Source organism: Primulina huaijiensis, chromosome 5, assembly GCF_012295235.1.
Source record: "Primulina huaijiensis isolate GDHJ02 chromosome 5, ASM1229523v2, whole genome shotgun sequence".
NCBI classification, from domain to species: Eukaryota; Viridiplantae; Streptophyta; class Magnoliopsida; order Lamiales; family Gesneriaceae; genus Primulina; species Primulina huaijiensis.
This window is the reverse complement of record NC_133310.1, coordinates 21941771-22070847: the sequence shown is the minus strand read 5'-3', so window position 1 is coordinate 22070847 and position 129077 is coordinate 21941771. Positions and strand designations below refer to the sequence as shown.

The following is a 129077-nucleotide window of genomic DNA, read 5'->3' as shown; positions in this document are numbered from 1 at the left end:
TTTGATTTTGGTTTCCAGGTTTAAATTCATTTTTGCTTACAGCATTTACTTCTGGAAATGCTGTTGATCCAGTGGGTCGGGACTGATGATTTCTCATTAATAGCTCGTTGTTCTTTTCCGCCACAAGAAGACAGGCGATGAGTTCAGAATATCTCGCAAATCCACGCACTCTATATTGTTGCTGTAGTGTTATATTTGATGCGTGAAACGTGGAAAATGTTTTTTCAAGCATTTCCGATTCTGTAACCTCATGTCCACAAAATTTTAACTGCGAGATTATTCTATACATCGCTGAATTGTAATCACTGACTTTTTTAAAGTCTTGGAATCTTAACATATTCCATTCATCACGGGCGGTCGGAAGTATAACTTCCCTTATATGTTCAAATCTCTCTTTTAATCCTTTCCACAGAGCCATGGGATCTTTTTCGATGAGATATTCACATTTTAAACCTTCATCAAGGTGTCGTCGTAAAAATATTATAGCTTTTGCTTTTTCTTGTGATGAAGATATACCATTTTCTTTAATGGTCTCGCTTAGACCCAATGACTCAAGATGCATTTCTACATCAAGAGTCCATGGCATATAGTTTTTCCCAGTAATATCAAGAGCGATGAATTCGAGCTTTGCCAAGTTTGCCATGGTGGTACTAAAAATTACGATGCATTTTATTAGTTAATGAATATTGCAATACAAAGTAATGGATAAACAACAAGTACAAGTATTCGTAAAAATAAAGAAAACACACGAGGAGGATATTCTCCGATAAATACAAGACTGGTGAGTATGATAACCAAAATAATTAAAAATAACCTCGTGAAAGCCATCTTCTTCTTTTTTTTTTTTCGAAAATTTGATGAAGAATAATTTTTAGAGAAGAAGAGAAAGTTGGAGTGATTGAATGTATTTGTGAGATTGTATTTATAGAGCAAAAACTAGCCGTTTTGTTACCGTTTATTACCGTTGGTGTATAAGAAAATAAATGTATGTATTTGTATAATTTTATGGTAATAATATGGTGTATATAATATTAGTCATATTTAAATAATTATATATATCATATCACATTATTATAATTAGGTGTCATAAGTTATTTTGTTTAAAAACCTTATAGGCTTTTATACTTGTCGTATCCCTTACCGGGAGTGTGGGATGTCGTCTTAACATCCTCCCAGGATTTATAACAAGTTTTTGAAAAAATTATTTTTATTATTTCTAACAATAACATTATATTATATATTAAATATATAAACAATAAATAAATAACAGTAAAATAAATATTATTACTTTTGTTACCTTTTTCTTCTGTTCGGAGCTTGGAAAATATGGAGGACTTTTAGAACTTCGTGCTGATAACGTGTTGTGAAAAAGTAAAAATTTACGGTAAAAAGTAAAAATCTCAAACTCTCAAAATTATCACACTACACACTTTATAATATTTTTCTCTCAACTCAATTGTGTTTTTCTTCACAAATGAGATATCTATTTATAAAAATTTTTTACAAATAACCCAAAAATAAAATACATCATTACCTACATCATCACAAACTAATTTTCAATATTCAACACCTAATTTTACCTAATTTTCAACATTCAACATTCACATTTTCAACACAAATATTTAACACATTTTTAAATAATTTTTCAACAGAGTAACTGTTATATAATTTCAATTTAAATTGTTGTGAAGCTTTCATTGATAGTTTAAATTTTTTTTTTATTCAAGTTTGGGTTCTAATTGAACTGTTTTTGGGACATGTCTCTAAAATATTAAGAAAACACACTCTTCTATTGGTTTAAAGTTTTAAGGACGTCCACAATGTACGAGCGATTCAAATTCTTAATCCAAATGTACCCGTATGTTTGGATGATTTTTTAAGTCATGATAATTGATTTCAAAAACTTAATTCATGGAAGTCATTTTGATCCATTCTTTAAATTCCTTAATCAAATCATTCAACCCAAGCAGAGCCTCTAAAAATTTAGTAACGAACGATATTGGTCTGACATGGAAATATCCAGTTGGTCAAACAAAAGCAACTGTAAAGAATGCAACTAAAATTTCAAGAAAACACTTATGGACGATAACTAGAAAGAAACGACAAATTATACAGCAAGAAGTTGGGCGAATACGACAGCCCGAGTTCTTTCAGCTACTCAATGTTGAGCCACTGCCTTTGCCAGGTACAAATATGTCCAGAAACATTGAATGTGTTCTTGCCATCCGGACCTACAACGTAATACGGTGAATCCTCTGAAAATTCAGCCGTCATTGCCAACCAATATAGACTCGGTTCCCAATCGACTCTTTTCAAGACCTTGAGTATCTCCTCCAATACAACTTTGGATCCATCAGAAGACAAATGGATTCCGTCTCTGCAACAAGTGTATAAAACCGTGAGTTTATTATTCAAGAATGGAAGAGCATGACAGACAGAGATCAAATTTTTTATAGATCCTTAACAATAGCACACAGCAAGAATCATTATTGTGGATAAATGCATTATTCCCTTTGTTCCTTTTCCATCCCAGAGTTGGTTCAAGCTGTTTAACGGATAATTAGGAAACAAGAAGAAAAGAATCACAAGTTTACTCACATAAAGCAAGATTCTGCCCAATCATCTTTTCCCTGAAGTGCAGTAAACAGATCGATAGCCTCAACATCCATTTCTTCGCATAACTCTATCAAAGCCTTATTATACTTACATAAACCTTCGTTCGTACGAGCTTGATCATCAAATGCAGCCCTGTTTACAAGGGATAATCAAGATTGGAATTAGCAAGATGAAAAAACTTCGTAGCGGATAGAAAACTAGTAGTAACTAAAATTTATCCAAATCTGACTTACCCAAAAATTTCCCTAATTTTTGCCTCATTCACCGGAGGAGAGCTAAGACATATTACCCTTGTTTTATCAGAAAGACCCTGGATTTGGTTGAGAACATTGTCTCTCAGTGCACAGGGTAGACAGATGTACTTCCCCAAGAACAAAATGACAGAAAACAAGTTTATGTAATCCTTTTTAGAGCAATTCCCTCTTAACTTTCGAAAAAACCATATAGAACTCAGATATGGTCATTCCTTCACAACAGTCAGCAGCATCAACATAGTCAAGAAATAGTACAAGGCATGATAAAAATGTAACGGACCTTGATATGGACAATCATCCTTTTCATGTTTTCGACATATTCGGCAAGAGGTACATGACCACCTAAGCCACTTGGATGAGGATTTGTTGCATCATTACCACCAAAATATAATATAACAAGTGAAGGCTGAACAGCTGCATCCTGAATTCAAAGAATAAGAGGGAAAAAACTTCGATTATACAGTGAAACGAAGAATCTAACATATTCATGCTACACGAGCATGATTCGGTATCAAACATTTACCTTCAGAAAAACTTGATCAAGGATCTGAAGAGCCATCCTTGAATTCCAGCCAGAGTATCCACGTAGTAGTATATCCGCCTTCAAAGTTCAGCACAAAAATCAAAATTTGTTTGAAGTAGAATAATATTATTAGAGACGAAAAGGATAGCGCAATCATTTAAACCTTTTATCTGCTCAAATCTAGAAGATCTAATTAGCATGACCGGAGATGAGTGATATATCTAAAGTCTAAACTCGCAAACAACAAGATGCAGAGACCAGAAGCCATCTAAAAAACACTTTTACCAAATATTCTCCGAACATTCAATATACTTAAACTAAACAGCATTCGAAAGACGCTAGATTCCAACATAACAAAGCAGCAGAAGGAAGAAGGAACTCGTCGATGAATTGCACGCGGAAAAGAGCAGGAAGAAGATGAGATTACCTTGCGCGCGTAAAGATCGGCAAGCATAGCACCCCAGCCCCCGACGTTGTAGCACATCTGCACGATGGAAGATCCGAACAACACGAACTGCGGCCTATTCGGACCCACCATCTTCGTCTCCCCTTGTTCTTCGCGTGGGCTGTGTCTGCAAGAGCTGATGCTGATAAATAAATACAACAGCTGCGGGATGAGGAGTAGGTGGACCTCGTGGTGGTTGTATACAATTTGTAGGGGTTCTTTTGGAATTTCTTATTCTTCTTTCCCCCCTTTGCAATTATCGCTGCATTTTTTTTTATTTTTTGTGTTTTGTTGTTGAAAAGACAATAATATGAATTGAACGAATCACACCTTATTATATCGATTTTATTTTTGGTTATTTTATCAATTAATTTATAATTTTAGTTTATTAACTTTTATTTTTAATTTTTTTTAACAAACTGTTGATATAATATAATATATGTCAGTATTTCTTAACAACATATCAGATTCTGATAAAAAGTGACTAAAAAAACAAATAAAAGTACTAAGAATTTGAATTGATTGATAAAATTATAAAAAATGTAAAAAAATTTAGAAGATGAACATAAATAAAAATAAATTTTAAAGTAGAGATATAATTATATGGAAATGATGAAATTAAAAATATCACATGGAAATTATAGTCTATATATTATGTTTACTTTAAAATTTTGAATATAAATATCTCTCATTTTTTTTGTTCGCATGGAAATAGGGAGTATTGGCTGTATGCCTAATTCATTATTTGACGTTGTTCTTTCCAAATTCCAAGTGGGAAAAATATAATAACATGACAAAACAAAGGGAATTTGATGTACAACAAACGAAGCTTATTACAAAAGGTGAAATATTGGTTGAATTGAAAGAATAAAAAAAATTTAAATCATTGAAAATAATAAATAAAAATGTAGTAACTCTATTGTGAAACGGTTTTACGGATATTTATTTGTGAATTGTGAAACCGATCAACTCTGCTCATATTTACAATAACAAGTCATATTTTTTATATAAAAAATAATATATTTTCATGAGTGACTCAAATAAAATGTGTATCTTACAAACTTGCTTCCACAAATATTTTTGTTATAAAAATGACAGATAAACCGAAATAATGGGGCTATATTTTTTATTTGGAATGATTTTAGTATATTGTTAAGACGTGCTCACATTCACAAATATAACAAGTATTTTTTTTATTATTATTATTATAAAAAAAATTGACTAGGTACTTGATTTCAACGAAATGATTGTTGATGTAGATTCTCCAATAACATCTTCGGTGAATTTGCAACACGGTGTTTACGACGTACAAAAAATCGTCTTTCAAGATATAACGACTTCCAACTCGTGATAATAACACTACAAATAATACGTTCGAAAACCGGAAAATGAAGCAAACTCTTTTTTGAGAAAAAAGAAAAAGAAGAAGAAGTTCAAAATAAATACAAATGTTTTTTTTTATTTTATCAAAATTGATATTATGTTGTCTCTCATTGTGTTAATTCATTCAAATATAATAGTCACAAATCTTGAAAATGTGATCAAAACACACTTTTTGGTGACAAAGATTATGAAAAATTGAAACTCTTACCAAACAATGCAGTCACGCGCCGATCAATAGATGCCTAGGTGCTTCCCTGCATTTAGGTGCCTCTACCACGGCCATGAAAAAATACAGGTTTTGAGGCGGAGCGAGTTAAAAAGAGGTGGTGTGGGTTCGTGTCCTAATTTTCCTTGGCGGGATGAGTCCCGGGTTTGGTTTAACTCGTCTTCAATCCGTTTCATTGTTATCCATAAACAGAAGGCGCCTAAGCAATACTCCTACTGCCTAGATGGTTCAAAGTTGCATATGAGGCATTGAGACGCATAAAATCACATAAAACAATCTGTTTCGAATTTTATACACATATTAGTTTACTTTTTATTTATTAAACTTTAAATTTATCCAACAACAAATTGTCAAACGAGCTAGTGAACTTTGAGGGACAGAATATGAGTTTGAATTATGAAAAAACAAGGTTAAAATTACATATTCATCCCCACCAAACTTTTGGGTGGTAACTGTTTCAAATGAGCAATAATCATTGATAGACGAACACACTACCAATATTAAATAACATCTACCAAACCACCATAATTCTTCGTGAATGATTTACCTGTCTTTTCAATGATTATACAAATCAAAGTTTTCCGCTACAAGTCCAACTGGACAATTAATTCATTCTTTCATTCGCTTTACAAGAATTGGGAATCTTACTGTACAAACTATTTTATACATCGAAAAAGCTTGTATCGAGATATTAATCAACCGCGGTTAACAAAATCGTATCACCGAAAAATGAAGTGACGTGATGGTAATTTGATTGAAGGTCATATCACAGCTTGCTAATCATATATAAAGAAAAGTTATTATGAGATCATCTTAATTGTGACGAGGAAATTCAACTCTATTCAATTCATAAAAATTAATAATAAATAATAATTTTTTATGTTAAAATATTATTTTTTTTAGTAGATATGGATTGAATCAACTCGTCTCATATGTATAAATATGTGAAAATATCACACATAAACCTTACCAAGATAGATATATATTAGAGTAAGTTCCTTGTGAAACGGTCTCATGAATCTTTATCTATGAGACGGGTCAACCCTACCGATATTCACAATAAAAAGTAATACTCTTAACATAAGAAGTAATATTTTTTCATGGATAACCTAAATAAGAGATTTGTCTCACAAAATATGACCCGTGAGATTGTCTCACACAAGTTTTTGCCTATATATTATTATATTGACACGTGACTTATGCAATATATGAAGGTTAACTTTATATTCAATATATTAGATTATTATAAAGAAAAGTCTATGCGTGATTTAGGGAGAGAAGAGTTGATTACTTTTGCAATAATAAAATGAGGACCCAAACCATATCAACTACAAAAGAGATGATTTTCATGTATTTACCAGTGTTCTAAAAACCCGTTTAATCCTCACTTAAGTGTGTTTAAGCTTGAAGCTCGGCAAAAACGCCCCGCTTCGAAGAAAGCGGAAAAAAGCGGTCAAACTGTAGTTTGATCGAATTAAACATAATTAAGGTGTTTAATTAAGCGTGCTTAAGTACAATTAATCACATCTATTTATTTTTAAATTTTTTTTATTTTGAAGGTATGTCTTTATTTTAAAATAATAAATTAGGTTTATAATTTAGATGTTTGTTTTTTAATTTTAATTATGATTAAGCGTGTCTGATAATGATTTGACAAATATTTAACATTTTTAATGTGTTCTAGTTGCAAAAACAAATAAAGATTGTAATTTTGATATTTTTATGATTTTATAAATATGAGAATTAATGCATCAGACTTAAATTTATCATATTTATGTATTATTTTATCTATTTATTGGTTTGAGATAGTTACAATTACACTAAAGATAAAAAAACGCTTTTTCACGCTTAAGCCTGTGCTAATCTCGCTTAAGCTTGAAAAGCTTGGAGCTTGACATCCACGCTTCGGAACGCTTCACGCTTTTTAGAACTTTGGTATTTAATACTATACTAGGTATTGACCAAAATTTATGTTGAATACTGGGTAAAAACCACGAACAACGGGGAATACTAACTGTAAAAAGAAATTTAATGGGACAAAGCCATGTGTATTCCTCCACCCCCGCGCGCCAGTTGGATTGATTCTCGTAACAGAACAAAACCCTTTAACCTTCGTGGGAAATCGAAGCATTAATTCACAGTGAAATACCCAACTTTTATTTTTTCTCAGATTACTAGCTTCTTGCCCACATGCCAACAGAGAACCTTCCCAGGCTACGTGTTGCCCCGTAGTCTTTAGTTTTACGTGCGTCTATTGCCACCTTAACCCTGCCATTCTGGGTATTTTTGTTCAAATTTCCATATCTATTCGTAAAGGATTAATTAAAAATGGAAGCGGCATCAGCAGAACCTTGGCTTATGGAAGATTTGAGCAAATACAATTCCCCTTCGCCACTGAAGAGATCGGATCCGATGCTTGTTTCGGGAGTTGGGGTCGGGCTGCTGAGAATGTTCTGGGCGAATATTCAAGAGGTTCTTCTTGGGACGAAGTTGTCGATTCTGTTCTCGGCTTTACCGTTCGCCATTGTTGCTGAGCAGCGTAATTACGGAAGCGTGAGTGCTCTTGCATTGCATGCAAGCAATATGCATGCTCAATCATGTAACGACTTAAATTAAAATGCTATCGTTTTCTCTGATTTGTTTGGTTAAATCAAAGGAAGGTAATACTATCTGAGAAGAAATTTTTGAAACATTTTTTAGTAACAATATGTGTACCCGAATAGACAACGTTGGAGAAGATTTCTTCCAGTATTTTCTTGTTACATTAATGTAATTTTTGTTGTTACAATATATGAACAGGCGTGGGTGTTCGCGTTGAGCCTAATTGGACTCACTCCGCTAGCCGAGAGAGTCAGCTTTCTGACAGAGTACGTATTTATAATTTTTATGAATATCGAATATTAAGCATGGATTCCTTAATCTGATGTATAAACTGCAGGCAAATCGCTTTCTACACAAATCCAACAGGTTGGTAGATTCTTCTGATTGATACCTTAGATAGTACACTGATTTATAAATAAATGAAAAGATTAAAGAATAATTATTTGTTGAAAAGAGTTGGGTCGTTTGCCACTGCAGTGGGAGGCCTTCTAAATGCAACATGTGGAAATGTGACCGAACTCATAATATCCATTGTTGCTCTTATTCATCACAAAGTAGATGTGGTCAAGTACTCTCTATTGGGTTCCATACTGTCTAATCTTCTGCTTGTCCTTGGGACTTCTCTCTTTTGTGGTGGAATCGCTAACCCGTCGAAAGAACAAAAATTCGACACGGTAAATAAGTGAATTCAAGATATGCATACTAATTGCAACCTTTTGATTCAATTCTCAACATCGGTTTCTTTCTTGTGTAAATATATTGCAATCGTGATAGGGACAAACGGGCGTCAACTCAGTGCTGCTGTTGTTGGGATTGCTGTGTCACTTACTGCCTTTGATGCTAAATCTGTCAGGAACGCCCACGGAGTTGATAGCAGCAGGCAAGCTGCAGTTGTCGAGGGCGAGCTGCGTTGTGATGCTTGTCGGGTACATTGTTTATCTTTTTTTCCAGTTATGGACCCATCGACAACTATTTGAAGATGGAGATCAGGTGAGTGTTCGATCGGTTTGAGAATCAAGAAAATAGATTTACTTGTAAATCTACAAACTCTTGTGTGTGATAAGCAGGGTGAAGATGACGATGTTGACTTGATATCAAATGAGAAACCGGGACCCGTAATTGGGTTCTGGAGTGCGTGTTTCTGGCTAGCTCTGATGACCGGAATCATTGCTCCCTTGTCCGAATACATCGTTGCCTCTATCGAAGTAAGCACATTTACACTTAACTGACGTTTATCTGACCAAAGATTAATTTAAAGGGATGGGTGAAATGAAGAAACAGAGGTCTCAATGGAAGAAATAAGTAAAACTTGAAATTTCAAAAAATTACACATAAAAGTCCGGTTTTCTTGTTTTGTGCGAAGAGGCCAAGGCACCCTAACCCTATTTGTATCAGCAACCCACCTACAATAGACGCAATTCGGTACTATTGAAGGAATTGTTGATGATGAACAGGTTGCTTCGGATGCGTGGGGGTTGTCTGTGAGCTTCATAAGTGTGATCTTACTGCCAATAGTTGGAAATGCAGCAGAACATGCTGGAGCCATCATTTTTGCTTTCAGAAACAAATTGGTCAGCTATTTTTCAAATAATGCAATTCATGTGGAAATGTTAAAGTATTTATCATATAATATGAGAGATGATGCAGGATATATCTATAGGCCTTGCTGTAGGTTCAGCTACTCAAATCGCCATGTTCGTGGTAATAGTTCTGGGATCTCAATGTTTTCTCGGATTAAACATTTGATCGATTGAATATTACTTTTGTGTTGTCGAAATGTTTGTAGATACCATTGAGTGTACTCATGTCGTGGATAATGGGTGTGGACATGGACCTTGATCTCAATCCTCTGGAAACTAGCTGTCTTGCTCTATCGATAATTGTCACAGCATTCACCTTGCAGGTCGAGTGATCGATTTAGATGCCTGAATTCGATATGTTCGAATTCCTTCTATTATTATTAGTATTGGTGAAATATTTCTGCATGCTAAGATGCGCAAGAATTTGAATAATACTGCAGGATGGAACGTCTCATTACTTGAAGGGACTGGTACTTGTGCTGTGTTACATTGTCACGGGGGCTTGCTTTTACGTGATGGAGGGGGCCAATTCCAAATATTAAGCCATGATTATTATTTCTAATGAAAACGATGAACTTGTATTTGTGTATATGTTGTGGTTTAAAACTATTCGTTCTTCGTTTTTAATCTTTTTTAGATTTTCACATTTTGAACAATGAATGGAAATCGACAGCTATTCAGTATTACAAATTTTCGGTTAAACAAAAGTTGTGCTTGCATTCATGAATTTGAAATTTATGAATTTTAAATGTGTTTTTGTCCTTTCGATAAGGAATATCATTAAAAAAAACAGATAAAATAGAATTCAAATTATGTATATTGTTGGGCCAACTTTTTAATCAACCAACGGAAGAAAACGCAAATGCCTTTTTCTTGGTAGTTACTAGTTGATTTAGATTGTTAAATTTCGTCCATTAATTTCTTACCCGAGCATATATTTGAGGACTTGTTATCTTTGTCTTAAAATAAGTGCCGATTCCTGTTTCGAAAGTGTAGAGAGACTATTAAAGGTGATATTTGCCGACTTTTGATCAATTGATGTAGTCTTGTATGGAACTATGCAGTTTTGGAATTGGAAAAATTATAATGTTGTTTCTTGTCTTGTTCACTGATTAACGGGTACGCTTTGAATGGCAGACGTAGTGAGACATTAACCCTTTACAAGAAAATGGTGTTGGATGGTGTAAAACCAGTTGGGTTCAGTTTGGTTAGTTTGCTCACTGCTTGTGCTGAACTTGGTGCTTTGGCTTTGAGCAGAAGGATCCATGTTTAAATGATGAAGGTGCGTTGGGAATTTACTACTGCAAGTGCACTTCTGGTTCTTTATGCCAAGTATGGGAACATTGGGGGGGCATAAATGGTGTTTGATGTGTTAGAGGAGAGGGGTGTGGTGTCGTGGTCGTCGTTGATTGTTGGATAGGCTGTCAATGGATTTGGTAATGAAGCAGTTGAGATTTTCAAGGAAATGGCGATGCATGGATTTCTTCCTCTTGAAATTACTTATGTTGGAGTATTATATGCTTGTAGCCATTGCAGATCGTAGACGAGGGATTTGCTTACTTTGAGAGGATGAAAAACAAATTTGGAATTGTTCCAAAAATTGAACATTATTGGTTGTATGGTTGATTTACTCGGCCGGGTAGGCTTAGTGAAACAAGCTTATAAATATATACACGAAATGCCGTGGAACCTGATGCTGTAATCTGTAGAACGGTACTAGGTGCATGCGCATTACAAGGGAATTTAGAAATACCGGAGGCTGCAAGAGATCAGCTCAAAAGATTGGAGCCTAAAACACTGACACGAAGCTCGTGGAGTATGCTTGGTTGATAAAATGTTTTCTCGTGTTGTAACGTCCCACGGACTAACATTGTGGATTCTAAGCATTGGGTATTGGAATCAGAAATCGAATTGACAGATTCACTGGGTAAAAATGGTTATCTAAAACTATTTACAGCATAGAATTGAATAAGTCCACCTCAAATTGCTGGTTTTTGGTTGAAAACACAGCCAATAGCAAAATTAGAATCCCAAAATAGCAAGAAATTTCTGAACCATTCCTCTACCCCATTGCATGCCACCGTCCAAGATTTCAAGCTGCTCTTTTCCATAAAATCCTTTCTGGTTCTCCATCACCACCTTACCAGTTTCTGTAGAACGCAAGGAGGCTGAGTTGCGCTCTTCTTCGAGCTGAATGATAGTAGTAATGCATAAACAAATGAGATATGCAAAACGGTACCAACTTCGGAAAAGAAGAGCTCATGTTTACGTAGACCGCAACTCAACAGATAGTAGGGTTGTGGTACGAAAAAATTAACATGGGGAAGTGACCAAATCAAGTCTTTCAAAGGATATATCCACAATTTCAGTGGAAAATGGTTTCTATAAGCTTTGTTTCTACACTCTGTCAAACCATTGTTGCAAGAAACAAAAATTCTAAAAGTTTTATTAAGTATTTACCTCCTCATCTTTCACTTCATTCGGAGATTCTTCATCCGTCTCATCTGTCAACATTGGAATCAAGCCCGGCAATAGAACAGGAGCCTCTTGCTCTAAAACTGAGCTTGCTTCATGTTTCGAGTAATTTATGCACGTATTTGAATCTTGTTTCACCTTATCATCAAGACTCGTATGCTCATTAGTGCCAACGAGTTGCTTTTTCGCATCAGTCCCTTCATCTTGTGTTCTCTGGCTTAAATTTTCGGAAACTGTGAGCAATTCTGAATTGATCAAAGACTTCTCATCATTTAGATCAACTCTGAATTCTTCCTCCTCTACGATCTCCTGGAATTCGGGGTGATCCCAATCTTCATAAACAAGTATAGTATTTTCCGTCTCCCACGTTTCCAGAATTCTATCAGGCCCCGGTTGCCACGAAAAAGTATTATCATCTACTTTCAGTACGAATTTGTACTTGATCACTTTGCCACAGGGTACATCCTGTTAACTCACAAAGAAAGAGAAATTAAGTACTCAATTGATTACCAAATCAATGTGTCTCAGCAATAGCCATTGCTGTGATTAACCTAATCGTCAGTAAAATTTTGTAAACAATTCCAGACGTATCGCAGGAAGATTCTTTCTCCTTACCATTTCTGCAGTCCATATGTGCCCATCTGACCAATCAAACCGCACTCCGTCGGTCGGATCCCACAACCCCAAGCATGGATCATCCCCTACTATTACAAAGTGCTGGCCAAATGCACATTCCTTAGTTAATTTAAATTGGACATGGGCTGTTTTCGGCTGGTCTGCATGGCAAAAGAAGCCAGGCTTCAACAAGAAATCAGAGTATAATAGGCAGAAGTACAGAAACCCCTGGGGAAAAACATTACCAGCAACTTGTATCTGATCAGTTTCTTCACTTTCAACGAGTGTCTGCAACATTGGTAAATTTATTTGCGTTGAGTGTTTGCCATCGATCAAGATTCGTTGTTATTAAGTTGGTGCCTACTAATTTTTGCCCCATCGTTATATGCGTTTAGCACGCAATGCTCGGCTTTTGTACATATACTAGCTTCAAACTCAATGTAAAACCAAAAAAATAAACAATTGAGTACTCTCTCAATCCCAACATCTTAACCAAATTCTTGGACTCGCATTGCCCTGTCGGCTTTAAAAATTGAACCTTCGAATCTTTATATTTATTGAATTCTTGAATTAGGATTCAGTAAAGTAAATTAATCACATGATCAATCAACTCACAATAAAAAAAAAAAAGAGCCCATGAAACTTCACATGCCATTCATAAAGAACAAGACACTCGAAAGAAACGGAAACCTCTTTCTCATCCAACATGAATTACCTGATTTTCTGGCGCAACCGACGAAACAGGGCGAACAGCAGTCTTGCAATGAAAGAAGCCCAGAAGAAGATCACGCTTTTGGTTCCTAAGAAACCCGTTTTCTTTTCTACTCAGCGACACATCGCCTGGCCGCCAAATCAGTCTATCTTTCTCCCCAAATTTGGGTGGGAAAGTCTTCCAACAAGAGCCCATCAAGGTTTCCATTTCGTCCTTCGATTCTGATAAGAAACTACTACCTTGGCCTCTAATTTATGATGGATTTCAAGAAGATGTAATATTCATATTAAAAAACTAAACTAGTTTGTGACTCTTCTCTGTCTTGGCTGGAAACGAGTGGAAGAAATGGGAGACAAAGGGGCCCGAAACACAGGATTCAGGCCTGAACTTGAACCATGTGTTGGACATTGTGCCCGAAACTTCCATAGGACTTCCTTCGCGATTATTTTATGATGCAGATTTTTTTTTTCTTTCTTTTGTTTTGAGCCACACACGTCCAAAGTTTTTAATATTTACGTATACAATGGATGTAACGCAAGGAATTCTGTGTTTAATAAGTTATGTTTGTACAAAATATTAAAAATTATAAATGATATATATAAATAAAATACAATAAACACAAGCAAAGTGTTAAATATATCTTTTTTTAAAAAAATAAATCAACAATAAATTATTTTAATCATTTATCGTGCATGAGATATTTATTTTTCAAAAAAAAAAGGTTGATAAAACTTTTTGTATGTGATTATTGTGTTTTGTTTATATGTAATGCTTGATGCATTTAATTTTTAATAATTTAAGTACACAAAATTTATTTTACTAAAATATAATAAGATTTTAAACATAATATACAACAAATGTAATTAGTAATACCTCGGAGGTATACGTGTCATCTTTAGCTTGGGTTCTAGGAAGTAGAGAAAAAAGTCATCCCATATGCATCCTTGAATATCGCAAGGGCCAGGGAATTGAGCAAATCATCCGGTGCTCAAAAGGAGCCGATCTCTCAGCTGAGCTCGAGCAGTGTGAGATCAGGTAGTATAATTAGTAGGCAGTACTTCTCATTACGATCATCCACCCAAGCATCCCGATACATATGTCAATTTTGAGTCCACATGTATGGGACGTCGTGTTTCGATAATCATTGACAGATCTTTCAGCACACGTATGAGTGATGTGACTAGGCTAGAAGTAATAAGAATTGTCATATTTAGCAGTGTCAGATAACAGACCATGAGTAACAATATTGCCATGAGTAGCAACCGGACGCTGAAAACAAGGTCATCAATGAATTTTCTCCTATAAATATCATGTTCGCTTGACATTAATGTATTCAGATATTATTACACAAAAAAACATACTCTGTCATTATACTTTTCTTCGTATAAACACTTGACCGACTTGATCGTCGGAGTGACTACGCCAAAAAATCTTCTGATATCCCACTAACGTTCTTTGCTCTTTTAAGTGTGCAAATTCTTCAGCTCGGGTACTTCTCATCTGAATTCCAATGTGCTCGAGACAAAATCTACCTGACACAATGTAATTTCTCACTAAACTCAACCCGATTCACCTGGTCGACGTCAGTAACCACAAGGAATTCTTTGCTCCACTTAATGTTCTATATTTTGTTCTAAGCTTTGTTTACATAAATACAAACAAAATATCAAATCCATTTTTTAAAAAATAAATCACAATAAATTGTTTTAATAGTTTAACATGTTTGAGATATTTTTTTCAAAAAAAAAATTGATAAAATGTTTCGTTGGTGATTATTGTGTTTTTTATATATGTAATGCTGGATGTGTTTTATTTTTAATAATTTATATAAACAAAAAATTTGTTTGAGCAAAATATAACATAATTTTGAACATCAAGTACAACAAATGATTCGGGTGAGATGCACTAGGGTTTCAAGAGTTTACTCTGCTCCCATGTTGTATATGACACACGGTCTATGTATATAATATATACATGTGAACATATATACTAAATTTTAAAATAACTCTAATTTTATGTATAATAATTTTTTAATATATACAATATAACTGTATTAGAATATTTTTCCGATGAAATCTATATTTGAATTGATACTTTATTATGCTTTTGTTAATAATTAAAGAAAGAATAATAATTCACGGGAATAAATTTTTTTATATGTTTAAAAGATCAAATTTAGTTATTAAAAATAAATTTTACTTAGTAATATAATAAATAGAATTGAAGCCAACTTATAAACTTTGTGCTATTGTAATATATATTCATGTTTCTTTGTTTCATTTTTATATTGAAAATAAAGTCAAGTATTTGGGCCGAATCTTATGTTCGCCCATTAGTATAGTTTCAGTGAGCTGTGGATTCCATGATGGGTTCTTATATTGGGTCTTAAAATAGAGGAGAAGGAAGTTGAACTGCAAGCCCACTTGATCTTAGAATACTATTTTACCTTCAGTATGTGATTAATCTTAATTCTTACCTCAGTGAATCCCCTCTATCTAAGTAACCATGTCTAAAATTCATAATTGGGTCGGGTTAGAGATAATATTTCAAGATTTTTAGCTTGAGGGATTGAATAATCTACATAAAATGGTCTTCGTTATTGGGTTTTTTGTTGTTGTTTGTTCATTGTCATCATAATCGTTGAAGCCCGTGATGAATCCCGTCATTAAAATAGGTCCTAAAGAAAGTCCATCTATTCTTAATCTCTAATGAAAATAAGAAAAAAGAAGATGAAGTTTACTCTCCTTCACTAGGAAGACGATGGTACTTAGAAAGACGATGGTACTCTCAAGCGTCCCGTGACCAACTATTTGTTTGTCCAAATGATCGACCTTGCCATCGAGTTGTTCATTTGTTGACGAGACTATTCTTATGTAGTATTAGCCCAATTTTAATTGGATCTCGAGTTAGGTTAGATATTTTTGTTTTAAATTTTATTAACATAACCAAAAGCAAAAAAGTTCATCATAAAAAGCGAAACGAATAAAATTTATTATTATATGGTATAGGAAACTCTAGGTCGTGTTTTCATGGCCAAACAAGTTTTGGTTGGTTGATTTATAATTATACATCAAATAAACATATTGATGTCGGCAGATCCATAACTCTGATTTTTAATGTTCTTTAATACAATATATCTATAAAAAAAAGTAATGATTATTACGTAACAGTTATGCGTTACTAACTCAATTAAACGGCCGGAATTTGTAGAAACAAGACAAATTGATGTTGACAAATCCATTCATATTTACAAAGTTCGATTCTTTAGTCCAAANCGTGGGTGACTCATATAGAATATCTGTTTCACAAAATTGACCCGTGAGCCCGTCTCACATGAGTTTTTGTGTACATATAATAAATCCACAATATATGTTATTTAGTCATGTTTCTACAAATTCCGGCTGATTAAATAAAGTTAGTGACTCTTTATTGTTACGTATATGAAACCGTCTATACCGTTGAGAAGAAACAAAAAATAATAAAACACCGTGGAGGTGACTATCTAACAATTATTCCACACAAAAATCAAGAAACAATTATTATTTTTTTTTCTAAAAAAAGTATGGAATTTTGAAAATTTTATGGAGGAAATTATTTTATCTATGAAAATATAAAATTATATTTAAGGATCAAATTTTCCGAATCCGAATTATATTTAAAATTTTTTAAATTTTATTATCGGAAATTTATTTGAGTCGAAAAGCACATGATTATGAAGTAGGGGTCTATTTTGTTTCATATTAAGAATTAGTTGTAGTTCCCCTCTCAATCCCTTGTCTAAATCATATTTCACTTGAAAATCCACATATTAATTATTATTGTACTAATAATAGAAAGTAATTAAGAATTATAAATAAAAAAATAAAGGAAATTTATGTCCAATCTTGACTCGGTCATCCTCTCCATGTCCCACCATGTTGTGGACATGATATTTTCGAATAATATATTTCACACTCAAGTGTGTGTAAAATGAGAAATTTGAAGTAAATATTTACATTATAGACATAAATAATAGTATTATTACTATTTTTTTTATAACATATAGTAGCATTTAAAAATAAATGAATTAATTGTTATAAAGTATATATGAATGAATTGTCATATCTTGAAAAGGGTTTTTTATTTTTATTTTTAATTTTCCAATATATACATCTTCTATCAACCTTTAATTAATATTTCTTACCATATCCTTGATGACCCATTTTAATGGCATTTATCATAGTCCAATTCACGGGCCTATATATATTACCATAAATATTACAGACAAATATCGATGATGTAAACCCTAAATCAAGCTAGCATATTTAGTGAGATTGCATGAACAATGCACAAACTTTGAAATTTATTTAAACTTAATTAATCCTCTCTTCTTTCCTCGTATTCGATCGAAGTGAATATGTTGTAAACTTAAAGTTTTAGTTCTTTATTTTATGACAATAGAAACTGCATTCACTGGTCTTTAGTGTACAATGGGTAAAAGTTTATATTGACATAATAACTTGCAAATCACGTTATTCAGATAAACTGCTCTTGCTAAATCTACAGCGACGTGATAAAATTACTAGTTTATTGCACTCAATTACAATGGCTTATTTTTTTTAACAAAAAATATATGAATAATAATAATAATATTAATCACATGAGAGGTAGTTGGGAAAACTTTCAAGTGATTGAATGTTGTACTCTATATATTTATTTATTTTCATTTTTTTTAAGTCAATAAAGTTTCCAAAATTAATTTGGGGCCATATCTCTAAACTACTACCTATCGTGCGAATGACCTCGCCTGAGTTGTCATAATTAACATTCTTTTGGGCAACACACAAATNATCTAAAATAAATAAAAATCGGACAATTTTTTTAAAAAAGCAAATAATCATTTGATGCGAATGATGATGTAATAATCGTTTTTTTTATATGTTTCATCATCTTATCGCTTACCGTAAGTCACCTTAACTCATGAACGATTACGTGAAGAGTAAGTCTTTTGTGAGACGGTCTCACGAATATTTATCTGTGAGGCGGGTCAACTCTACCGATATTCACAATAATAATTAATAATCTTAGTATAAAAAGCAATACTTTTTCATACCGTCTCACACAAATTTTTGTTTTACGTGAAAATCCAAGACAACTATTGAAGTACAATTATTTACATAAATTTTTGTTGTTATTGCATATTCTGAGAACAATTATTCAAATTATATATCTTGTATTTAAGTCTTCCCTTTGTCAATTATTTGTATGATTTAAAAAAAAACAATTATTTATATATGATAAACCTCAAATTGTACACTCATACCAGCGGCTAGCTGGCGTACAATTAATCACCAGAAACAATATTGTACTGTATAAATTACTCCCCTGTCCAAATTATTGTAACTTTTTCTTTAATTGCCTATTAAAATTAACGTGTCGTTCGATGGAACTTACTGCCACAATCTGTACGGTTAATATTCATTTCCCAAAATTATTATTTATTATTTTTATGGGTTTTTTTTTAAGAGGAAGTTGGTGAAAAATCCCCAATCAAAATATTTTTTTGGGTTCACTCTCTACCCACAAAATTGTGGTACTATGTCATACAAAATGTGATACACTTCATGTGGAAATGTGGTACACTTCATGTGAAAATGTGGTACTAAAAAAGTACCTAGGGACTGAACACAAAAAAATCGACGGCTGAGACTGAAGGCCAACACAATCATCATGTAATATGGTACTTATTTTTATTGTAATATGGTACTTATTTTATTATTTATTACACCTACATATATTATTTATCTGTACTCAATATTATTTACAAGTTATTTATTGCTTTGATTTTTAAACTAGCATGCGCTCAATGTTATTGCTTGTAAAAGAAAAATATATATTTTTTTAAAAAGACAACCTAGCCATTTAAAACAAGAACAATAATACTAAGATAATTATAGATTTTAAGCTAAGATAATCTCACTTAATTTACCACTTCGACTCATTTGATACATGATTTCGACAAATTATATATTCTTCCACGTTCGTATATGACAATGTACGTCGCCCTAGCCGAGTATCCTTGACCGATTGATATAAAATTCGAGATATCGTCCTAAATTTGATACATATATTAGTATCGGATGTCGATTTTAATCAAATCAAACAAACCATAGTTATATATTATTGGAGAAGTATAGAAATTGGTAAGGGGGGGAGCATAATGGGGCGTCCCTAGGGGCGGCAATATCCAAACCTAATAAAGCAGGCTAATTCAATGTTAATCAGTATTCAACTACCTGGGAAAGAGTTGGACCCCTTTCTCCTCACAACTGTTTCATTTTGAACCTCTCAACCCCATGCTGCTTATTCCTTTTTAAACCCGACACCCCATTGTATTTTTTTTTTTTATATAACATAACTTTAATTTGTTCATCTCCAAACACAACCCCTCTCCCCTCCAAGAAATGGGTGCTTTTCGGAATTTCGATCCAATAACGAAATGTAGCAGGGAGGGACGATACACTCAGACAGTGGCAGCCGACCTGGATGGCACACTCTTAGTGTCTAGGAGTGCATTCCCTTATTTCCTGCTTATGGCCCTCGAGGCAGGCAACATTCTTCGTGCATTGATCCTTTTGGCGTCTGTTCCGTTCGTGTACTTCATCTACATATTCGTGTCGGAATCATTTGCTATACAAACTTTCATCTTCATCACCTTCTCGGGGCTCAAGGTCCGTGACATAGAGATCGTGTCTAGGTCCGTGTTGCCTAAGTTCTATTCCGAAGACGTGCATCCTGAGACATGGAAAGTGTTCAATTCCTTCGGGAGGAGGTACATAATCACTGCCAACCCCAGGGTTATGGTGGAACATTTTGCTAAGAACTACTTGGGGGTGGACAAAGTTCTTGGGACGGAATTGGAAGTGACGAAATCGGGACGTGCCACGGGCTTTGTCAAGAAACCTGGTGTACTTGTTGGAGAACACAAAAGAATGGCGATTTTGAAAGAATTCGGGACGAATGTGCCTGATTTGGGTCTTGGAGATAGGGAGACTGATCATGATTTCATGTCCATCTGCAAGGTACGTGAGTCCGATCGATATTGTTATTTTATTTATTTGAATAATTTCTCCAATCTTACATGTGTATGTAACAACCACCCATGCGCATTTCATGTTAGTAGTTGAGAGTAAAACTTTATATCTGCACAACAATGCCTTCTTCATGAACATTTTTGCTAGTTTTTTTTAATAAACTATTAAATTTGACCAAGTTTGATATCTCAGATTTGTTCTTTTAGTATCTCCGATCCGTAACATTTAATATTTTGAAATACCTACTAATCATGAAATACAATATATGATCAGTCGATTTTGAATTATCTCTCTAATTCTTTAAATCAAATTAAAAAGTATTTAGCAACTTTACCAATCAGGTATGACATTGTATATCTCTATTTTAATTACGATCATTAGATAGTAACTTATTTGCTGGGATAAATAAACCTCGGAAAAATAGAAATCGTTGCTTCTCTGTCATAATCATGCATGTAAGTCGAATATTAGACAGAAGGTTTCTTTTTCCCGTATCTACAGAGTAAGTTTCCCAATCTTCCCGTAAAGCCATTGTTTTCTGAACATAGGAATGAATATATGGCGCATTGTTACACAAATATTACTGAAGATTTTTTCGAATATTATATGGACACTTTGATCACCCAAAACCAAAATCTCTGCAGTAATTGTATGCATTCTTTTTTTTTTTTTGGGTAATTGTAATTGCATTGATTCTTGATTTGAATAATGGTATCTTTTCTAAAAATGAAAATAAAAATAAAAATCTAAATGCAGGAGGGTTGCATGGTGCCTAGAACAAGAACCAAGCCACTCCCAAGAAACAAGCTTCCATCCCCCGTCATTTTTCACGAGGGCCGCTTGGTACAAAGGCCAACCCCACTCGTAGCGTTGGTAACCTTTCTATGGATGCCAATCGGCTTCATTTTATCGATCGTTAGAATCTACGGAACAATCCCTTTGCCTGAAAAGATCGTGCGTTACCTCTACGTTGTCCTGGGCATCAAACTCATCGTCAAGGGGACACCTCCGCCCCCGCCGAAGCCCGGCCAGGGAGGCGTTCTCTTCGTCTGCAACCACCGCGCCGTCCTCGACCCGGTTGTCACCGCGGTGGCACTCGGCCGGAAGATCAGTTGCGTCACCTACAGTATAAGCAGATTGTCCGAACTGATATCTCCGATCAAAGCTGTTGCGTTGTGCAGAGAAAGGGAGAAAGACGCGGCAAACATAAAGCGGTTGCTTGAAGAAGGCGACCTAGTGATATGCCCCGAGGGAACTACTTGCCGAGAGCCGTTCTTGCTGCGGTTCAGCGCGCTTTTTGCCGAATTGAGCGACAGGATCGTGCCGGTGGCGGTCAACACAAAACAGAGCGTGTTTTATGGGACAACAGCTCGAGGGTATAAGTCGTTGGACCCGTACTTTGGGTACATGAACCCAAGGCCAACTTTTGAAATCACGTTCTTGAATCAACTCCCACCTGAGTTGACGATGAGAGGAGGGAAATCCGCCATTGAAGTCGCGAATTATGTTCAGAGGGTATTGGCAGGGACGTTGGGCTTCGAGTGCACAAACTTGACTCGGAAAGACAAATATGCCGTGATGGCCGGAACAGATGGTCGTGTCAAGGACAACGGCACCGAACGAAATAAATGAAATAATTTTTTTTTTTGGATTTAATTAAAAAAAAGAAAAAAAAACTTTTAAAATGTCACATGCTTGTTCAAAATTGGAATGAATTAATGGAGATAAAAAGGGCTACAGAAGAATATTTGGAAGTTATGGGGTGTGACATATAAATTATGGCAGAATAATGAAATATATAAGACATGTATATTAATTGTTTTTCTTTGATAATTGATATAAACCAATTATAAAAATCATTGTAAGACTTGGCAAGTGAATAAATATTGTTTTGTAAAGTTTGTTTCTTCTATTATCTTTTTGCATCCATATATAGGTCATTCCATTACTTTTTTCTGAACAAATCATAATAGCGTTTGATTTATGAGATGAGATAGATGATAGATGATAGATAAATATATATAGATAACACAATGATTTACCGCTATAATCATTTTTAGAACTTAATCTAATAATTGGATCAAACGTTAATATCGCATAATTCACTTAAAAAAATTTTGACCTAAGAGTAAATACAGAATTATAAATATAATGATAATAGTTATGAATCACAAGATTAGAACTTGTCCTCGTGAAAGTATTCATGAGCATTGGCGCCATGTTCTCTTATTAATCATAAATAAAAGCCCCCTATTTGCCGACAGTAACTTATTTGTTTTGATTAGTACAAAACAGTGCATAAAAATAAAGTAATAATAGTTTAATACTACTTTTTTATAGTATGAGGAAGAAATGTTACAATTGGTCTTTGGTATCAAATTTCTGATTTTGCTGAGTTACAAGTCGTCAGCAATAGGTAAATCTTAATTCACTATATGTGTTTGTACGTGTCTGGTCTCGAAACTATATGTGTTTGTGTCTGATCTCGAACTTGAGATTGTATCTTAAATTTCTGATTTTGATGTCAAATGAATTATAACGTATTTATTTTGTACCAACAATCGGTGCTACACATATATATGTATATCCTCCCAATTCGAGAATCTTATCACAAACTCATTTCTATGAATTTCTAAATGTAATACTTTCTAAAAAAAATATTATATATTTATGGCATTAAATGATTGTGGTCACAAAAAATTGATGGCAGCTGCAAATTTCATTTGAAAGCATACTTCACACCAATGGCCGAGAAAAACGGGTAATGAATGGTGGCCAAAAATGTTTGGTAAATCTGTTGTTTAGTACCATTTCACATGGTTAGCGAGTAAGGTTCACAAGGTTTTCGATTTGACAAGCGGAGCAAACAAATTTATAGTCCTACTGTTTAGTTAAATAAGAACCACACACTTATCCAATCTTGACTGAAATTTGAATTTTCCAAAAAAATAATAATAATTTTTTTTATGATAGTTGTTTAAAGTGGAATATATTATGTTATAATATAATAAGTGGAATTGAATTAATAATTATGTTGAGAAAAAAAAAAATCCAACATTTGCTTTTATTTTGGAGTTAGGAATTTCGTTAGTCTTATACATTTTTTCTTATTTTTATTCATTTTAACAATGAATTTGGATTTTTAGTCTCATTTGGATTTTCATTTTTGTTTACGTACATTTTTGTTTTTATATTTGGTGAATTTCAAATCAATAATTTGCTAACGTGCTTAGTAGTTATGATGAAATTGAAATTCACTCAAGACAGTGTAATTTCAAATTCATCTCTCAAATCTATCCCAAAATCAGATACGTCCATCCAAATCAAATCATCGGATATAAATACAACCTAATTGATTCGCGATATATAAAAAAAATTCGAGTAGGTCTTAAGATGATTTCACGAATCTTTGTCTGTGAAACGTATCGACCCTATCGATATTCACAATAAAAAGTAATATGTTTTCATAGATGACCCAAATAATAGATCCGTCTCACAAAATATGACCCGTGAAACTTTCTCACATAAATTTTTGTCAAAATATTCCATGGTATCAGGATTAAGTGAAGATGGTGATGGAAACCAAAATTGACGAGTAGGGTTTTAAATTAATGGTTATAGTGGTTGGGGACCATAACCAGCTCACTAAAATTGAAATTGGATTCACAACATATATTGATGAGCCCCATGTGGTTTGGTTTGACAGCTGCATGCATATAATATGCTTCCATTCCTTCTCATTTCTTTCCAGCTAACTTAACCAAGATGTCGACCTTCTTCAATTCGTTCTAACTAAAATTTTCATCTCTCAATATATATATATATATACACACACACATGGTTATGTACGTACACTTTGTAGTATTGTTCGAATCTTTTTGTAAATTCGATTTTTTTTAAATTTTTGATTAGTTTTTTTTGTAATGAAAAAAAAAAAGATTGGATTAGTTTGAAATTTCTAAATTTGAGATGAATGCAAAAAGAAGTTGTTTTAGCTTAATTTGTAGTAGTTGGGTCACATGCTTCAAGACATAAATACCATAGCATAGATTTAGGTTGTCAAATGATAATTTTTTTCGGGGAAGTTGTTGAAAAATCCCCGATCAAAACATTTATTTGGGTTCACTCTCTACCCACAAAATTGTGGTACTATGTCATACAAATTGTGGTACACTTCATGTGAAAATGTGGTACTAAAAAAGTACCCAGGGACTGAACATAAAAAAAAACGACGGCTGGGGACTGAAGGCCAATTTCTCGATTTTTTTCCCATTAATAAAAAAGTGTCATTATTTTGTCTTTTTCTATATAAGGAAATATTTATTTTTTGAATAGATCTCACGAATCTTTATTTGTGAGACGTATCAACTCTACATATAATTATAATAAAAGTAATACTTTTTATTAGTGATGTAAATAAAATATGTCTCATAAAATTTTTGTCTGATATGAATTTTTGTGTTATTTTTTTTTATATGGAGAAAACGGTTGAGACTTTAGAGCTTGTTGAAAAGGCTTTATAAATATTTTATATGTTGTATGATAATAATTGTAAAGCGACTTTGAAAACAACGTGCCACAGTGGAATGGGCTTTTCGGTGATAAATTAATGTTTTCAGCCCAAATTTGAACCCAAAATGCCTCTAAACATTTGTTATTTGAACTGGGTCTACGTGATCATGACAAGCCCAGTAAAATAGAATTCCATATACGATAGCACATAAAAAGAAAAGCCCAATTAAAAGTTGGACTTACCAAGAAGCCCAAAATCTCAACCATTAAACTCAACATGGGCCGGGGCCTTATCACGATTGCCCATAACTTAAGTCCGCCGTCTCCACCAGCTACAGCATACAAAATAATACTCGCTTCGCCCCCGGATTACCTTACATAAACTCCCAAGCATTTGTGCAAGAAGTACTGGAAATTCAAAGGCCGAAATGGCAAGCGAGCTATTCGAAGTAATTACTGAGTTGATGCATGTTCTTCTTTTCTGGAAACAAAGCTTGAATTTTTGAAGTATATATCATTGAAGAGTGGGTGAGACAGCGGGGGCTTTAACAAAGATCAATGGGAAAAGCATCAAGAGATAAAAGAGTAATCCCTCTTCTGGAATTTTGCAGTAAATTGTGTTGTTTCGATCTGGGATTGCCTATCTCAAATTTTTCGTTTGACACTGTAGGATATCTACTATAGAAAAGAAAAAGAGGAAGGATGGCGCGCTCGAAGTGCATTCAAATTGCTTCAAATTGATGAGGAATTCAACATTTTTGAAGGTGCGAGACGACTAATTTTTATTAATGTATATTTAACTCTTGCAAAATGTTTATTGATGCATACGTTTTTCTTTTCTGTTTATCAACTATGTTTGTTTAGCCTAGTTTTTTTGTTAGTTTGGGTTCATAGATGTTATCTACAATTGTTAATAGAGTTGTTCGGATTTACGCAGGTGTTAAGCGTGCGGTGGATTTATGTGCAGCTCCTGGTAGCTGGAGTCAGGTATTTAAAGTCTTATAAATTTGAATATTTAGTTGATAATTCAGGATACTTGTCTACTTGGAAACGTCGCAAATACATTGTTATCACACGCTTGTAGTTGTTAAAGGAGAAAAATTGGTTTACACAGATCAGATATTTTGGACATTGTTGCTGGATCTTGAAAATCTCTGCATGAAAAGTCGCAATGCAGTGCTAACTTTGACATTTTGAGAAACTATAACAACTACAGAGTTATTAGCATCAACTTCCTTCATCATGAAGCCTAGCCAACATGGTGCTTTATGAGATGCAGAATTTTTTTGATGGCTATTTCTTGAGAAGAATGGTTCAAATTAACTGCATTTTTCACCAAAACGAAATTGTATGGCGTGCTCATTTCATCTATCTTGGTTAAATATAAGCACTTGTGCGTGGATTATGAATTTCGTAATGTTGCTAATGGAATTTGCTTCTTTTTTTAATTACTTCTCTTTTTTATCGCAACTATGTTGCATCAGAAGACTGTGGAAAGTGTTTTAAGTTGCTACAGAGATTGATTGGATTAAGGAAATATATTTTTTCACTGTTTGTGGACAAGTTACTAATTTACTTGCATTTCAGTATAACTCTTCAAGGTTGTTTCATTACTGTACTTATCCGAGTTTGACGTGTGCCATCTTTCTTGTAGGTTTTGAGTCGGAAGCTTTATCGCCCGGCAAAGCTATCTTCTGATTCCAAGTATGTTTGCATGGTGCATCGATAGTTCTTTTAATAATAATGTACTGTTTAATTTCCCTAAAGTGCCTGTTTCTAATTATTATTAATTTGAAACATTTGAAATAAGGGTCAGTTCCATATAGATCCACTTAATTTCAAAGAATAACTGTGTGAAGCATTGGAATTGGGATAGTTTTCTGTTCCTTTTCGGACCATGGATCTTTATGTATTAGTGTGTTAAGTCCATAAGTTATTTAATCATCTGCGCGACTTTATCAGCGTGAGTACAACATGTTCATTATAATTTTGCAGGGATTGTGATTTACCTCATATTGTGGCTATTGATTTGCAACCCATGGCTCCTATTGAAGGTGTTATTCAAGTTCAAGGGGATATAACAAATGCCCGGACAGCTGAAGTGGTATGACGCTTCCCTTCCGTTCCCCTTGTCTCTATCCATCTATATATCCAATATTTTCTGCTTCTTAGGTCATTCGACATTTTGATGGAGGCAAAGCTGATCTTGTTGTATGTGACGGTGCACCAGATGGTGAGTGACAGAAATGTTAAAGCAGACTATAATCTCTATTGTACATTCGACTGTATATCCATGTGAAAACCTGATTTCTGCTCATTTTTCAGTAACTGGCTTACATGACATGGATGAATTTGTTCAGTCCCAACTCATTTTGGCGGTTAGTATTTACAATCATTTGTAGAATATCAGTGATGTTTTTCTAAGATTGTTATTCTTATAATGGCATTACTCGTTCACATATGTGCATGACGTCTCTGCTATGCTATTTTAATCAATTCATATGTTTTCATACATAAATTGTGGTGACTACATGCTCTGAATCCCCTTTCACTTGCAAAATTTGTTTCTTTCCTTGGCATGTCTATTTTCACTTTGACGTGTCATGTTGCTTCTGAACCAGTGACAGATGATTAATTTATATTGTGTTTTCCAGCATTTCATTCTGACTGCTGTATTCCTTGTATCTTTGGTATAGGCTCGAATTTCTAGTGTTATATATCCTAGGGTGTCTCTGATTTTAAACATGGATAACATTCTTTCAGGGTTTAACTATAGTTACGCACATACTAAAGGCTGGTGGAAAGTTTATAGCAAAGATATTTCGAGGAAAAGATGCCAGTCTCCTATACTGTCAGGTTTGTCATACTTCTGTAGCTCGCCCTTTTATATTTCTTTAATTAATATGATTTGCAGGGTATGATGGTCTTGTTTGAGTCGCATTACCAAATTCCCTCTTTTTGATGTCTTGATAACTAGAAGTGGTGTATTATTTTCCATGTGTACATGACTTATCTTGAAATGATGTGTGATCAATTTTATTGGCTCTTAAACCTTAATATCAACACAATAATTTGATCTTATATAGCCGCGCCGCAGCTTAATTTTTCAACTTCGTTGAAACCACCCCTTTAGAAAAAATAAGGCCCAACTTTGTTGCATTTTTCTTCTTGAAACCAGCAAATAAATTCAAAGTACTGACTACAGATTGATGCTTATATTGTTTTCTTTGGTTGGGGTTGATCAAAGCATGATAGAACACCGAGAGTAACATAAATTCGAACAGGCATTTACTCAATTGCAAAATCCTAGGGAACTTTTTTTATAGTTGGAGTTAAGATAACTTCATTCCTTGAAATATTTTGAAAGTAGAGTGTTATAATTGAAATGGGCAAAGCATTATGGACCCAGTGGACTCATGTATATGCTGATTATGTTATTTGGTTTGCTTCTCCTTTTACCACACGTCATGGCTTGCTAAGTATAATCTATAATGTTGGTATCTCCTCTCTGTGTGTTTTCATTCAGGTGATTCATTGAACAATGAATTTTCTGGTTTGCTGTCTACAATATAATTATGCCTTTAATAACCAATAAGTTCGGTAGATTTTTGCCTTACCATCAATTATAATGGCATGGTTTGGTTGGAACTTATGGAATTACTAACGTTTTGCTTCTAGCTTAAGTCATTTTTCACGGAAGTGACATTTGCTAAACCAAAAAGCAGTCGCAATTCAAGCATAGGTAAATTATTAATTTGTTTAATAATTTCTGCACGTTCTCCAGTAAATGTGGTAATACGTTCACATCTTCCACTTATCCAAAAACTCTATCATGAAATCATAACGAAGCCCATCCAGTTGACCTATTCCTCATTCATCTCATGTAGCTTCATAAATAGTAAGGATACTATCTTATATTCTAATTTATTGACGCCACATGCTTGCATACCCTTACTGGCACCATCTCATGGCTTGGAACCAGTGATATTTAAGGCCATTGACCAAGTTTGTCTACAGTTGTAAACTAGTAGATGTGGACAACATCCAAATGTCATAATAGTTCGCAGTATTCTTAATTTCTACTCAGTTTGAAAATTATGAAGTGTAGAATTGTTTTTCTGGGTTATCAGGAACACATATTTTGTATTCAACACCCTCTAGCGGTGAAAGCAACTAAAGGTATTAAGGGCAATATTACAACTAAATAAACAATTTGTTTTCTCCAAAAAAAAAAAACACAGCTTTCATCTTGTTATTTCTAAGGCAAGTCCACACTTAACATGTGCTCGGTGAAAGCACTATTTTGTTTGAATCTGGATAAAGGAAGCTTAATGTAAATAAAGTATGGTTAAATTATAATGTATGTGTTAGGTGTTTATGCATTTGAATAAATTTTAACGTATCTGACATACAGAAGCCTTTTATTTTTCTTTGCTCAAAACCATTACTGAAAATTTAGAGGCATTTGTGGTCTGTGAGAATTACTCACCCCCTGAAGGCTTTAATGAGAAAGATCTGCACCGTCTCCTGGAGAAAATTGGAAGCCCGTCTGGTGCTGGTGATGACATAGGTACCTTTCATACTAATAGTACTTGTTCCTGAATATTTATTTATGTGCTCTTCTAATTCGAGCAATCTTTAAATGCATTCATGGAAACATTTAATTTTCGTTCATCATATCGATCTCTGCTACCACAGAATTCTGGTCTCACTTTAGATATCGTCACACCACCATCCTTCAGGGGAAAAGATGCATTCAAAGAAAGATATTGGTTACGCTCAATCATCATATCTCAATTGTTGTGCAGTCAAGAAATTGTTGTTTATGGAAACCCAAAAAAAAGTTTTACATTTGAGTTTTTTGTTGTTTTTGCTGCATTGTTATAACACGTAATATCACGCGACAGATTGCAGCAGTGGGTGGCTAGAAGGCCCTAATAAGGTTTATATCCCATTTCTGGCCTGTGGGGACCTTAGCGGGTTTGACTCGGATCGTTCATATCCACTTCCTAAAGTTGCTGATGGAACTTACAAGAGCTTAGATCCTGTACAACCTCCTATTGCACCACCATACAAGCGAGCTCTTGAACTGAAGAAAGGTTTGAATAATGGAAGCCGAGCTCTAGAAAAGCTCTCCCTTGACAGATGAGCATGGTTTTCAGTAGGCACCATTCAAATATTTTCATTTGTCTGAACTTGAATCGTGTTTATGTGTACATGGATTAGACTCAAATTCTTTGTGGGATTACAAAATGGGCACCAAGTCACAAGGCAAACTGGACAATTCCTTGTACATATTCTGAAACATAAAATGGACACAGCTATGTATTACATAAAACAGCAGTTTCTATTTCATTCACAACACTTTTCTAACAAGAACTTGCAACTGAGTTTGATCTTTGTAAAGAGGCAGAGGAATTCAAGAAATCAATGCAATCCTCAATGGCTTCAGCCCTCTGAGAATCGAGAGTGTCAGCATATGACCGCGACCTTGTAAAACTAGCAGAAGATACCTTCCGTGAGCACCGATGCCGAGACGACACATATTGCAAGGCTACTTCCACCTTTGTTCCTATGTGCCTCAGCAATCTTGCCGGTGAAAATCTTGAGCTATTTGGAAGTTTAAATGTCCATATTTGGAAGAATCTTTTCTTGTTTTCACCAACTTTTGCAGCAGCAACCCCATGTCTGGGCTTAAAGGTTTGGATAGGGATGAAGCTCACTCTTCCGTTCATTTTTCCTTTCTCAGCATCACCCAGTGTTTGTATGTATGTGTGTGTTTTAGAGAGAGAGATGGAAGTGTGGTGGTTGTGGGAATTGAGAGTGGTATTATGAAGAGTTGGAAGGGAAGGAAAAAGAGAGAAAAAAGCAAAGTATAGTGTTGAAAAAGATGAAAGCAGGTTTAAGCTTCTTTAGTAATTCTTGCTACATGACTACGGTCAAAATTGTGTTATATATATACAAATAACGGATGATTTAATGGTTGTGCTACACGATGTGTATTGGATTTTGACAACTAGATTATATGATGTTTCGCTTATTTCCTTGCATCTATTTCGGTTTAATAATTTTTTTAAAGTGTAAGACATAATAATAAAAGATTGGGACACTGTTTTGAAAAATATCATCTTGTGCTAAAGATTGATCGCAAAATAAGATATTCTGGTTTCAAACTTCTACTTTGAAGAAAATTGTCCTCTGTTTAAACTTGCAACAATGAGAAATAAATGTGATAAAATGTAAATGAACAAATTTGCCATAAAAGAGTAAAACAATCTCATGGAAAAAACATTTGGTCAAAAGAAAAAAATGTGGGGGGCCCCGAGAGGAATTGGAATAGAGTTGGTAAATGCTATGTTACCTTTAACAAATCACAACTTACGTTACTAGAGTTTAATAAGGAGAGGGTAGGATTCAGAAAAAGGTCTTTATAAATTTCAAAATCATACCCAGTACAGTTATTTTTATTTTAAAAATTAAAACCATACACATCCCACAAGTTTTATTTTAAATAATTTTATGGCAATCAACAATTCCACTGCCATTGTGTTCAAATGGTTATGCACTACCGCAGCATCTTTCTTTTGGTCTCCACAATTCTTCATCTAAAGAATCAGAATTTCTTACTCATGACCACAATTTTGAGAGTTCTTTTTGAATCATGGTGGGGATAGCAATCATACCATGAATATTTAGTTTTATGAAAATTTCAAATATTTACCTTTATTTTCCCTTTGTGACAAAAAAGTTTGAAAAAGGTTTGTCTGGAGTGTCTCAGTAAATTTTGAATTAAATGGCATGGAAACTGTGACACCAATCCTTTACTACTACAAGAATTCAAATATACTTTATTCACTGGTTACAGAATACAAAAAAAGGTTGTACGTACGCTATTGTAAAATGGATGTGGATCCTATGTATATTTATCAGTATAAAGATATCAAAATATGAAATTGCGCCTATATTACAAAGCCGCAAAGTGGCTCAACAGGCGCCACAATCATAGAATGATTCAAAATACCCACATGATTACTTGTACTCAAAATTCCCTCGAAACCTGCAATCATGAATATATAAACACAAAAGATTTAGCTCTGCCCTAAATTTATCATCAGCATACCATGTTAAATGAACTCAACTAATACGTGGCATCCTCAACAACCGTAACGGGGGAGTTCTGGAAACAGAAAGATCAGTCAGATTGTAACCTTGCAATATACTGGTCATAGTATTTAGCAGCTCGTTCCAGATCCCCAAGTTCAGTATAACAATCAGCTATAGCTCCATAAGCTTCGGTGTTTCCAGACTCATCTCCTTCTCTCTGTGAAATTTCAAGAACCACAGAGTGATATTTGATGGCATCGCGATATTTGCCTTGCCTTTGAAGTGAAGCTCCTGAGGCATGTATTAATTTAATCAGTCAAACCAAACAAGACATTCAATTTCACAGAGTATCAATTGGAATCTTACTTTTAAGGAAGCAATATTACTGAGGAAATCAAAAATTATATGTGCAGAGCATGAATACCTAAGCCCCTTGCAGCTTTCTTTTCCTCAATAGGATCTTCTAACTTCTGAGCAAGCTCGAGCGCCGATTTAAACTCGAAACAAGCGTTCTCTAGATCTTGATTTCGAAGAAAATTTTTCCCATTTTTCAGACGAGAAATTAGATATTGCTTTCTCTCATCAACAATTATTTCATTTTCTGATATTCTTCCACCAACTGGAGCATAACTCAAACTGGGAGCATAAGATTCAATTTTAGCTTGCCTTCTTAGAGCTGTGTTGATCTGGCGCAGCTGCTCGTTAAGCCGCTTCAGTTCTCCTTTCCTCTCTCGTGCACGTAGCCCTGCATCATGGAACATTAACATAAAATTTGAATGGGTAAAAGCAACAAAATCCTTGGTTTGACTAAAACTAGAACCAAGAATAATAAACACGAACAAGCATGGAAGAAAATCTTGAGGTTTTCCGAAATCGAACAGCTGATAAGTTGCAAACTAAGAATTCTATAAATTAGCATTGGCTTCTAATATCTTAAAAATGTGACAGAATATCATCAACTACATCCAACCAGGAAAATCGAAACCTTGCTTTCACGGTATTCAAAGAGCATCCCTAAAGAATGAATAAAAATTAAACGAAATCAGAATATTAAGACGGAGAAATAGATGATAGCAAGAACACATAAGGTAAGATGATTTAGCAACAACCAACTGAATACTCTTAGAAGTTCATGACTAGCAACATCAACTCACAACCATGGACAACAGATGTGAATGAACCATGAGGTGCTTATGCATTACCTCCGACAGTGGCACCAACAAGAGCAACAAAAAGCAACAACGGCATATTCATACTGAAAACTGAATTGTTAGCTACACATGTTTCTGCAATCGCTTCAAAAGGTTTGGCAAACATTAATCCATTTACGACTAAGAGAGCCGTAGCTGGGAGCCTTGAACGTAAAGTTGCCTGCAAGAGTGAGCATAAAAAATGCAAGCTAAATGTGATCAATCCTAGGTAAAATTGAGATAAAGCATATATTAAAGAATCCAAAATAAAAATACACTTCGATGGACAATGAAACCAAATTCTAAATTTAGATATTGAAGCGTGTCTCATAAGGTACAACTATGTTACTAATAAAATATCAAAAATTTTGATTCAAATGAGAGCCACAATGTCAAGTTTCTCTCTCTCTAGGTTGTATTGGATAATTGATGTAGAAGAGCATCAGAGATAGTGTTATGTTCGCGGGTAATGAATCTAGTTATGGGGCGATTTATGGAGAATTCACCATTCGCAATATTGTGAGCGTGTTTCTGATATTTTCGCCCACGTCTCGCTATTTTGATAATTGGAGATTGAGGCTCGTTGAAGAGAGACCTCACGATCTCCGACTTTGGTAGAAGCAACACAATTCAATCCTTTATTTCCTCACTTCTGATAGATATATATACAAAGTTTTGACAATCCAAACTAAAAGTTAAGAATCCCTATCTAATCCAATGATAGCTTCCTAGATGATATCTTCCTAACTAACTATCTAATCCAAATGATATCTTCCTAGACGATATCTTCCTAACTAATTGAGATAAGCTCTTATTTAAGGAATTTAAAAACAAAATAAATCTAGAATTTTATGATCTAATCTACCACCTTGTACTTCCCATGAGTGTGTCTTTGATAAACAATATCTTTTGAAGAAGTTGGGTTGGGCTCGGCATTTGCTGGTGGTGGGCTGGCTGTGACAGATAGCATAACAAAAATCGAAACAGATACGCGAGAAACTACATGCAACATAAATTGTAAAGGTTCTTAAGCGGTTCCTCAATGCATTTGACGCAATGAAACAGATACGCGAGAAACTACATGCAACAGAAATTGTAAAGGTTCTTCAGTGGTTCTGTAATGCATTTGATGCAATAAAACACGCTTACATTCACACTTGATAGCAGAATAATGAGTTTCTGTGAAAGAGAACTAGTTTAGCACTTGATTCAGAATAAAATTTAGGAAACCGCCACAGTGATACTAAAATATGCTTTTTTAAATCAGCACTAGTTCTTTATTTTGGATTCTCAAGATTACAGTTTTTATATGCCGCCACCACACTAACAATCACTCATCATCTTCAAGATAAATTATACGAGCAATTCAATTCAATGGATTTTCTTGTGAGTCCATAATACAAATTGGATTCTGGGAGGATACCTCTAATTATAACTCAGTGAAGCGACCATATAAAAAGTAACAATCTAGGATGAATCACGTCCTATTCGAGCCGATTTGGGTGGGTGGTATCCACGTTCTTCATCCTCATAAAGTAAAAAATCAACGTAGCCCTCGCCTAATTAACAATCTGACCATTTCAAGAACACAACAAATCAAAAGCTAATAAAACTACACGAGGCCCAGACAAAAATGAATTTCGCAGCAGGCCGTGAATCAAAAGGAAACTCACAGGGAAAGGCATTACAATTCTTAAGCCACTTAACGAACAAAATTTCGAATATTTCCAGATTAACCGGAGACAAACAACACAAACTTCACGATTCACCTAAGACTGCCCATTCACTGAAATTCAAAAGGAAAATCTGCATCTCATCAAAAACTACCTTGAAATTGACAGCGGATGGCATTTCATGCAGAAAACCCTCACATTTACATACACATCTAACATGACTGGTACAAGCAGTGGCATTGAAACGAGTGCCATCAACTGTTGCACGAGTGAAAGAATAATTGGGAATGAGAGATTTTAGGGTTCCAATAGATGATGAAAACCTGGAAAAAATTCTAGGTTGATTAGGGCTCCAGGCCACTGGCCCTTGCTTCAGCAACATCGTTTGTTATCTTCTTCTTTGTACTGACTTTAGCTTTCTACTCTTATTATTGTTTCTTTATTATATTGTTCTCTCTCACATATATTTTTTTTAAATCTCCGTAAATTATTTTTTTAAAAAAATAACTTTTTATTTTCAAATATATCTGAAGATGTATTTTTGTTAAAAAATAATTGACCGATATTATTTAACCAATTTCCTCATTATGTCACATGCAACACTATTAGACATAAAACGAGTTGGATATTTTGTTTTTTAACTTTGATCAGCTATTTATTTAAGAAAATAACTTTGAAGATGTCATTTTCATACACTTGAAGATGTCATTTTCTTAAATAAATAGTTAATCAAGATTATTTTACAAATTTCTTCGAGTTTTAGATCAATCTAATTTGAAAGACTGAAAATTAATATTTTCGATATAAAAAATAATATGTTTAAAAAAATTAATGAATAAGAGAACTATTTTATAAAATTATAAGACGATCTCGAATGAATTTTTGTATTCTAGTGAACCGCACCACACACATGACTTTCTGTTCTAAGTGCTAGTCACACGCACAAGTGGTCGTCAATAAATTTGGACCACTGTTTGGTAAACCCAATTTGGGCTCAGGCTTTTAAAGGGCCCATATGTCCTTGAAGAAATATGAGTTTGACTTTCCTTGTTACTATGGATGGGGTTTGTACAAAAAAACAGCATTTATGGGCCTAGCTTAGATGGACTGAGAGGCAACCCAACTAACCAGGCCCAATCGAAGAGACTATTTCACACTAGAAATAAACCATCCGTACCAAATCAATGATTCACAAGTCTCTCCATCAACAAATGCATTATCATTAGAGAGTTGACCAAAATTTGGATTAACTTACACGTTTGTTATAATGTCGTTAGATTTTCTTCTTCACATTTACGTCATTTGAACTAATGAAGATGAGTTGCTTTAGAAGCAAGCTAGTTTAATTAATGGACGGCTGAGATCAAACAGGATTCGTGGCAAGGATCTTTCACATGATGATACTAATGTTGTTTTGGAATTAGTTGGCTCTTGTCTTACCATTATTATGTCTTTTAAGTTCAAACTAAATTGGTATATTGCACGTGCTTTTTCGTTTCTGCCCAGTTTTTGTATTGTTTGTATGCATTTTTTTGTTACTTTGTATCAAATATTTTAATTTCTTTACTTATAAGAAATTGAAATAAACAATAATAGGATTTAAAAGAAGACAAAAACTTGTGTGAGACGATCTCACGGGTCGTATTTTTGAGATGTATCTCTTATTTGGGTCATTCATGAAAAAATATTACTTTTTATGCTAAGAGTATTATTTTTTATTGTGAATCCGTCTCACAGATTAAGATCCGTGAGACGGTATTATTTTAACAGAATTCTCCAGCAGTGAAATATGTATTTAGGTTGAGAGGGCATATACTTTGTCATCACCAATTATTCCCCAATGCCACCGTTCTCGAAGAAGAATATCCAGTTGGGGAGATCCATCTCTTCCGTGGCCCATCTTCTCTCTCTTCCAACTCCGCAATTGTACGACATTGACTCCGAAAGAATCAAACATACCAAAGGGACCCAATCCGGGGGAAATGAGAGGTTGTCTTTCTTTATTTCAGGTCACATTTTTTTACACGCTAAATATCAGCAACTCATCAAAACCATCACAGATATGAATAGTCAGCTGCACTTCTTTTCTCTCCTTTCGTTATTCCTGTGTAGCTCTTTCATGTCATTTTGAGTTTAAAGGTTAATTTATAGCTCTTGGGCATTAAGAGTGTGAAAACCCATTAGTTTAATTGGCTAAGATTCGATTTTTTGCAGTTTGGCAGGTGCGAAAAGTGGAAGAAGCTGATTCTTTTGCTGTTAAACCTCATCATCAAATGACTATCGTTACAGACCTAAGGGAAGAAGATGAGGAGGAGAACCCTCCTCCGATGTTTGAATCTGAGATGATTTCCAAGACTAGGCGTATTGCTCTTTTTGTGGAGCCATCTCCCTTTGCGTGAGTGTTCAATTCTGAGCATCTGTTCAACTTCATTTTTCATGTGTATTTCGTTGGCAAGGGATCTGCTTTGTTGGCATTGAATTTCTGGTAGTTGATCTGTCTTTGTTGGAGAATTAAAACTGATGATTTTGCTGTCTTGTATTTGGTATCGTACAATTCTAGATGTAGTATTTTGATGCGAATAATAAGATCACAAGATCTACTAAATTGGACAAAGTTGTTGATGAATTTTGCTTGTGCACGAATTTGAAATTTATGTTTGAATAGATCATTATTAGTACGAGTTTCCTTTATGATTCTTTTTAGAACTGAGAAGCACTGTTCATATTTTCTCTATTCCTTTTTGCAATTAAATGCTCATAGTTCATGCTTCATACCTTTGACAGGGTTTTGCAGCAAGCTGGCATATGCATGTGCAAAAATATCTTTCTGTTTTTTGTTGTTTCTTCTCTCTTTTTTTTTTGGTATCTATACCCATCAAACTAGCTGATAAGTGTGATTCCATGATATGCTATTTGATAATCCGTTATTGAAATATGGCTGGTCATTTTAAATCATCATGAATTTTTTCATGAGAAATGAACCGGGAAATTTCTTCGACTTCAAAAGCAGCCGGTTTAAATTGGTGTGCTAGCATTTTCAGTCATCTGGGACAGGGATAAAAATTGTTTGTGTATTGTCCCTTATGTGTGTTGTTTTGAAGTATTTTAACTTACTCTTTGTATGATTGTATCGCTCTATGTTTTATTTGTCCCTGTTGTTACCTACATTTGCAACTTGCTTCTATCAGCTCAGTCAAGATTATCTATTGCTCAATATCTCCTCGAGTCAATCTACTCAAGAACCGTCAAATATTTAAGTTATTCAATTTTAGTTTCTTGTTTTATTAATTATTCTATTTCGGATGTTTGATGACTTCAAATGTTTTGGAATTTTACGCAGTTATGTCTCTGGATACAAAAACAGGTTCCAGAATTTTATCAAATATCTACGAGAGATGGGGGACGAGGTATGTTATTAACACTGATGGTTGTTTACACTCATAAATAAGAGATATTCACAACTGTTATGTTTTGCTTTGTGAGACTGCACTGTAATACTAGGTTTATGCTACATGATTTTGCTCTTAATCAATAAAATTGCGAATTTTTCTCTAAATATTTATTATTTATTCTTTATGTCTTGCAATATTCAAACTTATCTAGATTTTCTGGCCTTTGTTGTTCAAAGGAGTAGTGTCCAAAAGAATTCAAATCTTGTTTAAATCCGATCTATGATTGATAGCTGGGTTGATTCTTGCTTCCGTGATTTGAGCATAGTATTGTCGCCATTGTGTTTAAGTAAGATGTTAAAAATATTTATGCAGGGGCCTTCAGTATATTGTTGGGATCTTCGTTTCTTTCTTGGGGTTGATTCCTAATGCCTTTTTTCTCGCTTGAACCAAAAAGAACATATTTTGTCCTAGTCTTTGTTATGACACGATCTAGTCTTTGTTATGACACGATCCTCACATATAATTATTTCTTATGAGCATAAAATTGAAAGCATTAGCGATTTTTTTTTTTGTATTCCGATCATTTTATCTCTGAAAAGTTAGTGTTTGGATGTGGGGTTCAGGTCATGGTTGTAACAACTCATGAAGGAGTGCCACAGGAATTTTATGGGGCACAATTGATTGGTTCAAGAAGGTTAGTGATCGTATTTTGGTCTAATGTAGAATAAAAGACATTGCACTTCATGTGTTTTTTCTTAACGCCAAAAAATCTCGTAGAAAGTCCATGGTTTCAAGTTACAAAATCTGTTTTCTTTTGCTTCAGTGAATATGCACTGTGTCTTGTTCTGATGGAATTCTGGTTTTGAATTCTCTTTACAGCTTCCCTTGTCCCTGTTATGAAAAGGTACCCCTGTCACTAGCACTCAGCCCCAGGATAATCTCTGCAGTTGCACAATTCAAGCCCGACATTATACATGCATCGTCGCCTGGTATCATGGTATGGTATATCTAACTAATCTGCGTCCTTGTTACTTTAGCTGCTGCCATTTCAAATAACACGGAAAATAAGTATTAGCTCGAATTTCTTTATTGACATATTTTGCATCTCTCATAGGTGTTTGGAGCTCTCTTTATTGCAAAAATGTTAAGTGTACCGCTAGTGATGTCATATCACACTCACGTTCCTTTGTACGTCTGAACTGCCAAATTCATTCATTATGATTCCACATTTTTCTCTAGTAAATCAGGTTTGGATATGGTGCTGATACTGTATTGTTAATTTGCAGATACATACCTAGATATACCTTCAGTTGGCTTGTTGAACCAATGTGGTTAGTTATAAGTATGTGATGTGTAGTCATAGTCTTGAATTTGGATTTTTACTTTTTAGGATAAAATATTGAAACTGAGTTATCTGTGGACAGAATTTTTGCATAGAGCTGCTGATCTTACCATTGTCCCTTCTGCTGCCATTGGAAAGGATTTAGAAGCTGCAAAGGTGACAGCAGGTGAAAGTTTTTACTTCTTGAATCTTGTTGGTTAGTCTTCTGCAGTTTCAAAACTTGTATAATCTTTATCCATCCACGTTCTGTATATGTCCACCTAATTTTGGTAATTAAATACTGTAACTTTCATGCCAGCAGAACGTTCTTGAAACTGTATCTTAGCCATTTTGCAAAATTTCAGCTAACAGGATACGCCTCTGGAATAAGGGTGTTGACTCCGAGAGCTTCAATCCCCGGTTCCATTCTCATGAAATGAGAGAACGTTTAAGGTAATAAAATCTAATTTCAAATCATCTCAAATTCGATTTCCCAAGTTTTTTTGACAATGGCCATTTCCACATCAGCGATGGAGAGCCAGACAGACCATTGATAGTTCATGTGGGACGACTTGGACTTGAGAAGAGCTTAGATTTCCTCAAAAGGTTTTTTTTCATTTATCTAAATGGAGAAACTATAATTGTAGAATGCCTTGTAGACATAAATATACACTGAGAGCAATGTTTATCAAGCACTTATTGGTGAAATGGCGAATCGTAAACAGGGTCATGGAAAAACTTCCAGAGGCTCGAATAGCTTTCATCGGAGATGGTCCATACAGGTGACATTTTGTTTGCTTCATATAATTAATAATCTATTAAATGAGGATCCTGAAAACTTTAGTCTATGTGTAAGGGCGATGAAGGATATGATATATATTTTGAAGTATAATTCGAACTTTTCTAAAATATGGTTTCCGAACAATATACATGTGCGTACTTTATATGTGAATTGTTGTTGATATGAAATAATTGTCTTTATTGAGTAGCGTGATCGAAACGTGGTGTTCGTTCTGTGGCACGGTTTAAAAGATTTAAGTTGCATTGTTACCACTACTCATAACTTTTGGTAAAACGGCAAGTGATCGCCGATCGGTCCTACAATTACATGCATAAACTCCTTTGTCCCCAACTTATAAATGAGTTTTTTTCTATTTGGGCAGGGAGGAACTAGGGAAGATGTTTTCCGGCATGCCAGCAGTATTCACTGGTATGTTACAAGGAGAAGAGCTGTCACAGGCGTACGCCTGTGGAGATATATTTGTTATGCCTTCAGAATCTGAGACACTGGGACAAGTCGTTATGGAGGCAATGTCGTCTGGACTTCCTGTTGTTGCTGCTCGTGCAGGAGGAATCCGAGACATCATCTCTGAAGATCAACAGGGTAAAACTGGCTATCTCTTTAATCCTGGAGATTTAGATGACTGTTTGAACAAAGTGAAACCTCTTCTGCACGACCAAGAACTTAGAGAAACCATAGGAAAAGCTGCGCGTGCAGAAATGGAGAAATATGATTGGAGGGCAGCGACACGTAAGATACGTAACGAACAGTATAATGCTGCTATTTGGTTTTGGAGGAAGAAGAGGGCTGAGTTCTTGAGGCCCTTCTTTTGGTTGTTTCGATGTATTTTTCATGTACAGGAACCCGCAATCGAAATGTAGTGCTGAATTGTTTGTAGAATTTGAAGATAAGTTGTATTTAGTGCTTGGCCTGAAGAATTGTCTGTTGCGTTATAAGCCTGTATATTGATTTCTCTATGTTTTTATGTACATGAAAGAAGGAACAGAGGAAGTTAATGTTTGCTGGCTCGTGCATGATTTATCAATCATGCTTTCAAAATTATGAAATCTTGTCAAATGAAATCATGGACTCTAAAAAGTAAGCATTTTGATTTCAAGTCGTAATCAAAATCAATGTTTGATTCAGGAAACATATTGCATAAATTCTAAATCATTCTCCAAACCGATCATGGTCTCCGGAGCAAGAACTACCTCAAGATCAACGCTCCCATTTCCTTCTCTCCTCGGAAACGCTGATATCTTGCCGTCGAATTTGTTCGCCTTTCCGCTTCTCACCACCAGCGGCCGCCCCCATCCGAAATCATTGTCGTACATCGGAAACCTAGGGGAGCTTCCCATGGTGATCATAGCACCGTCGAAATTGCCCAAAGGGAACAGCCTGGGATTACTCTCCCAGTCCTTCACGCCCCGCCGCACCGTAGCGTCATCGTGGGCCACTACGTTGTCGTGCAGCTGATCAGCTCCCCAGTTCAAATCGTTGGCTAACAGCTCTCCGGCTGTGGCGACGGTTGGTATGCTTTGGATTGCGTTTCCGAAATAGAATGGGGCGAGCCGCGGCTCGAGCCGATGTCTGCAGTTCACCGCCATTCGGAATGTCGTCGTTTTGGTTGGGGCCAATTTTCTGGCACGTGTCACGGATCTCCACAGCTGGGCACACAGGGACTGGAACGATGATATCTCAGCCGTTGGCGGTTTGGCTCCCATGACAGACGTTATCTTTCCGTTAGTTTTGCGGTTATGTTCACCGTTAGTAACTGCCCAATTGTCGTTACTTTGTTTGCTTATAATCTCCGCCGAGGAAATTTGAGCCTTTTCCATTGGGTTATTATTATTATTATTGTTAGCCCTAGATTTCAGTCTTAGGATCGCTTCCCTGCTGAAATGGAAGATCTTCTCCCGGAGAGGCTCGTCGCCGGAAAAGGTAACCGACGGTCCCCCGGGGGCAAACGCCAGCACAACAGGGGAATCAAAAACTGTGTCGCGGCAGAAGTCCGGCGCCTTCGAGATCTTACTCTCACCTCGAGCGATTTCCGCAAAGGTGTTGAAAAAGTTCCAGAAGGACGTGCCGTCGACCACGGCGTGATTCATGGTGCATCCGACGAAAACGGCATCGGCTAGTTCAGTGATCTGAACACTAACGAGTGGCTTGTGATGGCCTGCGTAACTGAGGGTGCTGTCGAGCTGGAAGAACCGCCGGTACGCGGCGGGTATGTCCTGATCGGATGGAGGAATCAATGCCGCAGTAGAGAGGTGCGACGCCTTGGCATGGTAAAGATCTACACCAGCGTCGTTGCAAATAATATACACATGACCAGTAGCATCGTTGGTTCCGAGCCTGCCCGCGAGCGCCGGGAAGTGAGAGAGGGTTTTAGAAAGTGAAAGGTTGAAAAGGGAGATAAGGGAAGCGGAGGAAAGCAGCGGAGTTGGAAGTAAAACCCCTTTCTGAATATACTGGCATGAAAGCATGGGAAGATCAGATACGGAGAGCTTCAAAGATTTGATGGCTGACTTGCGCTGAGGATACACAGTCTGTTTGGAGACGATGACCATCGAAGAAGATGGCATGATTTAGTTTCTTTATTGGGTTTTGAGAAGTGTACAAATTGAATTCGAGAGCTCAGAAAATATATAGAGTGAGTGATGGGTTCCATGTTCATGTTCATGCACCTTGCCCTTGGTAGTTAAGTTTAAGAGAGTGAAGTGATTGATTGGGGGTTTGTTCGGATCATCACATCACCCATGTACCTCTCACATGGAAGGGGGGACACTTGTCAGCTGCCCATGGTTCCTTCTATGCCCCACATTGCCGATATCAAATATTCAGATTCTTTTTTTTTTTTTTAATATAGAATCATTCAATTCAAATATGTATAATATATAACTTAAATAAATCAAGATATCATGCATTTCGCACCAATAACAAGAGAGTTTCACAACCTACGATCAATCTATCGGGATTATTGATCTGTAAGCTTAGAAAGACTCACTTGTAAATGAAGTTTTTTTTTATATATTTATCATCAATTATTGTTAAAATTAAAATTTAGACCTAACATGATCTCAAAAATTATTCAAGGAGAGGATTGTTTAAGTCAACCACTAATGAATATATAGACTGTGAAGCTTACAAAACATTATCGGGTGACTTATAGGACAGTGCAGCATATAACGGTGAGTTTTGGTAAGAATCGAAATCTAACACTGTTATCATGTTAAGATTTAGATTTAGATTTAGATTTAGATCAACCTAAAAAAGCTATATGAATGGAAGAAAAATTGTTAAAACTATATACATATAATTCTCAAAAATTTATTCATTCGATATGGGCATATAAAAAATATCAAAAGCTTGGATATGTTTTAAATTTTAAATAATTTATGAAGCAAACGATGACGCAAATAGCAACATAGTCTGGAAAAAGTGAAATCAGTGATCTTAACGGGCCATGAAAGAGTCGATTTGGTGGCGACGAGTGGATCGCGGAGTCCACGTTCGAGTAACTTAGAAATCCGAACAGTTTAGATGTCTGACAATTGCAAATTCACATTTACTATCATTTCTTTTTTCGGTTTTGTTTATTTAAACTTTAGTTTAATAGTTTGTATCAAATTTGGAAGTGAAGATTATACTCTTGGAATCCTTGGGGCTGTTTTATTTTGTGGAAAACTATGAAATTAGCACGTGAAACACAAGGGCATTTTCCATAACCTGATCTAATATCCACGACTTATTATTAGCAGTTAAGTGCTCGGGAGAAAGTGGGACAATTATGTAATGGATGGATTGATCATTAATATCGGTTCGGTGCGTACATATATATTAAAACAAGACCAAATATAATCAGTTTCAATGATACTGCGATACATTGTGTGAAATGTTGGTAGGGATTTCTCGATTCTTATTCAGCATATCTACAATGTAAAGATAACAATACTCATAAATATATGTTAGCAAATTTGAAGTCGGGGTAAGAGAGAATTTTTTGTCTTTAAGACGAATTTGTCTTGCACTTGATGCTCACAAGATGTGACAATCGCTTTTCAAGATATGACGAATTTCAACACGAGATTCTAGTTGGTTGGATGGATAAGACAAGACACGATGTGTTATGAATCATAACGGTATATGATATAATCCAATCCATAAAATATATAATTTATATATTAATATTACTTTTTCTTGAACATATTATTAATATTACTATATACTAATAATAGTCATTATTATAATAATAAATAGGGTGTAGTATATCCTCCTCAAATAGATCCAAGGGCCGAATCCAGGCCAATGAAAGTCGATACTCAATAGATGTGTGACAAGTATGGTGACGTCACCAGGAAAAAAATAGTGTCTTTGTTCATGTACATATTAATTACAAGAGTTTCATAATCAATATTAAATTAATTAATGATGTGATTGTGGCAATAATCTCTGTCCCATTATCGAGGAGATTCCGACCCAAATTTACGCTGATTTGAAGATGGAGATTATTGAATAATTAGTAAATTAATAATTTAAAAAATGATTGATAGATAAGTGTAATAAATAATGATAAAATAGTATTAAATTTTATATGATTTTTCAGGATATGATAAATTAAGAATCCCAACATTTATTTTTTTGTTTTGCGTAGAGCAAATGGTGTTTTTGGAGTAAGAGATTGTTATTAAAATATGGATTGTTAGTCATTGACTCATTGGTTGTTAGGCCGGTTTAATTATCCAAACCTTAATATAAGGTTGTCTTTCATTGGAAGGAGAAAATAAGTTTACCAAAAACTGAATCAAACATATGACAAAATTTTAAATTATCATTTTATCTCACATTGTCAACCATACCAAACACAGCTGAAGTGTGTGCATATTAATGTGACCGGGTGAAAATGGGTGTGAGATGCGTGAGCAATTTCACCGGGTCGGGTTATGAAAATGATAAGGAATGAGAGCTGAGTGAGATGTGTCCAAACCAGATGTTCCTTCTTCCGAGAAAAACTAGTGATGACCTGTAAACACGAAGATAATCATGTGAATGGGCGTCGGAGAGATATCTGCAGTGAACACTCCGATGCTAAAGTCAGCAGGTGGGTGACTAGAAAGCTATGTAACAAAGAGAAAATGCTGTAGAATTTGGGCTAGATATATATATGTGAATGAATGTTTTAAATTTGAACAATCCTGATATTTACAGCAAGAAAGTTAATGATGAGAAAGTAAAAATATAACAAATTAATCAAGTGCGAATAGAGAGGAGAAAACAAATAGGGGGAAAAAAAAAAGAACTGTCGGATTAATTTAGGGATAATTATTAAAATATATTTGTGTGAATTTAAAGTAAAGAGATGGTATGGTATATTCATACTTCTTCCAAATTATCCTTGACCTCTTACTAGCTAGCTTATGCTTAAATATTAAAACATAAATTTTTTTTAAAGAAAATTAACCAAATTTTAAAGATATTTTATAAATATATAAATCTCGATAATTTTTCTTCTTCTTTTTTTTTTTTTAAAAAAAACTATTCTCAATAAATCTATAAAATAACTAAGCCAGGCAATGTATATACAAACAATTGTAAAATAACGCATTTTGGGCATAACAAACTGTTAGTTCAGTGTTTTGTTTGGTTCTGGTTGAAAAAGGCTATGCTTTCTGGATAAGATAGTTTTGGGATTAAATTAGGTCTAAGTTTCAATTTTAATATGATATCAGAGCTCAGGTTCTACTGTTATTGTTGGACTGTCTATAGTTAAGCCACATGTTCTACCCTCCAGATGTTCATTCATGGGCGTGAGGGGTGTGTTAGTTGTCTCACATTGATGGTATAATATACCTGAGAGTTGCATATATGGACTTGGACAATTTTCTCCTTTTAAACTAGCTTGAGTTTGGTCTAAATATCAATCTTAATAAAACACCCCAAATTTGACCGGATGCCCTATAATGTATGTGCGATGTAATCTTAAATAATTCACACTTGGGATAACTAGTCGTCAGGCACATTGAACCTGGCTTGTCAAATGTCGAGTCTACGGGTTTATTCAAATCCACAATTTCCCTGTCACGTCCTATGACAAAACAAATTTTGGAAAATACAGAGAATTTCTTCAGTACATTTATTTTGAAATTTCAAAATGCTCCTAACGTTAATTCTCCGAAAGTTGATATACATATGAATAATTTTGAACGGAGTTTTCATACGTTGCTCACCAATTGTGATCGTTTATGTGATCGTCGTTGAATTGATATTCATCTAGTGGATGTACAAATTTAATATGCTTCATCATTTCTAATAGGTGAATGTCACATCAACGACGAATACAAATGTAGGCTCGGTTGATGGACAAGATATCAAATTTATATATATTAAAATTAAAAAGAACAAATAACTATTTTCACGAATATTAAGATTAAAATCAAATGGGCCCAATGCCTGGGTGGCCTCTTATGATCTATGGAAAATGGGCCGACTTCACATCATGGCCAATGATAACTAATCCATTATTTTCACGAATAGAAAGATTAAAATCAAATGGGCCCAATTCTCTGGTGGCTTGAGTTACAATTTTTTGTTTGTTATTAAACAATTATTCTATGAAATTTGTAAGTGTGTTGTGCATATGGTTAGATTTATGTGTGAAAAAGTTAAATGTAGTATTTTTCAAAAAGAAAGTAAGAGTGCTCAAAAAGAAAAAATAAAATAGAAAATTATTTGAGAATCAAAGCATATAATAAAGACTATATCCTATTATCGGTGGGGGAAAATTAAAAAGATTTGCATTTTTTTGAAAAAAAAATTAAATTTACTAATTATCATCACTCACGTTTAATTAAAAAAAGTAGATATATGTGTTGGGTGTTGTCTAATAATTTTTTTTAATGTATATTTGACACGTCAAATATATGTTCAATTTTTCAGTAATGTGAACAATAAATTTTATCAAATATTTGTGAATTTATTATAAACAGGAAGATAAAATTTAAAAATTGCTGAGAATGAAACCAAAGTCTCACATTAGAAGAATATGAGTTAATAAGAAGAAATAATATCTCCATTGATATGAGGTCTTTTCGGTAAAGTTTAAAAGCAAATTCATGAGAGTTTAGACTCAAATGGGAAAAAATCATACAATTATTGAAATACGTGACTTCCATGTCATAACAATTGATATCAGACTCATGGTGTAGATTAGTCATGTGGGTGAAATCATCGGATACTTAAACGAAAGAAGTGAGATCTCTCGGTAAAAATCCCCGATAAGCGGTGTTGCTCTCGGTATTTCATGTAAGGAGTGTGTCCCAATGCGGTGAAGAGGAGTGACCTCGATTAGAGGACATATAAGGCTTGAGGGGAGGCCCTGACCATGAGAATAATAGTGGAACTTCGTTTGAAGAGATAGTTGTTGAGAATGCAACAAAAATTCAACATTATAAGATCAATATCATACATTTATGAAGATATGCGGTTTCCATATCAAAATAAAAATAATATTAATTTTATTATTTTTATTTTTTTCTACCCACCTAACTCCCAACCGCAACCGAGATTGGTTGGATTGGGGCCGGAGTATAGACCAATCCATTTTGACAACTCCACTTGACTTTTGTGTATACATGTTGAATTTAAACACACAAAACTCTTTCATGTTCTCATCAAGTCAAACTTCCCACGCTTGACACTTGCATATATGAATCTTGATATCACCTATAAAGAATCATTTTCATGTCAATGATAATACACGATTTTGCATGTTCTTTCTACCTTCCCTTAGATATGTTTCACAAGCTTCCACTAAATTTATTCTTGTGCATCTTTTGGTGGAGCATACAAACAAAGCATCATAGAGAAGTATTACTTTATCCCCCAAGGATTTAGTCGGCCATCCCTCAATTCTCTCCCCACCTTTTTTTTCACGAGTAGATCTCTTGTGAGACGGTCTCACGAATCTTTATCTGTGAGACGGGTCAACCCTACCGATATTCACAATAAAAAGTAATACTCTTAGCATAAAAGGTAATAATTTTTCATGGATGACCCAAATAAGAGACCTCTATCACAAAATATGACCCGTGAGACCGTCTCACACAAGTTTTTGTCTTTTTTCACATACAATTAGTATTAATTATAAATTATATAGTTAGGTTAAAAAAATACATGTATTTGTGCGTAAATTTAATTTTATTTGATTGTAAAAAAATAGCTTATTTCAAGCAACTTAGCATACCATCAAATAATTCTGACTTTGCGAGTTGTGACAAAAGATTGGTATCGATTTTATCGTATCGAAAAAAAAAAGGTAAGAGAATCTAGTGAGAATAAGAATAAAGAACACAGACATAAAATTTATTTTAGATTGTAAGATAAGGTATACGGTCTTAATATACACAAGGGGGAATATCACGATCATTGAGAATAAAGTAGTAAAAAAGTTCTTTAAATGGGCAACTTGCAAAAAAATGGGGGCTCCATTTGAAAAAGGAAAATGGAGAGTGGGGTTGGTTTGTCATTTCCCGAAAGAGTTCGTCTGGATTGGAATTTTGCTCTTGTTGCCATAAAAATATTGTGCTTGCTAATGGCTGAGATGGGGACCTAAAATGGTATATAAGAACTTCAAGATTTAGTTTTGATTTTGTCCGATCAAATATAGGTAGATTTCAAATCTTTTGATTAATGTTGTTTGAAAATTTGTATTAAATTTTATGGGTTCTTTTTAGGATCAATCCTAGAGAGAGAATATCATCAGTAGAGCACGGATTCTATGGATTTTTCTGCTGTCTACTTTGATCGTTTTCATTTTTACGATGTGATGGAATTTTACTTATTTGAACATTAATATATGACGTCGACTTTCATTTAAATAATGAAAACCAACATGATGTAATAGTTTTGGAATATGATGAGAAATACTCTCGATGAACGATAGATTAACTCCGAAATTTACGAATGCCTGTTTTACTAATAATCTGGTTCGGACCCCTTTATCGGGAGAGAAATAATGGGTTTTTTTTTTTCAATTCAATTCCTTAGATTCATATCTAAAGGTTGAAGGACTAATAGTTCTCCCAACTTTTTGAGACGTTAACTCTTTCCTCCGGGGGACCACTTGTAATCGTTTTTTAAGTTCAAATAATGTTTAAATTTCAAGAATAATGTTCTTAAATATAAACTCCATACCCAAATTCAACTCGAATAATATATGAAAAAATATGGTCGAAATGCTTGGAGAATCACTTATCAGGATCAATCTTGAAAGATATTTCAGAAGAATATAGTTATAATTCTCAAAATAAAAGGGGGAAAAAAGAGAGAAGAATAAGGTTATGAGAATAAACAGGAGGAACCAATGGTATGGATAAAGCTTCGAAAGCGTCAGAAAGAAATTAAACACTAGATTTGATCCCTGGTGAGACCCATTTGTTAATTTTATTGTAAATGTGATTCAAAACCAGTGTAAAAGCACGAAAACAGAGGAAATTCGAAGAAATTTAATAAAGAAAAGATATTAGGATCTGAGCATGAGATGCTTATGTTTGTTTTAATCATCAAAACATGGAAAAGATTATATTCTGTCAAGTTGGAATCATAGGACAAGCAGAGAGTAACACTTGTGAGAATAAGAATCTCCATTTGTTCCGACCTTAGTACGCGAATTTCGACTGGGAAGTTATACTGCGATTTGTATTATCAATATTTACATTTGTAAGTTGAAGATTTCTCATCATGAACAGCTGAAAATTAAGACCATAATTTACTTATAAGTCAAGATTAAAATCTTGCTGATATGACATGTATGATGTATGGAGTACTATTTCAAGTCTCCTAGCAAAATCAGCTTTCCAGGGCTGTAGAAATCAATGTTGCTCCGCGCGTTGCACCTGGAAAATCGCACTATTGTAAAGGTCGAATCCAAATGAAGAATTCCCTGGAAAATGAGTGATGATGAAGCCGTTGCTTCCAGGAGCGAAACCCATAATTGACCCTGGATCTTGCAGAACATTATGAGATTCGTACATTTCCGGCACCAAACCTGCAATTTCGCCTGAATCTTGTTGGGATTTCAAGATTAAAGCTGATTTATGCGGCGAATTAGGCAAGTTTAGATCTTTATCAGGTGATGAAGATTCGGTTTCGGCGAGATTTCCAGTTGTGATATCGTGTATGCTTGATCTTCTCTTGTCTTTCCCCCCGGAAACTTGCCTGATAAAGTACTTCTGAGCATGACTCGCGACTTGTGTGGGGGTCCTCGTTGTTACGAAGTTTCGCGAAATGTTCCTCCAATCCCCTTTTCCGTACTTTTTCAGGCCCAGCAGAAATTGCCTGATCGCCTCGAAAAATAAGTAAAAAGATCCTACGGAAGAAACTAAAAAACAAGAAAAGGAAAGTCAGTTCAATCACCTGTGTTCCTCCTCAGTCCAGGGCACCCCTTTTTTCCGTTCGTGATCGGGACCCCGAATCGAAGAGCTCCGTTTCCCGGCTGGATTATACAATGGTTTCAATCCCTGACAGGGGTGACTACTCACCCACTCCAAGGTGAAAGTGTTGTTCGCATAACCTGGAATCGGGATTAGCCCTGCTTCTATGTCACTAACATCTTCTACCAATTCTTTATACTGTTTCATCACATCACTTACCGTCTTTCCAGGAATCATTGCCGCCACATTGTACCACCTGTCTGGGGTATCTTTGTCGAAGAACGCAAGTGCATTCTCAAATCTCTTATTTTCCTCGGGTGTCCATTTCGTCATCACCTTATTTTCCTCGAACAACCAGTCCGACGTCCTGATCCATGGCTGCAGCGTTTCTCTGTCCATTGTCGCCTGTATATTTCACCACCTGGTGAGGTGAAATTACCTAAAACAAAAAACCCACCTGGAATTGAAGCAAAGGAATTTGCAGCCAATACAAGAGTAGATATAGATAAGTGGAGATTTGCTAGAGCATTAAGTCAAAAAATGGGAATCTGAATACTACTTTTTTATTTTTTCACACACGGTGAGGAATCTTGGAAAGGCCACTCAACTTTCGTGTGCCCGAGGAAAATTTCAAGACACTGTTGAAAAAAGTGGATACAGATACAGATACAGATACAAATATAATAGGCGGACAAAGGAAGATGACAAAGTGAAGAAAGATACAGTGAACCTGTGACAGGAAACAGAATACGGCCGTCATGAGATGGACAATACTACAGTATTGTCAGATTAAAAGTCGATTAAAGAGGGAAAAATTCTTCGGGATTTAGAATCAGAATCATGAAAAATGGTTGTTTCTTTCGTTTAAAAGTATTCTGAAGCTGATTGCTGAGCTCGAAGAAGTGAATCTTATGTCTAAATTTTATTCGTTCTTGTTTCTTAGAGTAGAGGGAACGGTGTTTAGAGCAGAACACCCCAGCAAAATGTGTGGTAAAAAAAGAGGAGATGGAGACTGATTAATACTTGAAGGTGTTTATCAATAATTGGGTAGCAGACGCCTTCGTGAATATCTGAGCTGGTTGTTGGCTATTAAAGAATTCTTGTTTGGACAGATCAATACGTAGTGTTTTGATCTACAATTTCAATTCTTACGTATTTCAGCTTTAATTAATGTTTAGAAATACAAATAAATATATTTTCTTTTCCCTATATAAACATTACTGCATTATACTATGATGATTAGAAACATTATATTTTTAAAAATGTAAAATATAATTTTGGTAAGAAGTAAATAATCCAATTCAAACAAAACGTCTTTCTTCCAAAAACATAAAAATACATACATGGCATTTCTATATATTTAACTTTGAAAATACAAAATTAATATTGTATTTCGAATATAACTTTAAAGATANTGTATTTGCATATTGTGTACGTTATTATTTAGAACATGAAAATATAAAGTATAAATTATGATAAAGTTATATAAAATTAATAATAATCTTAATTTGATTAATTGAAATTCCAAGATGGAGCATTTGGCAGATTTGTCCGAATGCAATAAAGAGAATGGGGTATTTCCTTATCATTGGTCCAAAGAATCACCACGTCACCACGCTTCGCATGGTATTTAAACCAATGGTTGTCGTCTATTTTGACTTTCTTGAATTCTCTCAAACAAATATATAATAATAATAATAAATTAAATTATAATTTCTTAAAAAGAATATATTTATTTTTAAAATTATATTTAAACGGGTCGGGTTATTTAACGGGTCTTCATCAATGTGCATTAAAATTGTGCCATACCTTCCTTGTCTCGACTGTAACCGAGTTCATTTTTAAATTATACTTAAATCATCACTGAGTTTAGTTTTTTTAGAGAGCAAAACTTGACGTTTGGACAGTTATACGATTTACAATATTAAAATTGTATTATTATCATTGACTATAATTTTTTGTAAAACAAAATACATTTGGTCATACAATTAATATCAGAGACCATGTCTCGAGTTTGATTCACTACGGTGGTTTGTCTTGTACCAAAAAAATTAAGAATATCAAGATTTTTACGTTTAAAAATGTTAAATTGATGAATCTGAAAATTAAATATAAATATAAATTGTTACTGCCCTTATATAACTACAATTAATTAACAAATTAAATAAATGGGCTTCAATATTAGTGATTTCGCAATGTGCTTATCACCTATAGAAAAAGAAAAAGAAAAATTGTTAATAAGTCTTCGTTCGAGGTTCTCTGTGAGACTGTGTTTCTTGAATTTCTATGCACAATATAATGAACATATATAATAATTATATATATATATATATAATATTTGATATAAAATTGTTTTTTAATTTCTGTTTTATTAATCATTGGCTGATGAATGATTGCATGTATTGTATTAAATAAAACTATAAAAAAAAAAAGACGAAATTTTCATAAAATAAAGAGAAGTGATTGGCTCTCGAATTTGCAGCATTTACATTTAGGGACCGCGGACTTGTCTTTCTTTTGGTGACAAATTTTTTAATATATATATCTCCATCTTCCACATAACGATTACCGATACACAATTTATGATGATTGTGAAGCATCGTAATAAATTCGATATATTTTATTTGCGGAAGAAATAAATTCGAAGATTTATATTAATATTTTTAAGGTATTGAAAATTTTCACTGATAATTAATAATGACAGGAAAAAGCAGGCACTATATTTTATGTTGACGTTAAAGTTTAATTTGCGAATAATATATATTTGAAAAGAAACAAGAATTGTCTTTAAAAAAAATGAAACAAGAATTTATCCACAATAAAAATTAATTTAAAGTGGGACTGCGACCTGGTTGAGGTAAGAAACAAGACAAAAACTTATGTGAAACGGTCTCACGGGTCGTATTTAATTTGTTAGATGTATCTCTTATTTAGGTCATCCATGAAAAAGTATTATTTTTTATGCTAAGAGTATTACTTTTTATTGTGAATATCGGTATGGTTGACTCGTCTCACAGATAAAGATTCGTAAGACCGTCTCACAAGAAAATACAACCCATATATTTGAGAATAATGTAAGAACATGCTTGGTAGAAGGAAATGATGTAAGAATGAAATGAATATTCAAGAGAATATTCATTTCGGATGAGAATGATCACTCGACTCCTCATTTACTCCTTATTTTTTTTATATTTATAAATGTTTTATTTAGCTTAACTAGTATAATTCTATATATATCTTCATGATAATAATAGGGAATTGATATTTACACATTGTTTCTTGTTATTTGTAATACATTTGTGAACAAATTTGACTCATGAAGTGGAGTGTATATTTGATACATATTTTACATATAAAGTGGAATAAAGATAATACAAAATAGAATGTAAATATAAACTCTCTAATAATAATAATATTTTATTGTTTTTAATAATAATAATATTAATAATAAACATTTTTTAGTATTTTTAAATTTAATTAAGAAATTATTTGATAATTAAAAATAATTTTATTTCATTCATGTTTCATTTTTAGTACCAAACATTTAAATGAAAAAACATATCATTCCATTCATGTTCTAATTTCATTCCAAAGTTGATTTCTTTCCAACTTTATTAATTACATTCTAGTATATATACCATGCACCTAATATTATTAACTAATTAGTAATTACAATTTACACACGTAACATCTTATGTATACACATGATACATCATTGGTCTTATAATAGCTAGTTTGGATAAGATTAGAATTTTTTTTATAGATTTTTAGACGTATTAGGAAAAATAATTTATTTACTTTTTAATCTAAACGTAAGCGTGAGATTTTTTATTGCATAACAAATATAGAAAACCTATATACGACCATCTTCCACATTCCAGCTGCAAATGTATATCTAGTAGCTCTTTCGTTTTTTTATTTTTTTTTCCCGTCGATTTGAATGATAATTTTTAAGAAAAATAGTTGACCAGAGTTAAAAAAAAAAAAAAAACCCTCGCGCCTATAATGTACTGGTTTAGGAATATTATTATTATTATTATTATTATTATTTTGAAGTTGTTTAAGCATGTTATTGGTGATTAAGAAAAGGAAAAATTGTTGTATATCATATATGTCATCAGAAAAATATATATGCAAAAAATAATCTTGACCATCAAAAAAATTTTGTTGAGCGTAAATAGGATTAATGCGAAAGAAATTGAATTAGGATCTGTATTTGGATTATAATTCCCTAACCATTTTCCCACTGCAAAGAAATTGAATCCGTGCAGACGAACAGGATGGTTTTCCGGCGCAATAATTCCAGTATCCTGTAAAACAACCTGAACTGTGTTATTGTAAGAAACCCTATAAACCTTTGTCCCAATCGTAGTCCCTAGATTGGAAGGTGGGGTGCCGGTATAGTTGAACTTAAACGATGGATTCCCGGGAAAAACAGTGGTGAAAATTCCCTTAATCTTGAAGTAATGCGCTTGAAGAAGACCAGTATTCGGCATCACGAACGTGACATTATTTACCGAGTCCACAACGCGGCTCCTGTTTCCTGCCTTGCAGGTGGAGCACGGACTGATCCCCAGCCCGACTGTAAACAACAGAGAATGGTCGATTTTTTATGGGACTTTCGCCGGATATTAACAGGCGTGGCATTTCTTGCGGGCGGGGTTGCAAATGTGGTCGGAGAACTGGCCTGGGTGCCGGAGTAATGCATAGTCGCAGTGGCCGCCATATTGTCCACCACGACAATAGGTGTGTCCGTGAACGTTGACGCTGTCACCATGTACTTTCCGACACCTTGATCATTAGGTTCTTGATATATTTTTTTGAGTGGGTATCATGTGAGACCCTCTCACGGATCTTAATCTGTGAGACGGGTCAACCCTACCCATATTCACAACAAAAAGTAATACTCTTAGCATAAAAAGTAATATTTTTTATGGATGACCCAAATAAGAGATCCGTCTCACAAATACGACCCGTGAGACCGTCTCACACAAGTTTTTGCCTATTTTTTTATGTCGACTCGTTACTTTTCGAATATGTGTTAGCGAAATCATTAGGCTTAACAATGTAATCTACAAACCACGCCACATTAGCTTATAGGTTTTTGCATCATAAATTAAATTTTCGTAGTAATTTCTTTATTTTCTGAAACAACATACATTTTTAAAGCGTAGTATTAATAATTTAATATCTTGATCAATTTTTTTTATATACCAACAAATCGTACTAATTTTGAAACAATATATATTATATTACTTATTAATACATACTTTAAATTATTAAGGTGCATTTAGATTCATGGATTTCAAATATATTTTTCTTGTTTTGAAAATAAGATCATAAATTTCAGATTCACCTCTTACATGTTTATATAAAATATTAAATGTTAATTATGATAAATTTCAAGTTCACTCAATAATGATTTTATTGAAATTCTATCGGTCATTTTATAATTAATAACGTGTAAATAAATTTTATATGAATTTAACATTTGATTTATTGTTTAATTGTTAACAATAAACCTATAATCGAAATCTAAGGATATAAATACATATCGCCAAATACATACAACCTTAAATTCAAATTAAGACATTCAGTTGGCAATTGCATACGTAACATGTGTGTGTTATTACGGGTATAATAGTTTCCCCCTTGATAAAGTTATATAGTGTAGAGCTGAATACTTTCTTTTTTAGGCAAAAATCAAATTTGTGACGTACAAATGATCTTCAATTTTGTCCAATTATTTAATGTTGGTGACAGCGGTGATGATATAAAATTTCAAATTGGTTAAAACCGCATGCATGTTCTCATAAGACGTCATATTAATTAATTTAAAAACTTTATATTTATCAAAATATGCATATGAATTAAGTTGAAAACTTTATATTTATCATGTTTTTTTAAATAATCGAAATAAATAAACGATTCATCAAAAGTATATCAAATGTGAGACGTCTCACGGATTAATGTCCGTGAAACGAGTCGATCTAGTCCATAAATAAAGTAAAAAGTAATATTTTATGTATAAAAAATAATAACTTTTCATGTGTCGGATCGGATAACAGATTCGTCTTATAAAATTGAATAGTAAAAGCATATGAATTTTTATGTTTATTTGACCACTATTAGCCACCAAAAATATTTTCTCCGCATTTCTAGGGCTTCGATGAATGGCAAGAATTGCTCGCATCGATGCAATCTTCTATATCAATTAATAATGTATGATAATAATACAGCTAGGAGTAACGAGCACAGTTCCCAATCTATGCTGCTTCTCCTCGCATGCAATCTCTCTCTCCCCTATTTAAATTTTCTTAAAGATTTGCTCTTTGTTGTTCGTCTGTTTTGATCAAATCTTGATAATAACCAAGATGCAACAGTCATAAATCCTGGTTTTGTTATAACTTTCTTGTAAAAGCCGGGATTTTTTTCGTTGGCTTGTCGTCTTCTGCATGCTACGCTTTTATCCGCTTGTTGGGATATCAGGATTCAAGTTTGTTTCTGAATCTTTGTGGGTTTTTTCTGTTTTTGATAATCTTAGGTCTTTTTTTTTTTTTTTTTTTTTTTTTTTTTTTTTTTTTTTTNAAAAGATCCGAGTACTAGATTTTGGGAATTTCAGATTCTATTGTCAAGAAAGCTTGTTATACTTGGTTTCTGTCGAAAGTTTTCTTTTTCTCTTCCGATTTTGCTTTCTTCATAAATTGGTAATTAATTATGAGATTCCATGAATATTTTAATGGATCTAGGCCATATCAAGAGGCTTTGGGTTTAACTTTTGTCTCAAACATTCTCGTACTACATAATTTAATATCATTATTTAGCTTTTTTTGTGGTGCCCTACTTTCAGATCGTGTGGATCCTACCTGTAAAGAATACAACAATTTCTATAATCTTTTCCAAAGCCTTTTTTTTTTCGGACAAAGCATTTGAAATAGTCCTGGGGATATAATCATAGATTTTCCATGAATTAAGAAGCATCAATTTACAATTAGTTTATAATTCAGATTATGATTTATGATCAAGACTTGTGTTATGTTGCTCCCTTTAAGAATCCTCTTGCTAGACTGATATGATGTTCTATATGAACATAGTTACTAAAAACTAAATTTCTTGCTTTCTATGGACGATGGGTGTATGATTTTGGAAGACATGCTTTCTTATGTAGATGAATTCTGCTCTATATTTGTTTGGTGGTTGATTTTAACGACTCAATATGATGTAATTACCAGGATTACGGGGGGAAGAGTTAAAGATTGCAGCCATGGGAGAAGAGCATATGCATACAAATGACGGGACTTTAGATATCCACAAAAGACCAGCTAATAAGGAGAAAACTGGAAACTGGAAAGCATGCCGCTTCATCCTTTGTGAGATTTTTGTCTCTGTTCTACGTGTGCTTTAAAGTTTCAGCATTTTTTTGTTGCATGATAATTGGTGAATTTATATTTTCAACAGTAACCGAGTGTTGCGAGAGATTGGCATATTATGGAATGGGCACTAATTTGGTAAACTATCTAGAGCTACGTCTTAACCAAGGGAACGCAACTGCATCGAAAACTGTCACAAATTGGTCAGGAACCTGCTATATAACTCCACTTATCGGTGCTTTCTTGGCTGATTCATACCTGGGAAGATATTGGACCATTGCGACTTTCTCTACAATCTACGTTCTTGTATGTTATTCGTGTTATTGTGCCTTTAATATTTTCTATATCATAGTAAACTACTCGTTCTGGTTTAATTTGATCAAAGCAGCATGATACTGCTAGGGACAAATTTGATGTTGATTCAATGGGTTATGATTTTTTTTTTGGTTACAGGGAATGACACTTTTGACGTTATCTGCTTCGGTTAATGGGCTAAAGCCAGAATGTGATGAGAATGCTTGCCATCCGAAGTCGTCACAAACCGCCATCTTCTTTGTGGCTCTATACTTGATTGCTCTTGGAACTGGTGGAATCAAACCCTGCGTCTCGTCCTTTGGCGCCGATCAATTTGATGAAAGTGATGAAAACGAAAAGAAGAAGAAGAGTTCTTTCTTTAATTGGTTTTACATGTCGATTAACGTTGGTGCTCTTATAGCTTCATCCGTCTTGGTTTGGATACAAATGAACGTGGGCTGGAGTTGGGGGTTCGGGATTCCAGCAGTTTCTATGGCCATTGCAGTTGCATTTTTTTTCTTTGGAAGCCATTTGTATCGGATACAAGTTCCTGGAGGGAGTCCCCTAACAAGAATTGCTCAGGTTTTGGTTGCATCCTTGAGAAAAACCCACGTAAAAGTTCCCTTGGACAAGTCTCTTCTTTATGAAACAGTCGATATCGAATCTAAAATTCAGGGCAGCCGCAAACTTGAGCACACCGAGAAGTTCAGGTAATATTCCGAACCCTCTGATATTAGTACATTAGCAACACGTTGAATATGGTAGCACTAATTGTAGCATGTTGAAACTAGGTTCTTTGATAAGGCAGCAGTGGAGACTGAAACTGACGATTCAAAAGGGGAAGGGCAACCATGGAAACTCTGTACGGTGACTCAGGTCGAAGAGTTTAAATCTGTAATCCGCCTACTCCCAATTTGGGCTTCTGGGATCGTTTTCTCTACCGTCTACAGTCAAATGAGCACAATGTTTGTTCTACAAGGTAACACCCTGGATCAAAGCATCGGACCAAACTTCAAGATTCCATCAGCTTCCCTGTCGCTTTTTGATACATTAAGTGTCATATTCTGGACACTTGTGTATGACTTGGTAATCATTCCAAAGGCAAGAAAATTCACTGGAAATGAGAGGGGATTCACACAGCTCCAAAGAATGGGAATCGGGCTTGTCATCTCGATTTTTTCTATGATTGTTGCCGGTGCGCTCGAGGTTGCTCGGCTTGATTATGTTAGAAGAAACAATTACTATGATCTCAAGACCATTCCCATGTCGATCTTCTGGCAAGTCCCACAGTACTTTCTTGTTGGATGCGCAGAAGTTTTCACATTTATCGGACAACTCGAGTTCTTTTACGACCAAGCGCCTGATGCCATGAGAAGTTTGTGCTCCGCGCTATCACTCACAACTAATGCATTGGGCAATTATCTAAGCACGTTGCTGGTAATAATCGTGACAAAATTGACGGCTAGCAATGGCAGGCTTGGCTGGATTCCTGATAACTTGAATAGAGGTCGTCTCGACTACTTTTACTGGCTCCTAGCCATTCTCAGCTCCATCAATTTCTTTGTTTACCTGTTGATTGCAAACTGGTACACTTACAAGAAAGTTGCAAGAAAATTGTAAGCCATAATGGAGCAGGACGACCACTTTCCGGTTTCAAGAAATCTCCGTAAACCTTGCCGGAGGAGACAAACAAATCCATTCGGATCTTATATTTAGAAATATTGTTTTTATTCCGATTTTATGTTCGTAGCATCATTGTTGTCCGCTTATTTTATTTCCTGGCATGTAATCGGCGTCTCCACTTGGTATTACTCTACGACAACTTGAAATACACTATCTACGCATAAATTATTATTGAAGAACTATTTTCAGGACATACCTATGATGCTTCACTTACCAGAATTACAACAAAAATTTCCCTATTACTATGGATTCCTGAAGGTTATGTAGATCAGAGTTGTCACCTTTTTGAGCTAATAGGCGTTTAAATTTCTAACCTTTTCACCACATTTATTTAGAATATGACCTCCATTCGCTAAACATAACAGGTTCTCGAGCTCAAGAAAGTTGAACTCAAGGGAAACTTGTGAAATTCCTGGTAGGGGGGGATATTACGAGCTCTCGCTGCAGGTACACGTCTGTCGGAATATGGTAAGTACAAGATATTTTGTTTACTGTAATAAGTTATTACTTATTAGTACCTGATGAGTTTTAACAAAGTAGACTAGTAGAACATTCATTTATCTTCATCAAAAGAAAAATAGTTTTGAAAAAGAGAATTAACTCCATGGATTCTATACGTGGATCAACAATCTAATATCTTCTGTCTTTTAATATAGTATGGCACGTTTTTGACAAAAGCGACTCTTTTGGGTTTTGTATCAGAGCAAGATATAATAAAACATGTATGGCTATAAATATCAAATATATCTTATGATTAATAATCCTTATGATGTATATCTCCTTTTTTTTATCGGCACATAAAGAAATATATTACTCAACCAATACAAGTACAAATATACAGGGCATTCCCAGACCAAATACAGATAAAGTCTAATTAGAGCAGAGTTCACTAGGCCACAATCATATCACCATCATAACAGATTTTGGGGATATAAGTTGTAAATACAATGATAAACATGCACTTTAACTTTAAAGAAAGTCATATCTAAATCTGCATCCAGTCCTTCAAACATCTTCATATTTTCAGCAGTCCAATTATGATAAATGGTAGCCGAGAAAGACAATGTTCTTGCTTTAGAGATTTTCGAAGTCGGTCTATTCCGGACTGCAAAGGCAGCATCCCTTATCCAGGACAAAAGGAAGTCTATCCTGGGTAGGGAGTCGCCTCTGAGCTCCACGCCAAAGTGTAAAGGCATGCTTTGGCAAAATGTAAGAACCCCAAACAACTGATGCTCAGCCCTCAGGGGACCATTTGTCTACAAGGCCGAAAGTACTGATAAACTCTGTTAGCACCCAAGGTGCTATGACCAAACCAGGAGTCCAGCCTCGCAGCTGAGGGAGAGTCTGCAGAGGCAAGAAGCTCATCTCTAATATAAAGAACCCGCTTGATGAGAGGGGAGTCCGAACGCCTGACTTTCCATGTCCATAAGTCCACCCTAGAGGGGTAAATATGGTGTATTCACCAAAGCCATAATGATTGTCTGTCTGATTGAAAATGCCATAGGACTTTTGAGAGTAGGGATTTATTCCAGCTCCTCAAATCCCGAAGACCAATGCCACCTTCATCTTTAGAAAAGCACATAGAAGCCCAAGATACCGCCGAATGGTTGGACTCCTGATTTAACATGACGCAGGTATATCTATAAGCAAAAACAACAACAGAAATAATTCATATAAATGGTATAATACGAGCCATGCAAAGGATTTCCAGCTGCTATCACGTTAATAATTGTGGAGATTGTTTGATTTGTGTGAACAATAATTGCACTTATTGTTAAGTGCAGAATGGAAATATAGTTTTCCATTGCTTGTTTTTTTAAAAGGAAACGATCCTCGTGTTTTTGGTCAGCTATTATCTTCTAGGCTCTAGCAGTTTTAAGGTTCCCTCCTCATGGCTATCCTGACATCGCATTGTTAGGCAAGTGGAGGGGCCCGCACAAAATAAAATATTCAAAATATCCCAATCCCACGTCGGTTGTGTTGATAAAATTGCTGGAGAGAATTAGTTATAAATAGAGCTCAATTCCTTCAGTTATTGTATCCCAAAATCAAAAGCTTTTTAGCTTTGATAAATAGAGAGTGCATAGAAAAAAAGAGTGTATTTTTTTCTTGAGTGCGGGAATTCTCTTGTGTGAGTTAGAGAAATTATTTTCTCGGTATAATCGGGTTGGGAGTGTGAGAAATATTGAGTGTATTGGTGTATACACTTGTTGTAATATTTCTTCCAGTTATAAAAGTTGCAGTGCTCCGTGGACGTAGCCTATATTGGGTGAACCACGTAAATCTTTGTGTTCTTGTTGGTTATTTTATTCCGCAAGTTTTTGGGTACTATTATCATCGTGGTCGGCATCGTTTTGGGGGTGTAATTCCCCAACAACTGGTATCAGAGCCTTGTTGTGAAAATTCTTAAGAATTCTGAGTATGCTCTGTGGTTGCAGCTTTGTCTGATCTTCCACATCAGAAAAGATTTTTTAGATTTTTTGCTAAGGCTAGAGAAGTGATGGCCGGAGATGATGGATCGGGACCAGGAATCAACAAGTTCGATGGAACAGATTTTTCGTTCTGGCGGTTACAGATAAGAGATTATCTGTACAGTAAGAAGCTCCATCAACCTCTATCAGGAAAGAAACCGGAAAAGATGGAGGATGATGATTGGGAGCTCCTTGACCGACAGGTTTTAGGTGTCATACGATTGACCCTAACAAAGAACGTGGCGCATAACGTGGCGGAGGCCAAAACCACGGAGGAGATGATGACCATTCTGTCAGACATGTACGAGAAGCCATCAGCAAACAACAAAGTACATCTCATGAAGAAGTTATTCAACTTGAAGATGGGAGAAGGTGCTTCGGTGGCAAAACACATAAATGAATTCAACACGATTGTCTCCCAGCTGACATCGGTGGACATCAAATTTGATGATGAGATTCGTGCACTTATTCTTCTGGCGTCTTTACCAGAAACTTGGGAACCGATGCGGGCAGCGGTTAGCAACTCTGTTGGAAAAGGAAAACTACAACTCAATGATGTTAGAGATCAAATCCTAGCTGAAGAAGTTCGCAGGAAAGACTCGGGTGAAGCAACATCATCGAGATCTGCTCTAAATCTTGATAACAGAGGAAGAGGCAGGAGTGGTGAAAGGAGTTCCAACCGATGGCGCGGTAGATCCAAGTCAAGAAATGGAAAAGACAAAAACATCTCTGAAAAGAATATGAAGTGCTGGAGCTGTGGTGAGACTGGTCACCTGAAAAAGAACTGCAGATCAATGAAAAATAATGCCAATGCTGTCACTGATGAAGTACATGATGCTCTGCTATTATCCATGGAAAGCCCTGTTGATTCTTGGGTTATGGACTCGGGAGCTTCGTTTCATACCACTGGTGATCGCGATGTATTTGATAATTACATCGCTGGCGATTACGGAAAAGTTTTCCTGGCTGATGGAAAACCCTTGGAAATTGTTGGTATGGGTGATGTACGGATGAAGATGTCAAATGGATCTGTCTGGAAAATCAACAAAGTCAGACATGTACCAAATTTGACACGCAATCTGATCTCGGTGGGACAGCTCGATGATGAAGGCCACAATGTGACCTTCGGTGATGGTTCCTGGAAAGTGAACAAAGGAGCCATGATTGTTGCTCGAGGAAAGAAAACTGGAACATTGTATATGACTTCCAGTTGCAGAGACACATTAGCAGCTGTGGATGCTGGAGCCAATTCAAGTCTATGGCATTATAGACTTGGACACATGAGTGAGAAGGGAATGAAGATGTTGGTGTCAAAAGGAAAGCTACCAGAATTAAAGACTGTTGAACACCAACTATGTGAAAGCTGTATCTTTGGAAAGCAGAAGAAGGTGAGCTTTTCAAAAGGCGGTAGAGAACCGAAAGCAGCAAAGTTGGAGCTGGTTCATACTGATGTATGGGGACCATCTCCTGTGACATCCCTTGGAGGCTCGAGATACTATGTCACATTCATTGACGATTCGAGTAGAAAAGTTTGGGTTTATTTTCTGAAAAATAAATCTGATGTTTACGAGACCTTTAAAAGGTGGAAAGCCATGGTGGAAAATGAGACCAACTTGAAGGTGAAGTGCTTACGGTCTGACAATGGTGGAGAATATGAAGATGATGAGTTCAAGAAATATTGTGCACAGAACGGGATCAAGATGGAGAAAACCATTCCTGGTACACCTCAACAGAATGGTGTAGCTGAAAGGATGAACAGGACCTTGAATGAACGCGCAAGGAGCATGAGATTGCATTCTGGATTGCCAAAATCATTCTGGGCTGATGCTGTTAACACTGCAGCATATCTGATCAACAGAGGACCTTCGGTACCACTGGACTACAAAATACCCGAAGAGGTTTGGAGCGGCAAAGAAGTAAACCTTTCTTTCTTGAAAGTGTTTGGATGTCTATCCTATGTTCATATTGATTCAGCAAGCAGAACAAAACTTGATCCGAAATCAAAGAAGTGCTTCTTTATTGGTTATGGAGATAATGAGTTTGGTTATCGTTTCTGGGATGACCAAAATCGGAAGATCATTCGGAGCAGGGATGTAATCTTTAATGAGAAACTTCTGTACAAGGACAAGTCAGACATTGGAGCTGGAGATGAATGTCCTGAAGTCGAGAAGACTGATGAAGTGCCATTGACAAACATTCCTGTGAATGAATCGAAAACCAGTAACCAGGAAGATGAAGAAGAAACTGCACAAGATGATGACCCACAAACTCCGGTGATTGAACTCAGGAGATCTTTGAGAACCATTAGACCACCTGATAGATACTCCCCTGCACTTCACTATATTTTGCTGACAGACAAAGGTGAACCGGAGACTTATGAAGAGGCAATGCAAAATGATGATTCAACCAAGTGGGAGTTGGCCATGGAAGATGAGATGGATTCACTGTCATCCAATCAGACGTGGGAGTTGACAGAACTTCCGCAAGGCAAAAAGGCGTTACATAACAAGTGGGTGTACCGGTTAAAAGAAGAGCATGATGGTAGCAAGCGGTACAAGGCAAGACTTGTTGTAAAAGGCTTCCAACAACGGGAAGGAATTGATTACACCGAGATTTTCTCTCCGGTGGTTAAATTAACCACTATCAGGACTGTACTTGGACTAGTGGCGAAGGAAGACTTACATTTGGAGCAGTTGGATGTAAAGACTGCGTTTCTTCACGGTGACCTAGATGAAGAAATTTATATGAAGCAGCCACAGGGCTTTGAAGTACGGGGAAAAGAGAGAATGGTATGCAAACTTCAGAAGAGCTTGTACGGTCTCAAACAAGCTCCAAGACAGTGGTACAAGAAGTTTGATGGATTCATGAGTGAAAATGGATTCCTAAGGTGTCAAGCTGATCACTGCTGTTATGTGAAAAAGTTTGACGGTTCTTATATCATACTACTGCTATATGTAGATGATATGCTGATAGCTGGAGCTTGTCTGGAAGAAATTGATAAACTCAAGAAAGATTTATCAAAGGAATTTGCCATGAAGGATTTGGGTGCTGCAAAGCAAATCCTTGGAATGAGGATCTTCAGAGACCGGGTGAATGGATTCTTGAAGTTATCTCAAGAAGAGTACGTGAAAAAGGTGGTTAGCAGATTTAATATGGATGAAGCTAAATCTGTGAGTACTCCTTTGGCTAGTCATTTCAAACTAACCAAAGCACAATCACCATCGACGGAGCAGGAGCAGGCTTATATGAATAAGGTTCCTTATGCTTCTGCTGTCGGAAGCCTCATGTATGCAATGGTGTGCACAAGACCAGACATAGCACATGCAGTGGGAGTTGTGAGCAGGTTTATGAGTAATCCAGGAAAGCAACACTGGGAAGCAGTTAAGTGGATTCTCAGGTATTTGAAAGGTACTGCTAGTTGTTCTTTATGCTTCAGGAGATCAAAATTTGGCTTACAGGGTTTTGTCGATGCCGATATGGGTGGTGACCTGGATGGCAGGAAAAGTACTACTGGATATGTGTTCACATTAGGTGGTACAGTTGTAAGCTGGGTGTCTAAGCTGCAAAAGATTGTTGCGCTTTCGACTACTGAGGCTGAGTATGTTGCAGTTACAGAAGCTAGCAAGGAGATGATATGGTTGAAATCCTTTCTGGAGGAATTGGGTCAGAAGCTTGAAGATAGCACATTATACTGTGACAGTCAGAGTGCTATTCATTTAGCAAAAAATCCTGTTTATCATGCTAGGACAAAGCATATACAGGTTAGGTACCATTTCATCAGATCAGTGCTGGAAGATGGAGTCTTGATGCTGGAGAAGATTCCTGGAAGTAAAAATCCAGCCGATATGCTCACGAAGACGGTAACCATTGACAAACTGAAGTTGTGTTCAACTTCAGTTGGACTGCAAGAATAAATGAGGAGATATGAGCTGCTGCAATGATGATGTGAAGACGTGATTGAAATCAAGTCTTCAAGTGGGAGAATTGTTAGGCAAGTGGAGGGGCCCGCACAAAATAAAATATTCAAAATATCCCAATCCCACATCGGTTGTGTTGATAAAATTGCTGGAGAGAATTAGTTATAAATAGAGCTCAATTCCTTCAGTTATTGTATCCCAAAATCAAAAGCTTTTTAGCTTTGATAAATAGAGAGTGCATAGAAAAAAAGAGAGTATTTTTTTCTTGAGTGCGGGAATTCTCTTGTGTGAGTTAGAGAAATTATTTTCTCGGTATACTCGGGTTGGGAGTGTGAGAAATATTGAGTGTATTAGTGTATACACTTGTTGTAATATTTCTTTCAGTTATAAAAGTTGCAGTGCTCCGTGGACGTAGCCTATATTGGGTGAACCACGTAAATCTTTGTGTTCTTGTTGGTTATTTTATTCCGCAATTTTTGGGTACTATTATCATCGTGGTTGGCATCGCTTCGGGGTGTAATTCCCCAACACGCATATCGCCGAGCAAGGGACCAACATAGTAGGTCTTGGGAGTTACTAATTATAGGAGTCAAACAAAATACTCCGGCCTGGTATATTACTAAAATAAGATAGAGCTGGTTCTTTATAACAAGAGGATCGTAATTCGTAACCCTTTGTTGCAAAAATATCCTGACTTTCCGCTATTCGGGATAGAGCTTTTCGGCATTAGAGAATGGATTTTGCTTAGAGAATTTCTTCCTGTAAAGAAAAGATTTTGCATGCAATATTGCTAACTGTTGTCGATTAAGTTCGACTAGAGATACTCAACCATACAATGACAAATGTTATCTAGAGAACTGATGTTGCTTGGCATGTCGTTGGATAGCGAGCCTGTCTTCTTCCCTTTTTAAGCACGTTGGGATGTTTTTCTTGCTACCTTTTGACTTATAATCTAATAATTTCATCGACTTTGGAGCTTTTACACGTATTATCTCATAACCAGGAATATAAAACTCCATCTTAAAGCACTAATCCAGGAATCTCCAAATACTGATGGACAAAAGAAAAAACTTTATCAAGCTTTAATTTTTTCATTTTACTTTTCCTAGTCAAATATCTCAGGTTCCTTTTCTCTCTCTGTATTCACATTCTAAGAATGCAAACTCTCCTCTTCTACATTATTGAATTACCACATTTAATCTTACTCCCAGTCCTCTTGCAAATAGTGGTCTACTACTGTTTTTACATTGTTGATCTAGCGTGACTGAGGTAATCTTCATGTAACATTAAAAATGAACAAACTGACTTTAGCCATGGGTGCAACCAAAGTCAAGGATAGCGAAGATAGATTAGAGCTCAATTCCTGGTTTCGGGCCAAATCTAGCTACTCGAGCTGTTATTTGAGTTTCAGTTCAAGCTCTCAAGTGGCACCTTTATCGAGCTTGAGTATTGCAGAAAGTACACACTAACAAAACTTCAACCTGTTAGGGGGACATTCTCTTTGAGCCAAGTCATGTTATCAAAGTGTGACAGACAACTCTGCCCATTTACAGTATTTTTCAAGACCAAATTATTGTCCTCCAGTTCCTCTTTATTGGTGGATGATCCACTTAGCTTTGTTTCATTGACAGAGACTAACAACAATACAAGCAATCATTGCTGACAAATAAACAATCATCACTTTCGGAAAGACTGTTAACATACAAGTAAAAAAGTCGAAATCACAAGAATAGAGAGAATTGTATTTAAAAACTCAAATTTACCGGCTTCAGAATTTTGAACTTATAGGTTTTGTCCATACGGGGTAACATGTTTAAAAGAATTTGAGCTCGAACTGGATCTGATGTGGTACTCACTGTGATGATGGTGTTAGTTCGTATCCTATGAATTTCGCCTTTTTAACAAGTCAGAGAGCTGGGATAGTAGAGAGCTGTGACTAAATTAGAAACGGTTTACAAGTGGAAAGAACATGCACGGCAAGATCCAAGAAAGCGTGAGAGAGCTTCTGGACATCGAATATTTATCAGTTTCATCTAGTGGCAGAATGATAACGGGATAAATCATGAAGATAATATGCAGGTATTAAAGAATAAGAATTCTATCACTCAGAAACAGAGAAACGTGGGTTTTTCTTATTATTAAAATACTTATAATATACCATCCTGATGACAATGCTCTTCGGACAACAAGAATCCAGTTGGTACATGTAGTCACACAACAAATGCAGCAAAGATATATAGCACTAAATCAAAAGAACTAAACTAGGGAAGACCTTGAATCAGTTCAAACGAAGCACGCTTCTTGTGATCGAGTGCGAGTTAGTAGGCTTGATTATACCTCTTCGCCCACTTCTCATGGGCGTCAAGTAAAACCTTAATGGTCCATTATCAATATGGTTAGGAGAATATCTTGCACTCCTATTCTTTTCCAGTACGAACTCGTCTCTCCTCTTATTCCCGCTTCCATTTATTTCAAGATTTGGTTTTCTCAAGCTCCCAAATGATCCGCCAAAGTGATTGGAGTTTCTCCAGCTCACACTACTATTGCTCCTGAACGCCTTTCTGTTGAATCCACCAATGGCCTCCCCATTCCCTCTCCGATGCAACTCCTCCCAAGACTCCGAAAATGACCTCTCCACGCCGTTTATTCCATCATACCTATCCTCAACGTCAAATTTGTTTCCATTACCAAGCCGGTATATGAATCCCCATATCCTCCAACTCCAACTCCTTGACTTTTTGGACTCCTTTCGTTCACCAGTTTTTAAACCATCCCTAAACCCATTACTCAGCTCAAAAGTCTCAGAAACATCGTCCCTCAAAGAATTCAAATTTGGATCCCTCAAACTCTCTTTCACCAGTAACTTTGGCCCGTGAATGCAATCTGCAGTTGTGGGCAACACCTTAGTATCAATATCTGCAGCCCCAGCAGCTTCAGCGATCCTCGTTGAGCTAGACCTATCGAGACTCTTCCTTCTCCTCGAAGAAGAATCCGAGTAATACTCCCTGGTCTGTGCCGACCCTCCAGGCACAACTTCACTCTCATCGGTAATGTTCGTTGTCATTGTTACGAGTTCTTCCACTGGAATTTGCATATCAGAGCGAGTGACATGTGTGACTGGGGAATCCTCAATTACAGAAATCATTGGTGCAATTCTTGGAAAAGTCCTCCCAATCAAATGCCCGTCCCAAGAGGCTCGAGGCTCATCGAATGAATACCTTGGATCGTCGAAGCTGATCCTTCCAACATCAAGTGAAAACCTAGGCTCCATGTCGCAAGACCTCCTCCCAAATCCATAATCGGCCACCTCTGACAGAGTTTCGCGGTACTGCCTTGAGATTGGTTTATCAACGGGTAATGCAGCTACATTTTCGCCATCATTCTGCTTTTTTACCTTCTGCTTCCTCCTCCAGTTGTGCCATTTCTTGCTGAAAACCGAGGCAGCTGCCCAAAATCCTCCGCCAGAACTCTTCTTTTCTCGGGTATCAAGATCTATGTGGTCCTTCATAGGCTTCAAATTATCCGTATTAAAAACATCTGTTTCAATCACACCAGCATTATTTACCTCCGGCTCGCTATTATTTCTCAGATTCTCTAAATGGGAATCCAGGACTGGAGTTATTTCATCTCCGCAATCATCATCATCCACCACGGGAGTTTCTATATTTTCAGCGTCTTTAAAGTCGTCCTCATATTCAGTTTCCTCAAAAACGGGCTTATTGACAACACAAGATTCGTAATGTCTAGAATTCTGGCTAGACTCTGGACGGTTTTGAGAGGATGGAGCAGAGGGTTTCTTAGCAGTGGTCTTGTTATCGCCGTCGAGAGCAAAAAGTGACCAAAGAGTGCTCGAGTTTCTCACCCTAACGTCACAAGATTTCCTCTGGGGCTCGCATAATTGGCTTAAAGCTTCATTCTTGGTCGCTGAAAATGACTTCGAACGTCGCAGCTCAGGCAAAAACGAGGTGGGTCTGGAAGGTTTAGTAGGAACTGGTGGTGGGAGAGAGTTACTGTTAACGATGGGTTTCGAAGATGAAGATGAAAAAAGCGATTTAATGGCGGCCGCGGCGGCAGCCGAAGCTGAGGAGGGGCGGCGAGAAGACGAGGGAGTGTTGGAGGAAGATTTATCTAATGTGGTAAGGCGCTCGCAGAGGCAAGACGGACAAAAGCCCGAGAACTGTTCGTCAGGGTGGCGGTCACAGCTGAAAGAGGACCGCGGAGGCTGTGGCGGCGGCGGCGGAGGCGGAGGCGCTGTTGGGTCAACGACGGTGGCGTTAGGATTCATAACCGTTGCAAATGGTCGAAAACACCGCACCACCAGTTCATCTTACAACAATGCAGCAGTAATTTGCATGGCTAATTTCAAGATCATATTTTTTAAAAATGTTAAAAGGAAATCAGAGAGGGGAAGAGCAAGTGCAAATGTTGGTATCCTCTTATATCTATATATTTCTCCGTAATCATCATCGGACACATTAATTACATTTATTTATTTATTTATTTAACATTTATAATATAATTCATTCACACAATAAAATCTCAAATATTATCCCATTAATTAATAATTAATCTGACTATTTTGATTATTCCTTTATTGATACGTGTAATCAACCAAAATTTATCCAATAACACCCTTTTTCACTGTCCTAAAAGATTTATTTTACTAAAAATAATTAGATTTTGACTCTACATTTATAATTTTTATTTATGTTTATTCTAAATCTATAACGTTTAATGTAACTTTTTTGGGAAAAATAACAAATTGAAAATGGTGTGAGTGACTAAATTATTTGAATTTAAAATAAACTTTGAATTATTTCAAATTTCATGAATTGGGGTTCAATGTTTTTAGATTATATTAAATAAAATTAATTGTAAAGTCAAACCCAAAAATAACCAAAATTGTCCATAGAGAAAAAAGATAAACTTATTAAATTCAAAACTAGATTTTTTTATATTATATTATATGAATACTGAAAAGTATTTCTTCTCGTATAAAACGATAAATATTTGAATTATCTATATATGATATGATTTTTTTATTGAAACATGAGAGTTCGATATAATGTAAACAACTTGAGATATCGAGAAACTACTTTTAAGTGGATCATAAATTAACCTCGAAACAATGTGTATTTTACGTGTCTTATGTTAAATTACGAAAATTATATATAAATCTCGACAATTTCTCTTCCGGTTATCACCCAATTCCATACCCGGTTAATGATAGTGTGACTAGAATCTAAGAAAATGGTATAGTACGTGTGAATTAGGCATAAAGTATTTTTTTTTAGAAAAAATAAATAAAGTAGACATAAAGCTTGTATCTGTCCACACCCTTTTACTTTTTATTAAAACAATGAAGAAAGTTGTTCAATAAAATTTTTTTTATATAAAAAAGTGAGAATAAATAAATAATAAAAAGCATTCAATATTTGTCTTTTTACTTCACGGGCTTGTCTTTTCATGTTTTTTCTTTTTCTTTTCTTGATATAGTTACTTAGTCTTAATTAATGAGTGAAGAATCGAGACAAAAATTCTTTCCTATATGTGGTGTAGCGTGAAGCACGGATGTCGAGCTCCAAGCTTTTCAAGCTTAAGTGAGATTAGCATAGGTTTAAGCGTGAAAAAACGTTTTTATCTTTAGTGTAATTGTAATTAACTCAAACCAATAAATAGATAAAATAATACATAAATATGATAAATTTAAGTTTGATGCATTAATTCTCATATTTATAAAATCATAAAAATATCTTTAGTGTGCACGGTAGGTGTGCAACATATCAAAACTCTATACATATATTTCGTCGATATTCCACTTTTATATTAATTAACAACAACAATAATAATAACAGTAGGTCTCTTGTGAGACGGTCTCACGAATCTTTATCTGTGAGACGGTCTCACGAATCTTTATCTGTGAGACGGTCTAACCCTACCGATATTCACAATAAAAAGTAGTACTCTTAACATAAAAATTAATAATTTCTCATGAATGACCCAAATAAGATATCCGTATCATAAAATACGAACCGTAAAATCGTTTCACACAAATTTTTGCCTAATAATAATAATAAATTCAAAGAATTATTATTTAATGATTCAAGTTTCCCTTCCAAAAAGAAAAAAACACGAGCAAATCTCATCAAGTTGACAAAGCTCGTATGAATCAATCAATCAAATAAATAATAAGGAAATCAACGGCACGCACGCGTGCGCTATCGATTCCACAAATTTCGCATATCCTCATTATGCCAAATAATGTTGTCTTAGTATTAAGGTGCTGTCTAATTATTGTTCATAATAACATAGAAAACCAACATGTTAGATCTAAGCATGTTCGGCCTATTGCCACTACCACTAGCGATTTAGTAGCATAAATTTCTCACTATAAGAAAGATTAGAGATTCCGTGAGTTTAAATTCATGTTAAAGTAGAAAAATCTGTTAATGAGATGCTATAGTGAACGTATCGTGCTCAATGTTAATGGTTGATTCCATCCTACATGTAGGAGTACTATTCTCATGATAGAATCAAGGGCCTAAATTTAACCACACATACATGGGGTCCACTAATTTTTTTAAAATCACATATGTGTGTGAATCTTATCCATCCAAATCAGCCCTCACATGTAACATCGAAGCTACCAATGTTAATAGTCATTGATCAAAAAATTCATGTTTGCAATAGTGGTAATTAGATTTATCGTGAAGACAATGTTTTGAATTAAACCGGAAAAACCACACTTTTTTACTTGTTCAAGAGAAATCGGGATCTCGATTAGATTTTGGAATTGATGGAAAGATTAGCTTTTAACATTTCGATATGAAAAATTTAGTAAATTTTTTTTAATTTAATATTTTTTTAAAAAAAAAATGAAAAAAACAATGGTGGAATACGAATTAAATGGTAGCTGTACTTGAGCATTGCAGTAAAAAAGGAAAAAGGAAAACATTTTTTTTTAAAAAAAAAAAAAAAGGAGCCCTCAATCATTTCAAGATAAACTTGGACCCCATAATTGGTTGTTTATCCCCCCACGCAAAACAGATTGTCTAATGAAGAACATTGTCTTAGATGAAATCCCACTATAAAAGAAGCCTTCATTTTGGACCCAAAATGCCCAATCCTAGCCTACAAGTAGGGAACCAAAAATAAAACATTAATATTATTTTATTAAACACTACTTGATTATTCATTTTCAGAGTTATCATATACACTAAACAGTAAAACAAGAAAGAAATAACTATCAATTCTTTGTATTTTCAAATATTGAGCACATACATCTATGTCCGTATGTGTTTTTAAGTACATGTGTCTTCGAAATTTAAAAACACGGATAGTTTATATTCATGAAATTTTTTTAAAAATCTCGATATTTCACGGAGATAGTTAATGTATCGATATTTCACGGAGATGGTTAATGTAGTTCCTCGCTTTTTGAAACATGAAAGCAATTTTTCAAGATTTTATAATATAAAGCTCAGCCCTACAACAGTGTTTGTATCATTGCATAACATGGTTGAGTGAAGGAATCCCAAGAAAGAAGGCACAGTTTGGCATGTTACTAAAGCTAGACAAAGTTATAGGTGAAAACAACTTGTTCGTTTCTCGGTACACATGATACAATTTCTTGGGGATTGACAAAATATTCTTTAGCAAATGTGGGTATGACGAAAAAGTAGGAGATGAATATTTTGTCGTTCTTCTACGATATTTTTTCTATTGAATCGAAGATTTGTTTAGTAACGCGATTAGCGAGTCTGACGACTCATATTTTAACAAAGGTTGTCAATTTTATGTCTCGTCTAGTAGTGTGGGACGATGTCCCTATTTTTTTTATTAGATGTAAGTTGATGAAACATTTACTTTGAAAAAAATAATGTTAAATTTAAAATTATTTAAAGAATTCAGAATATGCTTGGATCGAAAACTTTCAAAAAGCATATCATATTCATATGTACCCAGAATGCTTGTGGGCTGGATCAACTTTGGGCCCAAAACCAAAGTTTTTTCTCATCAATTGTAACCCAAACCGAGGTCAAGCCCGTTGATAAAGCAATCCAAGATAGAGCGATCTTTTTTGTTAAATTAAACAACACATTATTTTTAATATACATACATACATTTCATCACATCCAATGAGTGATTGACCCCTCGTCGGTGCTCACANGTTTCTGTCTCACAATAATAACGAGCCGGTTTATTTCCGAGACGCTCCGATCCAATATCCATTCCATTCAACTTATTAAACACCAAAGCCGGTACTCTGCATTTTCTCACTTCGCTTCATGTTTTTTACTTATTGCGAAAGCAAAAATCCGCCGTAAAAAATTCCACACATCGTCGTCTCGGTACTTCAATCGACGTTCGCCGCCGACGTTTCTCTGACGATCGTGACGTCCGTGAGTGCTTGAATTTATTATAAATTTTTTTCATTTTTTAAAGCATTATGTACTTTAACAATTATTAGTTTCTTGTTCGCCGTGTTTCGGAGCTTAAACAACGGTTCCGACATCCTAATCGATGATTTATTGTATATGGGTAATCTGATAACGAATATAAGCATTCTTTTTTTAAATTTAGGTGTTCTGACTCGAATCGCAGTTTTAGGGTTTGGAGTAAACGCTGGGATTGATACTGCATTCGAAGAATTTGGAATTAAACAAGTGTGGAGGGTTGGTTGACAAGATTTCCTATTCAGGGCCTGTCTGGTTGTTTTAATCATACAGAGGTGGCATCCAAAGAGGGATTTGCGAAACATCTTAGATTATATTCTTTTGGGGAAGTTGGGAGATTGATCTAAAATCATTGTCATATTCGAGACTGGGGAGTAGAATTGGGTACAAGTAGGATAATGTGTATACTTTGCGTTATTCAAAAGTGGTCGCGGAGAGTTGCTACCATGCTGCCATGGCTAGTGATACCTCTCATTGGGTTATGGGGTTTGTCGCAGCTCTTGCCACCTGCTTTCCGTTTTGAAATCACATCGCCCAGGCTTGCTTGTGTATTCGTGCTGTTAGTGACTTTGTTCTGGTACGAGGTACTGATGCCTCGGTTGTCGGCGTGGCAGGTCCGGAGGAATGCTATGCTTAGGGAGAGGAAGAGGCTTGAGGCTATTCAAATGCATAAGTTGAGAAAGACAGCCACACGGAGGTGCAGGAATTGTCTTACTCCATATAGGGATCAAAATCCAGGTGGGGGCAAGTTTATGTGCTCTTACTGCGGCCATATTTCCAAGAGGCCGGTTCTGGATCTTCCCGTGCCTCTGGGTATGGGTAAGTCGGGGATATTGTATGATTTGGTTGGGAAAGGTGGAAAGACACTGAATGGGAAGACTTGGTCAGGTAATGCTTTGCTGTGTGGTCAGGACTGGTTGGAGGATGGGAGTTTGGTTGGTGCACCTTTTACTGGGAAGTCGAGTTATTGGAAGAAGGATGGTTGTGGGTTTCATTTTGAGGATGACCATTGTTTAGCAGAGAAGTCTTATTCTCGCCTTTTTGTTTTCATTTGCAAAGCTTTTGCATCATTTTTCTTCACCATAATGTGGCGCTGGAGAAAGATTTTCAGGGTTAGTTCTGCCGAGGATGATGGTTCAGATGCACGATACACAGGGATGCTGGATACTCGAAGTGAGAATGAAGTGAATGGCCTGGAAAGTAGAGGAGAGAAAGCTCGCAGAAAAGCTGATGAGAAAAGGCAAGCTAAAATAGAAAAGGAACTTATGGAAGAGGAGGAAAGAAAACAGAGAGAAGAGATCGCTAGGTTGGTTGAAGAGCAAAGGAGATTGCGTGATTCAAAACTGGAGACTGAGAAAGACTGTGGAAAAGGTTCCCCTCGTGCCAAGAAAATAGATGTTAAAAAAGAAGCTGAAAGGAAGCGTCATGAAAGAAAGAAAGAAAGAGATAGAGGATCTAGTAAAAGCAATTCTGATACCGAGGAGGTGGAAAAAAGATCGGCCAAGGAAAGTGAACGAAACAAGAGCGAAGGTGATGGACGGGAACAAAATAGAAGTTTAACTGAAAGTATGAAATCTCACAGCACACAAGCAGGGCATGGTTTTAAAAGTGCTACTGCAAACAATCAATATAGATTGAATACAGGAACAAGATACTTGGATCGCATGAGAGGCAGTTTTTTATCTTCTTCCAGAGCACTCACTGGAGGCAGTTTTTTCGGAAAGAGCACTAATGCATCTTCTCTTTCAAGAGAACAAAAATCTAGCATATCTCTAGATCATGCTCACACTTATTTGTATAAGAAAGACACTGCAGACCGTGTGTCTGGGAGAGGAAACGTAAATGGAGATGATAAGATTGCCAACCGCCCGGTAAGTTACTTTTCATCTCATTTCTTATTTATTTTTTCTATTTGGAGGTTCTCTGTAATCTATCCGCCTTTTTTCTTTCTATTTTAAAGGAGTTATTAAGTTTATAAAGAAGAATCTGACTTTGTATAAGACCTTACTTTCGGTAGTTGTGACCAATGCCATCACCAAATTTCCATTCCGCATTTAGGTTTATTAGAATATGTCTCTGTTGTGGTTGCCTAAACCCAAAATTTGAGTGGCTTTTCGAAGAACTCGATTTATGATTTTTATATTGATTGGGTAAATTCTGGCCAGTATACTGCTATATTTAATTATCTCTCTCTTGTTCTATTAGGATGTCATCACATTTTCTTGCTGATGTTCACTGCAGGTGTTCATTGATTCTCAACCATGTACAGCCCCTAAAAAGTCATGGCAACAATTATTTACCAGTTCATCCAATGTTTCTGTGCCTTCTAATTCTAATATCTTAAGCGAACCAAGTGGGAAATGTTTAGCAGATGTTCGGAGCCCACCTTTTTCTGCCCAAACTACTGAACCTCTATCGTTTGACAAACCTGTCAATTTTGGACTACCATCACCAGTTGCTTTACATCCATGCACTTTTGGATCAATGAGACATAGCACAGATCTTCCATTACCTTCTCCTGGCTTGTTTTCTAAGATAGGCGGTGCTCCACATCCTTTTTTGCCAGAGGAGTCAGAGATTTTTGAAGATCCTTGTTATGTTCCTGATCCCATATCCTTGCTAGGGCCTGTTTCTGAATCCCTCGAGAACTTTCAGTTGGACCTTGGCATTGTGACAGATCTAGGATCGGATAAACCATGTGCTGTAAAGACAATAGCTCCACCATCTGAAACTACCAAGCCATCACCCATTGAGTCCCCTCTGTCACGATCACGGGTTTCTGAGGAAAGGCGTGCCGGCTCTCTAGTTTCCCCTGGAGTTCCAAAGTCTAATGATTGCTCAAACAATGTGAATGATAGCGGAACATGGCAGATGTGGAAAAGCTCTCCTCTTGTGCAAGATGGTCTAGGTTTGCTTGGTGGGCATGTCAACTGGTTTACGAATTCGGAAATGAATGATCCAAAGAAGGAAGATATCAATTCTGCGCCTCATAAAACAATGGCTTCGCTATTTAAGAATTATGAGCAAGTCATTCCTGGAACTCATTCTTCTCCTGATGTTCTATTTGGCAACTATCAGAGTGGTGGAAAATTTAATGATCATTTACCTGCTAGCGCAGATGGTCCATGGTTACCAAATTCTTTATATGGACCGGATCCAAGTGGGAAGAATCATGTTTTGGTGAGATCTAAGGAAGAAGCTACTCAGAATGCTCCAATCTATGGAGATCACGATGGCTCTGCCACTAGATTTGAGTTGTCTACATCTGATTCATTGGCAAAGTAAGAACAGTAAAACTAGATTTTATTTTAAACTTGTATATCTTAGGTGTTACGGTGAAATAAAACTTTTAATTGTCCGAGCATTCATATAGAAAGCTGATTTGCTTTAGTTATGTTTTGCTGTATGGTCATCTTCACCATCACGATTACGACATGATGTTATATTTTGTTTTTAAATATTGCTCATGCTGTTTAATGTCATGTCCATGCAAATACTGAAAGTGAGATGCATCGCAAAGTTTTCTTTCAGGGTTATCGTCCACACCTTAGGTTTAGATATGTCTGTTAAAATAGATTTCTGGAGTAGCTAATTTACTGCCATAACATAATTGAGTTAATTTTTTGAAAAACTCACTGTATCCTTGTGTATGTGTTTGTGTACGTATCTACACATATATCATGTAACTGTTTGTGATAGAGACTACTTAAAATTCCACGGCGTTATTTTTGTTTCATTGTTAGTATTATTTTCTAACTGAAATATAATAATTATTAATCTTGAGATGACTTGTATGGAATGGAAATATTCCACAATTTCTTTTATTTTCGGAAAAATTGAGTTAAGTTGTTTCAAATAAATAAATTGATTGGTTTAGTAGAAGTAATGATTTTGAATTTATTCTTATATTTTTGTCCTTGTCTCTTATCGTATGTTTGTGTACATAGATTTATGCGTGTTTTCTTAAAATTGTGAATCCTTCAACTCTGTTTTGGTTCTTGGATCTCTCGACTATTGTAACACTAAAGTTTATGGTCTTTCTGAAACTTATGAAATGATGAGGATTGGCCTGAGTAATTTATTTCTCCAGCTGTCCAGACTATTTTCTTCCTTTGTCAAATCTGTTTCTTGAATCAAGATCCTTGAGTGAAAAATTGAATAGCTCATCCATAGCCACAAGCATGCTGTGTTCCAATAATTTGATTGATGAACTGGAACTGCCTGACCCACCCCTACTGAATGCTAAATACACTTGGTCTAACTTCAGGGATACACCGATATGTTGCAGATTAGATAGATTTTTGTTCATGGGGGGTTGGAAGGATATTTTCCCTGTCTTTAGACAGACAATACTACCAAGAATTACCTCTGATCACTTTCTTGTTGTGCTGGATACTTCAAGGTTAAATGGGGACCATCTCCTTTCAGATTTGAGAACGCGTGGCTGAACCACAAAAGCTTCAAATCTTCACTAGCTTCTTGGTGGAGCATTTCGGAGGGTCAGGGATGAGAAGGGTATAAATTCATGAGGAAACTGAAAAGAATTGAAAGTGATGTGAATACATGGAATAAAGAGGTTTTTGGGGATGTGAATGTGAGATTTGCTGAATTTAAAAACAAAATCAGTAAGTTGGACGAGCGAGAGAGGGGGGCAATTGGACGACGGATTTAATAAAGGAAAGAAAGGAAGCAAGGGGTGCTTTGGAAGAGTTGTTTAGAAAGAATCAGATTGAAAGTCAAAAAGCAAAAGTGAAGTGGCAGAAGGGACGGGGATCAAAATTCAAAATTTTTCCATTCGGTACTGAATGAGCTGAGGAGTAGATCATTGATAAATACGTTGGTATTGGAGAATGGGTCGGTGTTTTCTGATGAGAGACAGATTGAAGACTTTATTTTATATTTTTTCAGTAACTTTTGCAGAAAATCTGAAGAAGATGAGAGGTAGAACATTGAGGGAGTGGATTGGAGTCCTATTGAGGGTGGGGTGGGAGAGGATTTGGAGAGACCATTTTCAGAGATGGAGATAAAAAAAAGTAGTGTTCGAAAGTAATGGATCGAAGGCTCTAGGGCAAGATGGTTTTACATTGGCATTTTATCAAGAATGCTGGGATTCAGTCAAGGGAAAATCGAAATGGTATCACCAATGAAACATACTTATGTCTAATCCCAAAGAAACGAGATGCATTTAAGGTTAAGGATTTTAGGCCGTTCAGTTTGATAACGAGTCTGTATAAGATCCTTGCACAAGTTTTACCAAGAAGATTGCAGAAAGTGTTGAGTTCAACCATAGCAGAGAACCGGTGTGCTTTCATCGAAAGGAGACAAATTCTGGATTGTTGTCTTATAGCCAATGAAGTGCGGGAAGAGATGAGATAGAAAAAAAAGAAATGGCGAGTGTTTAAGGTAGATTTGGAAAAGGCCTATGATAATGTGGACGGGAGATTTCTGGATTTTTTTCTTCAACAGAAAGGTTTTGGAGTGAGATGGAGAAAGTGGATTAAAGGTTGCATATCGTCTGTTTCTTTCTCAATCTTTATAAACGGTGGACCGAGGGGCGAATTGAAGGGGTGAGAGGTTTGATGCAAGGGGATCCACTTTCCCCGTTCTTGATCAATCTAGTAATAGATGTGTTGGGAAGATTGGTGGATAAGGCGAAGGCAAGGAAGGAGGTCCGGGGATTGGAAGTTGGTAGAGAGAAAGTGGAGATATCTCATATTTAATTTGCGGATGATACTTTGTTCTTGTTAAAACTGAGAGTCATTTGCGCAATCTGTTGCATATTTTGAACTCATTCTGTCAAATGTCATGATTAAAGGTTAACTTGGAAAAAAATTCATTGTTGGGAACTAACTGCACAGATGTCGATTTGGAAGAATTGGCTACAGAGATTGGATGTAGGAGGGTGGAGTGCCTTATTAAATATTTAGGGGTTCACTTAGGGGAAAATTATAGGGAAACGAGATATTGGGAAGATGTCGTTTCTATGTTGTCAAAAAAGTTAGCTAGTTGGAAGAAAATGTTTTTATTGAGTGGTGGCTGATTAACTTTGATCTCGGCTGAATTGAGTGCCCATCCAATGTATTACATGACTCTTTTGAGAGTACCAAAAGGTGTGGCGGCGGTTATGGAGAAAATAATGAGAAATTTTTTATGGGACGGAGCTGATGGAGACTCGCATTGCCATTTGGTTGTGTGGGAACTAGTTGGCTTACCGAAAGATAAAAAGGCCTTGGGGATTGGGAATATATGTTAAAGGCACTGTTGGAGAAATGGTGGTGGAGATCCCCTGTGGAGATAGAATCATTGTGAAAAAAGTCATTAAAAACAAATATGGGATGTAAGATAATGGATGAGATGTGGGATCAGCTAGAAATGTTACTTTTAGAAGCACTTAGAAATTTATCTGTCGAACTTACCCGGTGTATCATCTTCTAGTGAGGTCGGTGGTTAAAGTGGGGAATATCATTAGATTTTAGGAGGACAAGTGATGGGAAGTTTCTTCGTTTAAAGATCTCTATCCCACCTTATTTCATATTTCTTCGCCACATAATCAGCCCATTATTCGGTTATTTGACGTTAAAGTACTTAATCTTAATTCATCTTTATCATGGGATCTACACTTCAGAAGGGATTTGTGGGATGACGAAGTGTTTGAGTTGAGTTATTTTTTAGGGGTCTTTGATATTGTTTGGTTGGAGGTGGGTATTGCGGATACAAGGATTTGGGAAGGGGTTCCTCATTGTCTTTCTCCGCTAAATCTTTTTACGAGACTTTTTTCTCAATCATTAACTTTCCTCTCTTCTCTTGTTTTCAATCTATTTGGAAAGTACCGATTCCACATAAAATTCAAGTATTCTCGTGGGCGTTGGCTCTGGGAAAATTGCCGACTTGTGATATGTTGCAAAAAAAATGGTCTCATTGTTCACTTTGTCCGAATTGGTGCTTACTTAGCTGGGAGGAGACTCAAAATCATTTGCTATTACATTGTTCTTATATGGGTGGTATCTGATCTAGAGTTGTGAACGAGTTGATTCTTGCGTGGGTTACTTCGAGATCAGCGCATGATATGCTTGTCTTAATTAATGATGGCATTGGTAATCTTGGTAAGAGGAGCAGTACTTTTTGGAGCGTGGTAGCCCATTGCATTTTCTGGTCGATTTTGCTGGAGCGAAACAGAAGGATTTTCGACAACGTAGCAGAGTCGATCGACGAGTGTTGAGATAACATCAGATTTAGAGCTGAACTGTGGACTGGGAAAATTTCAGTTTTCAAACATTTTGCGATTTCAGAGTTGGTTAGGGATTGGGGTTTCATTCAATGATGCGATCAGATTGTTTTTTATTTTCTACGAACTTGCGGATACTTCATCCTTTTTATATTATATATAATATGGTTTCTTATAAAATAAATATATATGTGTTACCATTAGTAGTTTATGGTGCACTAGAAGCCTGGGAGCAAGTTGTTAGGCTTTAAGAAATTTTAACGGGAATGTGAACTCTCTTGGGTTGTGGGAAGACTGAAGAGTTATGGATGACTGTGTGAAACATCTATTAATTTTGCTATCACCCAACTGCTAGTTATTTTTATTGACATTTTACTGTAACGCGTTACTTGTTACTTTTTGTATGAGGGTGCAGAAGAGTTATGAAAATAGCCTCTTTACTTTCTAAGCTGGATACAAGTATTTTAATAGCCGTTAGAGTTATGTGGATGAAATGAGTAGCGTGTGTTGCGACATTGCACGCATAAAATGAGGTTTTGTATTTCTTATGTAGGATGAGAATCATTGAATAGTTTTGTTGGGCAGAGGCGTCGCTTAAACCAAAATCCTTATGGGTAAAGACGTAAAGTCTATATATCAATCATTTAGATACAATGGAATCTATCTGATACATCATTATTAGCTTTTATTAAGCTTGACCGTGATGCTATAGCAATAACTTCTTCCATTAGACTTCTTGATGGCAAATTTTCTTTTTTCTCCTTTGTTGAGCGTAGGGTTATTTACATTTGTATTTGACCATTCTGACCTTTCGAGGTTGTCACCATGCTTGAATTACTTTCTTTTGCATCCTCTTATGGTCGTCTTGCCTATACTTCTGTTTCTTTGATTATGGGGGTTTAACTAAAGAGAGAGGGTCATCTAAATATGGAGACAGTAGGATTTGAAATGGCTTGCTTATGTTGGTGACGAGTGTGTTGTGTGGTTAAAGCCTGTAAACTTGATGGGTGATGACTGTGTTGCAAGGGGTGGTTAGTGGCATGGGGTAAGGGTGGGTTGAAGCTAATCTCAGACAAGTTTACCTATTCTTGATGCTACCTTTTGGTTTGTTTTTGGGGTGCTTATCTTCTTGTGTTGTTTCCTTTGCAGAAAAGACTGGAGTTTGCAGGGTTCAAGAGATGGTGCTGGCAGCCTTCCATTGAATAGACCTCCCAACATTGGGGGTCTATATTCCACTCCAGATGTACAATCTCTTTGGTCTTATGAGTGAAATTAAAAAAAGGAAAAAGAAAACAGAAAGAAAAGAGTAGGAAATTGACATTAACCTCTTCGGAAGAAGAGTTTAGAAAACCGAACTTGTTATTGTATCTTCCTTCTCTTTTATCTATATATACAAAGGAGATTTAATTAGTTCACCACAGTTTACTTGCATTTTGCGTATGAATGGCATGATATCAAATATGTTTCGATTTAATTTTGTTAAAGTATGTGATTCAACTATACTTAAAGAGCATATATGAAATACAATGATATATATATATAAAGAAATCCAGACGCATGTATAGATTGAAGAATAAAGTTCTTTGTATTTTATATCGTATTATCAAACGATTTAGTCGAGTACTAAGCGCTGTAGGATAAATTTCCAACTTTAAGATGTCACGGGGAAAATGCAAGGATATGTTCATTAAAAGCTTCCTGATTTTCTAACATCTTTTTCATAGTTGACGGAAAAATTATAATGCTTTATGGCAAATTTGGTTACAAAGGTTCTCCTACAGGTACTCTTTTTTTGTTACAAAGGTTCTATATTTGTATTATATAGGCAGAAATAAAATTGGACGTTTCAAACAAAAATAAATGAAATATTAAGGAAAATCTCGAACAAGAAAATCAATCTTGGAGATGCCGATGCAAGAAGAATACAATTTACAACGAACCATACACTTGACTTGCCGTACAACTACATAGCACGATGTACTCTCTTTTCCTTCTTCTTCATTTTTAAAAATCACAATACAATGTATAAAGCCGTAAATTTTATATTACATGAATAACAAATACAAATTGCTCGATCATTACTTTCATTAAGATGCAGACTGCAAGGTTGTATCAGTCCTACTCCCTATCACTGCTTGTTCTGCCCCAACTTCATCACAAGCATGCAATATAGTGCATACATCATTCGTTTCTAAGAATTTCTCTGCGTTGACAAGAATAATAGGCGCATATTCAAATACCAATCTTTTACACTGCACAAGGACATACATTAAACCAAACTAATGAGCTTTTCATAGAAAAAAAAATGTTTGCACTATGCTATTCTTGATCACAAGTAAAGCCTGAAACAGGCCATCGGATTGAAGCATCGCTAACCAAGAATTAAATGAATGGTGCTCACCTTTTTGACATCATTTTTGATTGAGTTACATGCCTTCAGGAGCACCTCGACTACTTCCAACTGAAACAAAAAATAAATAAATCGATGATAGAGCCCATGTTTCATGAAATAAAATATAAAAAATATTTTTAAAAGATATGAGCACCACAATCAAAAAATAAACACAAATGCAGAGAAAAAAAATATTCAGCTTGATATCACATAATTGCAAATAATTACATTCTGGAATAATTACATTCTGGATGTATGCTGGATGACTATTATTCATGGTCCTCAAATCATTTGATTGATGGCGTGATAACTTTAAGGAATGTCTCAATATTTCTTCAAAGTTCTTTTTCTAATTGTCCTGCATGGACTTGACATAGCTCTCATAGCAACCATGTCAGTATTAACAAAATATGCACGACATACACACTCAATGTCCCGCATTTGTATTTTGTTTTGCGATTTTTTCAGTGACAACTTTTTAATGAACTTATTCTCTTCAAATAAGTCAATCAACCATAGTCTTACTATTACAAGATAGCTCGCTGAATCTGTTGTGACCAACAGGCAGTATTCCTGTGAGGAACTTACGCAAAAACCTAAATAATCCAACCATAAGACTAACATGTATGCCCTTTAAAATAACAGGATCACGAGAGCAGAGCTAACAGTTACAAAACAAAGTTTGAATCAATAGTTTGCAAGACCAATGATCATGATGATTATGCTTATCAGCTGAAGGAACAAAAGTTACCTCAGTGTCGGGATCTTTCAATTTCAATAAGGCTTCAATTACCATGTTATGGCACACATCACATTTATTATTCTTAGAGAGATACTGGGGAAAGGAAATCGCTACTTCACAAAGACCAAACTTTTGGCAGAAAGCAGCAGGTTCTATTGAGGAGACCTCAATAAAAAATAGAGGGACATAATAGTCCACCAAAGCTATGCACTGCAAGAAAAAAAAAATAATGACAGGAAGTGTTCGGAATAAGGTAACAGAATGAGAACAATTAAACAAATAAAATCTAGTCTTAAAAAAATAGTCGTCGCTGAAATTTTACCAGACTTCTGAAAAAGTTTCATGTTTCTACATTATATCTTTTCTTTCTTTCTTTTTAAACATTTTTACTCAAACAATAACCAACAGAGCTTAACTAAGTCAATTAAAATATAATTGTCTTTCATCATACCATATGATATGAAATTCCTAAAAATAGACCTCTCAAATAAAAAAAATTCATAAAAATAGCAGATATTAAATAGGAGGACGGCCATATTTTCATATGGGTAGCACTATATATTCATGGGTCATATCCGTGATTATAGGAATTCTGTAAGAAACAAATTGGAAAAGTTCCATTTGATAAATTTAAGCTTAAAAAAACGTATCTCTTAATACCTGTTTACTGAATGTCGGTATTCGAGGGCAGATTTTGTGAAGGATGTCAATGATCTCGGTTTGGGTTTTGTTCTCTGAGAGATAACAAACAGCGTCTGTAGAATATTCTTCACACAATGAACACAAGGTTTCCTTCTTCATAACTTCTTTCATATGTTGAGCTTCTCTCCCTGAAAGCTTGTTATGTGACTGCTGAACTGCAGACAGAAGGTCGGAATTAGTATTCACTGCAAGTATTTGTTGTTCAAAGTCATGACATTATATTATTTTATTTTATTCAAAAAAGACTGACTGACACAATAAACTAAATAAATTCTCTCCTGAAATTTGACAAATACCAAGTTTATTCACACTCAGAAAGGTCAAAGAGTGTTATGTGAAGGAAGGATTGCTGGTGATTCTAGGCAGCAATTTAACTTTCCCAAGGATGGTGTGCTAACGTGGTACACTACATGGGAACTCAATGATGCTGAAACACAAAATACATTGGTAAAGCATATTATCTGTCTGATGGCCAGAGATGATCAACATATACTTCTACTGCAACAACTTTCAGCCAGGTTTTTCCAACATTACATGTTCAGAAAGTTCCACCAGCAAATAGGTCGTGATAATTAGCTAGATTCTGCTTAAAATTAAAGAAAGTAAATAGGGATAAAAATGGGCTCGAATGGGAACTCAAGAAGAAAGACCTCGATGATTTGTGTATTTGAAGAAACTAAGATGGAATGTTTACTAGTCAACCTATACCATATATGGCTTAATTATTTGCAGAAATTTTGGTCGAGCTGAGGTAGACTGCAACTAAGTGTATATGAGGCAATGAACACACCTTTCAGCAAAGTACTAATTCTAACTTCTTACTTCCCTACAACAAACCATCATCAATAAGTTGTTACTTCATAGTTTTCCAGCAGTTGAAGCAAGAACAGCGTTTTCAAATTTACAAACCTGAAACCATTTCATTGAAGACAGCAGAAGTCAGATCTCTAGCATTACAGCACCAGAAGCTGCTGACTGTGAATAAAAATAAGAGCACCCGAACATCCATGCTGCAACAAGTGAATTTGTCAGCCAAAAATATAGGAACTTTAAAAGCAAGTAAACAAGATAATACCCCCATGCAAGTTGCAACAATTCCGAAACACTTGCCAAATAATAGCTAAAATACCCAAGGAACCCTGTATCCAGAATCAAAACATTTGACGAAAGCAAGAAAATGGAGCATAAAGAAAGGTAGTTACATACAGGAAGATAATTGCAGTGAAAGGGTTGATAGTTTCTGGATAATTGTTTTGTTTAGTACAGCTAACAACAATGATAAGATTTTCTCTTACTTTCGTATTGACCGATTATCCTAATTCTTCTCGACGAATTAATGAATTAAAAATCGCAGAACATTATCAAAATAGGATTCGATCAATTAGGCATTGACCAACTCGGATAATCCCATTATACTAAAAAATGGCGAAGATCGCCAAAATCAATGCAACAGGCAAAAAAATTCCAATATTAAGACAAACTATTCTCAAATCGTCCCAAATTTCAAACACAAAATCACAGCATGAACGTGAAAGGCAGTCAATCGGAACTGGAAATTGAAAATTCAAAGAATTTTGACCTGATCTCGGTTATGAAGACGAAATTTCTGGTCCGCGAGAAAAGAGCCAATTCTTGCTTCCAAATCAACGATTACTTTCATACTCCTCCAATAACTACCGTGGACCACTCGTATTTCGACTGACATGGTTCTTTCTTCCGGAAATTGGTCGTAAGAGAGCAGCTGTCGATTTTTTTTTTTTTCAATATCTGTGGTTATTTTTTTAGTACCACATTTCCACATGAAGTGTACCACATTTTCACATAAAGTGTATCATATTTTGTATGACATAGTACCACAATTTTGTGGATAGGAAATGAACCCAAAAAAATATTTTGATTGGAGATTTTTCACCAACTTTTCCTTCTTTCTTTCTTTGGTTCAATAAAAGAAAATTTTAAAATAAAGTGCAATTTGTTAAAAATTTATAAAAATTTTAAATTCACAAAATATATTAAACTACATATTTTATAAAAAAATTTCAACTCGATTGTGTTTTTCTTCACAAATTGATAGACTTATTTATAGAATTTTTTTGAAAATAATTAAAAAATAAATACATCATTACATACATCATCACACGCTAATTTTCAATATTTACAACTCTTATTTTCAACATTCAATAATTTCAACTCTTACTTTCAACATTCTCCCTTGTGATAATGATCTTGATAAAATGATTGTCTTCATTACGTGTTTTTATACTTTCTCGTTAAAAATCTTACTAGGAAAAACTCATTGGAATAAAAAACCATAGTAAGAGAAAAAGAGTGCAGTCACGTAAACTCCTTCTCATGTTAACACGAACGATTCTTCACAAATTTCGTAGATTGTGCATCTCAATATTATATATATGCTTTCTGAATATTGTCTATGAAGTGCCTTTGTGAAGAGATCTGATGAGTTTTCACTTGATCAAATGTAACGAATATCAATATCTTTATTCTTCTCAAGCTCTTGGGTGAATGCGAATGACTTAGGAGAAATATGTTTTGTTATGTCATATTTTATGTATCATTTCATTTGAGCAACACATACAACATTATCTTCATATAGTGTCACTGACTTCTTGTCGAATGATAACCTGCATGAGATTTGGATATGTTGTGCCATTGATTTTAGCCACATAATCACGACTTGCTTCATGTAGTGCAATAATCTCGGCGTTATTTGATGAAGTTGTACGACCACGACCTCGATTTCGACTCGACCTCGACCAAAATTTGTCTTTGACTTTGATTTTGGTTTTCAGGTTTAAATTCATTTTTACTTACAACATTTACTTCTGGAAATGCGGTTGATCCAATGGGTCGGGATTGATGATTTCTCATTAACAGATCGTTGTTCTTTTCCGCCACAAGAAGACATGCGATAAGTTCAGAATATCTCGCAAATCCACGCACTTTATATTGTTATTGTAGAGTTATATTTGATGCGTGAAAAATGGAAAATATTTTTTCAAGCATTTTCGATTCTGTAACCTCGTGTCCACAAAATTTTAATTGCGAGATTATTCGATATATTGTCGATTTATAATCACTGACTTTCTTAAAATCTTGGAATTTTAAAGTATTACATTCATCACGGACAGTCGGAAGTATAACTTCCCTTATATGTTCAAATATTTCTTTTAATCTTTTCCATAAAGCCATATGATCTTTTCAATGAGATATTCGCATTTTAATCATTCATCAAGATGTCGACGCAAAAATATCATAGATTTTGATTTTTCTTGTAATGATGAGATACCATTTTCTTTAATGGTCTCATTTAGATACAATGACTCAAAATACATTTCTACATCGAGAGTCCATGACATATAATTTTTTCCCGTAATGTCGAGAACAAATTCGAGCTTTGCCAATTTGACATGGTGGTACTATAAAAATAACAACGTATTTTATTAGTTAAGTTCTAAATTTATTAATATGACAATACAAAGTAATAGATAAATTATAAGTACAAGCATTTTTAAAAATAAATAAAAAACGCGAGGCGGATATTCTACGATAAATACAAGACGAGCGAGTATAATAATCAAAATAATTATACAAAATAATCTTGAAAGAACTATCTTCTTCTTCATCAAAAATTTTGGTGAAGATAATTTCTAGGGAGGAAGAGTAAGTTTGAAGTGATTGAATGTGTTTGTAAAATCAAATTTATAGGGTAAAAACTAGCCGTTTATGACCGTTACAAAATCTTAAAAAAATAAATGTATGTATATGTAAATTTTATGGTAATAATATGATGTATACAATGTTAATCATATTTAAATAATTATGTATATCACATCACATTATTATAATGAGGTGTCAGTGACTTCTTTTATATAATATTGTGACATTATACAAATATATATANATTTCTTTGAAAATAATCTAAAAATAAATACATCATTACATAAATCATCATACACTAATTTTCAACATTTAAAACTTTTATTTTCAATATTCAATAATTTCAACTCTTATTTTCAACACAACTTGCATTTAATTAACAAATCTGAAGCCAATACTTGATATGAATACACATTTTCCACTTGTTGTAACTGAATTATAACTTACCATTTTTACGAGATTTTGATTTGATTGACAACATTTTGTGGAGTATTTTCTCTCTCAACTCGGAGTTTATAACATTTGACATACCCAAAAATTCACTTTTTGTCATTGAATTACAACTTGTCATTTTTACGAGATTTGATTTGATTGACAGCATTTCGTGGAATATTTTCTCTATTAACTCGGAGTTTATAACATTTGACGTACCCAAAAATTATTGGGACATTAAATATGTGAAATGAAGTTGAAGATACACGTTGATGTCAATGTTGACAACTTCATCACTCTCGTGTTCTTGCATTGATGAAATTGGGTGAATAGATGGTCTAAAATATGAATTTTTATATTCCATTAAATAGCCTTGTATTTAAAAAATAGAATAGTTAAAATAAAATTTAAAATTACACATAATTAAAAATTACATATGATTAAAAAACAAAAAGTACACATAATTAAAAATTATAAATGATTAAAAACTAGATGAATTCAATTATTCATTATCACGTAAACTTCAAATATGTCTGATATGCACTGTCATAAAAATCTAGTTTTCTAAAATTTTGTTGAAGCGCTATAGTATTTCAAAAATATTAAGATTCATCATGAAATTCAAATAATAATAATAATTACAAAATTTCGAAGGGAAAAAGAAAGAAAATCGTCGAGATTACTAGCTTGTTTTTTGTATTAAATTTTGTGACGATATTTGTTAGCAAAGTATACTAATTACCAACCAAAAAGTTAAAATGGAGTTGGACTACCAATCCAATGGGACGAAAATATGAATACGTGGCCGGCTGTGTGTTCTTTTTAGTAGTTGCTAATTAGTGGTTTTATTTGATGTCAGCAATTAGTGACCGGTGCAGTTATTTTTTCTTATGAAAAAAACTTATGTAAGACGATTTTACAAGTCGTATTTTGTAAGACAGATCTCTTATTTGGATCATCCATGAAAAATTAATAATTTTTATGCTAAAAATATTACTTTTTATTGTTAATATCGGTAGGGTTGATCCGTCTCACAGATAAAAATTCGTGAGACCGTTAAGATTGAAACTTAGACATAACTCAACCCTAAAAGCTAGCTCAAGAGGGGAGGATTGTCCAAGCTCATATATAGAACTCCGAGGTATTTTATCCAACCGATGTGTGACAACTAACACACTACCCTTACGCCCAGGAATGAACATCTAGAGCGTGAATTTATAAATGACCCAACTNATAAATAGATAAACTGAGATATAATTTAGAAAACGAGACGTAAATAATATACGTAATTAAATTGAATCTATGTTAATATACGAACTACTTAAATTTGAGATTCACTTTAACACAATACAAGGCAAAAAAAAAAAAAATCAAATAGTGAAACTCGAGTTTTAACCGAACAAATATGAAATTTACAAAATATTGATTGAAACATTCGTTCACTATTTGTATAACTATTGTAAAAAGTATAATATGTATGAATAACCAAATTAAACTATATCAAAATAAACTATATCAAAAAAAATAAACTTTTCAAAATATCGAAGCTCAAACTTCACCGACGAACAAAAGTATAACTAGAATGAACAAAAGCAAAAATGACATTTATCAACTAACTAATCGAATGCAAAATGGATGACACTTATAACGAAAAGATGAAAATCTCTGTTAGTCTCTTATGAGATGGTCTTACGGATCTATTTACGTAAGACGAGTTAATCCGATTTATATTTAAAGTAAAAAATATTATTTTTAACGTAAAAATTAATTTTTTATTAATCAATCTATGTCACAAAATCGATCCGTTTTTGTGATTATTTATTAATAAAAATTAGTATTACAAAGTATGTCCAAATTAATTGCTTTTTATTTTGCTTACATTTTAGGCATCCCACTCCGAGTGTATAAAATAGGGAGTTAATATACTAAAAAAGTAGAGCAAAATAACGAGGGAATAATCAAAGCCTCACAAACAACACTAGACAGTTCCGTGAATTTTGCTCAATAGCCGCACTTCACCTCTCTTCTCTGCTCTGTATAATACATGTATATCTACGCCTCCATCGGCTTCTCAGCTGCGGCCGCCGCCGCCGCCGCCGATACTCTCTCTGGCTCAGTTTAGGGTCATACAGAACTGGATTGTCTATTCTTCCCTCTTCCAATATCCTTACGCCGCTCTTTTACAGGCTTCGTCGATTAATCGTCTCCACTTTTCAAATATCCGCCTTTCTGTATCTATCTCTTTCTTTTCATTCCTCCCTCATAATTGGAACTGAAGGATTCCAAAGTTCTTGGTCTTCTCCGATCAATTGGGGCGATTAGGGTTTTTCCATGAGCCGCCCGGAAAAATCAGCTCGACTAGGGCAGGGCTGAAAAAACGTGGGAAATTGGTTGAAATTTTATGGCATTGGGGGATTTGATGGCTGCATCTCGATTTTCTCAATCTTCAGCGGCGGTCTCTAACCACTTGGAGGAGTTCTCATCAAATGATAACCACGTGGACGAGGATGGCGAGATAAGTGTTTATAGTAGCATTAGCGTTGATAATAATAGCAATAATGCTGGGGATTTCAGCGAGACAGCCAGTAGTAGCTACGTAGCTATGACTACCACCACCAGCATGGCGTACTTGCCGCAGACTTTGGTGTTGTGTGAGTTCAGGCATGATGGCTTCGAGGAGTGCGTGCCTTCGGGCCCGTCGGATAGTGGGCTGGTCTTGAAATGGCGGCCCAAGGATCGAGTAAGCTCCCAGATTTTCTCTCTTTGTTTTTGTTTGCTGATTATGAACATATTGTTCTTTCCTGTTTACACTATTGCACTGATAGTGTGAATCCACGCCGCATGTCTAAATACATGCATTAGATTTTATCTTGTGTGGCGGTGCAATAATATGCGCACTCACTGAGTTGAAATGACGACGATAGCTTGTCAAGCTATGGTGGTGTCTGTCTCCGCGCCATGCTTACTGTGTGTAAGTATTATGTTAAAAAGGTGATCGTTAGCCTATAGTGTTGGTTGCTTTGATAATGCCCAAAAGTTTTAATATGATGCTTTCTGGTGCTCACATGACAAATGATTTTCATTTGCATAGTATAGATATCTCAATCAATGTGGCATTGATGTCTGTTTCTCACGATGGCGTTAGTGCTTCAAATTGTAGCTGTTGATGGGAATGTTCATGTAACACGCTAGATTCGTCGATTGTCCCCACTGTATCAAGATGAGTTTTGTTAACGTGCTTGTGTTTTCACTTACACGCATCCTAGTAAACTTTCCAGGGGTCATCCATCCAGAATTACCTTAAGTTAAGCACGCTTAACTTTGTATTTCTTATGTGATGAGTTCTCGACAAGAAGATGCTCCTTCTTGATAGGTATTATGAGTAGTACCTATCAAATCTTTAAGCACTCCTCAACTGCACAGTCCTATACCTGAACAGTTTTGGAATCCCACTCATTCTGGTGTGAGATCGGATCATTCATGTTTTCTTCGCCTAAAAGCCTGTTAGGAAACCTTCATTGTCCTAACAACCTCTTGGCACCGGCGATCACCTCCCGCCCTTTTCGGCCCCGGGCGTCACAGTTTCCCCCCATAAATGCTTCTGTAAATGTAACTATTCTTTCAAACAAGCTATACCGAGTTCTTAGAGCTTCTTTTAAGGCTTTAGGAATCAGAGTATAGGCATTGTTTGTAATTTTGTGGGACAAATATGACATTAGCTAGCTGAATGGTATTAAGCTATGCTTGGAAGTCTGGTATTCATTTTGTCGTCGAGCCCTTAAAACGTTTCTTCTCATCACCGAGTTTCGGTTTTTTCGATACATGCTGTACTTTACTGTGGAGATGGAATCGACAGGAGTTAAGGGGTTGAATATAACCGGTGTTCATTTTTTTTAAAACGCGCGACATTGACTCTCACTTTATTGTGGGTGTGCCATAGAAGTTCACGGCTCAATATAACACCTACAAATGTGACGGGTTTGATGGAACTGAAAATTTTACCCCTCTTTTTTGTCACCTCCTCTTGTATACATCCGTTTCTATGGAATAGGTACACTTGACCCCTGCCTCTCTTCCAATCCTTTCCATCTTTGGCTTTTCTGAAGCCTTTCAACTAAGTTCACCCTAGCTATGTTTTTTTTTATTCCTTTCAGGATCGGCACTGAACTTTAACATTTTCTTTTGCTGGAATTGGATGAAATGAATGTTTTCTGGTGCTAGAATTTGATTGTCGCAGTATCATAAGTGGTATTTCTGTCACCATCTGATTGACGTGGGTTTGAGGTGTACTGCATGTGTTCAGATTATCTGTGTATATTTTCTTTGTGTGTAGAATTTCAGATCGCATGTGGTATTTTCGTTGAACGGGTCTGTTGAAATTGGATCTTTTCCAATATAATGTCTTCTAGGAATATCTATGTAACTGTATTCTTTAGTTGATTTGAATATGGTTTAGTTTTCAAAAATCATATCCGTGTTGTCTCTAAAATCATCATTGCAGATGAAGACTGGTTGTGTTGCTCTAGTTCTGTGTTTAAACATTAGCGTTGATCCACCCGATGTAATAAAGATATCTCCTTGTGCGCGTATGGAATGCTGGATCGGTACATTCATCTTCCTTAACTAGTTTTGTTATCACTTTACTTTATGAATTTGATATGCTTGACTGTACTATTAATTTATTCCGTTGTGTCTGGAACTGTCTTAACTTTTGTACGAAGTTAGTGGTGGCATGGTAGTTTTTCAGAGAGGTTATTCACAGACTATGCCTTCTCTTCCCGCTCTAGATTTTTAACAGCATCACCACCTTCCATTTCATGTGCATGCCTTGGCGCTGGCTTTGTGACTTTGAAATGGTCGATTTAGTGTTTCTTTTATGAACTTCATGGGTGTCCTTGAAGGAAACTGCTTTGCTCTTAAATTTTAAAGCAGGAGTTGCTATATAGATGTATTGCTTTAGGCTATTCTGAAGGGTGTCAAGTATTTTGACTTGTGCCTGTTCCATTTTGGGAAGTTGTAGTTGGGAGGGAAAAGGATAAATGATTGTTGGAATGGGAGGGAAAAGGATAAATGATTAATTAAGGAAACCTAGATCATCTTGTGGTATGATAGTGGAAGTTTTTACGAAGATGGCATGATTCTTATGGCCATATTTTGTTTCCATGCGGAAAGGTGGTGGTGTTTTTTTTTGGTTATCATGCATTTGATTTAAATCACAATTTGTTCATAAGTTATAATTGATTATATGAGTTAACATCTGCTGTCACCATTTATTTGTAGACCCTTTCACAATGGCCCCTCAGAAAGCACTTGAAACAATAGGCAGAACCTTAAACCAACAATATGAGCGGTGGCAACCGAAGGTATGAAACTATTTTTCTTTTCTTAATTTGTTGATTTATCATTTATTATGCTGTTATTCTGATATAATATTGTAGTATTATTAGTTTATAAAAATGAACGAAGAGAGAGAGAGATCATGTCTTTGATATTGATACTCATGCTAGAGTGATTGAATTTATGTTAATTTGTCGATGCTTGGGCAGGCTCGTTACAAAATTTCATTGGATCCCACTGTTGATGAAATCAAGAAACTATGCACTACATGTCGCAAATATGCAAAATCTGAGAGAGTTCTTTTTCACTACAATGGTCACGGTGTACCGAAGCCTACTCCTAATGGTGAAATTTGGCTGTTTAATAAGGTCCATTTGCTGAGACCTACATCTTTTATGCCCTCAGTGAATTAATCCTGTGCTTGGAAAATGTTATGTGAACTGGTTTGGCTGTTTTTTGCTCGACCATGTAGTGTAAGTTAAGACACATCACCCAAATATATTGGGATTTTTCATCAAAGAGGTGATGTTGCTAATTACATGGTCTAGCAAAAACTGATACACCCAGTTTGGCTGAAAAATTTCCTCTCCCCTGTTCTTATTTGCCATTCCTGCAGAGTTATACTCAGTACATCCCTTTGCCAATCAGTGACCTGGATTCCTGGTTGAAGACACCCTCAATTTATGTTTTTGATTGTTCTGCTGCTGGGATGATTGTTAGTTCCTTCATTGAGGTACTCGACAAAATACATGACCTAATAAAACAGTGATTTGTGTTTATTTTGCTTTACATCTATCTTTGAAATTATCTTCTTTTATTACAGCTCCAGGAATACAACACTTCAAGTTCAGGATCTTCCACGAGGGATTGTATTTTGCTTGCCGCATGTGAAGCTCATGAGACACTTCCTCAGAGCGTTGAATTTCCTGCTGACATATTTACTGCTTGCCTCACAACCCCAATAAAAATGGCATTAAGATGGTGACTCATGGCTCATTATTGTCTGTCCCATTATTGTTATTGTTTGAGTGCTGCTATCAACTGCTCGTAATTTCATGGAGGGGATTAATATTAACAAACTTCTTCCTATGATTCTCAGCATCCTTTTCTTAAGTAGTCCATACGTTCAATTCACGTCATAGCTGCACCAAAATTTGTTTAGCTTTAAATGCTACGTATATTTTTCTTTTCTAAAGTTCAAACCTAAAAATTGAACACTTCTTGTAAAAGTAACTGTCAGTTTTAAATTATTGTGCACATTTATCTGCATGTAGCCAATATCATATTGCTGCTCACAAGCTCAGAGTCTGAATCTCTAGGTGTTTGTCTGTGTCTTGGATAACTGTAATCATCCTTCTTTAAATTTTCAAGTTTGCCTAGTCTTCTGGTCAACATCGCGGGTTCGCTTCTCAGTTAGCAGCAGAATTTCTGTCTTTCTGCTCATTTGCTATATGATTTCTCCTTATTTATGGTTGCTTTCAATAAAAGTTTTTCTGAACATGTTTGGTGCCGATGACTTGGCAACTTTTGCATGTTGACAATTATATGTCGTTTTCCTTTATTTCTTCTTAATGTTTCTTAAATTCATCCCATGATATGAACTCTATGCATCATATGTGCTCTGGCGATTTCACTTTATTTTGGTGACGTAACATTTATAATGTGGACTTTTCTTGTTTTATTTATTTATTTATTTATTTTTTTTTTGGGGGGGGGGGGTGTTATTGTTCTTCTCACTCTGGTCTCTTTCTGCTTTTATCTATTGTTTAATAATTGTTGATTCTTGATTTCAGGTTTTGCACCCGCTCGTTGCTTCACGAGTCATTTGATTATTCTTTAGTTGATAAAATTCCTGGTCGCCAAACTGACCGGAAGACCCTACTTGGTGAGTTGAACTGGATATTCACAGCTGTGACTGACACTATAGCCTGGAATGTACTTCCGCGTGGTAATGATAGATATATAATTTCTTGGAGTCTCTTAAACCTAGTTTGTGTTCTTTAGCATGCCTTTGGTAAATACTAAATGCCAGTGGATACTGGATTCTGCAGAATTGTTCCAGAAATTGTTCAGACAGGATCTTTTAGTTGCCAGCATGTTCCGGAATTTTTTACTTGCAGAAAGGATTATGCGTTCTGCTAATTGTTCTCCAATTTCGTACCCAGTTTTGCCACCAACTCATCAACATCATATGTGGTAATTGCAACAGTCTTCATTGCACATTTAGCTACTCCTTTCTTGGATCAAGAATCAAGTTCATGTGTTTCTTATTTTTTTTACTTCTGCATGTTTAGGGATGCTTGGGACATGGCTGCTGAAATATGCCTTTCTCAGCTTCCAGCTTTAGTTGAGGACCCTAATGCAGAGTTTCAGGTCTTAACAGTTGATTTGTTTTCTGTATGCATTGCATGTTATGTTTATGCCAGGTGGTAATTGAAAATATGAGCACGTCTGCATGGAAGTTTTTGTTTAATGACTAAAGAATATGCCACCCTCACACAACGTTTTGGTTGCTGTTCTCTCCAGCCCAGTCCATTTTTTACAGAGCAGTTGACTGCTTTTGAGGTCTGGCTTGATCATGGATCAGAATATAAAAAGCCACCTGAACAGTTACCAATTGTTCTTCAGGTAGGGCTTACTCTATGTTCCTAGTCAATTATTTCTCAACCTCTGATGAATTTCTGGATGTAACTCATGTCAAGAGTTTCATTTCTTTTTTTGATGTTAGAGATTGTTGGTACTGGATGAGTTTATGCTGTATTAAACAAGTTCACTGACTAATACTTTTGAACAATTTTGATAATATTATTAGTATTGGTGGTGCATTTTAATGGAAGAATATTAGTCTTCAAGGAAATGGTTGAAAATAACTACTTGTGACATTTGAGGCCCAAGTTGATGAGCCAGTCTCTGTGAAATATGCCTTCTGAAGAACCTAAAGTAACCACATTTTGTGGTCTTTCTTGGCTTACAGTTAAACTCCGCCCTTTAATAGTTTTTTGCCAACGAAATTCACTGATTCTTTTCTGTTGCTTCTTTCAATCATTGCCATTCTTATTTAATACTTTATTTTGTTAAGTTTTGAAAATTTGTTGACTTTTATTTTATTTGTTTATTTATGAATTCCGCAGGTTTTACTTAGCCAATGTCATAGATTTCGGGCATTGGTTCTTCTTGGTAGATTTTTGGATATGGGGCCTTGGGCCGTGGATCTGGTATTTCTTACTGGCTTTGTGGTTGATTATTATGTTAACTAGTAACTGGTATGCCTACCTTGGAACAATTACATCTTTGCGTACCTTGGAATAATTACATCTTTGCCTACCTACCTCTTTCAGGCATTATCTGTGGGAATATTTCCTTATGTGTTAAAGCTTCTGGCGACAACCACCCCGGAACTACGTCAAATTCTTGTGTTCATTTGGACAAAGATTCTTGCACTTGATAAGGTGCCATATGCCTGTATCTCTTTTCCTTTCTCTTCTCTCTCTCTCTCTCTCTCTCTCTCTCGATGTTCGATTCAAAACTTTTGTAAACTGTCGGGATTCATCCCTCATGCTTACAACACTGACAAAAAGTAAATGTAGATTATGAGTCTTTTTGTAATAGCAGACTCCTGCAATGACCATAATAGTTTCAACTAAACTACTTTTGGAATTGGGCTGGCAAATCAAACACAATTCTTAGACTTGCCATTTCTATTTGATTTGTCCATGTTTAGAGTAACATTATGTTGAAAGAACACTCGCAATACGTAGGGATATCCAGGCTTACTATCTTTTTGTTTATGTACTTCACTTTTATTGGAATTCAAGGATGCTGAACTATTGCGGTAACTTCCTGTCTCTATAGTCTTGTCAGGTTGATCTCGTGAAGGATGGTGGGCATACATATTTCATTACGTTTCTTGACAGCGTGGAAGCTTATCCAGAGCAACGAGCGATGGCTGCATTTGTTTTGGCTGTCATTGTAGATGGTCACAGGCGGGGTCAGGAAGTATGCATTGAAGCTGGTCTCATACATGTCTGTCTAAAAAATCTTCAAAGCTCCTCACCAAATGAGGCACAAACTGAACCTCTATTTCTTCAATGGATATGTTTGTGCCTTGGTAAGTTGTGGGAAGATTTTTTGGAGGCTCAAATGATAGGTTTGCAGGCTGATGCTCTTGCTGTTGTTGAACCTCTACTTTCAGAGCCGCAACCTGAGGTTTGTCACTTTCTTAACTGCATGGTTTATTTGCATGCATGCTATAAAATTTCTGATGCGTCAAGCCATAAAAAATAAAAAAAATGTGCACTTTCCAATGCTTAGTTTGATGAGCATATTTTAAATGTGAAAGTACATTTATTTAGGTCCGGGCAGCAGCAGTTTTTTCTCTGGGAACTTTACTTGATTTTGGATTTGATGCATCAAGAGATGGTCTTGAAGATGAAGATTGTGATGATGATGAAAAAATTAAGGCCGAAGCCGGTATTGTTAAGAGTCTGTTGAGTGTTGTTTCTGATGGAAGCCCACTGGTGCGAGCTGAAGTTGCTGTGGGTATGTAAATTTTGAATGCTTGTGCTAACCTGTGAATTTTCCCCATTAAAAATTTCTTCAAATTCCTGGTCATTAAATCCTTTTCAGTAACTTTTATCTAAATCAATTTTATCTAAATCATCAGAAAATTGCATTAGATTATTGTTTTGAACTGCGGTGAATTCTTTTTTCCTGTAAACAGCTCTGGCTCGTTTCTCCTTTGGTCACAACAAACATATTAAGTCAGTTGCTGCTGCTTATTGGAAGCCCCAATCCAACTCTGTGCTCACAACTCTACCTTCTTTCGCAATCAATGGTTCTGGTAGTGGATACACAACTCTGGTTCATTACATGGCACATGGAAGCAGAGTTCCATCGCCAGTTGGTCCTTTATTGCGGGTTGGAAATGATAGTCAGGCGGTGACTCGTGACGGGAGAGTGTCCTCCGGTAGCCCTCTCGCTACCTCTGGAATTATGCACGGATCTCCACTTTCCGATGATTCTTCACAGCATTCTGATTCTGGTGCCTTAAATGACTTTGTTAGCAACGGAGTTGTTAACCATTCAAGGCGAAGGCCACTAGATAATTCATTATATTCTCAATGTGTATTAGCTATGTGTACTCTAGCGAAGGATCCATCACCGCGTGTTGCCAGTCTTGGGAGAAGAGTATTATCCATTATTGGCATTGAACAAGTGGTGACAAAATCGGTTAAAACTACTGGTGGAAGTGCTCATCCCAATGAATTATCTACAACTGCAAGCATTAGTCTTTCTGGACTGGCTCGTTCCTCATCTTGGTTCGAACTGAACGGTGGTAAGATGATTATTCTTGGTGGTTTGTGGCGTGATAGTTGGAATTTGGTTCGTTACATCTTTAAATCTTGCTGTTTAAAGCCTAGTATATTGCGGCCTTTATGTGTGCTGGAATTGTGTCTTTTTTTTTCTTTTTCCTCTGCAATTGAGCCCTTGTCCTTTCATTGGAGCAATTTATTTTTTTAACTATTTTACTAATATCGCGTAGGAGGCCGTCTGCCATTGACATTTAGAACCCCTCCAGTTAGTCCTCCCAGACCAAGCTACATGACAGGAATACGGAGAGTCAGCTCCTTGGATTTTAGGCCGCATCTAATGAATCCTCCAGACTCAGGACTTGCTGATTCACTATTAGGTCCTTCTGGACTATCTGGAGCTTCTGAACGTAGTTATCTTCCACAATCGAAGATTTATTATTGGAGCTGTGGTCACTTTTCAAAGCCACTTCTTACTCCAGTGGATGATAGCGAAGAGATAGTTGCTAGAAGAGAAAAAAACGAGAAGCAAGCGCTAGACCACATTGTGAAATGTCAACACTCTGGTTGGTATATTCAACTGATGGGCGATGTCCCTTATCTTCTCTCTCATGCTTCTCATTTTGACAAACAATTTCATGATTTGAACCATACCATGTTTTTCAGCTGTGAGTAAACTGCATAATCAAATTGCTGGTTGGGATACCAAATTTATGACTGGCACCAAGACTGCGCTGTTACAGCCATTCTCACCTGTTGTAATTGCTTCAGATGAAAATGAAAAGATTAGGTGGGTAAAATTGGTGCACGCGGGCACTATATGTTTCACTAATTGATTGGATGTGTGATTGAATTATGGTCAACCTATCAGTTTTGTGGTGCAAATGCTTTTGTTGTCTAGAATATGTTTTTGGAAAGGCTGATCATATAGGAATTTTGTAACCGTACTTTTGTAACGGAGGGGTTTTCTTTTGGTAGCTGTTTGTTAGGTTTGGAGTTCGTGTATCCTCTTAGCTGACTTTTTAACCGTACAGCATTGTTTCATTATTGGGCCGTCTCTTCTAATTAGTGTGCGGTCAACATGGGGGAACATGGGGTCAAAAGCATTTTGTATAAACTATTGTTATTATCTTGGTGAAATAGTTTTGATTAAACATAAAGATGAAGCTAAGTTTGACTTTCTTCATCAGGAAAATACAGCATATTAAGAAGCATGTGCATTTACCTAAGCAGAAGTACAAGAGAGAGGTTTTTATGTTTTCTTGAGCCCTACATTACTTATCAATGTTAGGGGATGTAGATTGAAATGAAGTATGGATGGCAATGTGAGTTATTTGTCGTGATGTTCAAGATAATTTTTTTCTTTGCATATTTTGGTTTATGGGCAATGTGATCGTAAAAGCGCTCGTCCTATGAGGAATCGCGCAGACTATATCGATGCTTAACCTTCCTCATGATCAAACAACTTTTGATGGACTTGCCTTCTATCTTTCGTGATTTTTTAACTTAATGTGAACACATCGTACATATACACAGAGGCAATTCTGGCATGATTCCTTTTTTAGAAATATTTTTGTTCCTTTGTCTCTGGTGATTGGTCGGTTCTTGAGTTTGCTCTGTTGTGTTGTCAGTGTGATTCATTTGTTTGCTTGACATTTGACACTGCTTTCTTGGTATGTAATCTGCTAGGGTATGGAATTATGAGGAAGCTACTCTACTTAACAGTTTCAATAACCATGATTATCCTGATAAAGGCGTTTCAAAGCTGTGTCTTGTAAATGAGCTTGATGAGAACTTGCTCCTTGTAGCATCAAGTAAATTTCTTTCTCGAGTTTGGTCAACACATTGCTTTTATCTGTTAATAATTGTTAAAATTGATCTGTACCGTGCTTAATTGAATTAGATGATGGAAATGTCCGGATTTGGAAAAATTTCACTTCGAAAGGGGAGCAGAAATTAGTTACTGCATTTGCTTCAATTCACGGTCACAAACCTGGTGTACGTGCTGTGAATGCTGTTGTGGATTGGCAGCAGCAGTCAGGATATCTTGTAGGTTCTACAGCTTACTATGGTTTATGCGAGCTATTGTATGCATTTAATTTAATACCCGAAACACACTTGGAAAATGTGCTACTTGGTATTTTAATCATTTTTTTCTCACACGTCTTTTTTTGCTGCCGTACTAGTTTGCGTCAGGTGAAATTTCATCTATCGCAGCGTGGGATCTGGATAAAGAGCAGCTCGTCAGCACTATTCCCTTGATATCTGATTCGAGCATCTCAGCATTGGTGGGTTTTAATTAGAAATTATTCAGATTGGAAAATGGCTAAAATGAGGGATTATATCTTCCAACTTTTTCATCATGTTGCTTTTGAATTTGTCTCCGTTTTTTTTAATCTGTCTAAGAAACCCTGATGATTTTCCATGGCCATTGTAGTCTTAATGCATTGTACGATCTCGTATTTGTACTCTATAAGTAATATTTGTGCTGGTTGGTCGTTTTATCATTATTTTTGTTGGAGTTGAAATCTGATCTGTTAAGATGCAAAGCACACACGTAAGCTCACGATGCCAGTTTAGTGTGTAGAGGACTTCTCTTCTTCCTCTTGCACAGACAAATGTCCTCATCGCTGATTATTAACTTATCTTAATTTGCGTAATGTGTTTAATAACACTCCCTGCCTTCATGGTGGTTAATTTTGTGTTCTAACCTCTTTTTTCTCTACCTTCTTATCTGCCGATTTGTTTGTGCATCACTTAGGCTGTTTCTCAAGTTCACGGTGGTCAATTTGCTGCTGGTTTTGTGGATGGTTATGTCCGCTTATACGACATCCGTACTCCTGAAATGTAAGAATTTTTTAGTAGTTTGCTTTATCGCCCCAAAGGTCATTTTAAGCTCCATGATGCTTTGTTTCCACTTTTATGTACTTTGATGGGCATCTGACCATAGTTTCAGAAAATCTGCCCTTGTATCCTCTCATGATGAGGTGGTTCTTGCCATGTTTCAGCAAGAAGCTTTTCTGGTCCATGCTTTGCAAACCTTTTTAAATGGTGACTGCAATTGCTTAGATTATACTTGGCAGTCTGGCTAAGATTGTGCAATAGTCAACTTGTCAACCACTCATCATAAAGTTGGTTATTATTTAATAAATGGACAGAGTGACTCTTGATCTATGTTTATTCTTCATGTTTTGGCTGTTTATCCTGCATTAAAACTATTCTGTCAGTGTATGTTTGACTATCTGCATTTCTCTGTATTTTTGCATGTTTGATTTAGGCTTGTTAGTGAAACCCGACCTCACACCCAACGTGTTGAAAGAGTTGTAGGGATGGGCTTCCAACCTGGACTTGAACCTGCAAAGGTGACTCTTTTTCTCTAATTTGATGGTTGGCTTCATAATTTTTTCTGGTCTTACTGTTGTTTCTGCAATGTTCGTGCCCTAGTAGCAGCTTTGGAACACACCTAATATGAAATGAGGTCGAGTCTATATAGATGTTTACTACAGCTTTGTCACCATCTTTTTTCTTTTCTTAAACAGCTCGTCAGTGCATCCCAGGCTGGTAATATTCAATTTCTTGACATGAGAGCTGCCAAAAAGACATACCTTACCATTGAAGCTCATCGGGGTTCACTTACAGCATTGGCCGTTCATCGGCATGCACCCCTTATTGCTAGTGGCTCTGCCAAGCAATTTATCAAAATATTCAACTTGAGGGGTAATCAGTTAGGTACCATTAGGTATCACCCCACTTTCATGGCACAGAAGATTGGATCTGTTAACTGCCTTACCTTCCATCCATATCAAGTTCTACTGGCGGCGGGTGCGGCCGATTCTTGTGTTTCAATATATGCCGATGAGATCTCTCCACCAAGATGAGCACAAAACTATTATGATATCTGAAAGCCTTTTGGAGAGTGATGGAGGTTGACAGAATATGATCCTGGAATGAAGGATTTGCAAATCAACCCACTCGTACACAGTTCACGTTTTCTAACAATTAGGTTGCATCAAGTGTGGTGATATAAATCGGTTCGTATTTGAAAGTGAATAATATATTATTTGGCCTCCTCTTTCGGGTTCTCAAAAGTTGGGAAGAATCAACTTGTCCGTGGAGGCTATGGCAAATAATCTGTTCATAGGTGAAGAAGAAAGCTGTAAATACGTCAATTTTTCTTCGGTTCTTTTTAGTGTGTTTTTTTTCTTGTGTTGCTTTCTTTCCTCCTTCCTTTTCGTACTTTTTTGAACAGATACAAACCTTGTCCAATATGTACAGTTCTATTAGTATTTATTTTACATTATTCAGTCTGTTGGCACTAAATTTTTGCAGCAAACTAGCGGACGTTACTTGCACCACATTGAAGATAAAATATTGGTTCTCATAAAATGATTTAGAATTATTGCCTGAACGTATAAACAGTACCCCAATTTCTTGCATCCTGGGGGCACTGAAATAAATCACTGTTCTTGGTCGAGAGGGGTTTGTGAAAAGAACAGACCTTAAAAGTTTGTCTTTCCCTCGGCTTATTGAATGATAACGACTCACAACTCAGTAACTATATACTGTTTATTCGTGACATTCAGGAGACATTCTAGTACCTTATTTCTTCCCAAGTACAGCATAAACTCGATCGGAGACATGTCAATCAACTATTTGTGATAAAGATGTTGAACTTGGTGATTAATCGGCTTTATCCTCGTTGATTTCGTTGAGTATAACCACCAAAGCAAGAAGGCAGAGTCAACATTTGGATACACAATCACACTTAAAAGTGTCCTTTCCAATCACAATGCCCCCAAACGTGTGTTGCTTCTGCATCTGCATTTTCATGATGATAATGATCGTGAAATAGTGCACTTCTTTAGACAAATGATTCTAAAGGGAAGCCGATAGCTCTACCACTCAGCTAATTGTTGACCACAAACGTATTTGATGAATAATACCATACATTATTACCAGTGCAATGGGTGTTGAATTGCTATCATATACAGCACACGACCTCTCTAACCAGCTACCCACAACTTTAAAATCCCATGAATTTTCTTCCTTGTTGCTGCCTAAGATCACGTCCAATTCGGTCTTAAATTGGACGAGTGAAGATTTTACAACACTAAATAGTTGATTATCAGGTTATGAGCTGTCTCCTTCGAAAACTTGCTATCCTCTGTGTGCACTCAACATCTGAAGAATACCATCAATAAAGAAAGCCTGATTTACAAAATCTTGAAATATTACAACAAAGTAAAACTATCAAAATGCAAAGTTTACCTTTTTCTTGAAAGTGATGATGATAGGTCCTTGAGAATCGACGAGGACATGGCGTCCATGAAGACTCAGCAGCTTCTCTTTCACAGTAAACATAGCATTTCCCTTTATCATCAGTGACCACAAAATTGCCTCCAGTGACGGCTACAACCTTCCTCACGACCGTGAGATGGATTTCATCTGGAGAACAGAACTGCTGGCCAACTACAGCGCTGAGCCTATCCATTTCCTATCCTATTCGATTGAGTTGACAACGTACGTAAATAACGTCGACTGTTGATTTCAATTTATACAACTCAACTCATCATTATGATGTTGGTCCCACGTGCGGAATTTGAGATAATAAAACCCGAAAATAAAGAATAAATTGGACACCGAGATTTACGTGGAAAACCCCTAAAAATTATTAGGGTAAAAACCACGGGCAAGATGAAAAGAATTTCCACTATAATATTTTGCGGTGTACAACTCACTCACTGTGTTTCCAAAGAGAACACACTCTCTTAATACAGGAGAACAAACACCTCACAAATATTATAGAATATTATAAGATGAGAGAAAACTCGAAGAAGGGATGATTTCAGAATGAAGGGAGGAGCTCTATTTATAGAGCCCTTTGTCCGTGTGAATACGCGTTAAAAACGCGTATTCATATTTCCGTCTGAAATATTAGTCAACCCACGTTTAAAATTCAGCTGCCTTTTCTTGACTTTTCAACCGACATTTCTCCCACTTGGAGATTTGATTGAGAATCAAACACATCTCCACACATCCTTTCAATCTTGCCATTCTCTGCTGCTTACGTTTCCGCTAGACCACTTGAGGATCTACACCACTCAAACTTATCAGTGTTCACTGGCTTGGTCATAAAATCAGCTATGTTTTCTTTCGTATGGATTTTCTGCATATCCACGCTTCCTTCTTCTACTACTTCTCGCACAAAGTGAAATTGTACTCCAATGTGTTTTGTCCTGGAATGAAAGGCTGGATTCCTTGCGATGTGCAAGGCACTCTGACTGTCACAAAACAAAGGAACATTCTCTTGTTTGTGCCCGATCTCCTCCAATAACCTTTTAATCCATATTGCCTCCTTGCAACCTTGAGTAGCTGCCATGTATTCTGCCTCTGTTGTAGATAACGCCACAACTGTCTGCAGTTTTGAAACCCAGCTTACTGCTCCTCCTGCAAGTGTAAACACATAACCAGTAGTAGATTTCCTCTTATCAGGATCACCTGCATAATCTGAATCGACATAGCCCCTGAGTGTAAAATCCGATCCTCCATAACATAATGCAGCATTCGAGGTACCCTTAATGTATCTAAGGATCCTCTTAACAGTGCTCCAATGCTCTCGTCCAGGATTCGCCATATACCGACTAACTGCTCCCACTGCTTGAGCAATGTCTGGTCTTGTACAGATCATAGCGAACATCAAACTTCCCACTGCTGATGCATATGGTACTCGAGACATCTCAATCCTCTCTGCTTCACTGCTAGGACACATCTCGGAGGATAAGTTGAAGTTAACAGGAAGAGGGGTCGAAATTGGCTTACTATCTTGCATGTTGAAGCGTTGCAAGACTTTCTTCAAATAATTTTTCTGGGAAAGCCAAATCTTTCTGTTACTTCTGTCTCGGTGAACTTGCATCCCTAGAATCTTGTTTGCTGGTCCCAAGTCCTTCATATCAAATTCCCTAGCCAACTGTGCCTTCAATCCTTGGACATGATCTTTGTTGGGGCCTGCTACCAACATGTCGTCCACATACAACAGCAAAATGATATAATCATCACCAGACCTCTTGAAATACGTACAAGGGTCTGCACTCAGTCTGTTGTATCCGAGGCTCATGATATAGGAATCAAATCTCTTGTACCAACATCTCGGCGCCTGTTTGAGACCGTACAGAGATTTGTTCAACCTGCAAACCAAGTTCTCTTTGCCTTTTTCCGCAAAACCTTCTGGCTGGAGCATATAGATTTCTTCTTCAAGATCTCCATGAAGAAACGCCGTTTTCACATCTAGCTGTTCTAGATGTAGGTCAAACACCGCACACAATGCCAGCACCACTCTGACTGTTGTAAGCCGAACCACAGGAGAAAATATCTCATTGAAGTCAATGCCTTCTTTCTGAGCATACCCTTTTACCACCAATCTAGCACGATACCGCTCCACTTGGTTATTGCCATCACGCTTGATCTTATAGACCCATCTGTTTCCAATGGCTTTCCTTCCTCGTGGTAGTGTAACAAGATCCCAAGTTTTATTTCTGTCTAATGCCTCCAACTCTTCTTGCATTGCTATCATCCACAAAGATACATCCGAGCTTTGAGTAGCCTCGTGGAAACTCGATGGCTCACCATCCTCTGATAATAGACAATATGCAATATTGCTTTCAGTGACATAATCTGAAAGCCAACCTGGTGGTCTTCTGTCTCGAGTTGACTGCCTCACATTGGAAACTTCAGACTCAACATGTTCTTGTTCTTCGTGCTCTGGTACTGCTTCACAAGAAACTTGACCTTCGTCTGTCTTATTTTCCACCTGAAAAATAGTAGTTTCTGAATTCGGTGTGCCTTTGTCTCCCTTTACTTTATCTTCCTCGAAGATAACATCCCTGCTGATGACAAGCTTGTGAACAGTAGGATCCCACAAGCGAAACCCCTTTACTCCATCAGCATATCCTAAGAAGATACATTTTCTGGATTTTGAATCCAACTTCGATCTTTCTTGCTCATTGTACAGAACGTACACAGGACTTCCAAATGTATGCAAATGAGAATAATCTGTCGGCTTCCCGGTCCACATCTCCATCGGAGTCTTCAGATCAATCGCCACTGAAGGAGAACGATTGATAATATAACAAGCGGTTTTGACTGCTTCTGCCCAAAATGACTTTTCTAGACCTGCAGTCCTCAACATAGCTCTTGTTCTGTCCAACAAGGTTCTGTTCATCCGCTCCGCCACTCCATTCTGTTGAGGTGTGTAAGCCGTCGTAAACTGTCTTTTGATGCCCTCATGTTGACAATATGCATCAAATTCGTCACTGGTATATTCTCCTCCATTGTCAGTCCTCAGACACTTGATTTTCTTTTCTGAATCAAGTTCAACCCGCGCTTTGAAATCTTTGAAGATCTGGAAAACATCTGATTTCTTCTTGATTGGATACACCCAACATCTCCTAGAGAAATCATCAATGAACGAGACAAAGTATCTCGCTCCTCCTAGGGATACAACCGGTGCTTGCCAAACATCCGAATGAATCAGCTCCAATATGCTTTTGCTCCTGGCAGTAGAAGTGCCAAACTTTAATCTGTGTTGTTTACTGGTAACACAATGCTCACAAAAGGGTAGTGACACTTTTGTAAGTCCCGGCAGCAGCTTCCGTTCTGAGAGAATTTTCAACCCCCGTTCTGACATATGCCCGAGCTTTCTATGCCATAACACTGTTAATTCTTCTCCTGAACCATTTGATGCAACAGCTAGTTCTGCCTCTTTGTGTGTTTCTCCCAAAAGTACATACAGATTTGCAGCAACCTTTTCCGCCTTCATAACCACAAGCGCGCCTTTCACAATTTTCATGATCCCGTTCTCGATCCGAGTTTTGCACCCGATGTCATCCAATTGCCCCAAGGACAAAAGATTCTTCGTCAGTCCTTTCACATGTCGTACCTCCTGTATGGTGCGAATGGTGCCATCAAACATTTTAATTTTGATAGTACCGACCCCAGCGATTTCCAAGGCATGATCATTTCCCATGAATACAGATCCTCCTGAGACTGGTTCATAATGATCAAACCATTCTCTCCGAGACGTCATGTGCCACGTCGCTCCTGAATCCATAATCCATGTGTCACAAAATTTGTGCCTGCCTTCTGCAACAGTTGCTGCTTCGCTGAATAATATTTCACCACTGCCTGAAGTACTGGCCACATTTCCTTGAGAACTTTTTTCAATACTCGTACACTCTTTCTTGAAGTGCCCTTTACCGCCACATTTAAAGCAGTAAATATTTTTCTTCTTACTTCTCGACTTTGATCTACCTCGTCTTTGGCTCCCACTGGAGTCACGGTCCATAAATCTTCCTCTTATCATCGGTAAAGCCTCTGCCTGCTTCGATGTTACCAACCTATCTTCCTTATTCTTGCGCCGGCTTTCTTCTCCGAGAACCGCAGTTAAGACATCATCGAATCTTAGAAAGCCCATAAGAATATTGTTGGTTATGTTGATGATAAGTTGATCATATGAATCTGGTAGACTTTGAAGTAGAAGCTCCGCACGTTCATTTTCCCCTATTTTATGCCCCATGGAAGTGAGTTGGGCAAATAGAGTATTCAGTGTGTTGATATGGTCGGTCATCGATGAAGATTCCGCCATCCGAAGAGTATAAAGTCTTCTCTTTAGGAAAATCATATTGTGTAGGGACTTGACCTCGTACATCTTTGTCAGAGTATCCCAGATAACTTTGGCTGTTTTTATCTCAGAGATACTTGACAGTACTTCGTCTGCTATAGCCAAGTGCAGATTGGCAACAACATTATCATTCATCTCATTCCACTTTCCATCATCCGTAATCTCCACCGGTCTATCTCCAATAGCCGCCAAGCAATTCTCCTTTCTTAAAACTGCTTGTATCTTTATTTTCCACAGCATAAAATTGCTTCCGTTGAACTTTGCTATCTCGTACCTTCCCGCCATTATGTCTACAAAAATTTTAGTAGACTGGACAAAATAATCCCGCCTTAAATAAAAAAATCTCAAAAAATCTTTTCTGATGTGGAAGATCAGTCTAGGCTGCAACCACAGAGCATACTCAGAATTTTAAGAAATTTTAAACCATGGCTCTGATACCACTTGTTGGTCCCACGTGCGGAATTTGAGATAATAAAACCCGAAAATAAAGAATAAATTGGACACCGAGATTTACGTGGAAAACCCCTAAAAATTATTAGGGTAAAAACCACGGGCAAGATGAAAAGAATTTTCACTATAATATTTTGCGGTGTACAACTCACTCACTGTGTTTCCAAAGAGAACACACTCTCTTAATACAGGAGAACAAACACCTCACAAATATTATAGAATATTATAAGATGAGAGAAAACTCGAAGAAGGGATGATTTCAGAATGAAGGGAGGAGCTCTATTTATAGAGCCCTTTGTCCGTGTGAATACGCGTTAAAAACGCGTATTCATATTTCCGTCTGAAATATTAGTCAACCCACGTTTAAAATTCAGCTGCCTTTTCTTGACTTTTCAACCGACATATGAGATGTTTATTCTGTATTCCAGTTGTATAAATAGAAGGTTCTGCTTTAGCCTCAAGGGTTATACTGCCACCTTTGCCTAGTTTAATGGGGGCAATTTAACATACAACAGAGAACAAGAATATTTCTATTACTCAGTTATTTTGGAGCGTAGCCCTCTCTTTTATGCATCATCTCATGCATCTACTACTTTAATCTCGTCCGTCACCATTCACAATAAAATGAACCACAAGAACTTACACCAAACATGTAGATAACTTTTCATCCATTCCACACTACTTTCTCAGTAGTAAGGAATTGATTCATTCATTGTTTTGTAACGTACGGATAGCATATGTTTCAATTTTACTTTACCAATGTTTCTTACTAGTAAAGAAAAGGAAGATGGTAAGAGCTAGATGCCTTGTGAGGACAAACCCTTGAGATCATTAATTTTTGTTTTCTTGAGAGGCTTTCGTTACGATTGATTTCATGCTAGCGTAAAGATAATATTCTAATGCAAAATCAAAAGGTTCAAAATTGATTTGGACATGTTTTCATAAAAATATATAAAACCCCACATTAAAATTTGGATTATTAGATGTAACATGAGAATACTTGTGAATTTTGCTGTTTTCAAGTTTTTCATAAAGAAAAAACCGAGGAAAATGTGTACTAAAAAAGATTTGGATCGAATTTACCTTTAAAGGTTTCATTGTATTTAAGGTTTGTGAGATTACATAAGTTAATTTTTAGTACATGTGTACGATGAAATTTTGTGTGTAGAATACGAACAATTTATTCACAATCCTTTTTTATTTTGTTTGATAAGATTTCAAATTTATTGTTTTTATTATTATTTTTCCTCTATGCAATCTATGTCCATTATGCTGCCTAATGAAGCTGCTATCATGGGTTTCATTTGTTTATTTCTATACTGAAGGCATTTAGGTTCAATTATTTTAATATGTTCTTTGAAACGCAAATTGATGGCCGAGTTCCTTTCTTTGAAGCTACTGCTTTGCAACAATTCATTACTAACTGATAAAAGATATTTTAAATAAGATTTTGATTATCTTTTAAGTTGCAATGAATCGTTTTGAAGGAGCTAAAAGAAATTATATAAAATCAGGAAACATATCATAGCAGTCTCTTTCTAATTTTTATATTTACAACTTCTAACAATAAACTAGCATTTCAAGATTCAACAGTAAAGACTGATTGGATTGTATGATTTTAAATTGACAACTTCTTTATTCATGCTTATATTATTTGTAATGATAACAACTAGCAGTAATCTAACACGAGACACCACTACAACGAAGACCATGCCAGAATCCACAACACAAGCCATTACTTCCTTCCTCCTCATCAGCCATGTTTTTACTTATGTTCAAGAGAGTTGAGAGAGTTTGACAGACATCGTGTCTGTGATCTTATATATCAGTCTTCTATGTCATAATAAACAACACTCCCCAATAATATAAGAAAACAAAACAAAATCATTTTCTCCCTTAAAAAATTGCAACTCCTCCTGTTCATAGTCTACAACTGCGATTTAATAGTAATGAGTCCGTATGTACGATATTGTTCAATAAAATATGCAGTAATGGTGGAAATAGACTCAAATCCACTCTGACTCATAGATATCAGTAGACACAATCCACTCTGACTCACCAGATCTCACTGAATTTGGCCTCACTATCACAGCCTGTCGAGCTATCACTAGGAATCAGAGTTCGCTTAAAGTCGAACACGTTAGGAAATAAGCAAACAGAGCCGCTCATACATTAGTTAAAACAGCTCTCCAATAAGCTTGTTTTGGTATTTCTGATGTAATGCCTCTTTATATTAGCACTATAATTATGAACGACTGTGATGCCCAAGTTGAAGTGGAATAAATGATGTTGTTCGTTTTCAAAAAAAAAAAAAAAGTTCAGTAAAAAAAAATTAATTAAAGGATGAAACAATGTTATTGATTTTTTAGATTGAAATGGTACTGGTGGGGGGAAAGTAAGATGTAAAGAAAAATATCATCTAAAGAATTCGTGTCCGAAGGAAAGACAACTGTGAACTACTCCCTCCATATTTCTCAACCGATTTTCAAAATCCATGGAAACGGTTCCGTCCTCTGTTCTAATCCCACTTCTCCAAACACGCAATCGCAAGTCCTCGAGCACCATCTTCTCTGTAAAATCAATGGAAACCACTGAGCAGAAGAGAGCGAGAAGAAGGGAAAGAACAATACCCATGTCGCCTTTCGAAGCCCGGGTCTCTCTCGTCGCGGCTCTTGCGTCTCTCTCCCAGCGTCGTAAGAATGAGTTCTTGTAACTTGTTTTTGTTTTCTTTGTTGCTTCATCGATTCCCACTTGGAACACCTGATTGGATTCGATGGCCTGTTTAGGTTTTTATTTTCTACCAAAAAGGAAAATTATTGGTTAGCGGTTTATGTTTGGAAAATTCTTGGTTTAATTTTTTTTTTTGTTTTACTTGTTTCTTGATTTATCAGTTTTGACGGATTTGGCTAGTGAGACGGCTAAATATGTGTTTCCGAGTAAAAGGTTCGAAACCCGGAATCTAGAGGAAGCGTTAATGTCAGGTGATACTTAGGACACTTATGCATTTTGCTAGCTCTGTTGTTGCTTAAGAAATTTATTTGTTCCTTAATTGTTGTCTTGCCATTTGGATTCGGTTATGTGTTGAAGTTCCGGATCTAGAGACTGTGGAATTCAAGGTTCTGAACCGGACTGACCAGTATGAGATTAGAGAAGTCGAGGTATTCTTTTGTATCCATTATTTAACCTTACCAATCTCCCCCATCAAAACAAAGAGAAGCAAAAAACATGATGAATGTGTAGATGACTTGATCTCGTTGAATTTTAGAAGCTCGTGGGAAATAAGAGCTCAGTTCGCAAGTTGTCTCACAAGTTTTAAGTTTGCAACATTTTTCTTGAACAGTTTTGCGAGCACCGGTGATGAGCTTGGATCGAGAGCTTGAGCTCAAGTTTAAGAGCCTGAAAAAGCTTGAGCTAGTACAATAACTTCTGAACTCTATCGAGCTCAAACTGTTCCAGCTTGTGTGCTTGACTCACATGATGCCCTTAAGACATCCAAATAAATCTGAATGGAAAATACAAACATGATGTATTCCTAATTTTCAGTTCAAAATTCATGATTAATTTAAGGAGAATATATGAAAAATCAGAGCAAGTTTGCTTAATATTTTACTTTATTTTAATTGCCTTGTGATGGTTACCGGATGCATTGCATTGCACAGCTACTTGTAACACTAAAGCCTTTGGTTTGGTCTAGACTTGACTCATTAAGTCTTAATATTCTCATGTATAAGGCAATCCATGATTTTATTACTTTATCTACAAGTATCAAGCATATTACACTTCACCTAACGCAAGCTTTTGTCCCCTAACTTCTTTCTTAAACCCAGTGTTCCTCGTCCCTACAAAAAATCTTGCATGTAATTACAAATGTTATTCGTTACGTGAGTAACCCTGCTTTTTTTTCTCCATGGGAAAAACAGGCTTTCTTTATTGCTCAGACTACAATGCCAGGGAAGTTTGGATTTGATTTTGCTGGTGCATCTCAATCTTTTAATGTGCTGGCTGAATACTTGTTTGGTAAGGTAGTTGAAAACTTTCTGGAGATGTAAGCGCAATTTGCATCAAAACTTTTATCGTGGCTTATCATTAATGGTAAATTTTCATTTATTGTCCAAAAAACTAGTGATATTAATGTTTCTTAATTTTGTTGTCCTGTTACTGGATTCAGAATACCGATGCAAAGCAAATGGAAATGACTACACCTGTTTTTACTCGAAGAGTAAAATCTGAAGGAACAAAAATGGAAATGACAACCCCTGTGATAACTAAAAGGGTAACTTTTGGATACCTTGGATTCTTCATTCATAAATGGATAGTTTATCTCTTTGTTGATAACTTTATTCTAGTAAGGTTTGTGTATTGGAAGACGTGAATATGTCAAAGTTTTTGGATACATGTTGTGCATTCATTCTAACATGCATGGTTTGCTGTGATTGAAACAAATAAAAGCAACATTCAAATTTAATTCACGGCTCTTATTTTATTTATTGGAAATTATGTTTTGATATGATTAACTTTTTTTGTTTGTGTGTTTGATTCTCCATGCATTCGTTAATGTTCAAACTGGTACTTCGAAGTTTGAATCATGCTACCATAATCTGGTAGATATTGAATCCTGAAGATTTCTAGCTGGTTCATATATTTTACTATTCGAGAATACACAAAAGTGTATCGAAATGTCCTTATTAAGTCATAGGTGCTTTTATCTTCTTTTGGCTTGTTTTTTCGTGAAATATTTTAGTTATCTTTTCAGTATTGCCCTGTATATTTGTAAACTGCACTTGCATGTTTGAGTACGTCAAATGCATGCACTGAGGCAAGAAAATTAAAGCTTATTCAATCAATTCTTTGATTGCTTAATCATGATATAATTAAGTGAAGTTCATTTAGGCCGACAATCAAGATAAGTGGACAATGTCCTTTGTCATGCCTTCAAAGTATGGCGCGGACCTTCCATTGCCCAAGGATTCTTCAGTGACTATCAAGGAGGTGCCAAAAAAAATAATTGCAGTTGTTGCATTTTCAGGTTTGTTTCGGAATAAGATCTGATACACATGAACTTCATAGTAAGTAATGAGCTTCTTTTTGTTACCATGCGATAAAAGGGCTTAAGAGATTCAATGCTCCCTGTAGAATTTGGCCAAATCTTTAATAAACTCGATATATTTTTTTCGACTTTATCGTTGTGGTTGAAATCTGTTCTGAGTTATAACTTATAAGCCATTGATCTTGAAACTTGGCGTTTCTCATTTTATTACTACTTGAATAGTTTTCTTATTATTGTTTGAACAATGATTTGAACCAGGCTTTGTCACTGACGAAGAAGTTAAACGCCGGGAATCAACACTCAGGACCTCTCTGAAAAATGACACTCGATTTCGCATAAAAGAAGGTGTATCTGTTGAAGTTGCCCAGGTAGATATTTTACCAGAATATGAACAATAATAAGAAAACGGAAGTTTTAACTGCCTCTCTTTTTGTTATCATGCAGTACAATCCGCCGTTTACCCTTCCATTTTCTCGCCGTAACGAAATATCACTTGAAGTTGAAAGAAAACAGCCTTAACTTCAAACTGCTGCCTGTTCTCTCTCGCAAGTGAATAACTCCGGCTGCAAGTTCATCGCTGATGAGTACTTGCATTCTACAGTCCGATATATGTTACATTCAGCATTGTATTAGCAATCTCTCTGTCACGTGTATCTATATATAGCTGGGAAAAAGCCATATGTGATTCACCTACGTAAATGTGTTATTGACGTAACGATGAATGAAAACCATTTAGAACAGCAAAATTCCAATCAGAAATGCGTTTAAAGAGTATATACGAGAAAGAGAATTTGCTACAGCTGCATGAGAATATTGTTGAATCTATTATAATTTGACCCTCATGGCTTTGGTTGCTATGAGAATTAAAAATATATTTTGGTGAGTCAAATTTGAGATGACTATGACGGCTTTCTTTATAACATTGTCCAAAAATATATTTAAGAGTCGATATTTATCAATATGTGTTTCTTTGTTGTTAAATTATATAATTTGAGCACCTTAATTAGAGTTGTCTGTTTGGTGGTTGTTGGGTGCAATAATTATCCTTGACCATGGTACAATATATATGTAGCCTATTTTAATTTAATTAGTTGAAAGACCGATTCACATTTCTTTTGTGTTTGCACTTTGCAATCATTTATTATGCTTGACCCATCATATGAATCTCATGACTTGAGTGGATGGTACAAATTGTTCCATCTTAATTAGAATATTAAATAACGAATCTAATTATTATTAATATCCAATTAATATAGAAGATTATGTGCTACTAATTAATTAATTAATCATTGGCATTAAGATTTCAACCTATTAAATTTGTTTACTTTTGTCAAATTTAACTTCAATTGATCTAATACACCAGGAATATGACATTAATTTCAGTACTTAAAATTAAATATTAATTAAACTTTCATTTTTTTTCCTACTAATAATTACAAGAGATTAATCTAATTCATTATGGAAAATGTAACACACAAAATAGATACACTCGCACGGTGCTGCCACAGCCACAGCCACCATCAAATCGCGAGCATAAGCCCCGGCAACGACCGTTTCGCCAGGTCTCGGGGGTGGCTCTGCCACAACGTGGTGGCACTCAGGCAGGCGAGCGGCCTCCGCAGATCCTTAACAGTCAGCCAAGTGTTGAAGTATTCTCTGAACTGAGTGATGACTCCATCTTTCAGAGTCCACACATGCACCCAATACACTTGAGCTCCCTCCCACCCCTCCACGATCACCCGTTCATCAATGGTGTCCATGCTTCGGGGCTCGAACTTGAAGTCCGACGGCGAGGATTTCCCGGTAAGCATTTTCATCATGTGGTGGCAATTTTGTGGGCCATGGAACCACCACTCTAAGTCACTAGCAATGAGCCCGGAAATTTTCTTGGCCGCGTCACCGCTGGATAACGCCTTGTAGACGTTTTCGACGGTGGTGATGATCAGATTTTCCGGAGCATCAGTGTTTGAATTCACGTTTTTGGCCTCCATTTTGTTGATGAGTAACAGAAGGAATAAGAACTGTCACTTTCTTTACAAGTAAAGTGGCTTAATGGTCGAGTTTCATGTTTTGCTGAGGAGGAAGTCTTATTTATAGCGAACTTTAGAGAAAAATGGGGTCCATTAAATTAAAAATTATATAAATAGAACTATGACTAGGTCTCTTGTGAGACGGTTTCACTAATCTTTATCTGTGAGACGGGTCAACTCTACCGATATTCACAATAAAAAGTAATACTCTTAGCATAAAAAGTAATATTTTTTCATGGATGACCCAACTAAGAGATCCGTCTCACAAAATACGACCCGTGAGACCGTCTCACACAAGTTTTCGCTTAAAACTATACTATCAAAAGATTATGAATTCATATATATTTGTTAGTATATAATATACTTCGTATATTTAATTTTATTTGTGTTTTCATAAAATTAGAAAAATTATTGTAAAAGCAAGTTTTGCCAAAAAAAATTTTATTTTACTTTTATTTAACAAATGTTTTAACATTATCTAATTGGATGTTTTATGTTTTGTTTTTGGATCAATTCAAATTTATTAATTATTACACAAAAACCCAACACAAAAATAAAATCACCCAGCTCCTCCGAATTAATTTTGAAATGAATTCTTCTCAAATAATGAATGGTAGGGCCGATGCACTTAAGGATTGGAGCTGGATCCAACCAGGTGCCGCTCGTGTACACGATTAAGACATTCCCCAATTAAAATCATCCCCACAACAATCAAATCAATTCAGAGCTGACTGAATTTAATGACTCGAGCCTAATGGATGGGAACTAGGCATCCGCCCAGTCGTCGTCATCGGGTTGTGGTAGAGCCAAGGATGATCGGTAGAGACGAGCTAGAGCTGGACTCGAAAATATTGCAAATTCTTATTTCATGGTGGCTCACATTCCATGTTTGTGTTATTTACTTCTAAAATATTGGACAAATGTAAGTCGGATCATGTATTTTGTTTTTCTGATTTTGATAATTTATATTTGTCAAATTTCAGTCTAAGTCTGTTATTTGTATTTCTTTTTTTTTTTATATATATATATGACGATGACGTGGCGTCGAAGCAGGGCTCACATATGCAGTGTCACTTCAACAATAAAATTACCAAAATTACCAAAAAAAAAAATTAAACATACAATTGGGTTGTTTGGGTCGACCAAAAACAGTGGTATACCAAAGCTTGGGTCGATCAAATCATAATTAATCCGTTTGGGTCGTTCGAGTAGAACAAAAAACAGTTATCTACCCAAGTTTGGGTCGACCCAAAACTGTGGGTATACCCAAGACTTGGGTCGACCAAAAAACAGCCCAATTTCTTTCTGAAATATGATCATGTAATGGGTCTCATATTTTTTAAAAAAAGAAAAATTACAGCTGGTGTCCATGGTTTCTCATTAAAGGGTGAGCAGATTATCTATGTTTTATATATATACCCAAAGACTTGGGTCGACCAAAAAANGCATTGCATTTACGATGCTTATCTATCCTCAATTTGTCAAGTCTCTACCGTGGAAACACGTTTTCAATTAATAGCTGGGTCATACTTCTGTTCTCTGCAATCATTTCATATATTTTTAGGTTCTGTACGTGTGGTATGAATTCATAAAAATATATTATCAAATTTCAATTTTAATATATCCCGAATTCAGTTTTAATATATCAAGGAAAAATCTCTAATATTTCATTAACTGTAGAGCTGGAAAAATCTCTCAAAATCCTGATTTCGACTTCGAAAATATAACAACCTACTTTTTTCCGACCTAATTTTTCGGGATTTTTTCTCGGATGAGATTCATCATCCCAATCCGAAATAAAACTAATAAAATTTTATTGGGTTGAAGCCCATACATAAATTGACTAACTCATTTAAAACAGGCTAGCTAATAGATGAAAATTTTATGGCTTAAACTAAATGGTCAACTAATACATTCAAATAAATAAATGAAATTTTTTAATTCTATCTCATGTTGAATATATATTTTAAAAATAGTCTTATATATTAAATATTATATGATATAAAATTTAATATTTTAAAATTCCTAAAATATGCTTCATTTAACATTTTCACTATCTCAATTAGTTACAAATTTTAGTGAAATAAGAATTATTTGTCATGCGCTAAAAATAATTAACTCTCTTCTAAATATTAACTTTCTATATTCAATTCATTTTATTTTTCTTCGAGAATTTAGTCCCAATTTTAATTATTCAAGCATTGACACTAAAATGCTCAATCTACGTGAAAAAGTTAAAGTGTTTTTATATTAATGAATTTTGATAAATAATAATTTTAGATTACACGAGTAAAAACAATTATGCAGATTTTATAAAATCAAAATTTTTGAAAAATAATTAAAATAAACTAAAAAAAACACATATATACTACTATTTTCTTGTTCAAAAATATTTTCTTTCCACGCAACTTTGTTGAAAATAGTTCAAAATTATTTCGCAAATAATTATCATATAAGCTAAGCTTTTAAATAAAATTTAATTTTCAAAATAATTGAAATAAATTTATTTCATTTTGCATTATTTTTTCCTTAGGATAAGAAGACCTTCCAGCTTATCTTTTTAATCATAAATTTTTTATGGAAACTTTCAGATTTTATTTTTATATGTGTTAGGTTGCGGAAACGATAACAATCTTGACCGATGTTAATAAAACTTATTATATTTCTAATATATTTACTCAAGTGTGTGGATGTTAGATGTCAATTTGCAAGATTTGATAAGCTAGAACTCAAATTTAGTCGAATTGGAAATATGACGAGCTGAAGTATTTCAATGATATCTCACAAAACGTTTATCCAAATGACAAGTGGGAAAAACGATTGGAAAGCCAACTAAATTCTTTAAAAGTCATACTTCAAGTCGGCCAGGTTACTTCGAATGTTATCTATAATAACCGGACGCCGCAATGCCCAACCGGCAGTCACATATATAACAAACATTCAAACAACTAGACTTGAATAGTTGTAATATTTTTTTCGTATCTCTAAAACCAGTGATCTAAATGACAATCGGTAAAAACAGTTAGAAAGCCAACCAAATTCTCTACAAGTCATATGTCTAGCTGTTTAGGTTAAATCGGACGTTATACATGATAACCAGATGGTGCAAAATTGAGCTGCATGACACATATATAGCAAACGACTATACTTGAGCAGTTATGATATTTTGACCATATATCTCATCTTGATTATAGTAATAGAACGATTTAGCATGCGTTAAAAAGCTACAACAATGATGTAAAAACCATCTTCCAAATTCGAAATCTGAATTAGAGCCTAAGAAACTGATAAACCGCGATGAAATTGCTGGTTCTGTAACATAGATACATCTGCCAGCTTGACATGAACGGTTATGATATTTAGAGCATATCTATCTCATACGAACTTATAACTAAATGATTCTTGATTCTATGTAAAATTAAATAAATGGCTAATACTTTCATTGAAAGCCTTGAAATTCAATTGACCATTGAATTTCTTGAACGAAAAGTAATCATTGAAAGCCTTGAAATTCAATTGATCATAATTCAAGAACTCGATTTGAAACGTTTGATTTCATGATTTAATTTAATTAAAAATTCATTGATAGATCATTTATCTTCCCATGTTCTCCATGTTGATCTTAATAGAGAAGGGGGGGGGGGGGGTAATTAATGCCCGAGAATCATGAGTTTAAGTCTCACATTCTAGCCTTTTAAGTGCGGAGTGAATTTCCATATTTTACTTACGGAACTCGGAGCATTTCACTTAAATTCTCTCTAATATGCTCGGTCGGGAGACAAAATTGAGCTATAATAGTTTATTCTTGAAATGTTTAAAAATTAACCGAGCATCGAGAAATTAAATCGAGTTTAGTTTTTAAATTAAATGGAATAAACTCAAAATAAGTCATCTAAAAATCGATTAAACATTTTTTAAAATATATGCAATTTGAAATTATAAAAACAATTTAGTTGAAACGTTTTATCAAACACTTTGTCTGCAATAGTTGGTATTGAAATACACATAAATGTTAGAGTAGATGCCTTGCAAGCCAACGGTTGGCTAGGGAATTTATTGACTCAAGTGTAATAAACAATCTTTATTTTAATATAATTTACTTTTTAATGGTTTCGTTATACTTTATCTGTATACCCGTGCAATCAGCATAGATAAAGTCCTTGATTATACTTTAATAAAAATGAATCGTAATTCGATGTTGAAACTCATTTGTAAACATTGTATAATCTAAATTCGTTCCTAGTCGATTCAGCCGCCTAAAACATGGATAAAGGTCGCTTGAGCTCGAGACTAGCATCTGTGATGTTGTGTACCGCGTTTCTTGGTAAGGGTATAGAGATGTCCAAACATGCAGATGGGTAGTCATATGATGATTATACCGAACAACCCTCACTCGGACTTTCCAAGTGGTTATCATTCATCGAGAGGATAAGTCCGTGGTTATGATTGTACACCATTAGTCCTTACGACCCGGGACAACACTGAGGCTTTATATACTAGGGCTGTGCTTTGACTCGTTTACCGGCTCCAGGAGAGTCATCAGGTGGCGAGATTGGGTACAGTTGCGACACATATAGGAGCCAGTGCATTGTAGTTGGGGATTCACCGCTCACCTACGGGTGTGGATATCCTATGTGATCTGATGAAATAATAGTGCGTGGAATCTCTGGCCAGAGTATGAGATGTACGTTGGAGAAGGAGTTCTCCAATAGTACATGCGATGCCACTATTATATGTGTCACATAGTTATCGAATTGATATGCAACCCTCGATGAACCAATGGTTGCAGATTCGATCGGGATATATGAGATGAAAAGACCATACTGTACGCTAATCATAATCGACAGGTTCTTGCAGGCACTATCAGTGATACCTAGGGGATCATGGGACGATGCTACTAGACGCTATTACCATTATCCGATGGGTGCAATCAGAAATGAGTTCTGACATTCTTGATCAAGGTGTTGATGAAAAGAATGAGGCTAACTAGGATAAGTCGAATAAAGGAAATTGTCCTGAATCACAAAGAGTTGTGAACCCACGGCTAGTTGTATCCCTGAACCATTGAGGGTCACACAAGCACTGGTTTACTTGTTCTCGTTGAGATAATAAATTCAAGGAGTTTAATTTATAGAAAACGTTGAGATAATGAATTCAATGAGTTGAATTTATCAGAAATAAGTTTGATATGATCAATCGATAAGCTTATAAATAAAGTTTATAAAAGGCTTATAGAAATTTTGAGAGCATGACTGTTAAGACAGTCAAAGGAGTACAACTGTTGGTGATCTCGAAATTAAAGTGTGCATCATAATAACAAATAAGTTGAATTTGTCACATCGATGATATTAGATCGTCGATCGGGATTATGATGAGATTAGTATAATGGGAGCATGAATCATGGGCTTGTAAAAGTATAAGCTCATCATGCAAATTCATTAAAGTTCAAATGGGCTTTAATAATCAAATTATATTTTAATTGAGTTAAAATATAGCCCATTAAATTTTTATTAAATATGGTATTGATTTATGTAATATGGAGATATTCATGATACCATAATTTAGAAACTTGCACACAAAGCAAAATAATATTAATGCATGATATTCTCAGAATATGTGCATTAAAGATTCGAGATTGGCTAATGTATATGGCATGCAATTAGAATCCATAATTATTTAATTAATCTGATTAATTAAGTAAAGATTGGATTAGAAAATAATTAAGGATTTTATTATTCTTATTTTGCACAAGAATCTTTCGAAATTTTCTTGAAAATTTTGTAAGGCATGACCGAAGCTTTGAAATAGAGGTCCAATAGAGGGGACCGAAAATTTGACATGGAATAAGAATATTTCATTAACACAATTAATTGGATTAATTAAGTTAATGAATAATTAGTATTAAAATAAGGATTTCTTATCCTTATTTAAAAACATGCATTCGGCAATCCTTTTAGAAGAAGAAAAAAATTTCGGCGATTAAAAAATTATTTCAGAGGCAGCTCTCGAAAAAAAAAAATTTCCTTCTCTATTGCAAGAAAAATTCTGTCACTCCTAGTTTGAGAGTTGTGTCGATTTTTAGTGCAATATCTCTACGGAAAAGTTCTTCTAAATTTCAAGTGCAATTTAGAAGAGGAACAAATATTCCAGTCGTGGACCGGATTAGGAGATTTGAAGAAAGTTCGAAAAGATTTACAACAAGAGCTACATCCGCTAATACCGGAGTAGTTGGTGCAAAGTGAATTTTCACCAAAGGTATATTTACTAAACATCCTATGAATGTTTTGATTTTGAAAAACCATACGAACGCCCAATCAAATATATTTTGATTGTCAAAATAAAATAAAAATTTTAAAACTTCCGCTGCGTTTGGGCGTGTAGAAAACCGAGATCCAACAATAAAATGCTTCAACAATACATTTAAAAAACGGTAGCAATAATTAAATGCAATAAGTAAATAAACACAATTTTTTTATTGATTTTCGAAGATTAACAACTTCTACATGGCCCCTTCTTCAACTTATGAAGATATCATTAGAAAACTTAGATTTATACAACTATTTGTACAAATTTATTTCAACTTAGGACTTATTCATTGCCTAATTGAAAATCTTATCGCGCTCGATTGTAGGTCGCAACCTAATAATCCGTACAATTTTTAATGTGTTTTATGCCAAGAATACAAACACAATATTTAATGTCTTTGTGTGAAAACTATCACTCATATAAAATGTCAAGCTCGTATCTCTTTTGTGTGTTTGATAATTTAATGCATTTTAGTTTATTTATCTATTAAATATATCCTCACACAAAAGAGAAAGCTCGAACTAAGTTAATGTATCTATTAAGATTTTCATTCTTGAGTTTGCTCTCATTCTAGCTTCTTTTTCTTGTATAATTTTCTCATGATTTTAATATTCATCGAATCTTGTTGTTTGATCTTCAAAATATAATATTTATGACCTATAAAAATTATATATATGTTAGATAAAAAAATGTATGACTGTTTGAAAAGGTTATGTACGATTCCCGACATTTAAACGGTTGTATTTGAGTTGCTGGCCATTTTATAAGATCGGACTGATTTTACAGTTAACCGATCCTATCTGACTTTGCTAATTGATCAGGTGATCTGATGGTCTGATATGATCTAGTCAATTTAGCTTGGTTTGTTCAGTTCAGTCCAGCTTGGTCTGATATGATCTGCTAGTTTGATTATTATTCTTGATTTTTGGTTTTTCAGAAAAATGATGAACATGAAAGTTGTATGCCTTTCTTTTATCTTTTCCTAGAATCAAGAATTAGTCAATTCCAAGTTTCTAAGAAATACATATATTTGAAATGCTATATTATATACAAGTTGTAACTTGTTCTTCATTTAGTGCAGAATAAGAAATTTCATTGCGGTTTATTACCATCTTAAGATCTGATCTGATAGTCGACTTTGGAATATGATTTGTATATCATTGTCTTAAATTCATAACATGTACTGAATCATTCTGTTTCGATAATTGAGCTGAGATTTATAATCAAAATTCCAGAACTGTTTCGTTCAAGCTGATTACTGTTCCAAATAAACTTAGCTCGATCTTGCGACCACTATATCACCTAGATAACTTCTGAACCAACTGAAATGACCTAAAATATGACTTTTATCTCTTTGAGCTGGCTGTTCAACCAATTTGGTTGCTGCTAATTTAGATAATCAAGCTATGAAATATGTTCAAAACCAACAGCTCCGCGAGAAACTCAATTGTGCTAGAATTCGAGTTTCAGCAAGGTTCTCAATGAAATATATTAGAAACATAATGAAAAAATTTTTGTTATCATCAAAATCAAAATCAAAAATGATTGTGTTTCTTGACTCAACACTCTTCAATTTTCATATATTATGCTGAATTTTTAAAATGTACCAATTGAGGGGCCTAAATTAACTAATTTTTGTGTCACGATTAATTTTTAAATAATATAAAAAATGATGAACCTGAAAGTTATAGGCCTTTCACAAATCCCGAAAAACAAACTAATTGTACAAGCACGCGACGCTAGACACAAAGACACTAGTATATATAGACGTGGAAAGCAAACAATTTTAGCGATTACTTCCTGACAACTCATTCAAACCAGAAGTTCATCCATATAGTTTTGTTCTTATCCAATGAACTTGAATATTATGTCTTTTAATTAATATACGAAATAAATGAGTTATAACTATTTTTCATATTAATCGATAAATTTTAGTTCCTGCATATCTGGATGGATGGTGATCATGAAATACCCACTATTTTGTTGTTTAGGTGTTCTGTTCCAGCCTGAATTTGGTGTAGTTGATGAGTCCTTTGCTTCGTTGAACAATAATACATTTGACTCAAAATTAAATTTGGCACTCTTTACCTAACATTTTATGTCCATACACATGGTCCCGTAATTTTAATATAATATATTGACACACACAAGTCTTTTAATAGATATATTCTGGAAACAGAAGAATGAGATACGTAGAATGATTCAATCTTCGAACTTCCATAAACAATCTATTTGTGATTTACTTTGTGTCGTACGCTTCCTTATCATTTTGATTCATGGTCTACTGATTTTCACTCTAGTTCACGAACTTTGAAGGTTGACATACGGTTTCAGCTGATAACACCAGTTGACATTATTGCTATTCAAATTTAAGAAAGAAAAAATTATGAGATATTTGTTCACCTTCGTATAAACACTAAGTTCCCAACAAATATCAATTGTAGTTAGCTACATTACCCAGCGTTTTCCATTTTTATAAAAGGCGTGAGTAGCTAGCTAGTGGAAACGATGAAAGTTAAATTTTTATATCATAGAAAGTTTCGATCGAGCTATTGTCACATTTTGAATTTTCTTCTAATAAAATAAATTATTGCTTCATTTATGACCTATATATATAAGATATAAAAAAAAATTTAGGATCAATATAATATATCAAGATCTATTTGATTAATACGCCATGCTTAAATATATCTTACAATATAAAATTCTTTAAAATTCATATCTGATTCTAATTTAGGGTTAGAAATCAATCATTCATGGAATCGAAATGAGGTATCCATCCAAATATTTGTGGGGTTCGGAAATTAAATTTGGCTGCAAATGCAAAGATTTCTATGGTTCAAGATTTTCTTGCTACATGTCCACACAATATGTTTATTATATATGAATTGGCCACCTATCTTTTCTATATATATATATATATATATGTGAAATTATTTTGTGTTATAATATTTTTTATGTTGACCTTATCATTTTCTCCTGGATTTTTTATTGGAATAGCTTCTATTTGTTGATTTTGCATATTTATTTTAATTCCTTGTAAAGGAGGATGATTAGATTGGATTATTTTAGTATCAGTAATTGTTTGCCATTCTTGTGTTTTATTTCTTATTGTAACAGGATTTACACTTTTAGAAAAGGGATATTCCAATGAATTTTTAGCAGCATATATTTCAAACCAATCAAAGAATAGAATATGTATTTTATTTGTATTTACAAATTCATAGAATTTTTCTTGAATAGATTTTCTAGAATTTATAAAGTGTTGGAAAAACCATAATCTTTTTTCCAGGTTATGTTTAGCATAAAAATCATCATGCAAGAATTTTTTATTTATTCGAAAGTCTTTTTCTATAACATTTAATTCATTAGTAATGTTTTCTGTAATTGCAGAGAATGTTGGACTAGTTGGTTCTTGATATGTTTCTGAAGTATGGAATTGTTTTTGAGAGCTTTCTTCTTTTATTTTTGTATAGACTGGTCTAGGAATTTCAGAGGCGTAGTCTACATTTCTTAAAACTGAATTTGGTATATCTGAGGTAGAATTTCTAGGTTGTGTCTTATAGGGAATATTTATGACTGAAGGGATTTGTGATATTCTTCCTAAATCTATGGTATCAACAATAGAAGAATCATCATATCTATTGCTACTACCAGTTTTTCTATTAAATGAGAGTTTGACTTTTCCATTCGCATATTGAGTTATTTCTTTTAATTGGGTGTTTGTTTCTATGTGTCCTATAGGTTCTGGGTTAGCAGCACCTTCTAAGATCCATTCTTCAGGTAGTGTTATATCTTTCCATTGAATTGGTTTTGGAATTACAGTATTGGATTTTCCTAAATCTGTTTGTAATAATAGGGTTTCACCTTTCTTACTATGATATTTTACTTTTGTAGCAAAGGCCGAATTCATAGCTTTGTAATGGATTCTAAAAATAACAGCAACCGGTATTGATCCTTTAAGCATATTATAATTATGAGTTTTTATTTGTAAAACTAAGGATTTTAAAATGTTTTTATCATTTAGGGATACTGAGAAGTTTGGATAACAATCAAAAGAGATTGGCCCAGTACATAGACTAGATTCAACTGAACTTAATAATGAATCTTCGAAATTTGTGAATCTGGCATCTCTTAAAATAGTAAGAATGGAAGTATTTAATCCTTCTTTAGTTAAGGGTTTTATTCCTACTTGAACCAATCCTATGTGAATGTATTTATAATTTTTATCTTTGTGTTTTCGTAATGAATTTTGAGATAATAAATTGATTGTTTCAAATGGCTTAGTAAGTTGTATATCTCTTTCTTCTGTTTTAATTGTGAAATCAGATTTAAATATTTGGAATCTAGAATATTTATAAATTTGGTCCTTATTTATTCTAGGAATTTCCCAGTTATCAATGGATTTATAAAAATCTTCTATAATTATTTCTTCGGTGTTAATTATTTTATTATTATCATAAGAAGATGTAGCAGCAGAGTTTAAAGAGATAGATCTAGAGAAGATTGGATCCATAATTAAAAATTTTATTCTTAAAATTTATTTTCTCTCTACAATCCTAAGCAATTCTTAGGGATTACAGCCTTGAAGGACTTACTACCCAGACTTTCTTAGGCAAAAACACTCAAGAGAACCTAAATTTCTGGACTAAAA

At 35.3% G+C, this 129077-nt stretch overlaps 17 protein-coding genes and 1 pseudogene across 26 annotated transcripts; 8 read left to right on the top strand and 10 right to left on the bottom strand.

Annotated features, from left to right (window-relative positions):
• Window positions 1-1956: 1956 nt before the first annotated feature.
• LOC140977189 (GDSL esterase/lipase CPRD49-like) lies at window positions 1957-4035 on the bottom strand. Its single transcript, XM_073441823.1, has 6 exons — window positions 3821-4035; window positions 3394-3471; window positions 3151-3291; window positions 2850-2926; window positions 2599-2748; window positions 1957-2377 (listed from the first exon to the last, which is right to left on the bottom strand). The coding sequence occupies exons 1-6, from the start codon at window positions 3929-3931 to the stop codon at window positions 2155-2157; spliced, it is 780 nt and encodes a 259-aa protein (XP_073297924.1). The 5' UTR covers window positions 3932-4035; the 3' UTR covers window positions 1957-2154.
• A 3497-nt stretch (window positions 4036-7532) lies between these two features.
• LOC140977779 (vacuolar cation/proton exchanger 3-like) lies at window positions 7533-10344 on the top strand. The gene is made up of 10 exons (XM_073442511.1): window positions 7533-8000; window positions 8247-8314; window positions 8386-8414; window positions 8526-8722; window positions 8823-9038; window positions 9116-9253; window positions 9503-9619; window positions 9696-9749; window positions 9835-9951; window positions 10069-10344. Exons 1-10 carry the CDS (start codon window positions 7776-7778, stop codon window positions 10168-10170), a joined length of 1263 nt encoding a protein of 420 aa, XP_073298612.1. The 5' UTR covers window positions 7533-7775; the 3' UTR covers window positions 10171-10344.
• A 1175-nt stretch (window positions 10345-11519) lies between these two features.
• LOC140977188 (uncharacterized) lies at window positions 11520-13914 on the bottom strand. The gene is made up of 5 exons (XM_073441821.1): window positions 13434-13914; window positions 12964-13006; window positions 12719-12879; window positions 12089-12568; window positions 11520-11818 (listed from the first exon to the last, which is right to left on the bottom strand). Exons 1-5 carry the CDS (start codon window positions 13635-13637, stop codon window positions 11651-11653), a joined length of 1056 nt encoding a protein of 351 aa, XP_073297922.1. The 5' UTR covers window positions 13638-13914; the 3' UTR covers window positions 11520-11650.
• Window positions 13915-19781: 5867 nt separating this feature from the next.
• On the top strand, window positions 19782-22401 carry LOC140977187 (glycerol-3-phosphate 2-O-acyltransferase 6-like). Its single transcript, XM_073441820.1, has 2 exons — window positions 19782-20491; window positions 21260-22401. Exons 1-2 carry the CDS (start codon window positions 19874-19876, stop codon window positions 22133-22135), a joined length of 1494 nt encoding a protein of 497 aa, XP_073297921.1. The 5' UTR covers window positions 19782-19873; the 3' UTR covers window positions 22136-22401.
• Window positions 22402-25339: 2938 nt separating this feature from the next.
• Window positions 25340-30405, top strand: LOC140977186 (uncharacterized). Its single transcript, XM_073441819.1, has 11 exons — window positions 25340-25600; window positions 25686-25779; window positions 25953-26002; window positions 26670-26719; window positions 27011-27119; window positions 27188-27248; window positions 27341-27393; window positions 27779-27871; window positions 28694-28757; window positions 29475-29585; window positions 29923-30405. Exons 1-11 carry the CDS (start codon window positions 25574-25576, stop codon window positions 30162-30164), a joined length of 954 nt encoding a protein of 317 aa, XP_073297920.1. The 5' UTR covers window positions 25340-25573; the 3' UTR covers window positions 30165-30405.
• A 1388-nt stretch (window positions 30406-31793) lies between these two features.
• On the bottom strand, window positions 31794-35401 carry LOC140977185 (protein FLUORESCENT IN BLUE LIGHT, chloroplastic-like). 2 transcript variants are annotated; one of them, XM_073441817.1, is made up of 5 exons: window positions 35137-35401; window positions 33322-33490; window positions 32544-32864; window positions 32224-32410; window positions 31794-32072 (listed from the first exon to the last, which is right to left on the bottom strand). In XM_073441817.1, exons 1-5 carry the CDS (start codon window positions 35362-35364, stop codon window positions 32045-32047), a joined length of 933 nt encoding a protein of 310 aa, XP_073297918.1. In that variant the 5' UTR covers window positions 35365-35401; the 3' UTR covers window positions 31794-32044. The 2 variants fall into 2 exon arrangements, with proteins under 2 accessions (XP_073297918.1, XP_073297919.1); XM_073441818.1 differs by having other exon boundaries at window positions 31794-32410.
• Window positions 35402-36794: 1393 nt separating this feature from the next.
• On the top strand, window positions 36795-41497 carry LOC140977183 (sulfoquinovosyl transferase SQD2). 3 transcript variants are annotated; one of them, XM_073441812.1, is made up of 12 exons: window positions 36795-36991; window positions 37197-37377; window positions 38323-38389; window positions 38998-39068; window positions 39254-39371; window positions 39489-39562; window positions 39661-39716; window positions 39799-39882; window positions 40061-40148; window positions 40224-40301; window positions 40421-40477; window positions 40859-41497. In XM_073441812.1, exons 1-12 carry the CDS (start codon window positions 36823-36825, stop codon window positions 41355-41357), a joined length of 1542 nt encoding a protein of 513 aa, XP_073297913.1. In that variant the 5' UTR covers window positions 36795-36822; the 3' UTR covers window positions 41358-41497. The 3 variants fall into 3 exon arrangements, with proteins under 3 accessions (XP_073297913.1, XP_073297914.1, XP_073297916.1); XM_073441813.1 differs by having other exon boundaries at window positions 36948-36971; XM_073441815.1 differs by having other exon boundaries at window positions 36981-37121.
• Window positions 41498-41597: 100 nt separating this feature from the next.
• On the bottom strand, window positions 41598-43157 carry LOC140977184 (BAHD acyltransferase DCR). The gene has a single exon (XM_073441816.1). The coding sequence runs from the start codon at window positions 43059-43061 to the stop codon at window positions 41619-41621; it is 1443 nt and encodes a 480-aa protein (XP_073297917.1). The 5' UTR covers window positions 43062-43157; the 3' UTR covers window positions 41598-41618.
• A 6792-nt stretch (window positions 43158-49949) lies between these two features.
• Window positions 49950-51921, bottom strand: LOC140977182 (transcription factor DIVARICATA-like). Its single transcript, XM_073441811.1, has 3 exons — window positions 51637-51921; window positions 50890-51345; window positions 49950-50811 (listed from the first exon to the last, which is right to left on the bottom strand). Exons 2-3 carry the CDS (start codon window positions 51303-51305, stop codon window positions 50346-50348), a joined length of 882 nt encoding a protein of 293 aa, XP_073297912.1. The 5' UTR covers window positions 51306-51345; window positions 51637-51921; the 3' UTR covers window positions 49950-50345.
• A 1189-nt stretch (window positions 51922-53110) lies between these two features.
• Window positions 53111-55683, bottom strand: LOC140977742 (laccase-4-like). Its single transcript, XM_073442482.1, has 3 exons — window positions 55590-55683; window positions 55143-55488; window positions 53111-53114 (listed from the first exon to the last, which is right to left on the bottom strand). The coding sequence occupies exons 1-3, from the start codon at window positions 55681-55683 to the stop codon at window positions 53111-53113; spliced, it is 444 nt and encodes a 147-aa protein (XP_073298583.1).
• A 1424-nt stretch (window positions 55684-57107) lies between these two features.
• Window positions 57108-60476, top strand: LOC140977181 (protein NRT1/ PTR FAMILY 8.1-like). Of its 3 annotated transcripts, none has more exons than XM_073441810.1 (5): window positions 57108-57128; window positions 58139-58276; window positions 58365-58582; window positions 58730-59280; window positions 59362-60476. In XM_073441810.1, the coding sequence occupies exons 2-5, from the start codon at window positions 58171-58173 to the stop codon at window positions 60188-60190; spliced, it is 1704 nt and encodes a 567-aa protein (XP_073297911.1). In that variant the 5' UTR covers window positions 57108-57128; window positions 58139-58170; the 3' UTR covers window positions 60191-60476. The 3 variants fall into 3 exon arrangements, with proteins under 3 accessions (XP_073297911.1, XP_073297910.1, XP_073297909.1); XM_073441809.1 differs by lacking the exon at window positions 57108-57128 and adding an exon at window positions 57153-57402; XM_073441808.1 differs by lacking the exon at window positions 57108-57128 and adding an exon at window positions 57153-57420.
• A 609-nt stretch (window positions 60477-61085) lies between these two features.
• LOC140977180 (protein OCTOPUS-like) lies at window positions 61086-71084 on the bottom strand. 2 transcript variants are annotated; one of them, XM_073441806.1, is made up of 2 exons: window positions 68914-71084; window positions 61086-61893 (listed from the first exon to the last, which is right to left on the bottom strand). In XM_073441806.1, the coding sequence occupies exon 1, from the start codon at window positions 70924-70926 to the stop codon at window positions 68920-68922; it is 2007 nt and encodes a 668-aa protein (XP_073297907.1). In that variant the 5' UTR covers window positions 70927-71084; the 3' UTR covers window positions 61086-61893; window positions 68914-68919. The 2 variants fall into 2 exon arrangements, with proteins under 2 accessions (XP_073297907.1, XP_073297908.1); XM_073441807.1 differs by having other exon boundaries at window positions 61086-61868.
• A 3807-nt stretch (window positions 71085-74891) lies between these two features.
• On the top strand, window positions 74892-83737 carry LOC140977179 (uncharacterized). 2 transcript variants are annotated; one of them, XM_073441803.1, is made up of 4 exons: window positions 74892-75043; window positions 75225-76968; window positions 77339-78378; window positions 83472-83737. In XM_073441803.1, exons 2-4 carry the CDS (start codon window positions 75496-75498, stop codon window positions 83590-83592), a joined length of 2634 nt encoding a protein of 877 aa, XP_073297904.1. In that variant the 5' UTR covers window positions 74892-75043; window positions 75225-75495; the 3' UTR covers window positions 83593-83737. The 2 variants fall into 2 exon arrangements, with proteins under 2 accessions (XP_073297904.1, XP_073297905.1); XM_073441804.1 differs by having other exon boundaries at window positions 74900-75043; window positions 75246-76968.
• A 468-nt stretch (window positions 83738-84205) lies between these two features.
• LOC140977178 (uncharacterized) lies at window positions 84206-87353 on the bottom strand. The gene is made up of 6 exons (XM_073441802.1): window positions 87288-87353; window positions 87068-87168; window positions 86117-86343; window positions 85466-85666; window positions 84724-84783; window positions 84206-84574 (listed from the first exon to the last, which is right to left on the bottom strand). Exons 2-6 carry the CDS (start codon window positions 87165-87167, stop codon window positions 84410-84412), a joined length of 753 nt encoding a protein of 250 aa, XP_073297903.1. The 5' UTR covers window position 87168; window positions 87288-87353; the 3' UTR covers window positions 84206-84409.
• A 4858-nt stretch (window positions 87354-92211) lies between these two features.
• Window positions 92212-105223, top strand: LOC140977176 (regulatory-associated protein of TOR 1-like). 2 transcript variants are annotated; one of them, XM_073441801.1, is made up of 23 exons: window positions 92212-93008; window positions 94770-94872; window positions 95549-95631; window positions 95815-95973; window positions 96222-96338; window positions 96429-96586; window positions 97399-97553; window positions 97657-97801; window positions 97900-97978; window positions 98132-98233; window positions 98737-98820; window positions 98944-99054; window positions 99458-99811; window positions 99958-100144; window positions 100326-100940; window positions 101151-101480; window positions 101581-101704; window positions 102604-102728; window positions 102818-102963; window positions 103101-103202; window positions 103676-103761; window positions 104192-104276; window positions 104454-105223. In XM_073441801.1, exons 1-23 carry the CDS (start codon window positions 92670-92672, stop codon window positions 104790-104792), a joined length of 4128 nt encoding a protein of 1375 aa, XP_073297902.1. In that variant the 5' UTR covers window positions 92212-92669; the 3' UTR covers window positions 104793-105223. The 2 variants fall into 2 exon arrangements, with proteins under 2 accessions (XP_073297902.1, XP_073297901.1); XM_073441800.1 differs by having other exon boundaries at window positions 92213-93008; window positions 101148-101480.
• On the bottom strand, window positions 105080-106405 carry LOC140977177 (protein LURP-one-related 15-like; annotated as a pseudogene).
• Window positions 106406-113434: 7029 nt separating this feature from the next.
• LOC140977175 (heme-binding-like protein At3g10130, chloroplastic) lies at window positions 113435-116833 on the top strand. Of its 2 annotated transcripts, XM_073441798.1 has the most exons (8): window positions 113435-113733; window positions 113932-114021; window positions 114128-114198; window positions 114961-115062; window positions 115209-115313; window positions 115931-116066; window positions 116346-116455; window positions 116532-116825. In XM_073441798.1, exons 1-8 carry the CDS (start codon window positions 113535-113537, stop codon window positions 116604-116606), a joined length of 888 nt encoding a protein of 295 aa, XP_073297899.1. In that variant the 5' UTR covers window positions 113435-113534; the 3' UTR covers window positions 116607-116825. The 2 variants fall into 2 exon arrangements, with proteins under 2 accessions (XP_073297899.1, XP_073297900.1); XM_073441799.1 differs by lacking the exon at window positions 114961-115062 and having other exon boundaries at window positions 116532-116833.
• Window positions 116834-117453: 620 nt separating this feature from the next.
• LOC140977855 (wound-induced protein 1-like) lies at window positions 117454-118136 on the bottom strand. The gene has a single exon (XM_073442587.1). It carries the CDS (start codon window positions 118076-118078, stop codon window positions 117608-117610), a length of 471 nt encoding a protein of 156 aa, XP_073298688.1. The 5' UTR covers window positions 118079-118136; the 3' UTR covers window positions 117454-117607.
• Between the last annotated feature and the right edge of the window lie 10941 nt (window positions 118137-129077).

Excerpts from the sequence above, each read along its gene's own strand:
- LOC140977189 (XM_073441823.1), bottom strand. The coding sequence starts at position 3,931 with ATGGTGGGTCCGAATAGGCCGCAGTTCGTGTTGTTCGGATCTTCCATC. Across the intron at positions 3,472-3,820 it reads CCGATCTTTACGCGCGCAAG|GCGGATATACTACTACGTGG; the intron begins GTAATCTCATCT and ends TGAACTTTGAAG. Across the intron at positions 2,749-2,849 it reads AAAATTAGGGAAATTTTTGG|GGCTGCATTTGATGATCAAG; the intron begins GTAAGTCAGATT and ends CCTTGTAAACAG.
- LOC140977779 (XM_073442511.1), top strand. The coding sequence starts at position 7,776 with ATGGAAGCGGCATCAGCAGAACCTTGGCTTATGGAAGATTTGAGCAAA. Across the intron at positions 9,750-9,834 it reads CTCAAATCGCCATGTTCGTG|ATACCATTGAGTGTACTCAT; the intron begins GTAATAGTTCTG and ends AAATGTTTGTAG. Across the intron at positions 9,952-10,068 it reads TCACAGCATTCACCTTGCAG|GATGGAACGTCTCATTACTT; the intron begins GTCGAGTGATCG and ends ATAATACTGCAG.
- LOC140977188 (XM_073441821.1), bottom strand. The coding sequence starts at position 13,637 with ATGGAAACCTTGATGGGCTCTTGTTGGAAGACTTTCCCACCCAAATTT. Across the intron at positions 12,569-12,718 it reads ACATATGGACTGCAGAAATG|GATGTACCCTGTGGCAAAGT; the intron begins GTAAGGAGAAAG and ends GTGAGTTAACAG. Across the intron at positions 11,819-12,088 it reads ATGAAGTGAAAGATGAGGAG|CTCGAAGAAGAGCGCAACTC; the intron begins GTAAATACTTAA and ends ACTATCATTCAG.
- LOC140977187 (XM_073441820.1), top strand. The coding sequence starts at position 19,874 with ATGGGTGCTTTTCGGAATTTCGATCCAATAACGAAATGTAGCAGGGAG. Across the intron at positions 20,492-21,259 it reads ATTTCATGTCCATCTGCAAG|GAGGGTTGCATGGTGCCTAG; the intron begins GTACGTGAGTCC and ends ATCTAAATGCAG.
- LOC140977186 (XM_073441819.1), top strand. The coding sequence starts at position 25,574 with ATGGGAAAAGCATCAAGAGATAAAAGA. Across the intron at positions 28,758-29,474 it reads CAGTCGCAATTCAAGCATAG|AGGCATTTGTGGTCTGTGAG; the intron begins GTAAATTATTAA and ends CTGAAAATTTAG. Across the intron at positions 29,586-29,922 it reads TGGTGCTGGTGATGACATAG|ATTGCAGCAGTGGGTGGCTA; the intron begins GTACCTTTCATA and ends ATCACGCGACAG.
- LOC140977185 (XM_073441817.1), bottom strand. The coding sequence starts at position 35,364 with ATGTTGCTGAAGCAAGGGCCAGTGGCCTGGAGCCCTAATCAACCTAGA. Across the intron at positions 33,491-35,136 it reads CATCCGCTGTCAATTTCAAG|GCAACTTTACGTTCAAGGCT; the intron begins GTAGTTTTTGAT and ends TCACTCTTGCAG. Across the intron at positions 32,073-32,223 it reads TATGACCAGTATATTGCAAG|GTTTCGAGGGAATTTTGAGT; the intron begins GTTACAATCTGA and ends TCATGATTGCAG.
- LOC140977183 (XM_073441812.1), top strand. The coding sequence starts at position 36,823 with ATGCCACCGTTCTCGAAGAAGAATATCCAGTTGGGGAGATCCATCTCT. Across the intron at positions 39,372-39,488 it reads CATCGTCGCCTGGTATCATG|GTGTTTGGAGCTCTCTTTAT; the intron begins GTATGGTATATC and ends CATCTCTCATAG. Across the intron at positions 39,563-39,660 it reads TATCACACTCACGTTCCTTT|ATACATACCTAGATATACCT; the intron begins GTACGTCTGAAC and ends GTTAATTTGCAG.
- LOC140977184 (XM_073441816.1), bottom strand. The coding sequence starts at position 43,061 with ATGCCATCTTCTTCGATGGTCATCGTCTCCAAACAGACTGTGTATCCT.
- LOC140977182 (XM_073441811.1), bottom strand. The coding sequence starts at position 51,305 with ATGGACAGAGAAACGCTGCAGCCATGGATCAGGACGTCGGACTGGTTG. Across the intron at positions 50,812-50,889 it reads TGGACTGAGGAGGAACACAG|GCAATTTCTGCTGGGCCTGA; the intron begins GTGATTGAACTG and ends CGAGGCGATCAG.
- LOC140977742 (XM_073442482.1), bottom strand. The coding sequence starts at position 55,683 with ATGGTGACAGCGTCAACGTTCACGGACACACCTATTGTCGTGGTGGAC. Across the intron at positions 55,489-55,589 it reads TTACTCCGGCACCCAGGCCA|TCGGGCTGGGGATCAGTCCG; the intron begins GTTCTCCGACCA and ends TGTTGTTTACAG.
- LOC140977181 (XM_073441810.1), top strand. The coding sequence starts at position 58,171 with ATGGGAGAAGAGCATATGCATACAAATGACGGGACTTTAGATATCCAC. Across the intron at positions 58,277-58,364 it reads AGCATGCCGCTTCATCCTTT|TAACCGAGTGTTGCGAGAGA; the intron begins GTGAGATTTTTG and ends TATTTTCAACAG. Across the intron at positions 58,583-58,729 it reads TCTCTACAATCTACGTTCTT|GGAATGACACTTTTGACGTT; the intron begins GTATGTTATTCG and ends TTTTGGTTACAG.
- LOC140977180 (XM_073441806.1), bottom strand. The coding sequence starts at position 70,926 with ATGAATCCTAACGCCACCGTCGTTGACCCAACAGCGCCTCCGCCTCCG.
- LOC140977179 (XM_073441803.1), top strand. The coding sequence starts at position 75,496 with ATGTGTATACTTTGCGTTATTCAAAAGTGGTCGCGGAGAGTTGCTACC. Across the intron at positions 76,969-77,338 it reads ATAAGATTGCCAACCGCCCG|GTGTTCATTGATTCTCAACC; the intron begins GTAAGTTACTTT and ends TGTTCACTGCAG. Across the intron at positions 78,379-83,471 it reads ACATCTGATTCATTGGCAAA|AAAAGACTGGAGTTTGCAGG; the intron begins GTAAGAACAGTA and ends TTTCCTTTGCAG.
- LOC140977178 (XM_073441802.1), bottom strand. The coding sequence starts at position 87,167 with ATGGATGTTCGGGTGCTCTTATTTTTATTCACAGTCAGCAGCTTCTGG. Across the intron at positions 85,667-86,116 it reads TACCGACATTCAGTAAACAG|TGCATAGCTTTGGTGGACTA; the intron begins GTATTAAGAGAT and ends TTTTTCTTGCAG. Across the intron at positions 84,784-85,465 it reads TGAAAGATCCCGACACTGAG|TTGGAAGTAGTCGAGGTGCT; the intron begins GTAACTTTTGTT and ends TTTTTGTTTCAG.
- LOC140977176 (XM_073441800.1), top strand. The coding sequence starts at position 92,670 with ATGGCATTGGGGGATTTGATGGCTGCATCTCGATTTTCTCAATCTTCA. Across the intron at positions 95,632-95,814 it reads ATGAGCGGTGGCAACCGAAG|GCTCGTTACAAAATTTCATT; the intron begins GTATGAAACTAT and ends ATGCTTGGGCAG. Across the intron at positions 104,277-104,453 it reads CTGGACTTGAACCTGCAAAG|CTCGTCAGTGCATCCCAGGC; the intron begins GTGACTCTTTTT and ends TTTCTTAAACAG.
- LOC140977175 (XM_073441798.1), top strand. The coding sequence starts at position 113,535 with ATGGAAACGGTTCCGTCCTCTGTTCTAATCCCACTTCTCCAAACACGC. Across the intron at positions 114,022-114,127 it reads AGAGGAAGCGTTAATGTCAG|TTCCGGATCTAGAGACTGTG; the intron begins GTGATACTTAGG and ends TATGTGTTGAAG. Across the intron at positions 114,199-114,960 it reads ATGAGATTAGAGAAGTCGAG|GCTTTCTTTATTGCTCAGAC; the intron begins GTATTCTTTTGT and ends TGGGAAAAACAG.
- LOC140977855 (XM_073442587.1), bottom strand. The coding sequence starts at position 118,078 with ATGGAGGCCAAAAACGTGAATTCAAACACTGATGCTCCGGAAAATCTG.